Consider the following 144,179-nt stretch of genomic DNA (forward strand, 5'->3'; position numbering starts at 1 on the left):
ACTTAAAATCCGTCTCCTTTTTTCATGAATTCGTAAAAATATGGCTACACTAGCAAAACGTAATAATACTGTTTTGATTTTTACCTTCGCTACTAGGCATGCTTCCCGAAACCATCAGGTATTCCGAGAACATCACATGTATTTAGGTGTGATCATATTATCAGGAAACGGAATTGTGTTTTATCGTTTATAATCCAGAGCAATGTATAATTTTATTTCCTTTAAAAGTTTACTCAGAGCTGATGCTCTATACTAGTATTACTGAATACTAAAATTGTTTGCAAAGTTGGAGAAAGTTAGCGCGTTACTCACTTCCAGGACTTTCAAAGGTAACACACAGAATACCTTTCTTTACCCCCAAATTGAATATTTCATATCGACAACGAACTGTCTGCATTATCATGTGTCCGTTGACACCTCCTAACAGCCATCCGGCATTTCTCCACCCAGTCTTTCGACCTATTGCCAACCGGCCAATTACCACCCTGTCCCTTTTGCCATCCAGCTTCCAGCCACATGTGCTTGCCACCTCACCTTTTGCCACCAGTCCTTTTGCCACCAGATCGGAGAGTGTCATTGATTTTATCAGCAATTAAAAAAACATGTTCTCTTATTTAAAATTATAATAAAATAGACGCATTTTATATCAGTTGTCTGCAAGAAAAAAATGTATTGAATGTTTTTCAGAAACAAAAATAATTTAAGTTAATAGATTATTATACTATGGTTTAGATCCAGAAATGTAAAGTTTATTTATAATTTATAACGATAACGATGAGTTGAAATGTAACCCACGTTGCGTCCACTTGTTTTGCATTTATCATCTAAATAAATTTATTCAATTTATACCGATTTTGTTACTGTGCGGTTTTAAATCTCAATTTTCATCAGGACAAACATTCTATGCTATGCAGCATCTTCAATTGCATGTGTAAACAATTCAAAACGACTATTTAATTAACATTAGCATTTTAACTTGACATGTGACAATAAAATGACACATTCAAAAACGAATTTGAAATAAAATATTTTTCAGAGGGACAATATATCTTTAAAACTGTTACGTCAATAAGCGAGCAGCGTTTTTTGTAAAAAATATTTCTTGTTACACATGTATAACTTGATACAATTTTTAAATGACATAATTTCACATGGCTCAACACATTGAGCGTGTTAACAAGTTGCTACTATGAGTAATATTCCATTATTATGGTATTGGGGATGTCTGCGTAACAAACAGAAGACACCGAGTATCTAAACTCGAATTCTTCTGCTTGATACGCAAACTTAACAATATTGGTGGTGGTATGGGAGACTTTTCTTTCTTGGTACATGTGTCTTATATCCCGAGAACCAATAATGCTAGAGAGTTGATTTTTTGTAATCTAAAATGTACATATTTATTATTTACTCTAAGTAATTTTTTTTCGGAAAAAAAAAATGTTTGGCCTGAAATATGACACTTGACCCTCAACACTATTTCTCAATATTTGTATATACAGTATAATGCAACTAAAATGCCTGTAGATTTATTATTTTGTATACCTTATTTATAGAGGGTGACCCTAAACAGCGTATGCTGACAATCAAGGGGCCCTATTGATGAGTAACAGTGACTGTGTGTATAATAGTACACTGGGGTAACCCCCACTCGTTTCGAAAGATGTACTAGGTTTTTTGTTAGCCTCAAATGACTCGGATACAGGTTTCCAATAACCAGCATAGAACCGCTTTGCAATTTCCAAAATCACATCTTCGTCACGCACCTCGAAATTATGCAAATTAGTAGTACAAGTCACATGAATTATGCAATTTAGCCTTGTGAAATTACAGCGTTTCCATCTCAACACGTTAACCGCTAACGCTGGAAAGTTGACTTTTCACAAACTTGTTCAGAATGTACATAATTGTATTTGTTCCAATGAAAAAATAAATATCCTAAAAAATTACATTTGACCCTTGGCCCAATTTCATGGTTTTGTTTCTGGCTCAAATGAATCGGATGCTGTTTTCCAAACATCACAACTTTGCTACGCATCTCAAATGTATGCAAATTAGTAAAATACGTTATATGAAATAACCAAATTCCACTGTTTCCATATCTCGAAATCGCTAATGCTAAATGTAATTACTAATTTTCATACCTTCTCTCTTTAAATATTGATTTTTTACCGTGGTATACTTATACAATTACTAATTGATATGTACGTAAGTGACTTGGGGTGATATGGTTAATTTTCATTGAAGCGATAATTCGTAGAAATTTTTGTAAGTGGGTAAACTTGACAAACAATCACATGAGTTGACAACTCCTCAAATTGTGACACTGTGGCATGCTGATTGACGGAATTAAGTTGTTATTAACTAAATCTTATTTTTAATAGTTTTCCGCTCATATGAAAAGATTAAGGCGCCGTCGTAAAACATATTGCAGAGACGCATTGATTGCTCTAGTAATTCAGTAAGGAGGACAACTTATTTTCTACTTGTACGTTGAACTTGACACGCTTTTGAAACTGATTAAGTATTTTTATTTTGATCATAAGTAGGCCTACCTAGGTTATTAATAATATGTTGTATTTCTACTTACATTGAAAACATAAAAATAATCAAATACATCAGATATATATCTATTTAGCGCCTTGAGCACTTTTAGTGGATATGTGTGCTATATAATTTGTTATATTATATTATATATTATAATTATTATATCATTACACCAAATTATTTGTTAATGTGCACACACGAAGAGCAAACATCACAAACAGATTGTTTTTCTGTTACTAATGTAACGTATGCCATAGATGACTTACAGTAGTACCGTACCAACTATAGTACCGAAATTGAATTATTTGTTAACTAAAATATCTATTTACTGTATTGTGTATACAGATAAATGAAATGTATCGATTAACGTTTGAATGTTTATTAGATGAATTAAAATCGTATACAGATCCTCGTATACGCTAATAAACCAGTTCAAATTTACTTTCAAGTATTTAGCTTACTTTACTTTTAAGACTTCAGCGAAATAGAAAACAAAATTAATCATAATCAATATGTCAACAAGACTTCCAAATTATCCAACATCAATATTTTTAGTTACGAGGTTACACGTCTTTTATTCAAAGTTTACTGAAACATTTAATTTAAGTTTTCATGTTTATCTGTATACGCTTAATAACTTGATAACATAGCCTACTGCTATTATGACGATATTTTGTGAAGTTTAAGACAAGTTTGACTGCATCACTATATTACTGATTGACTTTGCAACGTGAAAGTCAATTAATGTTTTTATATTAGACCCACACATTTATCATAAATAAGTATATACTTATCCCTTTTAGCAGTTTCCACATTAATACAAAGATAGGGAATCAAATTTATATATTCTCAAAAGTTAATTAAATTGAAAGAATTGAATTAATATTTTTTATTTTTTAGATACTATAACGTTTAGCTTAATCAAAACGGGATAAGTTATGTATATTTATAATAATTATATTTGTCAGTAGAAGTGAACTACAATATTGCTCTATGATGCATTAGTATGTTTATATAAAGTAATTAAACGAATAAGTATAATAATGAATTGTTGAAATTGACTTAGACCTCAACATAATACTTTAATAAAACAGATTATTTATTCATATTTATCACAATCAAGTCATTTGTATAAACCGTTTATTAAATGGATACAGTAATTTTGGTTTTATTTCCCTAAAACGTTAAATATATTTGATTTAATCAAATTAAATACTGTTGTAACAATGTACAAAGTACACAGACAACAACTTCCTCCTATTCAACGGTATTTTAATCATCCATAACTAAGTTACCAGCAGAATCATTTTAATATAAATCTATCTTTATTTAAAAAAGAGGCAAATAAAAATCCGTAGCAGCCAAAAAAGCTGGATTAAAGATTTTTTACAAAAGGGTTTTAATTAACAACATCAATTACAAATTCACATAAAAATAAATTTAAAAAAAACATAAGCAGCAAAATTAAAAGCCAAGAGAATAAAAACAAGGCCATATACATGGCTGCAGTCGCGTGCTCAAGTTAGTTTTTACCGACCAACCTACCGACCGACCAACCGACCGAAATTTTTAATTTACACGTGCGTAGCCTGTCACTTTTGACGTGCTCGTATAACGTAATTTCGAGTTGGAAAGTGAATCAAATATGATGACATTATTAAAGAAATGTTGTAAAACAGAAATCGGGCAAAAAGAGTGCGTATTAACGTTTAACGTGCAGTCATGCAGATGAAGATATGATTACAAGCGTGATTCGTTAAATCGTACGTAGACCGCGTAATTTGTTATTGCGCACCGTGAAAAACATTCATTCATTCATACAGGCCATATACAAGTTAGTGTTTACCGACCGACCAACCGACCGACATAGTGAGCTGTAGCTGTAGTAAAAATGTGTGACGAACAAATTAAGGATTACTCATACTAGTTACATATGGAAGTGGGCTATTATTATATCTTGATGATGCGACACCAGATTGTTAATATTTTTTCACAGTCCTAACATTCATAGTGTGGGTGGAGTTCGGCAATGGAAACCAATGGGAGAATCTTTCACTCTATTGATTGGATTGGACAATTTGTAATTTGTGACCATCTCCGGGAGTATTTTACGACCAAAATACGTTTGCATAGCTTGGCACTTGGAGGGGTTGAGTTGTAATTTGTTGGTCAAAAACCAATGATAAAGGGAATCAAGTCCATTTTGGAATTGACTTGGACTGCCCAACGCTCGGCTTTCTCCAAGTGTCAGATCTTCAACATACTTCCAGACCTGGATCTCCAGATTAGAGCCCAATGCGTCATTTTGTTAAAGCACAATAAATAACACACATAAAAATAATGGGTGCGAGTATGGTCCCCTGTGGAACGCCTCCTGTAGAGATTACCCATTCTGAAAATTTATTTTTATACTTGACCCTTTGTTTCCTAACCGAAAGGAAATCCACGACCCATTGCATGATAGGAGGGAAACATCTATACTAGGCTTAAATGGGTGGCCATATAGTTAAGAAGTTAAATACAAGACTGTACTGCTTGAGGAAACTCGGTTCGTTTGGAGTAAAGCAGGATATTTGTACTATATCGGAATTTACATATTTTGTCCAGAATAGAGAAGTTATGTGTACAAATAGAGAAACTGTCCAATATAGGGGAATCCGATTTGTCCAAAATGGGGAAATTTTTTCCAGAATAGAGAAATGATGTGTCCCAATTAGAGAAACTTTCCAATATAGAGAAATTCAGATTTGTCCAAAATGGGAACATTTTCTCCAGAATTAGTAGGGGTGGGAGAGATACGGGAGCTCTAACAACCTCGTCAATGTCCTATGTCATGAACTTTCTTATCGTACTTGAGAAAGAAAGCCTCGCATAGACCTGACCTGATAACTGAAAATTTTCTGAGCTGTCTGCTGTCACAATTGATTTACATATATACAATATTATTTTTAAAAACCGTTGCGTATTAAAGTTGGAATTTATTCTGGATAGAGCCTCCACTGATTGTGAGGGCGTTTGTTGTATGAGAGAATGTATCTGGTGGGTGAAAATCTGTGATAATATCATATACGGCTTTGTGGTCTAGTGGTATGATACTCGCCCTGTTAGCGAGGTCACAGGTTCGAATCCCGCCAGAGACATTTTTTAATTAATATAAAAAAAAATATGGAACTATATCACAGGCACAGAATAAATTCTAAACCGCCCGGTGATATACTGAAATTTAATTAATTAATTTGAAACGATAAAGATGAGGAAATCTGTGAGAATGAGAAAAGGTCGCCCCAACCGAGACTCGAACCGAGATTCCGGAACCTTCTGTTTGTTAACCATTAGACCACTGGGCTTTTATGGTATTGTTCAAACTCGATTGGATAGCGACTCTTTCACATTCTCGGCGTGGTACGGCGGAACGCGATTTTTTTTTTCGTACATAAGTTGGGGACCCCATCATGAAACGTCACAAAATAAACATGAATAATTCATCAGTTAAATTTTCTTGTTCCGTGTGCACCCAAGCGTATAGCAACAAGAAGTGATTACACAAGTGCGGTACGATTCTAGGCCTATCTCCGCTGATTTCATAATAGAGAATAGCGGAGTTTTGTGTGGATTGTCGAAATAATCAGCCTTTAGTTTATGGTGTTTTTAATATAGTTTATTACTAAAGAATTACGTGTTAAAATTATAGTTTCTATTGATACTATTAGGCCTAATTACTAGTCTCTAAACCCCTGTATATTCTAGTAGTAGTAGCTGTGTGGGTGTGTGTGACTTGTGTCTTTGGGCTATGTCCAATTACTACTTAGTTTAATGTTTTGCCTAGCTGTCGATTAGCCTCGACATATTTTGCATAGTGGACGTGTGTGTGAAGAAGAGTGCGCGAAGGCAATCACGTGAATTGACCTAGAATCCTAGGCCTATTATTGTAGAAAGAATCGTATCGCAGTTGTTGTTCCGTGTGCACCCAAGCGTTCTTGGACATAGCCCAAAGAAAGCTTAGACCCACAAGAATAAAGAATGTGTATAATTTGTGTACTGTATTTTTTTAATTCTGCTATCAATTATCAAACAATATGCAATGTACTCAAAGGAACTTTAAAAATGCGCGTATATGAACACATGAGATGGGAAGATTTGACCCACGAGAATAAAAAATGTATTTTTGTGTAATGTTTATTGTTTAATTTTGCTGACTTATTACTCGGATTGTGTCATACCAAAGATAGTTACACTATCTTTGGTCATACCTAACACACACACACGTCACACACATCCACACAGCTACTACTAGAATAGACATGGGTTTAGAGACTAATAATTAGGCCTAATAGTATTAATAGAAACTATAATTTTAACACGTAATTCTTTAGTAATAAATTATATTAAAAACACCATAAACTAAAGGCCGATTATTTCGACAATCCACACAAAACGCCGCTATTCTTCAACAGCGGAGATAGGCCTAGAATCGTACCGCGTCCGCACTTGTGTAATCACTTCTTGTTGCTATACGCTTGGGTGCACACGGAACAAGAAAATTTAACTGATGAATTATTCATGTTTATTTTGTGACGTTTCATGAGGGGGTCCCCAACTTATGTACGAAAAAAAAAATCGCCGGCGGAACAGCACTAGTCCCTCAATTGTACGCACGCGCACCAGAGATCAAATTGATACGCCCTTATCTTTCAGTATTTTATTCACGAAGCGGGGTCTCAGAAGAGATACATATCACAGGCACAAAATAAATGGGACGATACATCTGTAACATTCATTTATTTCATTTTCATATATTTATTCGATATCAGAAATGTCTTGTGACCCCAAATGCAACAAAGTCACCATAACATCATATGTCTGGGGCCCCAGAAGAATTATTTATCAATATACAAAATACATTTAAAAACATATAAAACTGGTAAACTTAAATGATTTCAAACTGGATTCGAATTAAGAATCAATAAAATGTTGTTTTAACTGCCTGAGGAAAACAAACAAAAGAGAGGACAGACGAGTCTTTAAGAGAGGAAGGAAGGGAAGACCAAAGGGAAACGGTGGATAGGATTTGAGAGAGTTTGTACGAGCATAGAGATGTTTAAAAGTGAGGGAGTCAGAATAACGAGAATTGATTACGATATGATCAGTGACACAAATACAAAAACTAATATATACAGACATCGAAAGACAAACGAGAGTATACGCCTGGTGGCACGCCGCTGGGTTTGTTCAAGTCCATCAGAGTGCTTGGCGTAAACTGGTCCCCATGCTGGTAGACCATACTCAATAATGGGTAATACCATGGTTTTTTTAAGACAGGAGATTGCCCCAAGAGAACTGTCACCAGCATGGGAGAGAATAACACCAAGCATCCTACTCGACTTTGACATAACCTGAGAAATGTGAGCATCCCATGAAATCGTATTATCTAGATGCACACCTAAGTACTTGTGGCTGGGAACAGCTTGAAGTACATCACCATTAAGAAAAAAGGTAGGCTGAATAAAACTATACGTTTCCTGGGTATGTACATAATCTTTGTTTTGGTGGTCTTAAAAATCATTTAATTAAGAGATGCTTAATGTATTGATATCAGTGTGGAAATCATTGATATCATTATTGCACAAAATATGCAGAAGTACATAATCAGCAAATAAAACACATGGAGAAAAAATATTTAAACTAATATCATTTACAAAAAGCTTAAAAGGCACAGGGCCGATACAACGCCCTTGATGCAGCTGGGAGGGATAAAGAAATTTCACCATTAAAACATACATGTTGATATCTATTAGTTTAAAAAGATGAAATTCAATTCCAGACAGCACCTTGTATATTAAAATTAATTGCTTATGTAATAAAATATCATGGGGCATTTTTGTCAAATAGTTTGTTCATGTCAAGAAATATTATTTATATTATTATTATTATTACTATTACACCAGGGTTACGTTGGTCGAGAAAACGAGACCATTCGTACGTAGCATTTGTTAGCTGAGTAAGGCAAGATAAAAGGGAGTTAACATGTAGAAATGCATTTAAATTATTCGCAATTATCCTTTCAAGTACAAACTATAGAGGTGAAGGCAACAGGACGATAATTGTTCAAATGTGACTTATCGCCTGACTTATGTACAGGGGTAATATTTGCTATTTTCCATTCAGTAGATAGCTCTCCTGACGCTAGTGACTTGCGAAAAAGTAGCAAAAGCGGAATGGATATTGCACTAGATATTGGTTTGAGAAGTGTTGGTGTTATTTTATCAGGATCAGGTGCTGAATTTGATTTAGGGTTACAAATTGCCATATCCACATCGGTGGGTGCTAAGTCGATGTCAGAGAGAGCTGGTACTGGCAGGGTACATTTAAACGCATGATGGACTTAGCTGGTAAATGAACGAAAAGCATCGATTTCAAACTCAACAGCCATGATCACTTTCTAAAGGATTTTCGACAACAATTGCGTAGATTATAAGCATTGTTGGTGAACAGAAGATCAATGATAGAGCCATCGTTGGCATTTAATTGAGGTCGTGTAGTTTCCTGAACAAGTTGATCCATATCAGTGGTCAGATGATGTGGAGCAGATGGCCAGTCAATATTAAAACCTCTAATTATGATTACTCCACTGTAATTGCTGAAATCAGTCTGACAAATGACTCCACGAAGGAAGTCCAATATAAAATCAGAGATGAAGGAGGCATATAGACCAAACCGAGAAGCCATGATGGGTGATCTTGTGTGATACTAACCCACACCATTTCGATGACAGGATCAGTAGCAACCAGGCTCGGATTTAGGTCTGGTTCTATATGCCACCACCTAAGCTGTGATGATTTCTGTCTTTCCGAAAGATTTCATATTAGACTTGCAAAATGGAGCATACTTAAATCATCAGAGTTCTGCATCCATGTTTCAGTAAGGCAGATGATATCGACACTGGATGGTTTCGAATTACAAAACACGGCCAGGTCCAGTGATCTATTGCTAATATTCGGAAATTCGACAACATACAAGATTGATTTATTTTGTCATATAAAGTTGTTTTTTTTTTATATATGTCTACACTTTAAACGGCTTCACAACAATAACTTCTACAATCTAAATCTAACATCTTACAAACTCCAATTTTTCTATCAGGGAAAAGTGAAATTACACGGAAAACCTTACATCAAATGTCACAAACCACCGTAACTTCGATTACATAATCAACGGATGTGCACTCAAGAAGTAATTGCTTTGCGCATGCCCATACATTTTTGCAACGTGTTGGTCGCTACACTGGTGTAATTTCACTCCCTCTGGTTCTACATCCATATATATATAATGATCATTCCTTATACTTATTATTCAATGTACTACTATTTATATAAATAGTATAGACTACTTCTAGAATATTGCTCTTGTACATTGTTCCTTGGAGTAATTCTTTCTTTTTTTTTTTTTTTTCTTTAGAGAAAATAGGACGTTAAAGAACATGATATTTAGAATTTGTAGCTAAATAAAGTGTGCCAACTTCCTCGGACTCTACTGTTATGTGTACATTTATCATAATTCAAATATCAAACAATTAGACGTCAACATTATCCGTCAATATTTTAAGTTACAAGGTCACACGTTTTTAGTCGCGTGGAAGCGACTCTATAGTTCACTATGTCGGTCGGTCGGTTGGTCTGTCGGTCTGTCGGTCTGTCGGTCCGGTATCACTATGCGTTTTATCGCTTTCTGACCTTATCTTGATATCAGTTTATTCTAGCTAAGTCAATTTTTCACAGTATATTCCTTATGGACAGGAATCGATGTGGTTATGTTTTCACGGTGCGCAATAAAAAATTACGCGGTCTACGCATGATTTAACGAAATCACGTTTGTAATCATATCTTCACAACCATGAATCACAATTAAATAAAATTTGGTACTCATAAATTTCAGGGCATAAATCATCATATGGCAATACAATTACGTGCGTAGCGCATGTAACGCATGCGTACGCGCACTTAAAATTTTCAAAATTTATTTTCGACGAAATAAGAGTACGTTTCAGGCAATTTTAAGCGTTTACAAAATTGCCATGAGTGCGCAGATTTTTGCGCGCGCACTGTGCGTTAAATGTTGTTGCGCACTCTTTTTGCCCGATTTCTGTTTTCTTGACTTACTTTTCAACTCGAAATTACGTTATACGAGCACGTCAAAAGTGACAGGCTACGCACGTGTAAATTAAAAAAATATAACTGTTTTTAAACATTTCAACATTTTTAAACATGTTCAGTAATTTCGGTCAGTTGGTAGGTTGGTCGGTCGGTCGGTAAACACTAAGCACGCAACTGCAGCCATCTATATGGCCTTGTTATATTCTAGGTTTACAATATTTGCTCAAATAGATCTACGTCATTCCGACTTTTTTTCCATTTTTTTTTCATCACATAATTATAGGCCTACGTGAAATAATGTTGAGTTCCTGAATCAATGTTCAGCAATATCTTGCTAGATTTGATTTGTAAGAAATTACTGCGGATATTCCGTACATTGAGAACACTGGTTAAATCGGAAATAATTACGGGTGGGAAAGTGACTTAATTGTTATATGATGCATTAGTAGGATTTAAATAAATTCATTAAGCTAGGATTATATTTGATGAATTATAATGTATTCATATATTCATTTAGAATTATTTTCTATGGTAAAACAATAAGTTGTAATGGTCCGACACGATTAAATCAAAAGACTGATTTGATGATTGATTATAGAAATATATGTCTATGATTTATTTGAACAATAAATGAGATGTCCCTACCCCTACCTGTATCCGGACAACTACCCCCTGGAAAATTACCGCCCGGACAACTACCACCCGGACAACTACCCGCCTGGGACAACTACCACCCGGACAACTACCCGCCTGGGACAACTACCACCCGGACAATTACCCCTAGGACAACTACAGTACCCTCTAGAACAACCACCCCTAGGACAACTACCCTTACAACAACACCTCTGAACAATTTTTTTTAAACCTAACAATATTAATTAGTTGATTACATTAGACGATTTGAAAATCAACCGCTATATATTTATTACAACATAGATTACAAATGTTAGTCGATATAAGACCGGTAGAATATGTTAATAATTTTACGTCAAATATTGAAAAATGTATAGTGTACGGTACATGGCCTATATGTAGTGCCCTCCTTGCACACAATTTGATTTCAATTGGCACCAAAAGAAGCAGCTTGTTAATTTGTTACCAATCTTAGTCGCCCAGAGGATAATTGTCCCAAGCTATCGTTATCCTAAGGAGTAGTTGTCTTAAAGGGTAGTTGTCCTAGAGGGTAGTAATATTACTGTAGAGTGAGTGGTCCTAGGGGGTAATAGTCCTAGGGGTAGTTGTCCTAGGGAGTAGTTGTCCTAGGAGGGTAATTGTGTGTGGGGGGTAGTTGTCCTAGAAGGGTGATTGTCCGGGTGGTATTTGTACAGGTGGTAGTTGTCCTAGACCCATTTCTACTAATATAGTCTAATAACTATTTTTCATCAATCTCATTTGAAACACATACTCGCGGCTGAGGCTAAGATGTAAAGAAGTAGTATAGTGTTTTTTCATATATATTAATTGTTGCTTGAAGGATAAATATACTTAAATCTCCTGAAATAGGCCTAAGTAATAAGTGTATAGTCGCAAATCATTGTGCGCTTTAGTATTTTTTAAATAAATATTGCACGGTGTTAAATAATGTAAGATAAACAACAAATTAATGTAGTTGCTTTAATAACAAAAATAAAGTGACTACTCACTCGTTATCCGAGGCAATTATTGCATACACGGATAACATTCTTGGTCAGAATCCATACTGTGGCGCGGCGGTTCAGCACAGGAAAATCTCTATCTACATGCCTCTCGTGAATAAATCCATAAACCTTTTATACGGTGTTTATATTAGTGAGAAGTTACACACACACAAATAAACACTACCGAAACCTGAACATTCCTTTTATAAACAACTAACTTCAGGTACTATTTTTAAATCCATACTAAAAAAATAAAAACTATAATAATTATACGCAGAGGCAAAGAGCTGTGTTGTACAATTTGCGTAACGTACCATATTTTTAGTGGCTCCGCCTCAAACGTAGTTTTCCTATTCCGACTCTAACTAGGTAGGTATAAGCATAATGGGCGAATTTGATATAATTTTCAAGTTTTTTCATACAACTTCGTTTTGTGGGTGTTTTTTTTTTCTTAAATTACCATACGTTTTGTATATTTAGCTTTCAGATTTTTTCATGGGGGAAATTCAATTTTTTTTTTCGCTGTACAACTAAAAATAGTCAAAAACACATGTTTGAAAAGATAGACATGTTTATGACTATTTTTAGTTGTACAGCGAAAAAAAAGAACAAAAATTAAAGTTTGAAATAAGCGCTAAGTATCGCAGGGAAAATAAACGAAAATGTGTAGGGCCTGAGTAGGCCTAGATGAAAGTGATGTCATCTAAGCATTATGCCGGTCAGTGATAGTTAACATCCTTTGATTTTAGGATATTATCAATATTTTAGATTGTACAAGGTAATAACAGAAATCAATACATCGAAATTATAGACAGAAATTAAACATCGAAGAATACTAGACTAGTGAACTTTCCGGTACGATTACCAAAGTACAATAAAGGACGTCAGAAGAAGGTTAAATGCGTTCGATAGTGCCTGCTGAATTATGTTCCAATTTTAAACCTTAAACAAAAATATGATCCTCTAATCAGAGAACAGGAACATCAATTATCTCTGAATACGGTATTGTGCGGGGTATGTTCAATTCGATTGTGATGATTTAACTGCTCATTTATCTCGAGTCTTCCTGTTTTAGCGGATATTCGATGTTTTCCAAGGTCACCTAATGGCAATTCGTTTGCACTCAACGTTATTTTTTTAAACATAAAAAGAGTGCAGTATGACCATGATGCATGGCCCTTGGTGTGCTACAGAACGGACTTGATCTTACGAGTAAGTACCTAATTAACCATTCTCTAACCACTGCAAAATGCATGCTAGTCACGTATCCAGCTAACAGTCAAAACCGTTGTCGGAGAATCGATGATGTACCCCTTTTTTGTAAGACTAAGGAGGATGAAAAGCACCCTAACATTCTTAATCGAGCACTGAGTCTGAGGTAAACACATTAGGCCTACAGTATTTGACTTTGTTTAACACAATTTAACATTTGGTAAGATAGGCATACTATTTCATTTAAGAAGTACACTAAAATCCAACTGTCAAATAACCTGTACCTAAACATGTATTTGTTATATCATAGTTTTGGTATCCTAGTATAATTCATAAATTTGGAAATCGATTCGGTTTTATCACGGAGATCCATAACTGTATTACAGTACATGATTAATCATAATATTATTTGTAATTATTCGACAAAATATTTGAAGTAAACATAACTGATTTATGATCAACCATTAAAATAGATTCACTTTATTTAAGTCCTATCATTTATTTGCTTTTGCAAGATCCTCTGTATACATTTCTACTTAATTTTTGTGAGTGTGTATTGTAATTATTATAACAATAATGAGTATGAACTGATAATAACGGCATAGCGCCATCTTATAGGTATATAATTTATATTTCTATTTTTATTTGTATTAAATAAATTATTCTATCGATTTACTTTATTATTAGCCAAACTGTTGATTTGTCTCAAATTGATGTTCATGTTGATGTTCTGCTGCTTCTCTAAGTAAACAAAGTATTTATTTTTTTAAAGAGTTAATCTGTGGGGGTATAGCCTTTACAGTTTACACGTACAGTGGTCACCAGACCATAACGCCAGTCACGAGTCAGATTGACAACGACAGCATGCTTGTTGTATATTTCATTGGTTTTCTTTTCCTCATTTACAACGTCCACTTTAGCCTATGTAGTAAACCCCTTAACAGGAGTGGTGAAACATATTTCCACTCGTTCAGTTCATTTTCAGGGAAAGTGTGTCCACTTTAATAGGGGTGTATGCCTACTAAAGTTCTATTCAAGTTGTTAGCAATCTAAGTAATTGTATCACGTACACGTGCTGTGTATTTATAAAATTACCAATACGTTAATTAGACTAATTGTGTATTCAAAAGTTTTATTTTTTAGTTCTGTTGATTTTTTTTTTTTTTAATACTAACATTATTGTTTTCATCGTTTGAAATTAAAGCAAGCCATCAAGATTATTAAAACTGATAACACAAATCACAGCATCCTGCGGTTTCAAATTGTGTTTATAAGTGGCAAATATTTTCACTGTGGTGTGATATTAAAAAAACAAGGAAATAATAGGTTGTTGTAATTGTTTATTTGGTATCTCAGACATTTTATAAGTTGTAACAATATAAACCTATACTGTATTATTAGAAATATCATGACATCACTAGTTTCAGTTCTATTGTTTGAGCTTAGTCTAACGAAAAAGACCGAATGGAATTGTTTCTCCTTTGTGCGCGATACAGTGACCAATTTCATTCTTTATATACAATGTAGGCTAACTTTTAAATAATAAAAAACATACATGATACTGTACATGCATTTTAATATGTCATATTCTACATACCAGTATGAGATATAATTGTTATTAGGCCTATTACATTTTTTATATAGTTATTTATGAAAGCATTTATGGTGTTATGTATGTCTGTATATCATGACAAAAAGCTTAGGACTGATTGGACGACGTTTAAGACAACAGGGTGTGGGGCTTCTCAATCAAATGCACGGCCACGACTAACACCAAGGCTTAGGACTGATTGGACGACGTTTAAGACGGCAGGGTGCAGGACTTTCAATCACATGCACGGCCACGACTAACACCAAGTTAAATTATTCCAGTGAATGTCAGTGAATGGAATTATTTTTATTTTAATAGTTTTTCTTCTCTATAATACTGTTCTGCTCTAAACTATAGGAATTATTCTACTCTTTAATTAAAGCATTATACTCTGTTATGATCGTGTAAAATACAAAGCGTACCGTAAGTTTCCAGCAAATGCTCATAGGATCATATACAAATTGCAACTAAATGAATTATTCTTATGAAACAACGTCTCGACACTGTATGATTATATTTTCGCTGTTTTTGAATGCCCATATTATATGGAACATATAGTAGCCTACTGTAATCTTAACCGCATTTAATACAGTATTTTCAAACTTCGCCGTCAAAAAAGTGGTGAAAACCAGATAATTTAATATTAGATTTCAATTTGTAGAGAACGGAAGTAGACTGTATTGTTGGGAAACACGATGAAAACTAATTCGTTCAAATTAAGTCTAGGTTTATCGTTCAGCACCGGAAATATCACCTTGATATAAATAATTTTCCATGAAAAAAAAATTGAGTTCGATGACATTAAAGGAGCAAAGACGCAATGGGAAACATATTTACATTTAATCATTAAAGGTAAAAGTAATTTCTCAAGGATATATGGAATTGGTTTTTTCTATTTAAGGCGTGGGAATTACAATTTTTATCAAATGAAAATTTAGAAAATGATCGAAACACATAATCTGTGTATCTACATCTGTGAATTCAATTTTTCCTACTGTATCTCAACATAAATGTGGCATTATCTGTCCAGTGTCATAGGCAAACTCTTGTTATCGATCGCATCACATGTGACGCCTGTATTATGCTTATGTTAGGGCCTCGTGTGGGTTAGAACTATGATACACCTGATACTGAGCGACCTTTATGCAACATACATGCTCATGAATGCTTTTATTATTGCTTTTTCTTTTATATCTTTGTTTATTTTCGTAAATGCTGTTGTTAACCATACCTTGATGTTAAGATGAATGTTAATAAATTTGAATTTGGATACAGACTACACATGTTATACACACACTGTATTAATGCCTAAGATAAGCTATAGACATATAGACAAATTATACATACAGTATTGACTCATTGGCTTTCTAGTTCCAGCTCTAAATATTATATATATTAGCCCACATCTTGAATTTTCAGAAAAAGAATTGAAAACTTTAAACAGTGAAATTGCGGATGTAAATACATAAGATATTAGGTTAATAATTGCAATACACTCAACTCATTGTTTACAATGTTGTCTTGATATGTTTTAAATTCAGGTGTAATTATAGAGTAAGTCATAACAATGCAATAATGTATAATTTATTTATTCTGTGAAACTGGTAATTACCACATTTAGAAATGTTCATTCAATACGTTTATCATTGGAAATCACAAAGAGAAATGTGTAGCAAGTTGCACTTTCTCATTACAGAATTGATCAATCCTAATGATGTACTGTTAACTTAGTTTATGCACTCATCAGTCATAGAAATTGCTACTTCATTCAGATAAAAGTTACCGTTCCTTTGTCAACACTCTTTTTCAAGTGCTTATCGTTAATAATTTCCTTTTATAATTCCGTTTTATTTGTGAACACTAAATTCAATTTAATCATCATGACCGGCGTCATCATCAGTATTACTACACAGTACACTCTCCAAGATGACTCCGTGAATCTGTGCTTTCTTAATTTCAAAATCTTCATTTTCTCTTTGTACCTGTGCATAGTTTATTTACAGTACCTATCAGGGCGATTATTTTCCATAATTCTGTCATTTGTTTGTTTTCATACGCTAGTATTTCTAAATAGTTTGATATTTATCATGATTTTTTCCTTTTTAATTAAGCTATCCACTATAAGTCTAACGCCAACTTGTCGGTAATGTCTATCTATTGTCGCCTTGCAATCCTTAAGTCCAAGGTCAAAGTCAAATAAATAGGATATTTAGATTAATTGTACAATTAAAATTTGGGTCACACACAAGAAAGACAAATTCAGATAAATTGTTTTCACACATGAGCATACTAATCTATCTTTACGGTACGTACGGTAACTAATACTGTAGAAAGATAATGGATATGATTGGTTACACTATAACCTAATTTGTATCTAATACTATCATTATTTACCGTTACATTTTTATTTTAAGAAGACGATCAACGTCATTTTTATTTCAAGAAGACAATCAACGTCATTTTTAATGTTTTAAACATGATTGCACACATGAGCATACTAATCTATCTTTACGGTACGTACGGTAACTAATACTGTAGAAAGATAATGGATATGATTGGTTACACTATAACCTAATTTGTATCTAATAATATCATTATTTACCGTTATATTTTTATTTTAAGAAGACGATCAACGTCATTTTTATTTCAAGAAGACGATCAACGTCATTTTTAATGTTTTAAACATGATTGTATCCCTTGGCCTGTACATTCCAGCCTTGACCTTTAATCACTCGTGCTAATCTCTTTAATATAATAACAATCCTGAACGTGAACGAATAATCATCACTTATCAGTCTTTTCGTCTTTAAATTCGATTTATAAATTCTAATTGTCGTGCCGTAGTCTTTATTTATAGCTCAATTCCATTTCATTATGTATTTTTACCTCTGTTTTAGATTACCTTGTTACGTCTATCGTGTCAAATAAAGTTAGTTAATACTTACTGTATACAAACACCATCAATGTACGGTATAATACTCAATTTTTAAAATAGATTGAATTGAAATATATATTTATACTGGGTAACCTCTTCAGTCAAAGACTGGTCTCCCAGAGGGCCCAGTTGGTGATCAGTGGCTGTGATGTACTAATACACCGGGGTAACCCCCTACTCGTCTAGAAAGATGTACTAGGTTCTTTAAAGTGCACACGAGCAAGTTGTGTACACTGGACCTACGGTTTATAGTCCTTATCCGAGAAGACTCGTTCTACCACCAGAACCATGGAGTGAGTGAGCCTCGAACCTCTGCCGATGTTATGGCTACGTGATTACGGTTCCACTGTCTTAACCGCTCGGCCACTCACCCACCCTAGATCAATAGGCCTATACTGTATATATATATATTCTTTAAAATATGTTATGGAAAACAATCATTCTTTAATGATGTTAAAATTAGGCCTACGATCAAATGTATTTTACGCACATTTACCAGGTTTAGTAGGGCGTATACAATTAGTCATCATTAATAGCCCGGTTCAATGAATTCTACAAACAACGATACAATGTTAGGCCATTAACTAATAATTGCAATAACATTATGTTGCAGGATATATAGGCATAGCATCGGATTCAATGCATTTCAAAGCAAAGGAGGCTGTGAATGCACAATCGGCAAATCCGTAATGTGTCGGAAAAGCTTTTAACAGCATTTTCGCAGATTAATGTAAACATAAATCAAATGATAACAATGTATACGTGTTTCGTTTAATATTAAACCGTATGAAATAATAACGTCACGGAAATTTAAATAGATACTAAACGTCAGACAAAACCCGGGGCAGTGAACAAGTAGGCTCAGCTCTTAACAATGTAGGCCGACATTATTGATCGCTAAGAATTTCTATTGGTTAATTGGTTCTGGAACGCGAGGCAAGATATTTGACCAATCTTGTCATTTTAAATCGGTTGCGCTGCGCTTACGCCCTTACGTTGCTTCCTAGTGTGAACTTAAATCATCAAAATGATGAATTATTCGGAAAAATTAATTCATAAAAATACGAACCCTCACGCGCTGTATGTATATTTAGAACCGATTTTCGACATAACAGTTTCGATTGAACAAAAAGTACATTTTTATGTAACGCAATGATCGTTATCTGTGGTCATATAAAAAGAAAAGAAAGCTGAAATAATAAGCGGGTCCGCCGCCGACGACAAGCCTGTCAATAACCGATGCCTTGGTGTCAATAACCGTCTTAACAGAATGTCTATAATATGGAATAATTGCTCATGCAGAGTGAATAATCATATCTACAACGTCTAGTTTGGAGTACAATCATAATGCCATGCCACCACGAAAAGACAAAATTTGACACCGCATCTTTAAACACTGATGAATATTTTTACGCGCGCGTCGACTGTTACTTGTTGCATCGCATGGTGTCGGTTATTTAAATACGGATGACCTACGATCGTTGTTTGTTGAGCGTGATTTAAAACTACTTACATTGTATATTCTAAATAATACAATTAATCAATATACTTTTCTTTGTCGCCGTTGTCGTGAATAAATGAGTTGATATTGTCTTACCGCGCCTCCCAACTGAGCGCCTGGGAAGTAGTCAGTGATGAAGTAACAGATAACAGCTTGTTGATTGAAGTGGCATTTGATTTTAAATCAAGGGTCTTGATTTCATATCGCAACAATAACTGAGATATAAGTACTTTACAAGATTTGTTAAACAAAACTGAAGTCATGGGGTATTATTATAATATAATTGTGTAGTTCCGGGAATAAACATTTTATTGTTTATTATAAAAATAATTTTAAAAATTGTGAATTCCTACATATAACATTATACGAAGAAAGAACACTTTTAAACAAGTGGATATTTTTACGATGCTCTGCTTTACTGATGACGAATATAAGTTGAGTTATTATCAATGTTAATTAATTTTAAATGTGTAATAGATAACAGTATATAGGACATAGATACCTGTGTTCTAGGTGAAGAATACTTTTGGAAATAGAAAACGTTTAAGCATGAGTTGTAGTGCGGGCATGAGCTGATGAAGATGATATTGGATGAAAAGAATTAGGAGAGTAAATATATTTGGTGATCTAACGAAGATGAACAATTGACAAAAACGATAACAAACAATAAACTATAAACATGGTCGACATTATGATGGTAATCAAAGTGTAAAGGCCAAAATTTATACAGACGAGTGGTAACGGTAATAAAATATAGAATCTAGATTTATCCTTTCAATTTACACTACATCAACGTGGATCGGACGGTTTTCGCTCAGGAAAGATACAGATTCTACGCGGGACAAGCTACGCGGTTTTCCGCTTACCGTTACTGCTCGTCTGTGTAAATTGGCCTTTAAATGGGTAGATATTATTACCGGCACAAAAATGAGGAAAAGAAGCGATAATTCTAATCGTGGTGAAAATATGACAGTATTGGAACAATAAATTATCAAAGATAAAAACGTGTTCGAAATAATTCGACGTGTCAATATGTGTCACTTGTCGCATCTTGTGAGTGGCCTTCTGGGACCTCCCCCTATGTCATGAACTTCTCGCGTTACATTTTATCGCGTGCCATTTATCCAAACAATTGTACTACTTTATCTCTGGCATTTTGACTCCCAGTTTAGTTCGCTTTGGTGCCTGCAAGTTACTGATTTTATAATCGCTTTAAACGATTACACGAGAGTTTATGCTTTTCTGCTTGGAAAATAGTGGATATTAATTTGGTCATAACACTAATAACGGGTAAGATAGGTTTTATTTTTACAAACTTATTTTGATTTTTTTTCTCGTATAAATTTACTCTTATAAAGAAACTAACAATTAACATGATCTCATACGACCGTGGCCGAATGCTTGCTTTGCACTTATTAGCCAACCCCGTATCCATTCCAACAATCATATAACGTTTATCCTTAAAGCTTAAAATAACTATTTTCATAATGATATTAGGCCTAAATAGGTAAAATTCAACTTACTTACGTGATTCAGAGCACCGTCCACCTAGGCTATATTCGCACATCTATACCTGTTCTTCAATTTTGTGAAGATGCTCGTGTACGGATAAAGCAGATTTGTATGTAGTTGACTTCAACAACATCACAGTCGTACATGAGATATGGATTGCATACTAATGTACGAATAGTGCTTTTGAATCAACTAAACTACAGTATTGCCTTGATTTTTATCATGAAACAAGTAGGATACGTTATAGTCAAAAGGTATCATATCACTTACCCTATAGTAATAAATAGATTCCTCGTTAAAGCAAAATATAAAATCAATTAGCTAGATGTGTAGATACTTTTTTTAACATTTTGCCTCGTAACGTCTGACGCAAACATCAACGTATAATACGTCATATAAATAACGTCGTTGTTTCTTACATATTATTTAACATTAAATGACAATACAACATGCCTGAGAAACAAATGTGTGGCTTAAAAAAATGTTAGTACTATTTGTGGAAGAACAAAGAGGTAAACCCGTTTTATTTTGACTTGAACCACCACATTATGACCCAGTTGCCAAAGCTCGTGTTTTTAAGTTCTAAATAACTTTCAAGCCTGAAAGACAATTTTTTGTTAACATTCAAACGATTGAAAAAAAAGATTTCCAGCTTAGTCCCACTTTGAAACTTTTGTTACTATACTCCACTTACATTTATTATGTGTTTGTTGTCAGTAAGTCTTCTCGGATAAGAACTATAACCCGTAAGTCGTGTGCCCTTTAGAGAACCTAGTACATCTTTCGAGACGAGTATTACCCCAGTGTACTAGAGAACCTAGTACATCTTTCGAGACAAGTATTACCCCAGTGTACTAGAGAACCTAGTACATCTTTCGAGACAAGTATTACCCCAGTGTACTAGTTCACACAGCCACCACTGTCACACACATTCACCACTTAAAGTCTTCTTGTATTAGTAGTCTTCCAAGTTGCAAAAGTCTTCAGGTTGTTGAAGGCATCATAATAGAAAGGAAAAAATAGAAAACAATGTTATTTGATCAAATATGTTTCGATCTTCCAATTAAATGTCGGTGCCAGAGGCTAATTTTATAATCAGGGTTACAGTGCGATGATTTAACTGGGTGGAAACACCGCGCCGACGTATTTTATTTTATTTTTTTGTTACCTCTCAATTTAATTCATACTTATTCTTTTAAATGCAAGAGAGAAAATTGCATGACTACCATATCCTCACAAATAAGTAATTTGTACTATTATATTCAGCCGTTTTATTGCATTTTCGTAGGGAGAGTGTGTGGAATGTGTTTACATTTGTGTGTGTCATATTATCGCATTTGTATATATAAATAAGATGACTGATTGTCACTCACAGATTTTAAATTGGGTGTTCACATTAGGAAATAAGAACTTTCATCGAAAGTGTTGCCGAATGACAGCTTTGTGGGTTAAACCATGTTTGTGCTGCGGATGGGTTAAAGCTATAAACATCGCTATTAAATCACAGTTAAATCTCTTTTTCATTTTACTAGCAATATTAAGGAGGTAATTTATCACTTGTTACACGACCTTCGCAGGAAACAACATATCTCTTTTAGACTTGATGTCTAAGAAATCATAAATCTGTTACAGTATATACAAAGTTTATTTTCCATAACTGTCATGTGATTACGTCGTGTTTCGTTAAGCTATAAGCGATATACTATATACTACTAGTGTACAGAAATTCATATTTTTGTTTATAACTTAATTAACTTTTACTTTAGTAGAGCCATGGCTAAGATGAGAACGAATGGCAACATCATAACCTTTTTTAGGCATCATAATATTATTAGTCCACCATTGGTGTTATAAAAAGTATTGTATTGACGACTTCTACTAAATAAAAACAAGCATTTTCTTACACAAAAACGCCGCTCGACATTTTAACATTAAACATTGTTCTTTTGATTAATTTATGATTAATTATTAAAAAGATGTCCTTTAATCGCAAAAATACATACAAATCACAGATAGTTCTTCAATTATGAATCACATGCCCATTTTTGCACTAGTTAATTGTATTGATTGATTGATTGATTTTATTTGATATTCATACACAAAAGTTAAAATATACAATTTACAAAAAGAATACCAGGATAACCCATTAAGTCGACAAATAAAAGTAAACTTATTTCCAATGGGGTCCAATCCGTATTAACTGAAAAAGTGAGTATACACAGCATTTGAAAGAAGACATGTGTACCTTTCCAACAATGAATTATTTGCCAACAAATATTAATTTACTAATTCAAAAATGTCATTTAAAAATGGTCAATTTTGAACTTCACTGTGCTGTAGCCTGTTTATGTGTGACCTCAACCTGTACTGTAGGAATGCAATTACTGAATAGACAACGTGACTTCATGGTGCTGGTATACAAGTGAGAAAATTCTGCCCAGTCTGTTGATTCGCGTCAACCAATCAAAGGGCGAGAATCCAAAATCGTTCAACCGTGAGCCCTCATAGACTCTCTTTTCCCAGACGTTTTCGCAAAACTGTCAGCCTTAGATACTACAGATACCACTATAAAACAGCTTATTAATGAATATGTCCTCCTGGGACATTGCTGGCTAGAGCCGCGGCGTGATAAAGAGTAGGCCTACTATAGTTTTGAAAAGAAACAGCTCAACGCCAGAGATTCGGTTTTTTTTCTTTTTAAATAAAACAATTATAAGCATTTTGATAATCAAATTCCAGCTTCTCACATACTTTTAGTCCCCATTCTCTAAGTTTTTATATCGAATAGGAATGAAATTTTAATGACCACACACATTTATTTTAATTACAGGTCGTATGATACGATAATTGAAGCATTATGTATTCATCGTGGATATCTGCAATCGTCACCCTGGCTCTAATCTCAGATTGTTATGGACAAGTTAGAGAGCCAAAAATAACTCGTACTGTTCATGCACGTACATCAACTAATACCCAGCGGACTTCAGGGGCAAGAGGTAATACATTAAAAAAGAGACCTGTTCTTCAAACTCCGGACCCAAGATCTTCCATCATCACTAAAATCGATGAGCTGCACACAGCAGTGGAGACGCAAAGAAACGTGTTTGTTACGCACAAAAGAGACTTTGACAACCACATTTCGTCAATCGAACGCAGGTTCTCTGAGATGTCCAGTAAGATGCAATTTCTTTTGAATAAGAATATAGATCTTGAAAATCAATTAAAGTCAATAAACGAAAAGTTTGTGCTTGTTCCAAAGGAAAAGGTGCAGCAAAATGATGGTGAGCTTGGTAATAACACTGTTACCCAAGCACGTTCTGTTTCCAAATCTGCAGTTGAAGATTATCTGTCAAACAGAGGTGCTGAGCTTATTGAAATGATGCCACCACAAAAAAAGGCGAAAGTTCCTCAGAAGTCTACTTCTGCTCGATCTGGAAATCATAAAAATTATTTAGTTAATAACAACAGTTCTAACAAACAAAAACCAGACTACGTTAGCGATGCATTGTTAAGACTTTTCGCACAGGACAAACATACACACGATCGATTGTTGACACTGGAAGCAAAGATCACAGCTTTTGATGTCGCAGAATCTGTTACCACTACCATTATTGTTGAGGCATGTAATGAAACAGACAGCACTACTGAAATATTGGAATTAAAGGATATGGAAAAAAGAGTCGGCGATTTGGAGAAAAAAATTGAATGGAATAATATAAATTCACCTTATGACTTAAAAGAGGAGCAAACTAATAAGATAGGCGTAATTGAAGCACGTGGATCAAAAAGGTCTAAGTACAAAAATGAGGTCTATGACGCCAGGGCAGCAGCGACTGGTATGTGAATCCTATTTAAAGTAACGCTATTACTTTCCTCCCTTAAATCTGGGTGGGGCAGTGTGAACTAATATAATAGCATTATGATGATTAAAGTCACTCAAATAATTTAAACTTTGATAAACATCAATAACAAATTCATCTTTTTTCTTCATTTTATTTCATTAGAAGCCAGGAAGTCACTGTTTTCTGCAGCACGTACAACTGTATTTTACGGCAGTGATAAAAACGCTCTCAACATCACGTTCAATCACATATACGTCAACAAAGGAAAACATTTTCTATATAATAGTACGTTTGTATGTCATCTCGATGGATTCTACTTTTTCACATTTACGTAAGTTATAATTAAAAATGTTTATTGATCGTCACACAAAGGGGGAACTGTAGCTTAGTTGACGTTTTTCCTTTCCATGTCCAGGGTTAAACTCCATAAGCACGATAAATTATATTATTATTAGAATGCATATTACATTTTATTTTTAAACGTTGGTGAATTTCCCTTAAAGACACTTTCTAAGTTAAGGACTGCATTTTATGTAAAAATAAAAACCTGTACTATGTGGGCCTATTAGGAAAATGGGTTCGTCTTTAAACGGTTAAAAATGTGAACAATAAATACCAGCATGCATCTCGCGTGGATTAATATAATATTCTATTTATACTTCAGTGATGCACCCACTCTTGATCGTAGATCGTGAAGAGATAAGTGTCGTGTAGCATATACTAAAACAATGTACTTATTGCAAAATGCTCAATACAAACATTATTTTTAAATTCCAATACTGCATATATCCTCAGTTAACGTTTAAGGCCCATTGGTACGTTGAATTATATTTTCAGCATTTTCATTTCAGTATAAGATCACGTGATGGTTTTTTTTCGTACGTTACGCTAATGAAAAACGATGAACCTCAAACAAGTATCTCAGCGGATAGTGATGATAGGAACATAATGCAGACACAAAGTACAATACTAAAGCTATCATATGATGATAAAGTTTGGCTGCGAGTAGGGCCTAACCGAAAATATGGATTCGACAGTGAAGAAACTAATAAATACATGACGTTTAGTGGTTTCCTTATTTATAAAGGTTCCTAGTATAAAACAACTTTAAGATATGTGTGTTGAAAGCACGCTTGTGAGGACTACTTATGACATTGTACCTTTTGTAAATATGTATCAATATAAGAAACGGCTGCTATGACCATATGACAATGGATCAATGATGATTTTAGGCATAACAAACTAAGTTAAAGGCCTTGTGTTTATTCGGCTCAATTTATATAAGGAAATCAATTTCTATTTATTTTAAAGATATTATTTTTTTCCTTTCTCTTTTGTGGCGTAAACACCATTTTAATTCATATTATTATCATCAAAATCTTTACATCTTCAATATCACATTTTTGCTATTTTTTCATGTTTTTTTAATTAAAATTGGATAAACTTCGTCAGTGTTATGACATTTAAAATGTTGTAAATTCAAAATTTTAATTTTCTTAATTAATTTTTTACAAACAAAATAAAGTTAAAAAAGCAAAAACAAAAGTTAACACAAAGACGATATGCATACTGCATCGTTAACCTTTTTGTCTCCAAGTTGTTTTACACTGGCTTTAATCTACATGTTGTTAAACTTAAACGCATTGCATTTCTCAGTTGATTTTTTATATTAAATTTAGGTTTTCCTAATTACCGTTTCTGATTTAGACTATTTAGAGTGGATTAGAAAACTGTATTATAATAATAATTGTCCAATTGATCCTGCGAGTTACCATCTCGGTTTAAATTCGATAGGGAAAAGGATAATCTTTCTGTCTATATTTTTTGTTTGTTTGTGGCAATGAAAAAGTAAAACGGTGAAGCTGTTTTAGTATTGCTTACAAAAAATAAAGAGACTCAAACGGGGAACTAGGAATTTTTTTCGAGTATTAAATGTGAAAACGATGGCATGAAAAGGAAAAAGATATTTGGTATATCTTTGTTATAGTTTAATTCGAATTGTTTTAATTCTTATATTTAGTGTGTTTTGTTATAAATCATAATAACTGTAAATTTGAAGAAATACAATTATTAAAAAACAACAAATATTAGACACCCGATTAGATTACCGTAACTTATTACAACTGAAGGACATTTTGCGGTTATTCGATTAAACTTTTGACAGAATGTCTTTACAAAAGCCAAAAAAGGAAAATCAGGCACAAACAAAGCATACCCGTATTATTTTACAGAAAAACGTCCCCTGTTACACTTGGTTTTATGTTTTTCAGACATTTTAAGACTGTAAATTACAAGCTTATAAACCGAGGAAAAGTGAAATTCAGTTAATTGGCTAATTTTGATATTGTTTTGTATAGATTTGTGTATTGGTTTTCTTAAAAACCAATGGTATGTTGGTGTATTAGCTATTTGCCAAACAATTACTTGGAAGTTGTGAACGTTATCAAGCTAACAAACAAACTTGAATACAGAGACATTAAAGATAAAAAATTCATCACATCAATTTTAATTTTATTTACGGTTGTTAAATTAAAGATTTTGGTTTTTCGTTATATGGTTTAAAATACCTTTAAATGTAAAAGGTTTTAGTAAACTGTTCTTACTTCCATTGTAATTCATCGATAAAGTAAGTTAATCTGGTCTTGATGCCATTGTTTGGATTTGTATTCCTATACTCTTTTTCATTATTATATGAATTATTGATGTGTAATATATTATATATAAGTTTATACGTTTTTTTAAATCGAAATCACAAAACTTTAGAATTGAATTTGAATAGAAATTGTCTTGGATAATTCAACTGATTTAAAAAAAAAATCGGTTGATCAAATTTATTTTTGATTTTATATTTTTTATCTGGTTTGTAGTAAGTAACTGCCAAATATAACTTGTTACTGTCTAAGATTTGTTTTGTTTCAACACTTATTTTGTTAAATTAAAACAAATGTCCAAATATTCTCAATAAACATTTTGTAGTGTGTATAATTGTAATTGTTCTCACCTGTTTTATCAAAGGCTCTATATACCTGCCATACAAAGCAGGGTGGTTTGAGAAAAATAGACATAGGCTATTGTAAATAATTACAGGTATTAAAATCTATAGGCCTATGTATAAGCTTCAATACCAATTGGCTTACTATTTAATTGTTATAGCGTATTGCGCTACGTTAAACAATTGAGAATAATCTTATTCCTCCATGGTTAAAACGCATAGATATGCATTTAATTATGTCTGTAAGTAGTGTTACATTTAGATGGAAATATAAATATGCGGCCTAAGTTCATAGACTAAATATTGTGAATAAAAAAATGAGTACCGGTAATGTTTTAATAAGATTAATATTAATTGTTTAATTACATCCTTCACGGACATTATTATAATGATATTATGGGTAGCCTAAAATCTATAAAAACACCATGCTGCCTTGTGTACTTTGTTTAGATCTAATTTATGTCATTAGGTTTTAAAACTTTGATTATTTTCATTGTAGATTGACACATTTGTCACTGGTGAGTGGAACACATCACCCTTAAAACTATTATTTTTTAAATATATTACTACTAAACAATGTTGAGTATAATACATATGCAATTATGAAAAAATAATACAATTAGAATAATTTCCAACACTAAATAAAAACATGTATAGACTTATTTGAATAAAACGATTCATTTTTTTAAATATTTACAAATTAAAATGACCGAAATATAGAACATAATAATAGTAATTATGTGGTTTCATAACCAAGTCAAAATTCAATTCAATTCAATTCATCTTTTATTTCAGACAATTGTCCATAATGGTAACATTACACACAAAAAAAGAGAGAGGACCAAAACTTTTATCTATTGGTATATAGTGCCTCTCTCCATTTGTAGTACATGTTTGAACAAATATTTATATATACAAATTAACATTAAAAGATCCGAATCAACATGATTATAAGAAATTAAAACACCCTCTCTCAAACTTTATTTCTAGAACAGCCTCTGATATATCATCGGAGTCCTGACGCGAAATTAATTGCACTCCTTCTTTCTCCGTAAAACGTGTTTTTTTATTTTCTCTAAATCAACTGAAGATAATCGTGCTAATTGGGGATTAGACTCAGCAGACTAAAATCTGTATAAATGTACTTTTTGCAATCACGTTTGAAACGTGTTGATGGGGAGGTAAAGTTTGAACAGCATGTGATGGCTTGATTTCTGCTTGAGATGACAACAGCCGGGATGTGTTATGAAGATAACGGATGCTATATGCCACATTCTTGATAACGGTTTAATGCGCTTACGTTTGCTTAATTTCAGTTCACCTATAATCACTATGATGGCCTTATGTACGACCTTTCATTGACCCACAAACATTTGATGAATAACTTATCAAGTTCTCAATTCTTTCAAGCTTTGGCGTTCCAGGGCAACCTAGATCATTTGAATCGGTTTACGCGCGCACAAATATGACAATGTTATTTTTAACATTAATAGCCTACATTGTTGCATGGCGAAATCAAATGTTGATATATAAAATTTGCGGTACACTACGATGCGAGAATTCTCACTCCTGAGGACGATCAAAGCATATTGATCGAAACGTCGAGAAACCCAACAGTTCTTTTCAGAACTAATATATGTGGTGTACCTCAAACTTTATATCAACATTAATACACAAAACAAAAAACAACTCTCATTTTTATTACAGAATTTTGTATATTCCTGCCAAACCTACAACCACATTTATTTATGTTTTTAAATTATTTTTGGCTTGTAAACCCTAAAGAAGTTTCCGGCCATAGACTACTTTGACCTGATTCACCCCGCGTACCCCGAACCCGACTACGTGATGTACTATGTTTCTTCCGTGTTCTTGCCTTGTGTTTGTAAATGTTGTTGCGTGAAATCAAACTTCCCCCATAGCGATGTTTGCAGCACTGTTACGTTGACTGTTCCCACTTGTCCCACAATACGGCACTTTGCACCGATACGTCGTTTGTTTCAATTTTGTTGTTGAAGTTGAAAAAAATTACGATTTGACGATTCGTTGTGAAAATTTGTTTTGCTAAAAAATTAGAGAGGGTCAGGATCTCCGTGATACGCTCCTAGTCTTAGGATGGTCCGAACGGTATCAACGAAGATCTCCAAATTTAGACCAATTTATATTTCAAAAATTCTAATATGTTCGTGCTCAGACATCTTCCAAAAATGTTCATTTCAATTTTGATGACGTCATTATGTTTTTAGATTAGAATTTAGATGGGTCTCATAAATTCACAGAAACAGTTCAGAGCTACTTCAGGTCTTAGAATGGCACAGAGCATACAGCTGATAACCGAAACGGACCAAATATATTTATATTAATATGAGTGAAGTTTCACTTAAGATTTATTTATAATTTTTTTTTTACTTCACCATTAGGCCTATATGATAAATCTGTAAACGATAAAAGCTATTTTTTTCTATGTATACAGTACCTCGTTTCGGTATTACGTAGGCCTACGTGATCGCATGATTGGCGACCGTTGTGCCCTTCTATTTCTGATTGATTTCTCGTAATCAGTCACCATAGTCTCAAACACATAGGCAATTGCCACATTGATGAATGTAATAACTTATAAATAGTTTACAGTATTCAAACAAGCTGAGAAATGATGATACAGGACTCTAGAGGGGGCTATAAATATATTTAGTAACTTATTTAATTTTAGTAGGCCTATATTCAGTTGTTTCAAACTATGAAGTCATTATTGTTTTTATTAGAATAATAATAATATTACATAGCCTATGTAAATACGTGAACGTTTTTTTTTTAGTTGAAACTGCATATTTATAATATCAATTTTAATCTGTAGCCTTCGTTGCCAACAGTTATCCAAATGTTGGTGTTTTTGCCATTTTTCCCAGATGTCACAATAGGCCTCCATGCGAAAAAGCACAAACTCTTCTACTGTTTTTAAATACTTTATATATACAGTTTCGTCTATGTTCATTTCAATGTAGTAAAAACATTTGTTACAACATTATTTTAAAAGGGGGTGTTTAAAAAATATTTTTTATATAAGTACTTATGAACGTATCTATAACTTCCAAAGCAATGTTTTTATATCAATTATGGGATTTTATATCCAGTCAATTTTTAAAACGGTTAAATTCAACCAAAAACTAATTGAATGGTAGCCAAATTGATTATTTTTTGCTTTAAATTACAGTTTTTATGTAAATAAATTGTTTGGTCAAAGTGAATATTAACTCTAATATGTGACATTAAAATGTAATATTCAACAACAAGAAAGATGTTTTGATATGTTTCCAGTGTAACAGTAGGCCTACTCAGCAAAATTCTATTTTTCCAAGTAAAAATCATAATATAATAACAACTAATTATAGACAAAGAAATGACTCGAGTTAACTTTCACCGTTTTATTTCCACACAAGTATACAAATAAAATGTTGAAAGTTTAACTCGTGTCATTTATTGATTTAATTTGCTCTGCACACTGGACTACTTTTTACTTTTTTTTTTTTTTTTTTATCGTATCAATGTTAGACCACCTCTAGTTGATTGAATTTATAAAAGTCTGCTAATTTCCATTTTATTGATAAGTAGGCCTAACGTAATTGTTACAAAACGTTACATGGCATAATTTTGTTCCTATAGCTAATATTAGTGTTCGACTTTTGTCTATCCAATCAAAGTAAACGTTTGTAATTTCTAATTCTTATATAACAATGGACTTGCTTTTCATAGGACTAATTCAGATTTTACCTAAAACTTGCAAGTGTATGTAAAATCGTATGTGTTTATTTTTGTTAAATTTTCACCATAAATTGCACTTCAATAACTAGAATGGTATTCAAATGAATCACGTTTTCCAATACAGCTATGACGACTATAACTAATTTTGAGTAATCCTGCTAACAAATAGAAACACATCAAATTGACTGCCTATTGGAGGTTAGGCGCCCTCTATTTATTGGAGCATTAACAAAATAGTCCTGTAAATACTAAGAAATTAAGACAGAAGGTCGTAAAATTAGTAGGCCTAGGCCTTCTTTTTAGGGCCTTTTATACTTTTAGATACTTGTTCACCTTCACTATATAGAAGGGTAATATTTTACCATTATTCATAGTTAGTTAAATATTGACAAACTAAAAATGGCCATCATTTATAAACTAATGATTACGATTTTGCAATTATTATTTTAATGACAAAAGATCACTATAAGAAATAGCTAATAGTCAATCAGGTCATAGGTGGCTCTAAAATTGACGTGAAAGTAATTTTATATTTACTTACCTATTTACCTAATGATAAATATATAATTTTAATTAAAGAAACAAATATTTTCTGGGATGTGGGCCTAAATATATCTATGCTTTATAGAGGCTAGGCCTACATCATTTATTGTAACAATAATTATCGATTAACTTGCCATAAAATAATTTAATAATATTACAGAATGATACAAAACAGTAGTTAGAAAATGAGTCTGGTCTTACCAGGGAGTTGTATTGAAATATACCGAATAAATAATGAAATAAGAAATGTAACTGTAACCATAAGGATTCCTTAATCCATGCTGTAACCTTACTGTCATTTACATATATTTATTTTCATAATTACTTATATAATTTTAAATAAGGCGTATACCTTTTTCCTTATTAAACTATTTCTAATATTTGTTTTGTTAGGGGTCTGATTGAGACAAATGTATTACTTCTATACCAGATCCCAGCCAAAAAAAAATAAGTAGAAATATTATGTTAAAATGTTTAATATTTATGTTAAATAATATGTTTTTTTGGTTGAATAAATATTACGAAACGAAACGAAACCTTGGTCCCTAAGAAATGACGTCATTCTACGTGGACTATTCCAAAATTAAAATAGGTCGAATAGTGCAGTATACTAAAGAAACAAACCAATTCAAAAATACTGTAAATAACTATTTTGTTGTACGGTAATAGAATAGATCACTATTCTACTAACACTACACTTTATATTGTCTGTAAGTTGATCAGAGAAAATCGTGTTTAAGTTTAGCTACCAGTACTTCCTATAAAAATTTACCCTACAACAACTTTGAACCAGGGAGTTACAACTCCCTGTTTGAACGTAACAAAACACTCCGTTTCTTTACAAGAAGGTCAGGAAAATTTGTTTCTTCTCACCTAAGGTAAGGTTTTTCTTATTTATTGGATTTATTTTTCAATTTTATAAATGAATAAATCTCAAGTGAAAGTGGAATCGGACATTATTTATACAAACATCAGACGATCTGTGATTTTGTAAACAATAGACGGAAAACAACGATCACTCCTGATCCTATTATTTCCGTTGTCACGTTTACTTTTTAATACGCACTGTATCAAAACACACGTCACTTTACCGTCAAGACAACAAGGCCAGAACAGGTAAGCTATCATAGGCCTACAAACTTAGCAGCCTTTAAGACGATATTGAGAGGCAGTTTTAGTTTCAATAGTCTACTCTGTTTCCTTTTATGTAGCTTGCGCAAATCTGATTCTATAATATTAGTTTGACGGAAGGGTTCTTTTGTAGTAAAAGAAAGTCTAAAAAAGAGTTGAAACAACTTCTGAACTGTATGTTTACATTATTATTACGTGCAACGTTTTGTAAACGAACATTTTAACTGGAGAAGGAAATAAAAGTGGATAGAACCTACATAAAATAAGAATTAAAAAAAACTATGTTTACTAATTAAGTTTAATTATTTGGAAAATTATCATTCATAAATATACTATTATTATTATGCCAATTTTACCTAATTTGTACACATTTTTATTTTGTATTTATGTTTTGTTGGGTCTTTCTGAGACAGGCCTTGGCCTCTAAGTCTGATCCAAATTAATGAAATCATTATTTGTTTATATTGTTTACATTGTTTAAGTTTTCATTAATTGAATAAATGTGAAATGAAATGAAATGAAATGAATTATATTTTTTTCTTTATGATTAAAATGTACAAAACAAATACTATCTGTACTATATAGGCCTAGCTATTCTGTGCAGGGTCTACAGACTTTTTAGAAATCTAGGAAAAACATTATTTTGTGTACAGTAAGTATTGAACTGTTAATTTACGTACACCTAAACAGAGAAACAATCGCCTTTTTTATTACGTTTACAGTAATTATAAATGACTGGATTTTACCAAAAAAAACATAATTATGCTTCAATAAATTATTTAAAAAAACACGATTGTAATGTTTTGTAACTACAGTACTGTGGAGTAGCTTTGCGTCAGGGTGTTGAGTAATTGTTTTTAGTCGCGTGGAAGCGACTCTATAGTTCACTATGTCGGTCGGTCGGTCGGTCTGTCTGTCTGTCTGTCTGTCGGTCTGTCTGTCGGTCTGTCTGTCTGTCTGTCTGTCTGTCGGTCCGGTATCACTATGCGTTTTATCGCTTTCTGACCTTATCTTGATATCAGTTTAATCTAGCTAGGTCAATTTTTCACAGTATATTCCTTATGGCCAGGAATCAATGTGGTTATGTTTTCACGGTGCGCAATAAAAAATTACGCGGTCTATGCACGATTTAACGAAATCACGTTTGTAATCATATCTTCACAACCATGAATCACAATTAAATAAAATTTGGTACTCATAAATTTCAGGGCATAAATCATCATATGACAATACAATTACGTGCGTAGCGCATGTAACGCATGCGTACGCGCGCTTAACATTTTCAAAATTTATTTTCGATGAAATAAGAGTACATTTCAGGCAATTCTAAGCGTTTACAAAATTGCCATGAGTGCGCATATTTTTGCGCGCGTACTGCGCGTTAAATGTTATTGCGCACTCTTTTTGCCCCATTTCTGTTTTCTTGACTTACTTTTCAACTCGAAATTACGTTATACGAGCACGTCGAAAGTGACAGGCTACGCACGTGTAAATTAAAAAAAAATAAATGTTTTTAAACATTTCAACATTTTTAAACATGTTCAGTAATTTCGGTCAGTATAGTTCACTATGTCGGTCGGTCGGTCTCTCTGTCTGTCTGTCTGTCTGTCGGTCTGTCTGTCGGTCTGTCGGTCTGTCGGTCTGTCTGTCGGTCCGGTATCACTATGCATTGTAGCACGCGACTTAATGGTTGGTTGGTAATTGTTGTGTAACTACTGTTGAGTAGCTTTGCGTCAGGGTGTTGAGTAATTGTTTTGCTACTGTGGAGTAGCTTTGCGTCAAGGTTTCGAGTAATTGTTGTGTAACTACTGTTGAGGAGCTTTGCGTCAGGGTGTTGAGTAATTGAACAGATGTTTTGCCCTACTATGTACTTTACTAAGTAGGCCTACATTGAGAAAAAAAGCATGTTACCTTATTTTTTATTTATTTATTTTTTTATTTTTTCATGTTCCTTAAATACTTTTTTATATATCGTTGTTTTTATTTTGTATGGTTGCCCACTGATTCTAAAGTGAGTGTAGTGTAGTGTGTCGTTGTAGCCCGCCAGTCCATTTTTGAAGACTGTTAAACTATTGTTTGTTTTGTCTGGAGCGGAGAGACACGTCCTTTGGCGACAGCTCTTGAATAATAAAAAAAAAACACCTATACAGTAATAGGCAGATTCTAGTATTATTAGATCTCAAACAGTGTACGTTTGAAACGCCATGTGTGCCAAAAGATATTTAGCGTTTTAGCAATCGCCGTCTACAGCAAATACTATATAGTATATAATATTATAAATATATAATAAAAAATGCACAAATAAAAAACAACGAGGACGGAATAAACATCAAATAAAGAGACAGGACACACATTCAAAAACTCATTAGCTGTGTTCTGTGTCTTTATTGGAGTTAAGCTCGTTTTAATGAAATTTTGTTTAAAGATGTATTGTCCCCCTGAAAAAATAATTCTTAAACAAATTTTTGTTGAATATTCCATTTGAAAAAAATATAATTTAAAGCAAAAAATTGTTAAATTGGCTGCCAGCCAATGGATTTTTGGTTGAATTTAATCATTTCTTTTGTCATTTTATAAGGGAAACATACATTATATTTGTTTTCGTTTTCTTTTTCTATGGAAGTGATTACTTTTTTTAAACTACAAAAAACATATTCAAAGTCTAATTTAATTAATCTTCATTTTTCATGTTTTTGGGGGACAATACATCTTTAAATTGTTATCACACTTTATAATGAGAGGGTGAAACAAGATACAGTAATACTACATACAAATTAAAAACGCCCAAACAAGAATTAAGTAAATATAACAACAGGTGCCCCTATCCGAGCAAGGTATAAAAGCATAATATTATACCCGAGTACAAATTGAGCAAATAATATTGAATTGAGCAAATATGGCAGTAGCGGAATTTACGGAGATAAAACAATATTTACCTAGGGTTTAATAACCGGAATTTACATGACAAAATTAAAGACGATGATAAGGAGTGTTTTCGTAATCTTTTTTTTTTGTGTTAAATATAGATGTTGTGGTATATGCGGTAAGAGCATGTTATTATTATACAGTTAGTACAGTACTGTCGTTCCAAAATTCAGTGTTTTATTTCGTAATTACAAAATGCGCAGTCAGATGTAAAGCATCTTCTATATTGTACTCAAACTGAGAATATTCAACCAATATGCATATACATACATTTAGTTTATGTTAGTATTATTAGGTCAAAAATGTTTGATTCAAGATTTTTGTGTAAAGAGAAAGTGTATTTAATTAGTGTAAACCCTAACCGCATAATCCCCAATGTATTATTAACTACACGTATATTGGAATACCACTTCCTTCTTCAATTGTCATCCCACGACTACGGAAACCGTTTATATCATTTGCCAGTAGCCCACATACAAATTGCAGGTAGGCATAGTTTATTACAATTAGTATGCCTAAATATATACATGTGGTTGATTAAGTTATAGTGTATAGTGTTTTTTTCAAGGATATGAGTTTTGGTAGGTGGAATCCGGATCAAACGCCTGCGTGCAGCTTCTGAAAATGCAGTTTATTGATTTGCTCCCTCCGTTTGGGATAACAAATATTCTTCAATGCTACAACCTCCAATCCTTGTTGCATTCTCCAATACAATCAATTTCAGTAAAAGTTACATGATCACATCTATAAAAATATACAGTATAACTAAACTTATCTAGTGATGGGGCCTTTATGGGGTGTTTTTTTCCTGCGGAACTTTTTAAGACTACAAAATGGCCTATTCAAAATCTGATTTATTAATCTTCGTCATATACTGTACCTTTAAAGCGAAATTAAGTGTAAACAATAGTTTCATTGTGCTACAATTTTCCTCAATGGACATTCTTTTATCATCAATTGGCCAATAGAGACAAGGTATTGTCGAACAATTCATTACTCATCCTTCTTCCGGTTCCGCCTTTATTACATAAAAGCAATTGACACAAGGGTGTTACTCCATTCACATCCCAAAGCCGTGTGCGTGTGTACATTAGCAATTTGACTTCTTTTTTTTCAGTTGAAATTCACAACATGAGATCAATTAATGGATGCTGCTTGTTTGTGCTGATTACGTTAACGATTAGCCAGCATGCATACGGTGCTTCTAAGAGCAGAACCTCCACGTCAGCTCAGATTTCAGACCTATCAAGAAAGCTAAGTCGTCTTGAGCAAAAAGTATCCACATTACAGAGAGATGTTGATCTTTTGAAGAAAACCAATGGTCAGCTAACAAATAGCATCAAGACAGCAAATAATGAAATTCAACGAGTAAGTACAAGAAATAACGAACTTCAGCAGATGTTAGACCAGTTTGAGAAGTTCTTTGGTACATTGTATTCGGAATCAGACATTTTTGATAATCCAATTGCAACCAGTGTCGATAAGAAGTTAAACGAGCTTAATACATATATCGGTAACAAGGAAGCAACGCTGATAGAAGCTAACCCAAATTACGTATACACAGTGTTAGGAGTTGAACCCGAGAAAACGGAGGCCAACGTCACAGATGAATTGGTTGAAAAAGCAGTTGTCCAACTTGCAACGGATAACGCTGAAATGCAAAAGAAGGTAAATGATCTAGAAGCTCGTGTAGCGGAGGTAGATAAATCATCTAGCCGAGGAATAAATGCTGATGACTTTGGTTTAACAAATGATCGATTGGATAAGTTGGAAGACATTGTTTCCAGGATAATTGAACTTGACCAGCCTAATACTGCTGCACGTACCACTGAGCAACAGCAAATCTATGATGATATGATCGAGGACGTCTTTATTACAGAAAGATCAGTTTCTAGTAAGTAAAAAATATTTGAAAACGTTGTTTTAGTCATATAAATCCGATTTTTTTTTAAAGACAGATTTTAGTTTTCTATCAGATCATAAGAAATGTGTAAGTAGTTTTGTATCTCATAAGTAAGCTAAACCCAATTTCCGAAAGGTCATCGTTTGTCTCTAAATGCGACGATTCGACACTGCATATTCCATGGGAAGACTGTTGTCCAACGAAAAGCGCTTTAATATCATTCGGGTTTAGGGAGAGCCCTGCCTGCGTCACCAAAACTACATTATGCCAGGCTATTCCATGTAAACAGTCTATAATAATACATGTGCTTTCTAATTTTTGTTTCTGACTTCCAATGATTAATTACCCCTCTATTTATTATCTAATTATGTCATACTGTAACTCATAATATTTATATATACATTTTTTTAAGCCTCTAGAAAATCTGTGTTCTCTGCGTCAAGATCTACTGAACTTTTAGGAACTGTTTACTCTCAAGTCATCACTTTTGATTTTGATCATGTCAACAAAGGTCGCGACTTTGTGTCTAAAAATGGTACATTTCACTGCCAATGGACTGGTTACTACTTTTTCACATTTACGTAAGTATTACTTGGCACAAATCACGTACAAATAATTAAAGGAATTTGAAAGCAATAGAGCTATTACGTTATTATTATTATTGTTATTATTATTATTCATTGCTTCGTTTTAGTTACAGTTTATTCAATTTCAACGGATTTGTTATAACTTTACTATGCGTAGACTTACATTGACAAAACTCGTATTATTATTTTTTTTTCAGATTACGTACACATGACGGTCATTTCATGGGAGTAAATTTGATAAAAACCAGTGGGAAGAACCATACTGTTATTACATCAATATACACAGATGCCCACTCTCGCAACACTATGGAAACACAAAGCATAGCTGTACATTTAAAAGCTGGAGATATTGTATGGTTACGACTGGGACCATCAGATCGATTCGCCGTATACAGTGACGAATTTCGTTACATCACATTCACTGGCTTTTTGATATACAAAGGCAACTAATAATACAAAAGAACTTTGACCAAACAAAAAAACGTACTAATACCCTGTGGTGTTTTTTGTTTTATTACAAACCACAGTTTTAAAAGTACTCTGTATATCAATCAAAATTCCAATCTATGATGGGTGTCAGAAATGTTTCTTGCTTGCAGTGAAGACAATGCCGAAGCTCTTGGGATTGCTATGCGTTTTAACTTGATAGAATGTCCTTATGTATATAACCCAATTAATCGTTGTAAATCTGTAGCTAACGTATTTTTAGACATTGTGTTTATTGTTTTGAATACTACAGTAACATCGTCCTATTTCAGCAATAAATGTAGAATGGAACAATTTTTAATTTTGCTTATTTATACCAGGGAGTTGTTATTATGTCTAATAACAACTCCCTGTTTATACCATTGCTATCAATCGCCATAATTGAGGAACTGAAAACCAAAGTAATCTGTTGTTTATTTATTCCTTATTATATGTATTAATATTTAAAACCGTTTGAACTTCACATTAGGAACATAATGTACTTACAGATCGGTAAAATTATTCCATGACATCCTAAATTTATCTTTCATATTAAACACCATTTTTGTTTATATTTAGATTATTTTCTACTCTCCACCAGCATGTGCCTTTGTTTTTATTTTTTATTCCAGTTCATTTTGGCGGAGGAGCCCATGAATGCTTTATATTCTCTATCGAAGTATTCATATTTGCACTGATGAAGGGCTAGTGTTGTCCGAGAAGCCCAGCAATCTTCTTTAGCTGTTTTACTTTATCCTTTTGATTTAGCTTTTTGCTTCTTTAATTTTTTGTCTCCATTAAGATCCAGCCAATGATGCCCACGGCATTGTCATTTTTTAAGTAATTAGGTAATCGTTTAGAATAAAATGAACACCTATTGTACAAAATGTAATTTTGTCCTTCTTGTTATTTCTTTGTGTTTATTTAGTACGGATTACAGTCAACTTCCCCAATAATGTACCTGACCCTGAAAATCAGAAACTATCATATACTAATGATATCTTGAAAATGCTACAAAGCTCTAGTACAACATTTATTAATCTGACACTCAAAGTTCGTATTTGGAGTTGTGTGAACAAAAAAAAACGTACGTATACGAAAAACCAATCGCGCAATAACAATTCAAAATGCTCAAATTAAGTTCTAATCAAATTAGAGCATCGTTCAGAACATTTAAATAGTTTCATAATTTGTCAATCTTTTCACGCCACGCGCGAAATTTTGTGCGCATAGCACCTAAGTAACGCAAAAAGCGCAACGTGATAAATTGCTTTCATTTTCATGAACTCGAAATGTCAAATAACGAGAGACGTGCACGTGAAATCTAAATATAATTAAATAATGTGACCTGCGTTACCGTATCATATGGCAAGCTGAATTTAAAAAGTTTTTTTAAACTTTCGTCAATCATACAACATCCATACGTGTCAATTTGTTTTCCAAATCATATCGTTTTGCTCAAATCCTTATCTTCCAAATTTGTCAAAAAAAATATGTGGGTCCCGCACTTTTACCTATGCTACAGTACACTGTATATACATTGTATACTGTACAGTATGTTCTCTATATGACACATAATGGGCAAACCTCAGCACTAGAGTATAATGCATCAGGTCATAGGATGGCGTACATCAACTTTTTGTGCTCATATTTTAAGATTTTCTTAAATTAAATGTCGGTAAAATTATCTTTTATCACAATGATCATCTAAAATTCGTGACAAATTAAATTTTAGTTTGACTTTGGATTTATATTTTTACGAGTGCGTGTGTTAGTTTGTGTTTGTTAGCAGGATTACGCAAAAATATATATTTCCAGATCTTTCTCAACTTGAATCAACATATATATGTGGTCACTGAATTAAATGTTGGAGAAAATCCTGAAATGAATCCCAATTCTGTACCACTATTAATATTTTACTTACTACAGGTAAGTTTCCACCAGAACATGTGTTGAACTTAGGTTCATAGTAAAAAATAAATAAATATAAAATATTATTAATACTGTATTAAAAAAAAATAGTAATATATTGTTTGAAGGTTTGCATGGCGAAATCAAATGTTGATATAAAGTTCGCGGTACACCACATATATTAGTTCTGAAAAGAACTGTTGATTTTCTGGCTTTCACACCAGTCCCACCCTTTCCACTTATATTCCAAGTTTCCTGGACTTTCTGCATTCTCACTCCTGAGGACGATCAAAGTATATTGATCGAAACGTCAAGAAACTCTTTTCAGAACTAATACACGTGGTGTACCGCAAACTTTATATAAAAAAAATAGTAATAATGATAAAATATTTATACAAAAAAAATAATGATTAAAAAAATGTATCCTGAGCAGCAGAAATTGAACCAGGGATTTCTACTGTGAAATGCTGGTGACGTGAAACCATTACACCAAACTCACATGCACAAGGTTATAAGACAAAAAAATAAACAAAGTTAATGTTGGGGGAAAATCGTAAGTAGGGGAGGTAAGACATATATTACAAGTCACAAACAGATTCGGGTAAACACACTGTGTGCTTATATAATCTTCCGATAAACGCGCGAGTATGTGTATCATAAATGTTAAATTTTGCTCACGATTTGTTTAGAAATTTAGGAAATAATCTGACATTCGGTGTTCATTGACTTGATGTTCATTACAAATACGGTGTACTGTATGGTTTGTATGTGAATTAAGAGATCTACGAACATGTAAAATATGTTATAACAATCCAGTTTATTTCATTTCATTTTGCTAAATAAAAGCTCATAAAGAACTAAAAATATAATTTCTTAATATAATCAAGATAATATAAATTCTAAAAATAACATAATTTTCTTTTTGAATTTTAATTCAAGGCTTGCAATCAAGTGGAATATAACGCCTCTCCCTTTCTGTAACCAGAGTTATACATTTTGTGTAAGATTTGGGCAAACAATTGTATATGGTATGTAACCTGTCAAATTGTAAAATTGTGGAAAGGTAAACAAACTTATAACACATAACTAATACTGTAATAATAATTACTAAGGTTAAAAAATAAGTTTTTCTCATATTTAAGTGGGTCTATATTTAAAAAAACATATGTAACAAGCGAGAATTGACATATGAAAAGATAACATACATTACAGTGTATCCATAGAAACGGATACACTTTAATTAATGTCATTTTTAGTTCACAGTTTATATAGAATTTACTGAAAGCTGTATTGACAATTATATAATAATACTTAATCTGCAATAATTCATACAATTTCTCTTCAGATTTAAGAACACAATAAAACATATGGTGAGGCATATGAATAAAATTAAGCTTGGTAAAAAAATATAATAACTATAGTATTCGGAGTGATTTAAACTATGATTTAAATTTCTATTCAAATTTATTTTATTTTTAGAACAAACCAATAAGGCGTGTATATATCCTTAAAATACAAGTTAATGCTTGCTTGTAAATTTAAAACAAATGAAACCAATTTACTTTAACTATTCATATACAATTAGTAGAGTTGTTCATTTAAATTTGATTGTACTATACATTATAAGCAGCAGTCATCATTTTCATGCTTAAAATCTAACTATTTCAGCAAACCTAAAAATATAATCTATTACAATGATTACACATCTATATTGTTTAAAATTATGATTTAATATCTAATCATGAAATATATTATTTTTTAATTGGTATATTCTATTAGGAAGTTCTGTGCTTAATAAATCTGTAGTACTTTTGAATAGTGTTTGGAACTTGTTTTGGAGCGTGGGAAAATAACCTTGCCTTATTTTGTAGGGGTGTGCATTGGAGGAGCACACTACTACGGTAAATTCCTAATTTTAATAAGCCAATACTCCATAAAAAATGATTAGTTAAATACATTCAAATACAACTATCCTTAGCCGGGTTCCAGTGGATGTTGAGTTGCGTTGATTTGCATTGAATTTAACAGGAAAATGGTAATTAGGCATTAAATATTAAGGATTGGCAGGAAAGCTAGAAATCATTAAAACAATAGAAAACAAACAAAACTTTTAAATAGTTTAACATATCAACATGTCCGAGGTTAGATTGCAGCATCAAGAACACTGGCCTTTTTCAATTTGTACGCAGGCCCTTCTGCCAGTGGCTTTTACAACAAGTCATGTCCGGGTGTCTTAACAACATTTGAGAGCAATTCTAAATGATTTCCAATTTGAATTAATTCTTAAAAATGTAATCAATGCATTGTGAAAATAATTTTTTGTTTAACTTGTTTGAAAAGTCAATGCAACTCGCCACAACTCAACATCTACAAGAAAATACGAATTTAATATTATAAGTTACTTATAAAGTACATGCTTTTGATTTCTGTATATAACAACCAGTTGATGATGTACAGTAACAGCTGTGTTATAGCACTTTCAAGCATCAACACTATCAATAACAATTCAGTGGGAATGGTTTTAGATCACATTTATTCGGAAGACAAATACTGCACTATATTATTATTACTCACTACGTCAGAAAAACAAACCGGTAAAATGTGTTGAATTCACTTTTCTCCAGCTTTGAGTGTGTTTTGAATATGTTGCATGATATTATCAAAGCGGTCCTGTCCCATGTAATCAACCTCTCCTTTTTCCCAGGCTTCTCTACGTGTCGGTGTCATCGAAGGCTGATTATGTGTACCTGTTGCTGCTGCCTCAACTTTATCCTCTAAACATATCTGACCTACTTCTGCTGCAAGCTCACAACCCTGTAATAATAGAAACAAACTGTTCAGAAATTGGTAATGGAATGTTATTACTATATGTACAGTGATCTGATTGAACCTGTGCCAGATTGTAACATACTCTAATGAGTTTTCAGGGGGCCTTCAATATTGAATATAATGTCTACCTAAATTTGTTATGTGCAGCCAATTGAATGGTGTTTTGTATCAATATAATGTAAATGATAAGTGTATAAAAAATTGTACAAAACATAGTTTCCTCCTTGCAATTAGGACCTGTTTCTCCTGCATTATCCTCAAAATATGGTATAAAAATATGTTATATTTTATACCATATTTTTAGTACCCCATTTCTGCTAGAAGTAATATCTTTGGTGGTCAAAAATTCATCATTTTATACCAATTAGTAGTAAACATTTTGTGTCAATATATTCTGGCATACTGTACAGAACAAAAATATAATCATAAACTAAACTACAGATTGTACATATTCCAGGGTAGGAGCATTAACTCCCTATATAACCCGGCCCACACACAAACTACTAGTACTGTATATAGGCCTACTCTCCTAGGGATAACGATGCAACATTAGAAGTTAATAGCATAGATTGCCTGTTAATATTTTGTATCAATATTAAAATAAAGAAAGAATTATGAAAATCTGACTTGTAGTTTTCAAAATATAGGGTCCAAAACATTGCTGAAAATAATCATTTTTTAGCTACGAACGAAGTAAATAAATTGCGCCCTCAGTAGGCAATTGTATGAACATATGGTTTTTAGTAATATACTGTATATCAACATTGTAAAATTCAATCAAATAAGATATTACATTTTTATTAAATAAAAAAAGTGTTTATTTAACCTCATTCAAAGAATTTCAATACATTATTTTCCCAACGTGCGTTGGACATGTCAAGACATGCATGCAGCAGTCCTCAGAGAGACAATTCGGCCCCTGTGAGAAAATTCTACCGCAGTCTGTTGACATGATTCACGTCAACCAATCAAATGGCGAGAATCCAAAATTGTTTTACCGTGAGCCCTCATAGACTCTCTTTTCCCAGAATTTTTTGGGTCCAGCAGCTTGACCCTCTCAATTACAAAAATTTACAAAATATTAAAACTGTCAGCTTTAGATAAATAACTTTCGCATTGATACAGTTTCTTATTGATAATGTCCTCTTGGGTTAATTTACATGGCTAAAGCCGGGCACGAAAAAATGAAATCTATCAAGACTGAAATTGATTTTTAACAACTTTAGAACTCTGGTTTCACAGAAAAGTGTCCCCTTAATAGCAGTGTCCCAAAGGATGAGTTCTACTTTTATTAAATTATTTTGCCTTATAATACTGTATATATGCATAAAAAAAACTACAGTATTTAAATATATTAATCGAGGTGTTACATTATAGGATCCATCCATCCATGATCCTATGTTTCATGAACTAAACATTTTCAGCAAAAAAATGCTATTTGTCATTATCAAAAGCCAGATAATTTTATTTCTGTCAAAAAAAAAAAGCTGATCAGAGTATGATATTCTATCTAAGGTCAAGCATTTCTAATCTCACATACACACATACTTAAAATAAACATTGTTCCAGTATCAGCTTTTGCCAATATGTCTGCATGACTTCTAACCTAGCTGAATGCTCTAAACAGATTAGGTGTACTGCCAAGTGAATTAAACACATTGGGCCTGTTTCTGCTGCAACTGCTCAAAATACGGTATAAAAATACGGTATTTTTTATACCGTATTTTTTAGTACCCCGTTTCTGCTAACAATACTTCTTGGGTGGTCGTGTTAAATTTCATCCTTTTTACCCAAATTGCCATTCATTTATTTGGTCGATAATTAAAAGTCGCAATAAAGGAAGTTTTACGTCTCACTTTCAACAGCCTAGCCCTAGTGATAGAGATGTTGTGAGAGCACAGAAAACATCGTAATGAGGACAAGTAATTCGTTCCCTTCCCGAGTTATTGTCTTTTACAATCTTGTACTGCTTTCGCAGGCTCTTCAGCTTTGAATTTACTTGCTTTGGAGACAATTCTATTCCGTACTCCTGCTTTATTTTTTTAGAAATGTCTTTATAAATGTGGTTGTCCATTTTATTACCTTTTAGTTGGCCGGACATTTTAGCTTCCCCATCCCCTCCTTCCCCACACAGATTTATATAGTAAATACTGTGTGACGTCTTCGCTCCACATTTTCGCCGAATATCTATACACGTGTGTAAAACAGCTGACAGCGACAGAAAATAAAAACACGATGTTGACCTCATGTCACAGGTAAAAAAAAAAACGGTATTTTTTATTGGCAGCAGAAAAGGGTACAAAAAATACGGTATAAATTTGTAAATACAGTATTTTATCCACAAATTTTGTGGGGAAAATACGGTATACAAAATACGGTATTTTTTTTATGAGCGCAGTTTCTGCTGCCAAAAAAATATGGTATATATACGGTATTCAAAAAATACCGTATAAAATACGGTATTTTCTTGACAGCAGAAACAGAGCCATTGTCCTGTCTGGATTTGTTATAAAAATAAGTCGATTCTAATATTAAATCCAGACATGCAGATAGATATTTTTGTTTTTCTTCTGTGATTCATCCACTTTCAATTGATCGCAAAGGGCAAAAAATGGAAGAATTGTAACTTTTCAGCAAAAATACCGGGTTTTCCATACTAATTCGGATTTTGGCAAAAACAGAAAAATGAATGCAGCAACTAGACGTCAGATTAGGTCTTGTACAATGTTTGTATGTTACTGCTGTTTACCAGCTAGGCCTACAAGACTAAACCTTGTTAGGTTAGGACTAAAGACCGTTCATAGAAAGACATTCACAGTCAGTTTGGGTACAGTACCCGTACAGTACCCGTACAGTAGTGCATTGTTGACCTAGTTCAATGACAAAGTAATGTATATATATATATGTAATATGCATTATTTTTACAAAATGTCAAAAATTAAAAATGGGTCTTTACAAGCAAATGAAAAAAATAGCATATTGAATTACTATTAGTATTATATCTGTGTACAGTGTTGTAGGCAAATGGAAACATGGGGACTCTCACTCTTAAATGTGGCAATGGAAACATATACAGTAGTTGTATCTAATTGGAAGTTTCAAGTGGGTCGAGGCTACCATCAAATTTACAACATGTATGGGTATTGAAAGGGCATTTCAAAACAAAAAGTGCTTGAGTAGAAAAAAGTGTACAACAGAGTCACCCAATTACACTGCTGGAAATTTACTAGATAAAACAAAAATGTTGTAGATCTCCAAATACTCTTTAGCTACGTGATAATATGTAATACCATACTAGATCATACCCACTGGTTTGGTAATCAAATCAAATCTACTTTTCAGTACATAATGCAATCATTCAAAGGCACCCCCTGGGTATTTTATAACTATTGAATCCTGATTGAATGTGACAACAAATGTACCTAGCTGTGCTAGTTTCACCTGTATTCACTTCCCTCAAGCTTGTTCATGCTGAGATCATTCTTTGCCTTGAAGATAAACACAAACATTTTGGACAAACTGGTGTCCAAATATTTTGTTAAATGATGCAATGTCATGTTTTTTGTACAGTACAAAGTTTGAACATGGATCTATGACATAGGTGACACGATGTAAACAAAATCGTTGTTGAGGTACATACAGTATTACACATGCTCATTTAATTATACAACAAAATCTTTCTAACCATATGCCCAAATACCTTCGTAATGTTAATGCTGTTATTCGCCAATGGCCCCATTTCTGCTGCCAAAAATATACCGTATATATACGGTATATTTTATATACGGTATATTTTTTGGCAGCAGAAACGAGTCTCATAAAAAATATACCGTATATATATGCGGAATATATACCGCATAAATATCCCAATCGTTTGTGGATATTATACCGTATATTTCGTACCCTGTTACTGCTGCACTCAAAATATACCGTGTATGTGACCCGAGGTAAAAAATAACAGAGCGTGACGCGTTTGTTTGGTTTTTCTGCTGCATTGACACACACGTGTATAAGCAAGCAACAGATCAAAATGTCACTGTGGACTGAAGAAATAACTATTTTTGCAATTCAATTATGGGGAGAAGCGAAGGTTAGAGGGAGACTGCATGGTAACAAAAGAGATACCAAGATTTACAAAAGTATCTCGCACAAAATAAAAGCAGAATTTGTGGTAGACTTAACGCCAAAGTAATCGGCAAACGCCGTCGTCTTCTTTGCATATATCTAGTCAATGTCCATTCTACATTTCTAGATTGTGTGTGCGGTGTAAATTCGTTGCCACTTCTGCTCATTAGATTTAAAATAGAAAGCAATGCTACAACGACGTTTTGAGAAACCATCATTATTTTGTTTTTGTCAGGTATAAACCTCACTACACGAGACTCTAGGTCAATCCATACTTCCGTCTCACGAAATGCAGTTTGGGTAATGAAAGCCAACTTTTTTACAGCCCACCCACGAAGTATGTGCAGCGGAAACAGTGCACGAATTTCATATACGGTATATTTATACGGTCTATTTGGAGTTGGCAGCAGAAACAGGGCCAATTACACTCTCTGATTACAACTGGCCATTATCTTGTCAGAAAAAATGATTGTTCAAAGGAATTGATTTTATTGTTAATCCATCTAATTTTATAACTCCATGGTTTGAGAGAGTCACATTTTACCGCAATAGCAAAGGAATTTTTTGCTGTGTTACTAAAAATAACCAATTACATAACCATGTGAATTACCCCAATTTTTTGGATGGTAGACATTTTCAATAACCAGTTAAATTGCAGAGTGAAAATAACTGTAAAAAATAACGGTTAGAATGTTAGAATGACATTTAACCAGTAATCTTTGTGCAACTTTTAACTGTATTATATTGTATTATTGTAAACAATTATATCAACTATTGATATGTAGTTAATTGATTGTAAACCAGTATCTAATTAACTTGTTTGTTTCAGTCTAGCTGTCAGCAATATACTATATTAATCGAAACCAATAGAAAATGTTTTACAATTATATCAACCCCAAATTGTCACTCGCTTTTACCATAAATTGTATCTTTTATTTTTAAATTCTGTTTTTTTTAAATCAATTATCAATCATTATTAACAATTAAAATTTACAGTGTAAATAAACAATTAAAAAAGGCATATCGTTACAAAATATCATATTAGTTTTATGCAATAAAATCTTTCAGAATAATTTAAATATACCAAGATTGATATGGGGATTTGTACTGTACGGCAGTAAGAAAATTACTAATTATTTTGTCAGTATAGTTTAAATAAAGGATGTAATGCCTGACACTTTCCCTGTTGTATTTTTACTCTGGTACCCGAGTGTAGGACTCTCTCATCTTCTCCTCTTCCATCCGACACTATTGAGTAAAAAGTGCAATTTATATTAAAAGTACTACTCCTCCCGTATTTGTTGTAGTATTGAGCTAGGATTTGGAATGAATATACTACAGGGACATGTCCTCAAAGCTATAGAGCCGGATTTTTTAATTTCAAACTGGATGCAGCCATTTATTACATTACATCTTGATAATTTAAAAGATTGTCGTAAGGCCTACATTTTAATGTTATATCTTTAATGCCAGTGTAATTACGTAATGGATAAAACAATAAACAAGAAATATTTCTTACAAAAAAACGCCGCTCGACATTTTAACATTAATCATTGTTCTTTTGATTAATTTATGATTAATTATTAAAAAGATGTCCTTTAATCGCAAAAATACAAACAAATCACAGATAGTTCTTTAATTATAAATCACATGCCCATATTTAACTAGTTAATTGTATACACAGATTTGGAAGACATATGTGTACCTTTCCAACAATGTATTATTTGCCAACAAATATTAATCTACTTATTTAAAATGGCATTTAAAAATGGTCAGTTTTGAACTTCAATGTGCTGTAGTCTGTTTGTAAGTGACCTCAATCTGTACTGTAGACATGCAAATGAATACCCTCTAGAGATAACGTGACTTCACAGTGGTACAAGTGACAAAATTCTTCTACAATCTGTTGATTCGCCTCAACAAATCAAAGTGCGAGAATCCAAAATCATTCAACCATGATAAACTCTCTTTTCCCAGCCGTTTTTTTCGGTCCAGCAACTGGGACCTATAGTTTACAAATTCGCTGTCAGCCTTAGATACTAAAGCTACCGCTATGAAACTGCTTATTAATGAATATGTCCTCCTGGGACATAGCTGGCTAGAGCCGCGGCGCAAAAAACTCATGTTTTTTTCATTTTTAAATAATATGTAAACTTATATAGCATAACACGAAAATAGTTTTATTTCGATCTTGATTGTTTTGGCTTTAAACAAAATTGGCTAGCTAGTTCTAGCAGGCAGCCTTGTTGTGTATGCATCAGAAGCTAGGCCTATGCTTATTTAATAAACTTTTGCTGAAACAAACATGTCCCAACTAAAAATAAATCAGTTAGCAAGAAAGTTGTCAATGTATATTTACTCAAAGTACAATATTTACAAGAAATACCACTAGAAAAATAAATTAAGCCAAAGTTGTTTAAGTATACAGTTAGTATACAGTTGAAGTGAAAAGTGCAAATGGAAATACTGTATCTGACATTATAATTTAACCCCTTTAAAGTGGTGAACATTTTCCTAGAAAAGTGTTTTTTAATGATTCAAGAAACAGTATTCTATACCTATACCAGTTATGATTGTCCCATAAAAAATGCATGATTTAATTTAATCATAATACAACTAATATTTATTAATTGTATATTATGATTAAATTCAAACATGCATTTGTGGAATTTATAGTAAATCAGAGGTCCAAAGGGGATGCCACCTCTCACCACTGAACAAAATGGGAAAAAATTTCTATAGATTTTTTTTCTGTGGACAGTCTATAAAACAAATACATTTGTTCACTCTCTTCTTGTTATATGTGTCATATGTAAGCGAAATATCAGACATAAGTTGGAATTTTCAAAATTGAGATTTTCACAACTACTGAAACAGACATAATCCAATATTTAAAATACTGAACTACACCTCCAGAGATCACAGTATAAAGTTTTGGCTGTTGCAATCAGTGTTTTGAGAAAAAGTTAGTTAAATTAAGTAACAGGAAATGACAAATACAAACAAATACAAAGGGCATTTAAAATGGACCTGAAATGGATTTTCGATTTTTTTCATTTTAGAATGATGTTTTGGGGGCTATTAGGTGTTGCTAGAATGGATATTGTTACAAAATATAAATTGGCCCTTTTGGGGAAAGCCCCATTTGAAAATCAAAAAAATTCGCGGGTGACGTCACTTTGCGAATATATTCCTATCCCTCCAATGGACAATTTGCAGTTTTTTGGCTATAAATCTTGAAATCTATGGAGTATTTTCTAAAAAATGCTTGTGCATTTGCAGAAACGTATTTAGAATTTTTTTAGGTAAAATTATTACCATATAAACGGTTATTCATGGAGTAAATGACGATTTAAAATCTTAAAATCAACGGTTTTTTTCTGGCAATACCGAAGTTGGCCTGGCAACGTTGTCCGGGATACAGCTCCGTGCGCAATGATGCGTATCCATATTTTCCGTTCGTGTATTTTGTATATCGTTCGTAATTTATACTGCTAAAATGTGTTAGTTTCTTTAGTGTTTAGTTTAGCAGAATTAAATTAGTAATATGAGATGATTATTTATTTGTCACGAATCAGGCAGTTCGAAAACGAATTTTATTCATATTTTACTTTGGCTTGACAATGAGCTCAGCAAGTTGTTGATATCGCTCATAAAACGGAGCCTCGCCGCATGATGTGGGTGGTGGATCGACTCCGCGCGCTGGATTGGGGGCCTAGACCTAGTAAAGGTTTGGGAGGTAGGCCTTCTAAATTTGGGTTTTAGAACAAACGAAGTACATTTTAGGGACCTATATTTCAACAACATTAGATATTGAATAAATGAGTATTAGTGTCAACGCTTCACATATCTTTCCAGGCCGTCGATCATCGATCTATCGGGCGGCATATACACGCTCTCGATATCATCGTGTGTATATGTGACGTCGTGAATATAGAGGCTTCCGACGGCCGTTGAAATAGAATATTGCAATGGCGTGAGTAATTTTCGCTAATTTACCATGGTATCTTAAAATTTCGTTTTTACTCAAAATACTATACATTTTGTTTTTATTTGTATGGGTTTGTGTTAATTTGATACATTTAAATAACATGTGTGAATTTCTTGAAAATCGAAAGTCCATTTCAGGTCCATTTTAAGGGTCCGTTTCTGCTGCATAACGCAATTTAACCGGTTATTTTAAAATAGATTAAAAATAGATAACAATAACAAGACCGCGTTTCTGCTCAATTTGTGCTCTGAAATAACCGGTTAAATCTATGGGTGGTGGTCGAGCAAAACGTCATCATTACCCAAAATGCAATACACTCCGGAAGTAGTAAGTTGGCTGTTTGTTTACATCTACGTCAGTACACACGTGTACGAACATCTCAAACATGTTAAAATAATAAATGTTGTCTCCAGTTCTACAAGTTTTGTTTTTTGTAAAGCCTACTTACCATCGCTAATCAAATTATTTCTCATCGCGCCTTCAATAACATGGGGATCAGGGTCATGCAGCGCCCGATCGCCTAATTCCTCAAAGGCGATGTAATACACGGCCCTTCCCACGTGAACGACTGTTGTCTTTCCCAAGCGCGGTCCTACTAAACACCAAACGGAAACAAAAACAAGACTTAGAATGTTGCAATACCTACAAAACGAGAGTAGATAATTGTTAATTAATTATGAAAACCCAACTTTTATAGCAAAAATCGTCCGAATTTATGTTAAAAACGATGAGTTTTAGCCACAAAAACTTAAAATCAAACGAGAGTATCCAAGTCATAGAGTATTGCACGCACATAGTGTCTTTAATAGAACAATGAGTATTGAACATTTATTTCGTAAAACATAGATAATAATAATATAATAATAATTTCTATGCTTAATAAAATAATATTGAATATATTATAAAAGGCTCTGATAACCTTCGTTTACGGTCAGTCTAAAAAATTATATTATGTAAAACGATCAAAGTAAGATTGTTCATTGTTCTCCTATTAAAGGCACTACGGGCGTGCCATAAATATGCTCGTTTGGCTTCAGCTTTTGTTCATAATTAATTAACCATTATCTATTGTTTGGTAGATATTTGCAACATTCTGAGTCCCTTTTGTTTCCGTTTTGATGTTTATAGGACCATACCCTTCGCCAGCATGTATTAACGCCTCAAATTGTTTAGCTTTGGTAGTCAGGAACTGCGGAACTCCACCCCGAATTCCTCTTTTACTTTCGCAAAAATGCTCTTATATATCTATGAATCTTTTCTATTGCCTGCCATCCTTCCCCGTACTTTCTCTTCCTCCCACAACTGAATAACATATCTTGTGATTTCATTCATCCACATACATGTTCACTTCTTCGTTTGACTGTGAAAACCACGAGGAAAACACACATGGTACGTGACGGTATGTAACCCGGGGTCACAGCTGTCAATCAAATAACCGTTATTTCGTGTTGCAGCTAAGAATTGCTCAGCGATAACCGGTTAAACAGCGTTCTAACACCGATTTAAATTGGTGTTTTTAACCGGTGATTTTGCGCTGCCTTTTAACCGGTTACCACAAATTTGTCCTGTTTCTGCTGCCAAGAAAATGGAGTTAATTTATTGACACCGATTTTAATTTATTGACACCGATTTTAACCAGTTATTTTTATGCAGCAGAAACAGGCCTTATGTGTACGCCTAATAGCAAAAGTGTATTTCAATTGTTGTATTTCAATTAAACTTTGCACCTTCATTCATTAACTATTGTTAACTATTATTATGCAAAATGTTCATTAAAATAACTCACTGAAATTTTAATTTAAGCATAAATTTGATGAAAATCATTGACCATTTTTAACCATCAGACTGTATGAAAAATGTACGCATGTATTTGTCTCAAAATAGAAAAACACCCAGGCAATGTACTGTAAATAAAAACCAATCAAAGGGCGAGAATCCAAAATCATTTAACGTCATAATCAAAATGGTACTTATACTAACAAATATCTTTTTATTAATATTATAATAATAATAATAATAATATATCAAAAAAATGTATTAAATAATATTTATCGCATAATAGGCCTATGCAATCTATGATAATTTAATTAATTGATAACAAATTTATTAAATACATAACATCATTTGAATAAAAAGAACAAATCACATATCTACACATAATCATAACATTGTATACTCTACCTCTAACAATTTATTCAATCTTCTATTGACTAAAGCCGAAGTATAGTCGTTATCTCGGGATCGTTCTACTTGGCCACCACCAGGTAGGCTTACTTCATCAAAGCTTCTATGAATGGATGTACTGGTTGGGAGCAGAAAAACTAGTAGACCATACCCAGTACCGTTTTGATTACAATCAATCGGGAAATTACCTCACGCCGTGATACTCTCTTTTCCAAGAAGTTTTTTGGGTTCAGCAGCTGGGACCTATAAATTATAGTTGAGTTTACAAATTCGCTGTCAGCCTTAGATACTAAAGCTACTGCTATGAAACAGCTTATAAATGAATATGTCCTGGGACATAGCTAGCTAGAGCCGCGGCACGAAAAACTCATGTCATGTAAACTTAATTTTCTTCCAAAAAGTTAATAAATATAAATATTTAAAAAATTAAACATATGTATTTGTCTCAAAATAAAAAATAAAAAAACACCAAGGTAATGTACTGTAAATAAATACTGTTCCAACTATCAGTATCATTTTCTGTAAAAAAAAAAATGAAATTTTCCAGCCTTTTATTGTTTTTGGCTGTCAAAAAATCTATCCATGCGACTTATGTCTTCAATAGCATATGCAACTTCTGTCAAATAATTGTACAAATATAATTAATTGTGTTTATATTGTATTAGAATTGAATCCTCTACTGGTGTCATTCCTATTTTAAGTATGTGTGTTAAAATTTAAACCCACCTTATATCATTTCATTGATAGAAAAAAATGGCAGATGTGAGACTAGTTAATGTACTTCTCTAGCAGCATTATCAAGGTAAAATGTCATACATTAATCATATATTAAGACTTGTTTTTGAAAAAAAGTTGTCAATTTCAGTTTGCTGAGGAAAATTTATAGGTATAAAATAACAATTCATTTTACAATAAAAGCCTAGGCTATACATCATTGGAGGCACTACAATTCTAAAATGTATTTCAATAATCAATGAACAAAAAAAAAATATATTGAAGAATGATCATTTCATTTACCATCACATACAGACATTCTAAAGCATAGATGGCGTTTGGCCACTTCTAATCTTGCATGCATGTCTGTGTTTCTTGTGTTTGCTTTGATCTAGCAATAAGCTTTCAGTTGTTGAACCCAAATCTACACATCCCTTGGGTGATTTTCATCTCATTACATCTCTTCCTCTTTGCCCCCTTTGCGTCTGTTAAATTGCTGGTAAATGGAATGCATGCATGTTGGTTTCGGTCTATATTTGAGTTTTTTGGTTTACAGATTTTTTTTTCTTTGGTTTTCAACAAAAGCCTTAAGCACAAATCTCTAAACCATTGTTCTTTAATCATAAAACTATTGATTAGCAGTAACCAATAGATGCGCTGATTATGTTTAATAGTATAAAACTGACTCCAAATAATAAAAGGCAAGCCTTGATTCAACGTTTCGATCTTTATTTGATCATCATCAGGAAGAAACAATAATTCGAAAGGCAGACAATTATAACTACTAGATGGTAAGCTCGCTTCGCTTGCGTACCATCTAGGTCGTGTCCACAGATGGTTCTCGAATACACCGTAAAAAATGTACGTACTGCAGGACTAATAGTACATTGTCGTTTACAGAAAATGAATAAATAGACACGATGATTTATGTAAAATTAGCACTCTGGGAATTAGGCCAGTCTTAAAAATGAGTCAAATTTTTTTATTTGAACTCATTTAAACAAACCCAAATTGTGTTTTGTATATAATTATAACATTATAGTTGAGGAAAGGGGAAGAGGAAGGGAAGAACAATTTTTAAATATATTCTCTATCCACTCAGTAACGAAATATTGTTTGAAATGTTTTATATATAGGCCTATCAATAATATACCACTAAACACTTTTTTTCAAACTGTCTCTGTTATAGTCGATTGAAATAGTAAAGTACATGTAACGATACACCTCTATGACGTTTATATTTTTTATAATTATTAATTAATACAAACGTTGAGAAGCAACTGTCAGTAATCTACCCACAGTCACAGTAATAAATGTTCTTTGTATATTTGTTTATATCATTCCTAACAAGTAACAGCATTCACAGTAAGACAATTTCGATTAAAATGGCAACCAAAAATGGTTAATAGGTACAGTTGTATTTACAATATTGCAACACTATATAACATGACAAAAAAAAAAAAAAAAAATCTTTAAAAAATAGGGGGGGGGGCGTACGCCCCACACGCCCCCCCGCTAGATCCGCCACTGAGCATTAGATCTTAATGATACTATTACTAGGTATGCTATTAGCATTAGGTCTTAATGATACTATTACTAGGTATGCTATTAGCATTAGATCATAATGATACTATTACTAGGTATGCTATTAGCATTAGATCTTAATGATACTATTACTAGGTATGCTATTAGCATTAGATCTTAATGATACTATTACTAGGTATGCTATTAGCATTAGATCTTAATGATACTATTACTAGGTATGCTATTAGCATTAGATTTTAATGATACTATTACTAGGTATGCTATTAGCATTAGATCTTAATGATACTATTACTAGGTATGCTATTAGCATTAGATCTTAATGATACTATTACTAGGTATGCTATTAGCATTAGATTTTAATGATACTATTACTAGGTATGCTATTAGCATTAGATCTTAATGATACTATTACTAGGTATGCTATTAGCATTAGATTTTAATGATACTATTACTAGGTATGCTATTAGCATTAGATCTTAATGATACTATTACTAGGTATGCTATTAGCATTAGATTTCAATGATACTATTACTAGGTATGCTATTAGCATTAGATCTTAATTAAAGACAGATTCCCTATAATTTGTGACGTTTTGTAAAAATAATGCAAATATATTACTTTAAAAACATTAAAGGGGGGTTCCGGGTTTAAAATGAATAGTAAAAAATGTAAAATATATTTGTTTGTCTCTTGAACGGTAAAAGTTTCAATTTATATAAGCGCCCAGTGAAGCAGAACGAAGGCTGTGAAATGAGGCCAGATTACAAGTGCAGCTACGGCAAAATCACACTGTGGTTACAGAATAGGAAATTCGTGAAATGGTCACTCTTCCGACGACTCGTTATCATTAACCATATCAATTACTTTTGTAAAATTATACTTATCTGATGTAATTTTAGTCGGTCTTCCCATTTATAAAGTCAATTTTCTATGAAAATCCATCAAAACAGTGAAAAATTTGATAAGTTTGCACTTTACGTTTGCCGATTTTCGCACTGACTTAGGGAAAGCCTTCAAAATCAATGAAGCGTAACGTATACATTCCTGCTGAGGATCGAGCGAGACGAAGATACACGTGCTCTCTCTGCATGCCTGGCATCGTCACGTGATAAGCAGATACAGTATACAATACCAAACTGGTCGGGTCGAGTATACCCCGTCTATAATCACAACATGAACGATGTACAGTATTTGATTGAAGGTCGACTCAACCTACCGGAATGGTATAGATAATATAGCTCGAATGAGAGAGTTGGAATATTTGTAAACATAAGTACAGTATTGCTAATTTTAACAAGTGTAGCCTAAGTAAAAGGCCTGGTACTGTAGTATCAATTCGCATAGGGTCTACTACACTAGCTAGCTCAATTTTTAACTGGGCCGGATCGGCTAGGCTAGGTAGGCTAGGTCTCCTTCCTACTACCGGTCTACTTGCTTGATGCAGTATCCGCTTTTTTGGAGAGTAACCTAGGCCTACTTATTAGACGATCGGGACACCATACGTGCGGACGGCGATCGGAACTTGTTTTGCCTCAATATTTACAGCCGATTTTTGTAGAACGTTTTAGGTTTAGATTGTTTAGGAGTTTGGTTGATAGGATGGGTTTGGAATCCACTGAGTTTTGTTATTTATGGGCCAATCGTTTAGTAATAGGCTAGCTAGGCCCATGATGAATGATGGCCCCAATGTTTTAACGTAGCCATCGTGGCATGGAATCCCTAGTCAGAAATGGCTCTCACCCCGGCATGAATAAAATGATTTAGGCTAGGCCTAGCCTAGTACGTGAAGCCGATATACGATCTGTACTATTATTATTAATTCGAGGTATAAAAATAGTATAATTTATGACTCCGTAATCTGTACTAAATTTTGTATTTCATTAAATGTCAAATAAATATATGCGACTACTGTTATTATTACACTTTAGGCCTAGCTTAGCAAATCTACAAAAAATGTATTTCACAATGATCGGGTGGTCGTCGTTTGACAGAGGAGAGAGAACACAACGTACAAGCTTGACGTCGCGAGTTTGGAATCCACTGATGACGTGATTTTGTGAATATCTCATGAATATTAATGAGCTTCCCTAAGCTGCTGAAAAACAGATTTTCCATGAATTTACCCTAAAATGTATATGAAATTTAATTTTTTTAATTTCTCGTTATTACTTCTTCATTCTGACATGTCTATATTGTTATAATATTTTTTATTTAATAAATAAACGATATTTAAAAGCAATTTTAAACCCAGAATCCCCCTTTAAACCAGGTCATTGTTGCCCTAAATGTACATTTTATGGTAAATTATCATAAAAAGAGAGAAACAATGCAAAACCTAAGTAGCTCGCAGTGAATGTCCTCGAGCTATAGGCCTAGCCTGACATTGTATAGTTGCTGCATTAATATCTTTCTGTTTTTGACAGACTCTGTTGATACAAATTGGGGGAAATCCAGTATTTTCGCTGAAAAGTTTGGAGTCTTCTATTTGTTTTGGCCTAACAATCAAATGAAAAGTGGGTGAATTACAGAAGAAAAACAAAAATATCAATCCGCACGCAATGCATGTTGGGATTTATATAGCGGGCTGCTAAAAGTATTAGAATCGCCTTTTTTTTTCACATTTTTAACGATTTAAATTAAAGACGAAAAAAGGATCAATAGGACCATATAGTATATATTTTTACATTAACGTAGTTTGTGACCTTCAATTAGATCTAAAACATAGGGAATGGGTCTTTAAATAATCAGTAAAACTTTGATAAGATAGGGCTGGTAAGTAATCCCTTTGGTGAGCCTGTTCAGACTTTAGAATTTACCCATGTAATGGTCAGCTGTGGTGTAAATTGTGAGATAAACCAACTGTTTCAAAAACCGTGGATTTTTCAATTAACTGTAAACAGCAAGCTGAGTAACAACAATATAAGGAGCAATTTGACCTTACTAAGGATATGTTCAGACTCACAGCGTTAAGGTAGCGTTATCTACGCAAGACGTACGGTAATCCTGGGAATTAAAAGCCAAAAGTCAGACACTGATTACCATTCCAATGCCTTGCGTTTCAAACACTCTGATGTGTTCACATGTACAGTGTTCATTATATGGATGGTGTAAACTGTGAACACAGAAAAGTTCCAATATTTTTTTAATTAACTTTTAATGGTAATAGACCATTTGGGACATCATTTTTAAATTGTTCTAAATTCAGATTCCAACCAAATTTATTCTAAAAGGCCATCAAATACATTGCTACTAACTGAATTTCAGATCTTCATATTCATAAGAAATCCAGTCCATCAGTTTTAAGGAGAGTGAGAGCGATTGCTCTCCTCCGCTCTCCTAAACTTGCTTCAAGGAGAGCAACTAATTGCTCTCCTCCCGGACCCAGCCTAGGCTTAGGCTAGTCCACATTTTGCACCATGTACTGTAGTAGAAGAGCAAATTGCTCTCCTCAGTATTCCAGGAGAGCAATGAATTGCTCTCCAAGAAATTATCAAAATAGCGAACACAACACTCACTTGAAAAGTACAATGTAATATACAATAAAGGTGATTGCTTTGTCTTTAGTTTCAACAATCAAGGTCAGTTCATATCAGCTTATTACAGCATGGGTGGACAAGGAAATCATAGCCTTTAATAATTGGCTCCAACAGGACATGGTGGAATAAACAATACAGTGAACTCTTTCAATACATACTCATTGGGCAATCTCCTCAAACTAATGCTCATAAAATCTATAATAATATTGTCCAAATTGTTATTTTATTTTCTAGTACTGTAAGTAATCACCAGACTTCTCAGGAGATCATTAAATGTTGTCTTGTCCATCTCATTGGACTTAACTGGTCAAATTAACCAGCCAAATTTAAGTCCAATTCAAAATGCTGGCTTCTCTCAACCGAGAATTGCAGGGGTCCCAAGTCTACCGCTACTCGCGGTAGTCTACCGCTTTTAGTACCCATCTACCGCGCTACCGCTATCTCGACGTTTTCTACCGTATTTTGATTTTTTTTACCGCATTTTCAAGTTTTCCCATATTTTTGGCCAAATTGATTTACGGTTACACCCAGACTCAGCCCAGGTCAACAATAGTCAATAACCAGACAAAAGTGAGGCAGGATGTTGAAACAATGTCTATTCATGCAGTCTCTGTGGTCTATTATTGTATTTTTATTTGTATGCACTGCCTTTGTTAAACCGTAACAATAATAAACATGCACGGTACTACACGCCGGACGTAGAAAAAAAAAAGAAGCGTGCAACCAACCGTGAATCAATCACGTGGTAACCGGAATACGCGATTATCAATTTTGGGAGGATCCAAGTTTTAACTAAATAAACGCTTTGATTACACAGTGGTTGAGACACGTTTTTAATAGTTATTACATTTTTAAACACCCTCATAATTAATGAACTCTACCAATGTTGATCCGCTGCAAAGAACAACACATCGCACGAGGTTGTTGAGGCGGTGTTTTATTTGGTTTTACTGTACGATCCGATAATACGAACATGTTAAATGATTTAAAAGGCATGGATTTGCCAAGCAAGTAGGCCTACGTTTAATAAAAATTTACCTGAGATTTTCGTAAGCTCTTTTGTTCAAACTTGTTATTTATATAGCAATAATCCACCCGTTCCGGCATGCACGCTAGGCCTCTAGCCTAGGCCTACTCCTCGATCAATCAATGTCGCTGGTGGGGAATTTCCCAGCGATAAGAAATCGGCGAAATAGCTCATAAACGGCCTACATTTTAATGTTATATCTTTAATGCCAGTGTAATTACGTATGGATGTTTTTCATCTGAAATAATATGTTAACTCGCGTAATGTAGCATAAGACGGATTCGGAATAGTTATTTCGATTGTTTTGAGGTTTTAAAATGGTAGCTAGCTAGGGCCTAGAAGTAGAAGCCCTAGGCCTGTGCCTAAAAAAAATGAGTAAATTCTATTGGGCAATACTATCATGTGTTTATTGTACATTATGTAATTAAGTTAAATTATTTTATATACTGAATTTTAGTTAAAATACAGTATATATTTTTTACATTTTTTGTACTGAGGATGTGTCCATAAAAAAAATATTAGAATGTAAAAATACTGATGTATAAACCTATGTAAAAATTAAGCCAACTTATGTGTAAATATTGTATATACTGTATATGTAACATATTTAGTTAAGAGACGTAAACGACACGTGTGTTGATTTTCGATTCCCCGCGCGTTGACTTTCGACGCCCCGATGAATTGAATGTGGTTCACGACAAAATCTCCTGCGAATGGACTTTCCCAAGTTGGGACCTCTGGAATTGGGTTAGGCCCGGTAGAATTGACCATTGTCTAGGTAAAACTAAAAATGCTGGCTAAAAAGTCCAATCCGAACAACACATGACCTTTACTATGCAAGTCAATCTTAGATTTTAACGTCATAGCTAAATTTGGTAAAAACTACAAAATGCAAACAATAATCAAAACGATTACCTACCTTACAGTACATATATAACATGGCTAAAATTGCCTTTTTTTTAAACATTTCCAGTGCGAACAAGCTTTTTTAAATCCTTGGTAGGTTTTTTTAAGGTTTTATTTCATAATACTTTTTTTGTTCCTTTCATGCTGTCATGATTGGATTTTTAAAAAAGCATTACTTTTATCAAAGGCAGTATAAATGACTATCCTATAGTTGTAGTAGAATAACAACTTTTTAAAAGGTATGCTTATTTATTTTCAAATTTGTATCATAGTACTAGTAGCCTAAATTAGCTTTATTTAGCTTGCAAAAAAAATATACTTCATATTCATAGACATAACTCATCATTATTTAAATTTTGAGTCTTTCACAATAAAATCAAAATAAGCCAAAATAAATAATCATGAAATAGTTGAGTCAAGAAAAAATGGATTAATATTAACCTTCTATATTATACAACACTTACTACACAATGAACAAATTGTGAGTTTTATACAGTGTAGAAAATGAGGGCGACAAACAAAATATTTTTCAAAGAAATGCATAATTATAACTAACCTTATTTGCTTCAATGATTGGTTTCACCTTATTAACAAATACGTTCCACCATGACTGAATAAATTGACTATCGTGCTGATAACTTGAATGATCTTGATGGTAAAGTGAACCAGTTTTTGTATCATACTTAAAAGACCACGGCTTTGTAGCTCCAATAAAATGTACTATACGAACATCTTGTCCAAACCTGTATGTATATAGATTTGATAATTGTTGAAAATGTTAAAGCCCCATTCCCTAGGTTTTTTTAGATCTAATTTAAGATCACAAACTATATTTAATGTAAAAATAATACTATATGGTCCTATTGCGATAACTTTTTTCGTCTTTAAACGGTTAAAAATGTGAAAAATAAGCCGATTCTAATAATTATAGCGGCCCGCTATAAATCCCAAAATGCATTGCGCGCGGATTGATATTTTTGTTTTTCACCTGTAATTCGCCCACTTTTCGATCGATCGTGAGGCCAAAACAAATGGAAGACTCCTAACTTTTCAGCGAAAATACCGGGTTTTCCCCAATTTGTATCAACGGAGTCTGGCAAAAATAGAAAGACAATTAATGCAGCAACTATACAACGTCAGGCTAGGTATATAGCTCGCGTACGATGTTCGTACGTTACCGATGTTTACCAGCTAGGCCTACAAAACTAAGCCTAGCTAGGCTAGGCCTAAGACCGTCCACGAGAGGTCGATCGCCGCGAGCTACTTAGGTAGTGCATTGTTTCTCACTTTTTATCATAATTTACCATAAAACGTACATTTAAGACAAGGAATGACATGGTTTAATGTTTTTAAAGTGATATATATGTATTATTTTCCAAAAAACGTCCAAAATTGCAGGGAAGGGGTCTTTAAATGAAATTTCCTCAAGCTGAACTGGAAACTGAGGAAACCTGGATTAGGCCCTCAACAGACCCATGGCAGCCAGCAGTGATAACCAGATCAGCACACCGGCAGACAATCCCCTACTCTTTTCGAATCATGTACTAAAGTTTTTTAACGTGTGCTATGTACATGCAATGGCAATGAGTAAAACATCTTTTCTAAGGATGTAAAAACAGTATGGTACAGACAGGCTTGAATCTATGCCTATCACATGCTATTCCGATATTATCATTACACCACCACTCTCTGATACAGCACCCAGTAAAATTGGCTGCTAGCCAATGGGTTTTTGTCTTTTATATCCTCCTAAAAACGCTAATCGTCGTTAGACATTGCGAGTTTTATATAAAGATAAAAATTAAAAATGGGGGACAATGCATCTTTAATCATTTGTTTAAAGAAAACATACAGTATTCGATAAAAGGTAAAGTGTATGTACACAAACAAAATAAAACTTACTTAACAAATGCAGGTTTATATGAATAACTACAGGATGATGTCATGTTATAGACAAATGGTAAATGTCGAGATATATCTTTTGTAGACCAGTCACTAAAAAATGTGTTTAATAGTCCTTGATCACCCCCTGAAAGAAAAAGAGTAGCAAATTATACTATCTTAATTGTAAATAACTAGATGGTACTCTCCTTCGAGAGCACAGATTGATTTTCATCTCCATAATCTATTGCATGGTGACCGTTCTATTTAGTGGTTCTATTCCATAATCTATTGCATGGTGACCGTTCTATTTAGTGGTTCTATTCCATAATCTATTGCATGGTGACCGTTCTATTTAGTGGTTCTATTCCATAATCTATTGCATGGTGACCGTTCTATTTAGTGGTTCTATAATATTATTGATTCTATTATGTAAAATCAACTTTGTTGACATTGAATAAAAACAGTCAATCTTGGACCTTCAAAACATGGAAAAAATATCAGGTTTTATGAAATCAATCCAAATTATAGAGGGTGCTATAACAATTTTGTTTGGCATAAAGTAAACGATATGGGTATAAAATACAGTGGCAACACGTCACAAGCTCTCCTCAAGTACATCATATACAAATAATGACTGTTTATGAGTGTAATGGTACAAATAATGGCATGAGGTGAATGATGAAAGGTTATATTTCAACAAGGCACATTCACCTCATGCCATTATTTGTACCATTACACAAATATAAAACATTCATTATTTGTTTTATATAACATCTAAATAGATTCCTGTCACCAAATAAAAGGTAGACCTAGCCAAGGCCTACATTTGATTCACATTGATTAAACAGTAACATTTGGTTTTTAAAAATTATATTAAATATTATTATTTATATGGATTTTATAAACCCACATACTGTAGTGTTAATTATGTCAACAAACAACCAAACAATCCTAGGCCTACCAAGGTTGGGCTTAGACGATTTCATGAAAGGTCGTCAAATTCTAGGCTATGTACACCATACGTTTTATTGTATTTAATTGTATTTTGGTACTTTAAAAGGTTCTATGTCCGATTTGTTAAGAACATAAAAGTTTTATTAGTCATCTAATTTCTTTTTAATTTATTTGATCAAATCGAAACAATATTTCAGATCAATGCGATTAATAAGGGCATGGATTATATGGATAGTACCGTTTTGGTACTGCCAGACACATTCACCCATAGCTATCCTAATGAAATTTTGTAGAAGCTTTCACTAATTAGGTTATATGCATGATATGCATATAACCTCTTGATTCTGTCAAAATCTTTATTTATTTATTCTTTCCTTAGCACTATTTTGTCCGTGAATTATCTTGGCATCAGTTTCATCTAGCTAAGTCAAGTTTTCAGAGTATATTCCTTATGGCCAGGAATCGATGTGGTTATATTTTCACGATGCGCAATCAAAAATTACGCGGTCTACGCACGATTTTACGAAATCACGTTTGTAATCATATCTTCACAAGCATGAATCACAATTAAACAAAATTTGGTACTCATAAATTTCAGGTCATATTTCATCATATGGCAATACAATTACGTGCGTAGCGCATATAACGCTTGTGTGCGTAGCGCATATAACGCTTGTGTACGCGCGCTTAAAATGTTCAAAATTGTCAAAATTTATTTTAAATGAAATTAGAGTACGTTTCAGGCAATTTTAAGCGTTTAAAAAATTGCCATGAGTGCGCAGCTTTTTGCCCGATTTCTGTTTTACAATCTTTCTTTAATAATATCATCATATTTGATTCAGGTTTCAACTCGAAATTGCTTTATACGAGCACGTCAAAAGTGACTGGCTACGCACGTATAAGTTAACAATATGGTGAAAATATGCTAAATTTTAAAATTAATATATATCGTCAGAATGCAGGGGAACACCTATTTTTTATTTCCTTTTCTTGAAGTGTATGTATCATATGTATGATTTATTATCAAATTAAGAGAACAAAAGTTGATTAAGTCATCATTAATTGCATATTAAATTTAAAAAAAATAATTTCGACAATCAAACAAATTATGACATTTTCTTAGGCCAAAATAACAAACTATTAACTTTCTTCCTTCAAAAGTTCATATATTAAAGTTAAAAGTATGTAGTTTGACAGTGCATCATTTGTTTACATTTTAAAGATGTCATCATAGTAAAAAATTATAATTCATTTCGGTATGTAATAATCTATTTGCACCAAAGTGGTTACTGCATAGTACCGTATATTTCGGTGTATAAGTCGCACCTGTGTATAAGACGCACCCCCTAACTGAGAGTAAAATATCGGTATTTTTTATATCGTCGATGTATAAGACGCACCTTATATTTCATCAAAACAATTTTGTATTAAATTGTAATCAATATATTTTGTTATATCTACAACGGCGTCCTTTATTTAGGTTTTTTCTTACCTAGGCTAACTTGTTATTCATGAGTTTCGCACCCGCAACATCGAGTGCATGACCGTGTGTAACACGCACATGTGTGGGCTAGCCTCGCTCGATCATTTCGAGAGGGCGCACGTTTTCACGGACAATCGTATTCGATTAGTAATAGTATCTATGTATCCGAGAAGTGTATACGCTAGGTCCATGCTATAATCAACTGGAGAATATCCTAGTCGAATACCGTACACCATGTGGCCGCCAAAGAAGGGTTTGCGCTAGGGGTACGTGCGTATAACTATAAATAGGCCTAAATACATTCCAATCGTAAACGTTTACAAATGAAATTTTATCGGAGCGCCTAAAACAGCTCTATAATGAAGAAATCTTTTCATCATATTTAGTATAACATCACGCTAAAATGCCTTGAAAACTAGGCAGAAGCAGGTTGCCGTTACGTTATTACACTGTAGCTAGCCTAGGCCTAGCCGCGCCAACAAGGTGACGATTATGTACAATCTGTGTGGTGAGGCATTTATGTTCGGTGTATAAGACGCACCCTTAATTTAGAGGTCAAATTTGCGTGTCAAAAGTGCGACTTATACACGGAAATATACGGTAAATACACGAAGGAATTTTTCTACAACTTTTAGTCAGTTGTATATGGCTCGATGTGTCGTGCTCGTGTCTATGGCATTCAAAGTACCGAGATCGAGTCTCACCTTGGGAAACGAAATAAGATTTTTTTTTATTATCCGTATTGTTTGTTCAAATTTATTTCTTAGTGTATAGATTATACACATGATTTATAATGAAATCTAGATAAAAATTAACTTATGTCTTTATTATTATGTAACAACAAATGTGGTTTATGACATTATACGCATATGGATCTTTGATCGGATTGTGATACCGGCTATGGTGTTCGCGTTAGCAAGGTCCTATCATATATTATAAATAATTAAAGATTCTGAGAAAATCAATCAATCAATATATCTTTATTTAAATCAATGCATATAACCTATAATTCGTCATAGTGACGAATTAAATCTAGTTTCATTTATAGTTCTCAAATATTTCACTTTTCCAAGCCGAGACCTGAACTCTGAATAGAGGTTTTACAATACTACATAGGGAAATCATTCAACAGAATTACACAATTTATGAAGGTGTCCCCTTAATAGAGGTTTTACAATACTACATAGGGAAATCATTCAACAGAATTACACAATTTATGAAGGCGTCCCCTTAATAGAGGTTTTACAATACTACATAGGGAAATCATTCAACAGAATTACACAATTTATGAAGGCGTCCCCTTAATAGAGGTTTTACAATACTACATAGGGAAATCATGCAACAGAATTACACAATTTATGAAGGTGTCCCCTTAATAGAGGTTTTACAATACTACATAGGGAAATCATTCAACAGAATATTAAGCAATTTATGAAGGTGTCCCCTTAATAGAGGTTTTACAATACTACATAGGGAATCATTCAACAGAATTACACAATTTATGAAGGTGTCCCCTTAATAGAGGTTTTACAATACTACATAGGGAATCATTCAACAGAATTACACAAATTTATGAAGGTGTCCCCTTAATAGAGGTTTTACTATACTACATAGGGAAATCATTCAACAGAATTACACAATTTATGAAGGTGTCCCCTTAATAGAGGTTTTACTATACTACATAGGGAAATCATTCAACAGAATATTAAGCAATTTATGAAGGTGTCCCCTTAATAGAGGTTTTACAATACTACATAGGGAAGTCATTCAACAGAATATTAAGCAATTTATGAAGGTGTCCCCTTAATAGAGGTTTTACAATACTACATAGGGAAATCATTCAACAGAATTACACAATTTATGAAGGTGTCCCCTTAATAGAGGTTTTACTATACTACATAGGGAAATCATTCAACAGAATATTAAGCAATTTATGAAGGTGTCCACTTAATAGAGGTTTTACAATACTACATAGGGAAGTCATTCAACAGAATATTAAGCAATTTATGAAGGTGTCCCCTTAATAGAGGTTTTACAATACTACATAGGGAATCATTCAACAGAATATTAAGCAATTTATGAAGGTGTCCCCTTAATAGAGGTTTTACAATACTACATAGGGAATCATTCAACAGAATATTAAGCAATTTATGAAGGTGTCCCCATAATAGAGGTTTTACAATACTACATAGGGAAATCATTCAACAGAATATTAAGCAATTTATGAAGGTGTCCCCTTAATAGAGGTTTTACAATACTACATAGGGAAATCATTCAACAGAATTACACAATTTATGAAGTGTCCCCTTAATAGAGGTTTTACTATACTACATAGGGAAATCATTCAACAGAATATTAAGCAATTTATGAATGTGTCCCCTTAATAGAGGTTTTACAATACTACATAGGGAAATCATTCAACAGAATATTAAGCAATTTATGAAGGTGTCCCCTTAATAGAGGTTTTACTATACTACATAGGGAATCATTCAACAGAATATTAAGCAATTTATGAATGTGTCCCCTTAATAGAGGTTTTACAATACTACATAGGGAATCATTCAACAGAATATTAAGCAATTTATGAATGTGTCCCCTTAATAGAGGTTTTACAATACTACATAGGGAATCATTCAACAGAATATTAAGCAATTTATGAAGGTGTCCCCTTAATAGAGGTTTTACAATACTACATAGGGAATCATTCAACAGAATATTAAGCAATTTATGAAGGTGTCCCCATAATAGAGGTTTTACAATACTACATAGGGAAATCATTCAACAGAATATTAAGCAATTTATGAAGGTGTCCCCTTAATAGAGGTTTTACAATACTACATAGGGAAATCATTCAACAGAATATTAAGCAATTTATGAAGTGTCCCCTTAATAGAGGTTTTACTATACTACATAGGGAAATCATTCAACAGAATATTAAGCAATTTATGAATGTGTCCCCTTAATAGAGGTTTTACTATACTACATAGGGAAATCATTCAACAGAATATTAAGCAATTTATGAAGGTGTCACCTTAATAGAGGTTTTACAATACTACATAGGGAAATCATTCAACAGAATATTAAGCAATTTATGAAGGTGTCCCCTTAATAGAGGTTTTACTATACTACATAGGGAATCATTCAACAGAATATTAAGCAATTTATGAAGGTGTCCCCTTAATAGAGGTTTTACAATACTACATAGGGAATCATTCAACAGAATATTAAGCAATTTATGAAGGTGTCACCTTAATAGAGGTTTTACTATACTACATAGGGAAATCATTCAACAGAATATTAAGCAATTTATGAAGGTGTCACCTTAATAGAGGTTTTACAATACTACATAGGGAAATCATTCAACAGAATATTAAGCAATTTATGAAGGTGTCACCTTAATAGAGGTTTTACTATACTACATAGGGAAATCATTCAACAGAATATTAAGCAATTTATGAAGTGTCCCCTTAATAGAGGTTTTACTATACTACATAGGGAAATCATTCAACAGAATATTAAGCAATTTATGAATGTGTCCCCTTAATAGAGGTTTTACTATACTACATAGGGAATCATTTAGTCTGGGTTCCAGACGGAGTTTTGTCTTAATATTAGTTAAAAGATAAATATTTTGGCACATATGGCGTTTCATACGTATACTACTTGATTTTGGATACTCCGTCTGGGGAAACACGCACAAGTCATGTGGTTTGACACCAAGAATTCTTGGTGCATACGATTATCCGGTTGACTAGTTTCAGCTGCATGCGATTGGCTACTCTCTCGTACACTGTTTAAATATTCATATTTCAGAATTTCAAAGACTCAACAAATAAGATGATGCGCATGCGCTATGTTACGTTTAGACAATGTGTACTTGGGGTACATTTATGAAAGTTCTGAAGGCTAGAAATTATTTTATATGCCTAGTAGTCTGGTAAACATTTGATGGGATCTTTGAAACATGAAAACTTGTCTTGATATATGATAGGCTAGCTTCTCCGCAAATCAAACATTGAATGGATCATTTATTACGTGGAGATAATTTTGATTTAATTCCCACCCAGACCCTGTCCTGTTCTGTGTGGTGGTAGCCGCCCTGTTGTGTGCCGGTGGTATGTAGGCCTACTTCATTGGCGTTTTATTTGGCAGGTCATACGTGCGAGTTGAGTAGGACCTACGAAAGAGGCCTAGGCCAAGGACTAAACAATTAATAAACAAAACAACTTGGCATTACTATTTTATATTTCAACAGTCTCGATCGTACATTAAGCACTGGTAGGCCTACGTACTCGATCTCTTTCATTTTGAAACAAAATGATCATTGGTTGATTCGAAATCCATATTTACATACCGCCCGCCCCATATAGCCAAATACGGTATGATAACCTACGTCATTCTTATCGTATGTTTGCGGTCTGCAAATCGATTTCTATACGTGTTTCACAAGTCTGTATTTTCAGACAAAAATCGCGGTCGAAATAAAAACAAATAAATAAAAAAAAAAGATAATACAGACTTGGGGCAAGTCTAGGAATCATTCAACAGATTTACACAATTTATGAAGTGTCCCCTTAATAGAGGTTTTACAATACTACATAGGGAAATCATTCAACAGAATTACACAATTTATGAAGGTGTCCCCTTAATAGAGGTTTTACTATACTACATAGGGAATCATTCAACATAATGATTAAGCAATTTATATAGGAAGTTATCTGTTCATTTGTGTGGGATAGTTCCCTATTAATATTGCTTGTAGGACATCATTCCACTAGCCTTTTTCCGTGTTATTTTTAGTTACTACACAATGAACTTAGTGTAGGTACATCATTTTTTAATATTAATCTATAATATATTAATTTACGTAAGGGCAAAATTTGGTAAATTGTACATTGTTTCTAGAATTTGTACTCGAAGGTATATAAAGTTGGTTTATAATTTTGGTACTGATTTTAACCTGTTTACTAATTAAGTAAGAATTAGTTAGTTATTTCAAGTGATCAGACAGTTAAAAATATGTATAACACTGAATATGCTAATAAATTTAATACATATACAAAAACATACGTTATGAGAAAAAATCTATGTTTGATACGAATTTCATAATTATGAAGATACCACTTCATCATCAAATAACAAGACAAGAATGTGGCAGGTCGAAAAATTCAAGTCACAACTTATTTTTCATTTTAAAATTCTCATGGTGACAATTATATTTGGCCATGTCCGCCAAAGTTGCTATATTCGAGAGCCATCTGGGTATACGAGTATACGTATACATTTATATAAGGACGTAGGTTTTTACAGGACGTAAAGTTTTATTTGTATTTGTATTAAGGACACATTTCAGTAAATCGCGAATAACCTTTTTATCAATGGTTTAGAACATGGGTTCATACTTTCTGTACTAAATTGTACTCGCAACTTAAAACCATTATAAATAAATAATACGTTTAATTGGTCCTCTTTCCATACCCGACTTTATTAATGATAATATGTTACGAAATGAATACAACTGATTTTTCTAATCAGAAGAAAAAAACAAACATTGTTAATTGAATATTAGATGTTAAGTTGGATGGATTTATTGAAATAACATGTATTAATAGAAAAAAAAAGAGTAAAACTACTGAGAAAATGGAAATGTAATATATATTATATGAAGTGAGAGTATATTGTAATACATTTATGAAAGATTGAATGATGAATAAAGGTGGTGGTTAACCACAAAACATAAAAAAAAAATACTATCTTGTCTGTATTGTGTGTGTAGTGCCCTTGTTAACATGCATTATATGCACACGGCTTGTCTGTATTGTGTGTGTAGTGCCCTTGTTAACATGCATTATATGCACACGGCTTGTCTGTATTGTGTGTGTAGTGCCCTTGTTTAACATGCATTATATGCACACGGCTTGTCTGTATTGTGTGTGTAGTGCCCTTGTTAACATGCATTATATGCACACGGCTTGTCTGTATTGTGTGTGTAGTGCCCTTGTTAACATGCATTATATGCACACGGCTTGTCTGTATTGTGTGTGTAGTGCCCTTGTTAACATGCATTATATGCACACGGCTTGTCTGTATTGTGTGTGTAGTGCCCTTGTTTAACATGCATTATATGCACACGGCTTGTCTGTATTGTGTGTGTAGTGCCCTTGTTTAACATGCATTATATGCACACGGCTTGTCTGTATTGTGTGTGTAGTGCCCTTGTTAACATGCATTATATGCACACGGCTTGTCTGTATTGTGTGTGTAGTGCCCTTGTTAACATGCATTATATGCACACGGCTTGTCTGTATTGTGTGTGTAGTGCCCTTGTTTAACATGCATTATATGCACACGGCTTTATTTCCAAAGGATGAGATGAGAGTAAAAAATAAGGATGAAATCATTATGGTGCAGATAGTCTCAAATCCGTGCCTATCACATGCTAGAAATTATCCTTACACTCTCCGGTATATTTACAGAACGGGATCCCAAACAGTCTCCCATCCAGAATACAACTGTGCTCAATGTTGCTCAACTTCGGTGATCTGACAAGAACCAGTGTTTCAACGAAATCACTGTAATATTGAATACTTACCATCAAAACTTCCATGTGTAACAGCACACTGCAAAAGAGCTGCATACGTTTCATCAGATGGCTTGAAGACAAACACCCCAGAATTAAAACAGTCTGGCCAGCCAACATCAGGTGCTGCAGAGAGTTCTTCACGTTCAAATAAATCATCAACATTACGAAGAACCTATCAATTGGAATGAAATGCTTTGTACTGTATTGATAAAAAGTTGGCAAAATAAATGGGAGATGTTATACAATGATGGTACAGCTCCATATACAGCACCCGATATTCCCAGATGGCCTTCCATCAAGCTCTAACCTGGCCCAATGTTGATTAACTTCGGTGATCTGACGAGAACCGGTGATTCAACATGGCGGGATATTTGAATATCAAAATACAAGCATTAAGAAATGAAATTAATTCTTGATCAGATACTCGATATTCAGTGTTCCAGCGATATTCAAAACACTTGAAAAGTTTGCTTATAAAATATAGTGTACTTAATTACTCTTTAAATCTGTGCAACATTTCTCTGGTGTACCTTGTAAATTGCATCATAGCATTTTTGTCTTTTATTATTCTATGTGAACACATATGGATTCAATTTTATAGATATTACAAAATGTTTTATTTGAATGAGCATGCACTATATTCACATCATGAATTTGGTAAATTGCAGTGTTATGATGTCATACACCTATTTGGATCTCAATCAGAGATAGAGTGAATGATAGAATGCCACATTCTCACATTTGGCAGTCAACATGTTAAGCTCTGTCCACACTATCAAAATAGTTTGACAAAAAGTGTGATGTGCCCTAAAATGGTAGTGAAATGATGTCATTGTGTCCATAACATCACATTTTTTTGTCACATAAAATTTGATAGTGTAGACAGCGCTTTAGTCAACTTGTTCATGAGCAAATTTTGTGATTGATGTCATCCGGTATCAGTCTGTATAGTGCAAATCAAAAAGTTCCTATTATTAAGAAACAATGAATAATTTGTTTTTCTATCTAATTTAACAACATGAAATATTCACCAAACAGTCAGCATCAAGAAAAACACATTTTGTAAATTGTTTGAGACGCCAACAATGAAGCTTTGAAAATGTAATTCCTAAATCAGGTCGTGCAAGCAGGGCTAAATTTGCCTCGTCTTCACTGTCTAGTGGATCAACTTGTTGAATATAATCATAGATTTCAGATAGCTGTTGTCTGCAATTAAAAGTACAATATATTATTCTATATGCATGGAATGGAATTAAAAATGAAAAATGTAATTAAAAAATAGTCTTCTTTGTTTATAAAGATTTTAGCTTTAATACTTTTTAGAATACACCTGAGTGCATTCTTGCCATTTGATTGGTTAATTACGAATCACGTGTTGTTCACTATTTTGCACTAATGAATATACGGCAATAGTAAAGATCATTTTCTGGCATGTGAGATTTTTAACCGAACCATCTATAACTCTCCTATTCCAAGTTCAAAATTGAAGCGCTGGCTTACTTATTTTAATCTTTCAACTCATGAAATCTTCTCACTACTCATAAACATTCATTGTATAATAATGAATGTTTATGATTGGAAATCAGAGAATATTTCATCTTTTAATGAATGAAAATATTATATCCAGTTCTCGAAAACAAAAGCTGCCAAATAAAGTATGTAATTTAAATAAATCAATAAATACCGAGCTGGTGCTGATTCAAGTCCAAGTAAGCAGCGGCTGCAGCGGGTACTACACCACCAAGATGATAATTGTATTTAACTACTGAGAGTCAATAACACACAAATGTGCTTAGTTTATGGCCGATGTCAACAACAATGTCAATAAAGTTTTACATTAATCTCAATGATGGATTAAGCTAAGCCAGGACTGTTTAAAACCTTGATTGGTCTTATCATTGATCAAAGGCTTTTCTCATTCAGTGCCCTCTTAGACCAGAGAAAAAGCATTGGCCAATTATACCTCTAGTCTGAGGCAGATACTAGATGAAGGTGCTGCCACAAAAGTCGACATTGGCTAATAGGACCCCAGCTACATCATATCATATACAGCACTCGATATTCCCAGATGGTCTCCCATCCAATCTCAAACAGGCCCAACGTTGCTTAACTTTGGTGATCTGTCAAGAACCGGTGTTACATGGTAAAGCAGTATTATTACACAAATGTGTACAGTAGGTAAAATAGGAAGCAAATACCTCATTGACTGTGTGACCATAGGTGCTATTAGGATTGCAAGTTTCCTAGTAGTACAAACATCACGCAATGATTGTCCAAGTACAAGAGCTCCATAGCAGTATTTATCATTGGTTGCTAGCGTGACAAAGGCCTCATCGACAACTGGAAAACAATAAAAACATTTAAGTGATTGTTTTTTTTAAGTTGACAATTAAGGCATAATAATTAAATGTTTAAATCTATTTAATTATTTTTGAAAATCAATTTATGAAAGGGAATGTAGTGAGAAATAATAAAGGCCAGATGGAATGTATTGCTGTTGGTAAAGTGAAAGTGGATTTTTTTATAGAACAAAATTTGAGTTATAACCTTATTTACCTTATTTTATAATAGTAGTTAGTACAAACTATTCAACAATAACAATATGATGAAGCCTAAACAAAATAATGTATTTATGTTTGAGTAGAAGCTGCCAGTGGCGTATCCAGGATTTTGAAGTTGGGGGGGCCGGGAATTGCCAATTTGCCGACAAAATTGGTGTCATTATCTGTACATACACGACGTCTCTCTGATCAATATATGTTCTAGGATTACATAGTCATATTGTCTTATATGGGATAACGATGCAAAATTAAAACCAAACCAACATAATCTGTAAAGTATGTTGTATTCATATTACAATAAAGAAAGAATTAGGAAAATTTGATTTGTAGTTTTCGAAATATAGGGTCTAAAACATCACCGAAAATGATCGTTTTTAGCCATGAAAGAAGTAAAACAATTTGCGGCCTCAGTCGACAATTCTATTAACTACGCCATTTTTGGTTAAAATAATTACATATAATTACGTTTTTTAGTAATTTATTTTATATATCACCATTGGAAATATCAATAAAACATGTTATTAAATGCTTATAAAATATATAAAGTTGTTTACTTAACGGAATTCGGACAAATTCATTGCTCTAACTTTGTGTAGTAACGATCAGAGAGATTCATGGTACACGCGCGAGAGAAAACATTCCGCTGCGGGTGATTCGCATCCACCAATCAAATCAGCTAGAATCCTAAATCATTCAACCGTGAGCAATGCCAATCGCGAGAAAGCTCAGCTTTGATTGGCTTACGATGACATCATATCACAAAATGGTGGTTTTGTAGTTGAGCCTCACGGAATATTCTGTTCCAAAAATGAAATACATGGATATTTTTTATGGTATATGTGCTTTTTCTTTAAAAACTTTGAATAATAAAGGCCTAATATCGAGGAAAAAAACCGGGTTTTTGGCACTTATAATAAATATATCTTAGACAAAAAAGCACATGGCATGTGGAACTATATAATCTCTTAGCGTAGGAAGACATACAAATCCCAGGTCATGAGAGGCTCAACTGCATGCAAAAACAAGGTTTTAGGGTAAGGTCAAAGACTTTTGAGTAAACAATCTACCGCGTACGGCCGTACGTACGTACTACACATTTTTTACGTGTTTCGTAGTGTAATGATGATAATTAAATAAAAAATAGTTGATCTGAAAGGATCAATGATGATATGATATGTAAATAAACAAACACTCAAAAGAATTATGTTTACAGTTCAATTATTGTCAGAATAAATAGTTTATTTTTTTCCCCGACACCTTTGTTTGCCGACGGCCGCGATGATGTGCCGACGGAAACGAAATCAGGGGGGGCCCGGTACCCCCCCTCCCCCCCCCCCCCCCCCCCCCCCCCCGGCCCCCCTACTGGATACGCCACTGGAAGCTGCATGCATGAGCAAATTTGTTTTAGCATCCTCTATTTTATATTTCAGATTTCAGCAAGGCTATATTAAGTTCAATTGAACCACTGCCATGGTTTTGAATTGATGAACATTCTGTGCAACATCAACAATTTACATAAGTCTGACTGATTACAAAAACAAACAACATCTTATTTCCTGTTGAGGACTTGTATACAGGCTAATAGCAGATGTTATGTTATTCTTTTTTTAAGACTGGCATGATCATAAATAATAAGTACAAGAATCAGCTTTGAAATCAACTTTAAGGAGTTCCATGATTTTCACAAAGATTTCAATGGAATACAATAATCAACTAGTCCATCTTGTTTATCTCAATTTCAAAGATTATTATATTTATTTAAACTTGTATTGTACATGAATTCTATTGGAAGTATACAGTATCCATAAGTCAAAAATAGACTTATTATTTATAGTACAATTACACAATACTATTAACAAATATTTCTTGCATGAGTAAGCATGGAATGCATGAAGGATAGCTGAAATTATTTTGCTGAATACTAAAAATGACACTATATATTGTATGATAGCTCCTGCCACAGTATGACACTGGCATCATTATGCCTCTACTCCTTTCCTCAGGCTCACCAGCCCCATCAATCAATTTCTTATGTCAATCAATTGCAAATTATACAGTAACAGAACAAACTGTGCATTTATTTAGGACAGGAACAAATTTAGGTTATTCTCACAATTTCAAAGGCAGAATCTGAAGTAGTAGAGCCAAAACCTAGACAGTGTGGACAGCAATTTTCAGTCTTATGCAAAATTTATATTAATGTTGCTATTTAATTAAAACGCTATTTAGATATTAAGACTAGAGTGAATTCAAGACCAAAAATAGGCGTGGCACATTTTTAAACAGCCATAACTTAAAATAACTCTGAGAGTGCATATACCTTCGCCTACTGTACTGTAAAATTCTCCTAAAAAAATATTTATATATATTTTTGTTTGTGTCTAAATGCTATGTGTTATTAGGCTAATTTTTTCACTACAACCATGTGTATGCGAGTTTGGTGTAATGGTTATGTTAACCGGGCCTTTCAACTATACAAACCGGCCTAAACAAATAGCATTTTGACAGGCACATTTATTGGCCAGTATACATCAACCTTTTCTCACTGAAAGTCGCTATGCTGGTTATATCCTGGCACAAAATTCTATTTCTAGTAAATCATTTTTACCTATTTATTTCCAAATTAACTATTCTTTGGTCAATTTTTTATTTATTTTTTTGTCTGTGTCAGTGATAGATAAGCCCTCCACAAGATGTGTTTTTCATCTATCTGGGCTTGTACCTTCTTCTTTCTAAATTTTGTTTAAATATATATTGTTCATTGAAATCAATTTTGTATATGAAAGGAGTAAATAAATGTTGCTTTGAATTGCATAAGAAACTGCTACATTTTGAACAGTTTATAGGTCTTAGGGCTTTAACACATCGTTACAGTAATAAACTCACTTATTTTAAACTTGAAATAAGGTGTTAGCTATATTATTTATGGACAATTTCTAGAAAATGGTCTGATGAATCTAGAAACTATATGCACAGCTGTACTAAGTATAAAAAAATCTTTCTGTCGATACCAAACACAATGTTATTTATAAGTTGTCGAAATTTGACCTTTGACCTCATTTTGATCACATGACATATGTAATTGCGATTATCTCTGTTGCTATGTATTTTGGGGTATGGGTGTAATCGAAATAAATGATCAGTATAATTCCCTTTCCAATGATACCACTCGCAATCATTTTTGTTAAATCAAAATGGCGGCCACTAGTCCTATGAATAGATAGATATATGCCGGTAACGATGCAGGTATCTATACATATATGTGGCTTGGACAGACGATCGGGGCCATGGACGATCAAGGCCACGAACGATCGGGGCCACGAACGATCGGGGCCACGAACGATCGGGGCCACGAACGATCGGGGCCACGAACGATCGGGGCCATCATAGAGACGATCAGGCCCATTTTTTTATGTGCCTTATCGCCCATCATAGTCTTAATTGTTGGGCCCGATAGTCTTAATCGTTGGGCACCAATAGTCTTAATCGTTGGGCCCGTTAGCCAAGTGTATCGTTTGTAAATCCGTTCCATTATAGTTTATAATTGAGTTCTCTGCATACATACTGAAATGAAGTGAAATATTGCATACTCTTTACAGGTCTAGGCCTCAATCAAGTACTTAGTTTTATTAAATTATTTTGTATCACAAACTCTTGGTGGAAAGAACACATTTAATTTATTTATAAAAAACAAAAATAAAACAATTATAATCCAAATACTTTACTTTATAATGGGCCTGAACATCCACAAAGTGTTGGTACCCGATCGTCCTTGGGCCCCGATCGTCTGTCAATTCCTCTGGACAGTCTGCACCCACCGCTTGGGTGGGGGACTGCAACTATTTTAGGCCTAATAATATTTTAAGAGAGGTCTGCCTATCATCTAAACTCACCGTGCCTAGCCTAGCCACTAGGCCAGGAGGCCTATCTATCTATTGACTTGACTTAGCCTAGCTATAGACTAGCCTATGCCTGGCTATCTATAGATCTGCATAGCCTTAAGCCGCCTAGTTAGTAGTGGCCTAGGCTAGGCCTAGTACTTCATTCAGTGGGCCCCTCTCACTCATTGGACTGCCCTATCTCTACTACTAGGCTAGTTAGTAGGCCTAGCTAGGGAGGCCTAAATAATATACAGTATAGCCTAGGCCTAGCCTATAATAGGCCTACAAGGCTAGGCCTAGCTAGGTAGGCCTAGTATGGCCGGGTTTGTATTATTATCGGACACACTAATGCCTAAATGTATAATATAATAATAATAATTAAAATCCCTACCAGAACCACTAGCCATAGCGCGTTAAAGAAATGAATTTCCTTGTGGATATGGTATGAGATAATCAACCTCAGAGAAACCGGCGGCGCAAGTTAACGTGTTTCCCCAGCCCTGTTTTGTGCGCGATGAGGCGACAATTATAAAGAGTTACGACATTGAAGATTAGAAGCCATGTTTGTGTCAAAGAATTCGCACGCTGAGGGCGCGCGCGTCTATTTTGTATAGCGTTTTCCTGTAGTTCATGCATTATTTTTAGATTTTTTTTGTCTATGAAATAACGCTTATATTCCGTTTTTATTTTAGTAATTAATTTTATTAATGGTATTAATTTTGTAACATATATATATTGTGTCTATAATAACAAAATAATAAATGCTAGGACCGACATGCAAGTCAGGATACATCAAAGCATGAACCAATACAAATTCACCCCTCTTTTTATACAGTATATGCTCTCCGTGTGTTTTTGATACAAACTTTCCGAGACTCGTTCATCATTTCATTTGTAATCATTTGCCTTTATTATTTTAATATTGTTCATACCCTATTCAATATATTAACAAATATATCCACGACACTTTCTTATTTTATTTAGTCATCAAAGCATGCATTATGAATTGAAAATATTACATAATTGTTATTAATAGGACGTAGTTATGGGATGTTTCGTTCCAAAATCAATCAATCGAACTTTATAATGTACTAGCGCACGTGCGCGCAATATTCTTTGCCGCAAGTACTTCTGTACGCTGTGCACATCGATATTTCACCGTAAAATGTGCAATTACATTTTTTTAAATATAAGAAAAAGTTTGAAGTATTTACTTGCTCCTATACTTTACATGAATTAACGGAGACAAGTTTGACACAAATTGATCTGCATATCACGTGACTATAATCCAATGTCGTAACTCTTTATATATATGGCTCTGGCGACAACGGCGTTGCAACGCCGCCACCACTCTGGACACCACGAGAGATAAAAACAAATTGGGAAAAATTAGACAGCGCCAACTATACTTATCTGAATAATCGAGTAAAACGTCACGTCGAGTTTGCTGCTGGTTCTGGTTGCTCTTTTTTGTCGGTCGGTTTGTCAGTCGGTTTGTTGGTCGGTAAAACAGTAACTAAACTTTGTGCACGCGACTGCAGCCATGTGTATAACCATGTTTGTGTCCGGGACTTTTCTTTAAAGTTAAGTGATTAGCGAATGAGTGGTCAAGCAATTAAGACAGTGGAACCTTAATAAAACATCGGCAACAAAGGTTCTAGCGGTAGAGAACAAGTTTTCTCGGTAGGTCCAGAGAGTACACATCTGGATTGTGTGCACTTTAAAGAACCTAGTACATCTTTCGCGACGAGTAGGGGGTTACCCCGCTGTACTAGATTGTCAGCATACACTGTTTCAATGGTCACCCTCTATAAATAAGGTTTGAATATAAATTTAATTTTGATAATTTGAGTCAATTATTGAATTTAGGCCACAGTGATGAACATGTGTTTTCTTAGGTTTTAAAGGTCTATTTTAATTTTCAATCGCGATCGCGGTGATTTTTTATGTGAATAAAGATGATGGTGTTTATAGTAATCCACCGGCCTAACTCTTGTACTCAAAGACGATGGTGAGTAAATTATAAAAGTTCATGAATGTATGCGTTCATACGGCGGAAAAATAATCAGGGCGTGGCGATAGGTTAAAAACAGACAAGGCAAATCCCAGCAAACACATACAATTCAGCTAACGTTATATTTTGGTTAGCGTTTGGTTAGGTTTACTACGAACGTTCGTATAACATTCAAATAACGTTCATTCACAGAATATTTTTTTCATAACATCGTTTGAACGTTCCTTCAGAATAACATTCAAAATAAGTTTGATGGTAACATTTTCCTAACGTTATAAGAACGTTCAAAATAACGTTAAAAAATGAAAGTTATTGATTGGTAACATCTACCTACTAACTTTATAAGAAAGTTCTGAAAAACATTCAAAAATGTTATTTACATAACATTTTTGATAACATTTTCCTAACGTTGTAAGAACATACAAGATAACGTTTACCCAACGTTATCGATAACATCTACCCAACGTCATAAGAACGTTCGGATATAATTAAAAATATGTTATTTACATAACATTATTGATAACATTTTTCTAACGTTATAAGAACGTTCGGAATAACATTCAAAATATTTTATTTACACAACATTTTGCTAGTGTTAAAAGAATTTTCAATTTTTTTAATTTACATAACATTTTTTGAAAACGTTTTAACGTAGATAGAATGTTCATAATTATACATTCCAATACAAACGTTCAGGATAACGTTCAATGCATGACTTTACAGAAACGCAAAAATCTGTATTGCCTTTAGACCGATACAATCACAGATGCAGAATTACCAATGTTTTCTCCTTCATTATGTTCTTTCACAAACAAACATGGAAGCATAGTATGACTCTATTGCACGGACCATGTTATCAGTTGTAGGCCTACGTTGGAAGAGCTGCTGAAGTACATGTCTGTTTTGATAAGTACGGTATGTAAAGAACTCAATAAAAGACAGCGAAAGAAGGGGTTCAGCTGACTCTACATACGTAATAACTGGTCCGGAGCATACAATTAGACAGAGTGGGCAGAAGCTTCTGACTAATGGAGTATTTTAAAATGAATTTTCTCCTTAAAGAGTGGAAGATAGATCATTACTGTAATATTGTTGGTGGTAAGAACCTGGTTGCTTCATATGGTGGAGAATGCTTCAATTCCAATATGTTTCCGATCAGCAACAAAGGATGGTAGTTATGGTTGGAACTCTTGAAAGTGATTAAATCTGGACTTTCAATAGCACTAGCAAGATATCATGCATTCACAGGATGTGGCTTTACCTCAGCATTTTTTTTTAAATAGACCATATTCAAATTTAATAATTTATTAATTGTACAGTACTTGATGTTTTTGTTTTCAGAAAAGGCAAAACTAAACCTATAGAACTTCTAGAAAACGATGAAATTAAGACACTATGTCAATATGTTTATTGACATAGGAAAGGTTGATAGTTTACACTATAGAAATCTAGGACAATCCACTAGCAAATATCAAAAGGGCACACTATGTAACAACAATATAGACTCGAAGCCACCGATGTATATCCTGACCATGGTTTGTCACCATCTGCATTTGGATGGTGTTTAGGAAAAACTACTTGAGTCAATGTGGTGTGAAGGGTCATCAATTCCCGAAACAGTGTTTTCAAATTATGACACACGTGATGAGGTGGAAAATTACAGTGAAACGGAAGAAACAGAGATCGAAGAATCGAGTGATTCTGATGGCGATGCATGGGATGGGGTGAAGACTCTGATTGAGAGAGGAATATGTGGATTTATTTAAAATAACTTGTGCAGAAAAGTCATAATCTATCAATTAACACCTTAAACTGGTTTTTTCCTAGTAACTAGTGAAAACTGCTGTAGATAGAATAGGTACTATTATAAAGTTCTCATTGTTATTCATGCTATTTTTAGTGCACTATACTAGGGATTTTTTAAAAGGTTAGCTTTTCCGCTGATCTAGCTAATTTTTTAGAGTGGGGGTGTTTGACGGGGTCTGGCAGGCACAATCCACCATTAAAAATGTCTGGCAATGGTCAATCATGATAGTTATGAGTTTATTGAACGTTTTTCAACCTTAAATATTTAAATAGAAATCTGAAAATGTCACGGCCATTGCATATCCACCCATTATTATAGAAGCACCACCATCTCATATGAGCGCTTTATACACAATGCTCTAATACTCAGACGCGACGAGGTAAGGCGTTTTCATAAATTTTTTTGATCAGCAGCTCTTCGCTATTGCACAAATGGTACGATTAAGTACATGCCCTAACCTTGCAATTCGTCTAAGGGAGGATTTCACACAATGGCAACTTTTATTGCATGTATTGGAAACATCTGGGGAGATGCAGGCCTAAATATATGTTGGTGGCCGGATTCTGTGTACGATCCAGCAAATGTGGAGATAATGTTTTCAGGAAAGTAGTTCTATCGATCAGTCAGGCACTGATGATTAATGAAGCACTTATCCATCATCTTATTCAAAATGTTTGTATATCGTTAGACGAAAGAAACCAACTTGAAGATCTAGACAAGTGTATAACAGAGTTATGCTTTGTACAAAAAATAATAATAGCACAGACATATCGAATGAAAATGTAATTGATCTCGCTGCAATGAAAGAGAAGTTGATACCTCTCTTGGAAGAATTTATTACATGTGGACGGCAAGCTTCTTTGATATTTGCTTTCTTTGAGTATTTTATTAACGTAATTTTGTTGCAGCCAAACACTACAAGGTTTCTCTATCTCTATCGTCGTTCTACTTCTCATATCTGAGTACTCGTGACCATTCTGATGAAATCTCTCCATATATGCCGATCTTGTGATTTATTGCTTAATAGAGTTTTGGTGCATCACATATTCCCTCTATCCATCTTATTTTAGAGGGGTCTGCCAGGGCCAAGACAGTGTACAGATAGTCGGTAATACTTTTAGGTCATTTGGTATTTGCTTACAATGTGCTAAATCATATAACATTGGCTGCTGGTGTTATCTACAATATCTAAGGTAGGCTATACTTGGGGGGGGGGGGGGTAAATGGGGTCTCTAGTCTAACTTTAGAGGGGTCTGCCAGGGCCAAGGCAGTGTACAGATAGTCTGTAATAGGTCATTTGGTATTGCTTACAATGTGCTAAATCATATAACATTGGTCACTGGTGGTATCTACAATATCTAAGCTGGGCTATGTAGTTGGGGGAAGGGGGTCTATAGGGTGTCTGGCACTTGCGGTGCAGCAGACAATTAGTCTGTTGTTATCCATTTAGTGTTGTATGAACACAACTTGTTCATTTGGCATTAATTTTGAGTGGTACCTCACTCATCTATGCTATCCCCATTTTAGGCCCTTCCTCGGGGGGTCTGGCGGGCCTATTGCAGCAGACAAAAAGTCTGTCGTTTGTGATACTGGTATAAGGATGCCAATGGGCATCCCATGGTGGTAAAATTAGGTGGTATCACTCTCATCTAACCTGGGCCGATTGTTTAGCACTTTTCGGGGTCCCCTGGGTCTAGACGCTGCAGGGGGTACCCGGCAGACTCCCATTTTCATTGACATCAAGTGACCCCCAACACACTTAAATAGTCAGATATTGGTACCTAGCTCATCTAACCAAATGTCTCTGGGCTGCAGGTGGTCTAGACGTTAAGTCGTTGGTCCAGCATGTAACATGGCCCATGTGCACGTAGAAGAACGCATTAAACTTGTCAAAAAGGGTGGGGGATTGTATCTCGGTTTACTGCCCAATTTACCACTAGAAGCAAGTCTAAGAACGTTAGCGGGTTTAAGTGTGTCGTTCGGTGGCTAAAGTCGATCTAAGGGAAGATGGATGAGGATAAAAAACAAATATTTTTTTTTATTATTATAACATCTCCGTCGTCATCATCACCACCATCATAATCATCTTCAACATGGTCAAATGATCTTCTTTACATTGTTTGGATGATAGTATCAGTAATTTTTGTTTCGTGTTTTTTATTGTTCAGTCAATGTGGCTATATGGATTTATATTGCTACCTTCAATATTATTATCTTATGATTATTCATCAGAAAATAACGTAAAATCCATACACACGAATTTTTTCAGTAACCAAATTAGAAATCAAAATACTTATCTCATAAGATACACGAACAGATAAAAAATCAATTTGAAATCTTTTTTCCATTTAAATTATCTTAAATTAAATAAGTCCTTTTATTTTTTAATAAATGACAATAGCAATTACAAAATAGAAATAAGCAAGAAATATGTAGACTTATTTACGCTACTATCTACTCAAAATCTGGAATCGGCTTCCATTTCACATCTGTCAGTCGAAGTCCTTAACTCTCAAAACTCACTTCTTCAAATATAATATTATTATTATTATAGCGCTATGAGACAGCAGTTTAAAACGCTTTATAATGCTCACAGTATTAATATCATTATTTGGGTGTAATTTAATATTTAACTAAATAAAATATACTGTAAAAATAAATGCATGCATAAATTATGCACCACATCGTGTCTGAAAAAGTAAATATTGCACTATAATTTTTCTGAAATTAATACTATTAATTAACCATCTACTTTTCATCATCAATATATTAGAGAATTAATTTACTTTTTACGACAAACATTACGATTTCTTCTAGGTAGTAGTTTACAATCTTCATATAATGGTAGAAGGCTATTTGTATAATTAGATGGACAATTACAACAGTATGGATACGGAGTGCACCCGAAGTTACAGCATAACTGAGATTCCCAATCTACATCTTTTATTGCACTTGGAGAAAAGCTTAACTTTGCCGTTTCTATCGCTAATAGGTCTGCCAGTTCATCAACCAAGCCATAACTAGTACTACTGATGTCATCTCTTTCTTCTGGATCTAGCAATATATCGTATATAATCGGAGGGTCATGCGATTGAAAGGTTGAATTCGGATTACACCTACACATTATGTCAATACCATCAGGTTCACAGTAGGAAGTGGTCTGGGTGTAATAATGTGCTTTATATTGAACTGTTCGAATCGCAAATGGTCCTTCGACGGAAGACGGTGTTGTGTCATAAATTAACAGTGATTGCCTTAAGCTCTGTAAAGACAAAAAACCCAAGGAATTATAATTTCAATGGTATCAGTGATCAATCAAGTCATGTGTGAGGAAACCCACCCGAATAGACCTATCGCTACATTTCTCCGGTTCCATGGAATATTGGAAAATACAGTGGCCGTATTCAGATAAGGGAAACTCTTAGAATTAAAAAAAAAATCTCCTATCTGTATAAGTGAATACAATTAAAGGGAACAATATCTCACTTAAGTGCGATTGTTCAAAACGGCCACTGCACCACATGTCTTTCACATGTTTTGCCTACTACCAAAGACCATCACCTAATACAAGAACCACCAAAACGGACAAAAGTTAAATTCAGTAAGAATGTCTATAAAAGATTCTCACAAGGAAGATTTTAATTGGACGTGTATTTGATTTGTATTTTAAAACAAGCACCTACAATCCTCTTAGTAAAACAATATGTGGGCCTACCACCACGGGATTCGAGAGGAAGCGAACGAGCTTACATCCTTACAGTGAATATTAAGAAACATAGGCATAAACATAGAAAGACTATCAAATACCTCGTCATTCTGAAATAGCACATCATAGAAGTCAAATCCATCTAATATAATATCATCTGTTGACGACCCAGTTATTCTTCTAATTGTTGGCCATATATCAAGATGGCTAAGCAACTCGGTTGAAACCCCAGGGCTGATGCGTCCTTGCCAGTATATAACGGTTGGAATACGAATACCACCTTCAAATGTATTTGATTTCCCACAGCGAAATATTCCATTGTGGCCTCCCAATGTGCCCTCACGACGGTCAGGCCTAATACAATTATAATATTTATTAGGCTAATACAGTAGGATAGTAATAACATATTATTTAGCGCGTTCAGTTAAGTAATGAATACCATAATATTTACCCATTGTCTGAAGTAAAAATCACCAGTGTATTATCGAGAACCCCACTTTCTCGAAGTTCTTGCATAATGTCTCCAACCTCACCATCGAGTTCTGCCATGGAGTCAGTATACGGTCCTCCAAGCGTCGTGTTTCTATAGCGACGTCCAGCAAACTGGGGTGCATGTGGATGCAATGAAGAATAAAGAAGGAAGAACGGTTTTCTATCACAAGCATTGGTCTGTATAAAGCTTTTAGCAGCTCTTATCTGTCTTTCTGCCAACGTTATCAAGTCTAATGGTTGTTCTATTAGTTCGTTGTTTAAAATTAACTGACATGGTGCCTTTTCAGGAGCATAATCAACTCCTTCACAGTCATCATCCGGGTAATAACATTTAAAGTTTGGACAATCACCAAGTGTAGTGGGAGTACCAAAAAAGAAATCGAAGCCATGAGTTAAGGGTAAAAATTCTCTGTTTTTACCAACACCAAGATGCCACTTCCCAACTAGACCTGATATGTAACCATTATTAGAGAGCATTTCTGGAATTGTTATTTCTTCATGGCGTAGGCCATTGATAAACTCTTGATTAAAAAATGATTTATATCATTCCATACACCTGTACGTACCGGATAGCGGCCAGTAAGAAGTGAAGCCCTGTTTATAAAAAAAATCTTTGTTATTTATTTGATAACATTGATCATATACAAGAATATAATTGAACAAGGCCAACAGCCATTAAGTCGCGTGCTACAATGCATAGTGATACCGGACCGACAGACAAACAGACCGACAGACAGACAGACCGACAGACAGACGGACCGACCGACATAGTGAACTATACTGACCGAAATTACTGAACATGTTTAAAAATGTTGAAATGTTTAAAAACATTTATATTTTTTTAATTTACACGTGCGTAGCCTGTCACTTTTGACGTGCTCGTATAACGTAATTTCGAGTTAAAAAGTAAGTCAAGAAAACAGAAATCGGGCAAGAAGAGTGCGCAATAACATTTAACGCGCAGTGCGCGCGCAAAAATCTGCGCACTCATGGCAATTTTGTAAACGCTTAAAATTGCCTGAAACGTACTCTTATTTCATCGAAAATAAATTTTTAAAATTTTAAGCGCGCTTACGCATGCGTTACATGCGCTACGCACGTAATTGTATTGCCATATATGATGATTTATGCCCTGAAATTTATGAGTACCAACTTTTATTTAATTGTGATTCATGGTTGTTAAGATATGATTACAAACGTGATTTCGTTAAATCGTGCGTAGACCGCGTAATTTTTTATTGCGCACCGTGAAAACATAACCACATCGATTCCTGGCCATAAGGAATATTCTGTGAAAAATTGACTTAGCTAGATTAAACTGATATCAAGATAAGGTCATAAAGCGATAAAACGCATAGTGATACCGGACCGACAGACAGACAGACAGACAGACCGACAGACAGACCGACAGACAGACAGACAGACAGACCGACCGACCGACCGACATAGTGAACTATAGAGTCGCTTCCACGCGACTAAAAACACAATGACAAGAAAGAAAGACAGAAAGAGACAACGACATATAATAAATCTTTAAAAGTTCAACATCAACAACATCAAAGTACACATAAATAGCCTCAACTTGCATTTGGTAACGGTTTAGGCCACCTTGAGCATTTCGATCAAACTTGTTGACACGAAAATATCAAAGTGCACAGAATAGCCTCCAATCGAATTTGGTAACGGTTTAGGCCATTTTAAGCATTTCGATAAAACTTGTTGACATAACATCAAAGTTCGCAGAATAGCCTTAATACGCATTTGGTAACGATTTAGGCCATTTTAAGCATATCGATAAAACTTGTTGACATAAAAACATCATCAAAGTACACGCACAGAATAGCCTCAACTCGCATTTGGTAACGGTTTAGGCCATTTTAAGCATTTCGATAACATTGTTTAAATAATAAATACTGGGTAATGAAATGCTGCGTTACGAAAGAACTGTTAGGAATCTTACCTTGCTGGACTGCAGACGGGAGAGGAACTATAAAACTGAGTAAACTTTTTCCCTCCACTAAAAAAAGCATCAATATTAGGTGTCGATGCCAGTGGATTTCCAAATGACTGTAAGTCACCATACCCCATGTCATCGGCCAAAAAAATTACAATATTTGGAGAATTGTGGGTATCGCAATGAAAAAGATCAGTTTTAAGCACCAACAGAAAAAAGACAAGTCTAATAAAACCGGAGACATTTAAAGCTCTGTCCAATTTAGAACACAACATAATTTCCTGCATCGAAAAGAAAAAATATTTCAGACATTGATTATGATTAGGCAGTACTTATATTAGATATTAGCCTACGTGAAATGTGGAAATATTGAAAACAAAGGCCCGTCTCATTTGTACTTTATACTAATCCCATTAATTTACTCAAGTTAAAAGAATAGCATATTACCAAATGTGTACTTTTGCTTAGTTTCCAAACGTAGTTTCTTTCCTTGTTTTTGTAGCCATACTGTATAATGAGCATCAAATATACTCCGACGATCAACTACTACCCTCACAAATAAAATGTAGGAATATCAAATAAAATTATACAATCGACTTTAAACACACTATAAACATAATTCGCAGTCAATTTAAATTTAAAACGGTAGGTCTTTATATAAAATACTATTTATGATTTTAACTATTCATTGATCTCTTTCATGTTAGTATATTTTAATTATTGTGCGCATTATCTCTTTTCATTTTCCATTTAGGTGATCTACCCGACAGTCCTTTTTTTCGATTTTTGGTAAATCCGTCATTTGGATTTTGACCTTTTCTAGCGCTTTTTTGTTTTGTCTTTGTACTTTTTTGACGAAATAAATGAAATGAAATATACGGGTTGTTGCAATTAGTAGTACCGGTAAAAATATATTTTTAAAAAAAGGCTTATATTTTAGTGTGGGTGTTAAGCAAGAACACATTTTAAAACCTATAGCCTGGATAACTCTATTTTAGTACAGTACGGTATAACATATATATAATAGCCAAAATTGATTCCTCTATCACCTCCTAAGCCGCAAGTCCGATACTAGCGCCGCTCGAGCTGGGGTTAAGACTAATTTCTTTGCAACTGCCGAATCCCGAGTTCGGTAATTCTCGACAATTTTCCTACGCCACAATTAGGCCTAGGTCAGTCACTCCGGTAATTAGCAATCGAGGCTAGACAGCAGCACATGTGATCAGCGCAGCTGCAGTTATAGTATAGCCGCAGTGTTGCGCCATTTCAAATGAAACGGGCGGTAAGAAACTGTATTCTTGATAATGTTAACCCAGGCTAAGTTATGTTTCTTACTAATTACTATTCCTAAGCTGATATATAGACAATAGCTGAATGAAACTGAACAACAGGAGACTGCAAGAATATTCATCCAGATTCAACTAAGTCACTGTTCTCCAGTCGGAAATGATATTAACATAGGCCTACTTTGGAAGCATTTACAAAACATGACAAATTACCTGACGACTATGAAATGCAGGAGTATATGTCCTATTCCAATACAAACATAAGGACAGAAAAAAACTGAAAAAAAAAAAAAAAAAAAAAAAAAAAAAGAGTTAGTCTTTACCGATCAACCGACCGACATAGTGAGCTCTAGAGTCGCGTTGCACGCGACTAATAAACTTCTATTATTTTAATATATATATATATATATATATATATATATATATATATATATATATATATATATATATATTTACACAGACAAAACAAGAACAAAGATACAGATGTATATTACAAATTATAATATTAACGAGATTCTGTTTTTTTGTTGTTTTTTGTTGTGACTGCATGTTTTTTAAACATTCATTTTACAGTGAGCACTACTATTATTTGCGATGTTTCTGTACATTTGTATTTAAAATTGTTGCTTTTAGAACTCAAACAAAATAGACACTGAAATATACAGAACTAGCAAGGGCTGTTTTCAAAATTAGTTTAAATATTTCTCAGTACACATAGCACCCGACGCCAGTATACTGTACTCACCAATTTCCACCCCTCTTCAATAACACCCCACACTCTTTTTAAAAAATAAATTCTTCCCAGGACAATTCATTTCAATTTTAGCTTCATAAGGGGTATACATAATTATCTATGATGGGCCAATGGTTTAAGTACGTTGTAAACTGTGTAAATGAATAGGTGTCATTGGCTGATAATTAAAATATCTAATTTTTATACTGTGGCCTACATCACCACCCCAAACTCCCATCCTATTCCCAGGGATAATTAAAATACCAATTTTCCATCACAATTCTGGTCAATTTGATAGCCTCCTACCCCTAGCCTAAGCCAAATCCAATCCCCTTCAACACCCACACCTTATCGCCCCACCCCCTTTCCCACCAAATCTCCGGACTTTTTTAATGTAGTTTAAAACCTTTCCGGTACAATTGCGGTTATTTTTAAACCCCATATGTATGGTTACGGGCAGAAACAGAAATTTGTATAACGAGCAGACATCAAAAGTGGGGAATTTGGATCCCATTTGGCACCTAACTTGAATCCAAGATGGAGGATGATGTTGAAATATAGTTTAGAACTTTCCAGGTACAATTTTAGTCATTTTTAATTCAAGAGTGCAATACATAGCTGATAGGCATAGTTTAAGAACTTTGCAAACTATATTATTATATAAATTAATAGGTGTCATATTGAATGCTTAATGAAAGAAATATCTAATTTGAATACCGCTGACTCTTCCCCAGCCTATATTTTGACCACATTTACAAACTCTCTCTCGGCACTATCCATCTATTTATAGATGTGTGTATACTGCATTGTACTATATTACTCTATTATCTTTTTTGATTCCGGAATCTTACAATCATTATAAGATGACAGTACCCGTCCATTGGACGGGTACATGCTAGTAATAAATAAATAAAGAACGCTGTGTCCTCAAACAAGTCTATTGCTAATAGAACATGATGGCCATTTCTGAATTTTCATAAATGTCAATCAATTTGGAATCGTCGATTTCAGCATAATCACCGCACTACCCTAATACAGTATTACTGTATTACTGTATCTAATTCAAATATGTGTGTATATTCTACCTATTTATCAAAATGTATTATTTAACTTGTTTGTGTGTATTCATTTTAGTAGTTAAAAAAACCAAAGATAGCAAGCTAACTTCATTCAATCAAGATGTGTCTTACGAAATACGAAAAAGAATTACAAACTAACACACAGATAGAAATGTAATGTAATGTAGACTGACATAGATACAATGTGCAAATGGTCTCATGATTGGCAGCAGCTACCGTTTAAATTGACCAGTAAAGTCATTCATTCTGGGTCAAAGAATTTGATGTATGAATACTTTATTGGCCTTGGTGATAACAAAGTTGGTATTCATAGCGTTTCTCAAGAAACAGATTTAGGAATATTGATTGATCATAAATTAGGCTTCTCTGCCCATACTTCCAAGATTGTTAAATCTGCAAACAGGATACTCGGTATAGTAAGAGTTATATGTATCTGTACAAATCTATGATCAGACCTATATTGGAATATGGTGGTAGTTCATGGACGCCTCTGTATCAGAAAGATTACAATCGTTTCGAATAAGTTCAACATCCTCAAGGTTAGTGTCTGAATTGAGGAGTAAGCCATATGAAGAGAGATTGAAGTTATTGGATTTGCCTACCTAGCCTTTAGAAAGAAAAGAATGGATTTAATTCAAACTTTCATAAATTTGATAATATCGAGGCAGGAAATTATTTCAAAGATCTAAATACCAGCAAACCAGGGGGAATGTTTTTAAGGTATCGAAATCCAAATACAATAAAAACATTAGAAAAAGAGCATATGCAGTTAGAGTTATAAATGATTGGAACTCACTACCAAACTATATTGTGACGGAACCAACGATTAACAAGTTCAAAACCGGCATTGCAAAGTTATGGTCTGACCACCATCTCAAGTTTCGCCCATATGTTACCGAGGAGTTCTCATTGATGACAATGGAGGGACAAATGAGCTAGTTCTAAAAGTCCTACGGTTCAAGGTAACCGTCCATTTATAATACATTGTTTGGGTTGTATAGGCCTACAACTCTATTAGAGAAACAAACTACGGATTATTCTTAATATAGGATAGGCAAGTGAGTGAGTGGAACCGTAATTACGTAGCCATAACATCGGCAGGGGTTTGAGGCTCACTCCATGTTGGTGTTATCCGTATTCATTTTGTTTAGTAGGCTTATTACATGTTGCGGAATGGGAAAAAATATATCAAGGCTTAGACAAGTGCCATACGCATCCCTTTCCTTTATACTCTTTCCAAACGAGTGATAGGCCTATATATATTGTTTTCATTATTAATGTGAATGGCCTTACCCAAAGTATTGACAACAGACCATGGAAGAGAGTTTGTCAATGAACTCATGGAGTTCCATGATGAACTCAATGATGAGCTCATGAAGAAATTGAACATTGAGTATCGTCTCACCACACCCTACCATCCACAGGTTGGTATATTACCTGCATTTACATACCCGTAAATAGGATTGATTGCTTGAATAGAATAAGCATATTAGTCTGCAAAAGCGCAGTCTAGTAAGCGCATCAGCGATACAGTATATTGTGTCTCCAATCAATACCCCATTCCTTTTTCAATAAACGTTGCAGATGACGTTCATCAATGCGCAGCATAAGCTAAAAACATGTTAATGTTACTAATTAAATTGTAATTATTAGGCATATTATTATTATTTGCGACCAGTATGCATACGATCCACACCCATTCATTTCTCCAAGATGATGAGTGGCACGACTATGTCGATACCTGCGTGTTTGCCTCTAACACGTCAAGGCATGATTCGACACATTTTACATATCGTTCTAGCTAATGTTTCTTCCTAATCACACTACAGTTGACGTCGCGGTTGACAGCACAGAAACAGAGGAAATCCTGAAGAAGTATAATGATTCTGAAGAGATGCCACAGTACGATTGATCAGCGACTAAAAGATCGCCAGAAATTCTAGAAGAGGCCAAGACCAACATAAGTAAAAAATACAATAGAGAAAGTATGCCCGTCCTAACATGTTATTGATTTAGATTCGGTGAGTACACCAGTCCACAGAAGCCAATTATATGGATAGACAACGGGGCAGTTTAGCTGAGCGTGGATGACAGGAAAATATTAGAGTTCAACCCGTTGGTTAAACTCAAGCATCATTAATGCGTCGCAGACGATATTAAATAGAGTACCTGGATTCCAGGATGTTGAACTAGGATCAATTTCTGGATTTAATATTGAAGGAGGAGAATTTATACAAATATTACATGGAAGTGGACACTGGCTGTCAGTACTATTGGTACTGTTCACCGCAATGTCGTGTTATACGATAGTGGATATTCTATGACTCCATCTGACATTAAGAAACAGATAGCCTCACCAAAGATTATATAGCGCCTGGAGGATTTTTTTTCAATCAGACCGAGATGAGACGCCACCTTAAACATTGTTTCGAGTGTGGAATATTCTCGATGTTCCCAATACAAAAAATCATATATAGTATATATTAGGTATAAAGCAGCAACACGGATAATAGTTTTTTTGCGACTGCAGAATGCCATAGGTTGCAGGAGAACGCATGGTGCAATGTGGTAAATGCCAGTAATGGTACCACTTTAGCTGTTTTAAGAAGTTTAAAAACAAAATCAGAAAAAAATGCCCCATGGTTCTGGAAAAAATGTTAAATCAACTCAAAACAAATAACCATGACTTCGTAAAAATATCAGTTAATTATTATTTAGAATAAAAATAGAAGAAAGAAACGGGCAGGTAGAAAACTGAGACGTAAAATTAAAGTAACTAGGCTCAATAGGCCTAAATCATCAGAAACGTATCCAATGTCAACATAATTTAATCAGTATTAGGACAGAACCCTAGACAAAAGTATTTTGCCCAAGCCCAAAGGCACGAATTTTTCTATCCAATGCCAGATCACTAAAGAACAAAGTTGATGAGTTTGAAAATAAGATATTTAAACTTGGCATCGATGTAGCTGTTATCACTGAATCCTGGCTGAATGATTAAACTGAAGCAAAAGCTGACATTCCTCGATACACTTGTATTACCAAGAAGAATAGAAACAAACGTAGTGGCGGGGTAATCGCTTAATTGTTTGTAGTACTTACAAATAACCAGTGTGAGTGTTCGTAATAAAGATGACAAGCTAGACAAAATGCGTTTTGTTTATTTAAGAATATATGGGTCGATACCGTAGTACAGAGTGCTAAAAAAATTGGGATACTCCATAATGATTATACTCACCCTGCACATCTTCCAGAGGGCGATTCAAATATTTCATTCGGATACTCGATCCCAGCAACAACCCCACCCGCCTAACCTTTAAACTATGCACCAGGGGAGTTTTTGAAGTTTAGTTAAAATTCTTCCCACAAGTAGAATTTCGGTTTGATACCACTCCGAAGTGCAAAGGACTAACATATCCAGTACACATTAAAATTTTGCATGGATGTCAGTTAATTTTTATCAATATAAAATATTATCAGTACAATAACAATTGCGGTCAATGTGACTATAACAAACTATTTCTTATTTGCGACCAATTTGGCGCACCATATGTAGACGTAAATACAATGTATCGTCCCCCTATTATATCCCCCCACACACTCTCTCCACCAACCACAACTTCAGCAGCAGCAGGCAACAACACAAAAAACGCTCACCAGACAGACCAAAAATAAATGGCAAGTTACTAAAACATACAAGTTGAAATGATATTGAAACACATTTAATTATCTTAAATTATCTCATTTTTTACTATCAATAAATGATCAACCTACTGCGTATTTACCTAGGCTTAGATGGTAAGCCTACATAGGCCTAGGCCTAGTTAAGGCTAGGAAAGGCCCTGGGTAGCGGGGATACCCGGGTAGCGGGACGGTTCGGTCCTGACATGAGACGGTTCGGTCCTGACATGAGACGATTCGGCCCTGGGCTGGGACGATTTGGCCTAGGACTAGTCAGCCCATTTATCGGCTTTGATATGCATTTTTAGGGAATAAATAAGCCCTTTCTTCAAAATTTGTTTTCAGAGAGACTCTGGGACAGGCCTACTCTAGGCCTAGGCCTACTACAGAAAATGATGCAACCAATAAGATAATTACAAAGGTTGTTGGGTCTATCGTCACTCGAAGATGACATGATTGAAACTTATAAGATTGTTCATGGTCTCGAAAATGTTTGTTTTTCCGACTTTTTTACTTTCCATAATTCTGCTGGCCATTTTACACGAGGTCATCCTAAAGTTGTGTAAACCTTGGTTTAATACTTTTAGTAGAGCCTCTTTCTTTGATTTACGTATCATAATAGTACATGGAACTCATTAGCCCTTTCACATTGTTTCAAGCCCAACACTTAACATTTTCAAGCAAAAATATGACACATCAATACTATGACTCTATGAGAGGAGGCAGCCTCTACGAGTACATACCGTGTCAGAGGAAATCGGTTGCGTCTGAAATCGGTCGCGATAAAATCAACTTCCGGTATTTTGTATGGCGCGCCGCTAGAGCTATACGTTTGATATCGGTAGCGTTTTAAATCGGTCGCGCTATTTTGCATGGGACGCACTAGATACATTTTTAATGAAAACGCTAATTATGTTTTTATTTAGTTAATTTTGAATATAGAATTTCTAATACTAATTACTATTAACATTTTTTTTTAGTTTACCTCGATCGTTATTATTTTTTAAGTACAGTAAATATAAATTTATCTCATTATTATTTATCTCATTATTTATAAATAATTTGTGTTTACAGGTGTCAATGAATAATTGTAATGTGTTCGTTTAGAAAATCGTTTTAAAAAGTTTTATTGAATATTGTTTAAGTTTTTGAAAAGATTAGCATGCCACTGTTAAGTTTTGACAATTTTGAAATAATTTAATATTAAACAAGTAGACGCGCCTATTATGCAATAAAGGAAGATGATGTATGACGATGATTTTTACGTTTGATATCCGCCACTAATGTGAGCATGGTTTTAGGATAATACTAATAAAATAATATTATATGCCGTTATAAATCAATCTACCGGGCCTAACAGTAGGACTATGATGTACAATGATAGGCCTAGATGTGAGAATAATAATGGATGGATAATAATATTTCATAATATTTATTGTTATGTTTAAAAAAAAAAATAGTTATTCGAGATTGTAAAGGGATCGACAACTGTATATCGAGGAAGGGGAGAATGTTCTGAAAAACAACAAACGAATAATGAGGGCCTCATTATTAGGGCGCTATTGTATAGTGTGTAAAAGGCCGTTTTGGCGTGTCATAGATAAAAGAAAAAAAAAACAAATACCGACAGCGTGGTTGGTAAGACGTGTGCAAATAAATGATAATAAAAATCAGAAAGTTCTTGCGTATATTATTTATGGGCCTTTCTTTAGTACAGTGATCCAATAGTAAGTTGTTAACGACATGGATATGATATATCTGCCACAGTATGCATAAGTATAAAAATGGATACGCTGGCTTTACGGGCTATACTGTACATTGTAACAATTATTGTTTTTAAATAAATTGTTCTCTATTCTCTATATTAAATATATTAATTAATAGTACATAATAAAATAGAGGTAAATTATTATATGCCTAATAAAATATTACAGTAAAAGAGTTTAGAAATGGCCATTTTGAAAAGACACAGTCCTTCTCCGAGACCTGTGAAATAAAAAAAAAAGATTGATAATAAATATTCATTAACCAAAATAAAAAATATCCACATAAATAATCTAGTTTCTACATAAAAAAATTCAATTAAATCCTGCTAGCATGTATCTCGCTCCATACAAGATAGCGCAACCGATTTCATCAAACGTAGCTGTAGCGGCACGCCATACAAAATACCGGAAGTTGATTTTATCGCGACCGATTTCAAATGCGACCGATTTCATCGTAAACCGTACATACTCACTAAAGTAAGCACTAAGGTAATATAAGCAAATCTAGCCTGAGTAAAACATTGCTGAAAATTATCCCTTTTTAAGCCATGCAAACGATTGAAACAATTTTGGCGAATAACAAAGTTTTCGAAATAAATATTAATAAATGGTTAGTTGAAACACCTTTTAAAAACTTGATAAATACCCAAAAATTCTCTATTAACAATCATTGGTTTAGTAAGACATTTTTGGGCTGAATCATTTCAGGGCCCAGAAGGTTTACAGGTCTAACAATTTTTGCTTATGTGTATATCTAGTAAATATTCAAACACGAGAGGATCACTCTCATTTGAAACTGATTTATTTAACAACAAGGGTAATCAGCAAACATGCATTAGTGAATAGCTCATGTTGCGTAACGCATCAATCAAAGCTGCATGCTCCAAATTCGCCAGAGTTGATCCACGGCCAAGTCTGGTGATATTGAAGTTTGATTGATGCGTTACAGTGCTATTGTACTATTGTACGTCTATAGTAACATTAAACTTGAATACAATGCAAATATTGACCTATAAGGTATCCACATACTGTAAAACTTAAAATGTAATTAAAAGTAAACATTCTGGGTCAACAAAATATGGATGGCAGTACTCGTTACAATAGCCGCAGTCCAATCTAGGTCAACAAAATATGGATGGCAGTACTCGTTACAATAGCCGCAGTCCAATCTAGGTCAACAAAATATGGATGGCAGTACTCGTTACAATAGCCGCAGTCCAATCTAGGTCAACAAAATATGGATGGCAGTACTCGTTATAATAGCCGCAGTCCAATCTAGGTCAACAAAATATGGATGGCAGTACTCGTTATAATAGCCGCAGTCCAATCTAGGTCAACAAAATATGGATGGCAGTACTCGTTACAATAGCCGCAGTCCAATCTAGGTCAACAAAATATGGATGGCAGTACTCGTTACAATAGCCGCAGTCCAATCTAGGTCAACAAAATATGAATGGCAGTACTCGTTACAATAGCCGCAGTCCAATCTAGGTCAACAAAATATGGATGGCAGTACTCGTTACAATAGCCGCAGTCCAATCTAGGTCAACAAAATATGGATGGCAGTACTCGTTACAATAGCCGCAGTCCAATCTAGGTCAACAAAATATGGATGGCAGTACTCGTTACAATAGCCGCAGTCCAATCTAGGTCAACAAAATATGGATGGCAGTACTCGTTACAATAGCCGCAGTCCAATCTAGGTCAACAAAATATGGATGGCAGTACTCGTTACAATAGCCGCAGTCCAATCTAGGTCAACAAAATGATCTTTTCTTAAGTTTATTTCTGCTTTGAGTATAATTATCATTGTAAAATATTTTTAACAAAGATGATACCGTATTTTTTTTAAATTTCAGAAATGGGAAATGTGAATAAAATAAACAGTTAACATAGGAGTCTAGTCCTTGTGGCATTTTAGATAATAAATTTAAGAAAAACACACTAAATTGGAAAATCATATAACAAAAGGTCTAATAAATAATGCATATATATATTTTAAAAACATTAAACCAGGTCTTACTGTAAATATACGTTTTATGGTAAATTATGATGAAAAGAGAGAAACAATGCACTACAGACGTAGCTTGCAGTGAAATGTCCTCTGTTGGACGGTCTTAGTTTTGTAGGCTTACATGTAGCTGGTAAACATTGGTAACGTACGAACCTTGTATGCTAGATATAGGCCTAGCCTGATGTTGTATAGTTGCTGCATTAATTGTCTTTCTGTTTTTGCAAATTGGGGCAAACCCGATATTTTTGCTGAAAAGTTTTTTAACCGTTTAAAGATGAAAAAAGTAATCTCAGTAGGACAATATAGTATTTACAGTATTTTTACATTAAATGTAGTTCGTGACCTTAAATTAGGTTTAAAAAACGTAGGGAATGGGACTTTAACTATGGATGAAAGATTATAAAGGTTTTATCGATTCTGGGATTGGGTTGTAGATATTTAAGGAAAAGGACTTCACATTGTATTGTGATATAAAATTCAAGATAACTGTGACACTATAATAATCATTAGGGTGATACAGTATTAATCAACACACAGATATTCTGATACTCCTATGTAGATCAACTTTTTTTTCTGTTTATTCTCTAAACGAGTTCAAATATAGTAATGTATTCTGTCTGATAATTGATACTGCTGTGCCACCACTATTTATACCAATCTTTAATTCTGTATTTCCCTAATCCGAAAACTGTTACAAAAACTTTATTTTAATTGTTACAAAAACTTTATTTATGCTCTCAGGGTTTTTCTTTTAACCAAATAAATTAGATAAAGCAAAGTTGAAAACATCAATCCATTGTTTTTGGGTTTAACTGTGTAAGGGTTTACAGGTCATTCCACTTCAATTCAACCAAAGAAAATTACATCATCATGTCATTGATTTCATTCAAGTTGGGTACACAAAGAGCACTTAAGCCAAAATGCCAAATTCCATTTTATTTTTCAGTGACATCAGTACCAAACAACCTACTGTTTGATAGATTACTGTAGATGTGATGATATACTGTAAACTTCCAGTTATTTTTTAATTTGGGTAAAATAATATCGTGTAATTACTTCTTTTCTTTTTTTAATATAGCAATAGTACAATGGCATTCAGAAGATCACTGGTTTTCTTAAACATCAAGCCAAATTCACTAACAATTTCAAAAAGAGTTTGTAACTATTTCTCGACAGAATATGATGCTATTATTGATAAATACTATACAAAATGCAGTATAAAACAATCAAAATCCAACAAATATTCAGTGTATACTCCGAATCTCTCTGTATCATTTCGAAGTATGTGTACGTCAAGAATTCAACTTGACAATAAAATGACAGAATCCAAGATGCAGCTTGTATATACTTGTAAAGTATGTCAGACACGCAATACAAAAACAATTTCAAAGCAAGCATACAGCAATGGTGTTGTGATTGTGAAGTGTACTGGCTGTGAGAAAAACCATCTGATTGCTGATAATTTGGGGTGGTTTAAAGATGTAAAGGGCAGGTAATTTAATTTCACAACTGTAAATTGAACCCAAAAAAATAATGGTTGTAATAATTGAATAATATAAAAAAAAAGAACATAAACTTAATTACAGATTATGATGAATCACATCACCTATATCAAAACTTGAGTTTACACACAACAGGGCATCAACACCTGTATTTTATGTGATTGGAGTTCCAGTGTGTGTAAACTGTAGAGTTTTGCTACGTAATAAAGAAAATTACAGTAACGAAATAATATATAATTTTGGCTGTGGAACACTGTTATTCCGAACCTCCTGACTGCGCAATTAATTAGGTGTGCGCCTGCATCCACTCTAGATTATCTATCAATAAAGTTTGAATTAGATAAATTAAGATGCAGTGAGCTACTTGATGAATTTATATTTTTTATTATTCTTTTTTTACATAAATTTTAGAAACATAGAAGAAATTCTGGCTGAAAGGAATGAGGAAGTTAGGAGAATTACTTACAATGAAACAATAGAACTGACTAAAGATGACATTCTTGATAATAAAGGTTTGTGTAACAAGGAACAACAAAAGCTAACACAAGTAGATGAACACTTGGATGGAGCGCCCTCACAAAACAAATAAATTTGGAAGAATGTAATATTTAGAAAAAGATAAGTAAAAAAAAAAAATAGTTTGCACATTCCATATACTCTATAATGAAGGCAAAAACAGGACTTTAAACTCGCATTTTTTTTTTTTATCTTTCGTGGGAATCACCCACCTTTATTGTAATTTCTTCTCATTTTCAATGTATAATTGTATAAATAATTCTGTCATTCTTAAAACAATATAGATGCATATCTGCCATAAAGGTAAATAGACTCTATACAGATGAAGCTATTAATAGAACCATTGATAAAATAATTAGTGATACATATTGTATATTGTATATTTACAATTGTACTGTACAGATAAATGAAAATATTGCATATATTAAAACAGAAAATGAAATAAAATCAAGGTAAGTTCTCTAAAATGCTAGTTTTTACATTTTTACATTTTTTGTCTGCTTTAATAAAATTGCATCCGTAATTCAGGATTTCGATTCAAATGCAAACAAATTCCATATCACTTTATGTTTTTACAGTTTTTCTAATTTTTCCAAAATGCATGATTTGTAAATGCAAAATGTGAATAATGAAATAAGTTTATTTACAACTATGTTTCGTGTACCTGTTATTATTTTATACCAATTGATAGTACCTTCTGTTGGAAAACACTTAAATATGAGGTCATTAAATTTAAGCCATACATTTGGATTTCTGTACATTCAACTAGAATATGTAATTCACATTCAATTTCTTTTTTACACCTGTCACATTGTTTTGTACTATTTTCAATCTTTTTTTACAAGATAAAATATTGTGTAGTAATTTAAAATTAAATTGTGCAATTCTATTTATGTGCTTAAAGTTGTGTATTTTATTTGTCCATACTTTATACCAATCTAGTTCGGTATTATTGAACACTACTTCCCATTTTGCCGCTGCAATGGGATTGGTAGCTATTTCATTTACAAAATGCCTATAATAAAATTTTCGGAACAAGCATTTCCCAATTGTGTTCACTTGTTCATCATCACTTGGTCTCTCGCTAGATTCTTTCCATTCAATAGTTAGTTATGGCATTAATAAGCACCATGTATTCTATTAGACCATTTTGTCTTTTGGATAGAGTGGGTATTAGTACATCAGGTGCTATTATTCTGTTATTTACTATAATATCATTAATTACTTTATATCCAGAATGTAACCATGTTTCAAAATATATTGATTTTCCATTAGTTGTAATATACCTATTTTTCCACAATTGTTGTTTTTTAATTTCTGCTACATTTATTGGATGTCGACCTAAAATATTGTTGATGTTTACCACATCTTTTAACGTTTCTACATAAAAGTCTGATAAACCTCTTAAAACTATGTGTTCTTCTAAATTAAGTAGACTTGTATTTACAGTATATTCAATTGGATACATATAATAGAGTGGTATGCACTTCCATTTACCTGGGTCTGGACTTAGAAGCCTTTTGATCCAACTTAACTTTAGAGATTTTACCATTGGAATGTGGAACGGATAAAATAAACAAAATTAAAAATGAATAAAGTTGTATGTGTTATTTATCTTACCGTACATGGTACAGGGGAGGATTTGTAGCATACAGTAGTTTGTTTGACATTTCTAATAAGAGTATGAAACCCTGTGTCCTGGAAGTATCTCTAGCAAAATGAGTACAAATGCCTCCTTTGCTTAGAGAGTCAATGTTCCAGCAGATTGTTATTTTTATAGTTTTTTCCAGAGTTGTATTTCCACATCTGAAGGATATATTAAAGAAGTTGATGAAAGCTAAATAAATTGATACTTTAGATTTGGAAAAGTAATAAAGTGGCTATGACTATTCAATGTCAAACAATATTGATAAAGGTATTGATAGACAGAATAATGAAAGTAGAGAAACAACATACTATAGACCAGTCCTTAGAATACTTTACAACATCTACTACTGAAACATAAAATAATTGTAAACTTGTTTATTGTAGACTAGATACATGTATCGATACATAGAAACATTCAGGAGGATTAAATCTACAGTTTGGTGAAATGTTTTGACAACAAAATACTATACAAACTAAATAAACTTATAATATAAAGTGATAAAACTAAATCTGAATGATATAAAAAATACACATAAAACAGGTAACATAAAAAAATATTATGAAATGAAAAGTTGGCTTGTTTTAAAGAGTGTTTTCATCATATTTGGTTCCATGCTAAAGTTTCACAAGAACAGAATGGTCCAAAGGAAGATCAGGTGTTTGATCTTATTCTAGAATTAAAGGAACATTTTATTCTTCTTATATCAACAAGTCTAATCATTTTGTCCATTACAAACCTTCATATTTTTACCTAAAAATACTGATTGATATGGTAAAAACACAGAAAATCCAAGCTAAAAATGTTATATATTACCAGTAGAAGCTTTATGCCATGAACTAAAGCTAGAAGGATCAGTTAACAATACTAAATTAACCCAAAACTTAGTTGAGATTGTTTTAACCATCACTCCTTTCAAGGTGCCGCCTAAGATAAATACTGTGTGCACAGGGATCTTAAAGTTATTGTGAAGTCAGTCAGTCAGGAATTGCAAGGAGATTGAGATCAATTAAGGTCATGCAGGCCTACACCCTACGATGATTGGAGAAGTTGAACATTATATGATAAAGTGAAGAATATACCATGATGAAAAGAATTGTCAGGCCCAATTACTAGTGAACCCACTTCAAAAACGAAAGGTTCCAAAATCTTGTAATGAATTATCAATTTTAACAGCATTGTGTAAAAGCATAAAAAGCAACAGCAGTAGAGATATGGTTATGAATATTATTGACAAAAATAAACTCGCCACGCTTCAGCTTTACTTTTGAGACAACTCAAACTTTCTGGGATTTTCATTTGACAAAATACTCTCTAAAATTTTAAATTCACACACTTTAAAGATGAAGAGGGTAACAAATAATGGATTTTTTTGCATCACAAGCGACTAAAAAACATGAAATTTATGAATGTGGATCACGACAAAAGGTGGAAAGGAAGTGTGGTAAATTGAGAAAGAAATATTAAAAAGTAAATGATCAAGATACAGTATAAAGAGGCATACAATGCAAATAACACATACTTGGTAGTTTAATCAACCATAATACAATTCTAAATAGAAATGTGTTGGCAATATAACTATTGCAAATAAATCTTTTTAAAATACAATTACAACATAAATTTATAATTTTGAATGGAATATAAACTAAATTAAAATAAATTTAAAAAAAAATTAGATTAATTAATTTAACATCTTTGGATGTGTTATTAAAAATTGCAATCTCAATATAAGAGCCAATTGAATCACTTCAGTCTAGTATCAAATTAATTTGCAAACCATTTCAATGGTATATACAGTAGATGAAGGTTTCAAATAAAGTGGGTCGGGCAATAGCAAAATAAGTGAATGATCATTGGAACCATAGTACAATTCTGGTTTTTCCAGTTTTGATGTATCTGAACATTCTCAGATTAAACATTGTTTTGGTACATGTACTGTACTGTGTGATTTAATAGTACCATACTGAATTTCATCAACTTGCACTGTGAAAGGTAGCAGATTGAATTGGCAATTGGCGACTTCCTCTTTTTCCATGTTTTCAAAGTAAAATATTCTTTTATCTCCATAATTTTAGTTGATTCCCAGTTATAGTTCCTACTTTCATGTGTAATCGTAGAAATGCCATGCTGATCTATTTTCTATTATTATGTTTAAATAGTTTTTTTCAAGTGTGTTTCAGTGTTTTGGCACAATCAGTTACAGGACAATTACCAGAATGTTATTTCCTTTGCACCGTTTATGAATGTTGAGAGATCAGCTTTAACTTCCATGTTCTTCAATAACTGTTAATAACTATCTTCTTTGTGATCTCTTGTAATGAGGCAGTATTGTCAAGTTTTCCAAATAGTTTTTAATTTGCCATCATCAAATACCATTTTTTCTAGATTTACAAGAAATAACATTTACTGTGTACTGCCTACACATAAAAAAACAAATGATACAACAATGTTAATCCATTCCACAATATTTATCAGAGAAATCGCAGTATAGCCTTATTACAGTAATTCTTCTCGGTCCTCTTCAGTTAAAATGTTTTTGAAAGTTGACTTTATGCTGCATCTAGTCCAACACAAACATCTAGTAATTTCATGACAATCACTTCAATTATAAAAGAATTTTAAAGATTTACAGACCACAGTGGTTTCACTCTTTATATGTACAAATGTTTTCAAACTTTTCTTTGCCTTGCCCTTTAGAAACCTTCATCTAGCTTTTTGAATAGTTGGAAAGAGAAGCACCCATGTTATAATAATTGAGAGTTGTAATAGAATTGTAGCCCTACATTTATTGTTAACAATTAAGTAAGTTTAATCAGCTTCTATATTAATATTTATATTTATTATATATAATGGTATAATAATAATAATAATGTTGTAACTGGTTGTAACTGGTCATTGCAACAAACTATAGCAAGTGGTTTGCATTAGTACATCCCGATACATGCAGAAAGAAAAACAATTCTACCAACGTAAAGACAAAATACAGTTACAGTGAATCAAAATGAATATGAGCCTTCATTAGAAAAGTTCATATTCATTTTGATTCACTGTAACTGTATTTTGTCTTTACGTCTGTTATGTGTAAACTGACTTTGGGGTTGGGTCAACCGGCTCAGCTACAGTGATTAAGTTCACTTAGGTTGACCCTGGTCTCCCCAATTTCAGTTTTTTTTGTTTTGTATATACTTAAGTAGACCAAATAAATAATGAAATGAAATGAAATGAAACTAAATGTTTTTACTGTAGACCTAATAGTTGAATGAAAGGTTTGTGGCACAAATGTTCTGGTCCTGGGTGTCACTTGTATACAAACCAAACGGGGAGGTGCAGCAGCCACTTGTGCCACCTGTTTTACTGAAAAATACTGTGAATTTGAACTACCAAGACAACAGAAAAAAGGCCACGCCAGAGAGGGCGCAATATTTGTACTAGTTTCCAGCAAATAAGTTTGCGATAGCATAGTTTTCATTGATTCAAAGGTAGGATCCCTTTAGCGATCCAGTATAGCTAAAATTTTGCGATAAATCGTGACATTTTGGCACTGGACGGGCCAGGGAATTTCATTTCCCACGCTTGTGCTACTGAAAATGTACCCTGGGGTATATATCCTGCCTGTGTATGGAAATATTTAAGAGTGATTACAAATAAAAGACCACCTCTCCAAGGCAACAACTGACCACCACTTTCATAAACATGAGACCGTTTCTCATAATAAACATCTTCTCTATTATGACTGTAAACTCTCTAACCTTTCTTTGGACATTATTTCAGAACAAAAATTAGTCCAAGAGATGTATGAACAACATAAAAAATGATTGAGGGAAAGAATTTAAAAGTATGAAAGAAAGAGCGAGTTACGATTAAAACCTTCATTTATGTATAACGCAGCTAAAGAAAAATAGTTACAGAAATGTTGAATCTCATCTCAAGGAAAATAACTTAAGAAGATAATGCAGAAAACATCTGAAAATTGTAAAGATGCAACAAACTTAACAACCAATAGTATGCCGTTTTATGTGATTCTTTGTTTTCACAAAAGCATATTGATACAGTTGGAGTGGTTAAGTGGTAGCAAAGCCATCGTGCACAATTTATGCTTGTGCCAAAAAACAAAAATGGCACAACAACTTTTACAAGAAAAAATGAATTTCAGCGTATTATTTGATTCAGACAGGCCAAATGGGATTGGAGTTTAAAATGGATACTGCCTTGCTTCAGAGGGGAAAACATGGGAAACTACACAATGCAGAGATTAAAAAAAGATATAATGCTAGTAGCCTATTCAAAGAAGTAGGCTACTAGAATGTGTTGAGAAGCAAACCAAGAAATTGCAAATTATCCCAAGCTATTTGTTCATGCTTTCTGACATCATCACCAGTACAAAGGAATAAAAGGCAGATCTTCACCTACATCTATTGTTGTACATGAACTATTTTTGCAAAGATCTAATAAAGCTAGGTAGGGAAACTCAAACCAATGCTGTTTGATCTGATAGTTAGGGCCAATTCAAGAGTAAATATTGCTTCACAATCTCTTTAACCTCTTTAAACTAAATTTTCAATCAATCAATCAATCAATCAATATTTTCTCCTTTCATATACAAAATTGATTTCAATGAACAACATTTTGAAGAAGAAGGTACAAACCCTGAAAGATGAAAAACACATCTTGTGGAGGGCGTACCTATTACTGACACAGACAATAACAATTTAAACAAATATATATAATAAATAAATAAAAATTGACCGAAGAATAGTTAATATTTGGAAATAAGGTGAATTTTAAGTTTAGATAAAAATGATTTACTAGAAAGAGTTTAAAATGAGGGAGTGGCAGATCGTTCGAAAAAGTGGGTCCGGAATACCTAATGTTGTGTTGAAAGTGGTTGGTTTTATGGGTTGGAATATGTAATTTTGAACTAATACGGGTATGATGATAATGAATTTTAGTTCTACATTTATTATGAATCATAAATAAATAAAGTATGCAGCTTTTAAGCTTAAAGTTATAAAATTTGCTGAGCAAACAACAAACCAAGCAGTAATGTTTAATGGTAGTCCTTGCATACATCGCTGATGGCACAAAGGAACAAATGGTAATTTTCAAGAGAAAACGATGCTAAAAGACATCTTCCCACCAGGACGTGGATGTGGATGGCTGTATCAAATAGATTGACAATGGTAAGGGAATGACGGCCTTTAACATCAAAATTACTTTTAATTTGGGACATGTTTAAGGGTCATCTTGTAGATATTGTTACAAAATTAAAAAGTGGGCATACCAATATGACAGTTATTATATAGTTCAAATATTAAACAAAAGGCTACTGGACAAGCTAACATTAGAAATGTTTCTAGTCAGGTAATTGATGTGTTATTTAATCTGTTATACTTAAATTAATTCAAGAATTTAATTCACTTTTAAAATGTTTATATTCTCAGTGACTTTGGTGATACAACAATATATTATTAATTTAATTGTAAAGATTGTTTGTAATATTATTCTGTGCTTCCCAAAGTGACTCGTACTGTAACTACTGAATATTATTATTTTTAAGCACATATTTTTTAAAAGCTGCAATAAAATGTATTACATGTATTATTATTATTCCTATCATCATCATTATTATTTTGGTTCTTGTGTGTGTTTCACAGTTTTTATGTCATGTTACTAACAGGGTATCTATGAAGGATGGTGTAAAACCTGGGAAGATGACCACCAAAGCATCTATACCACCTGAGGTTGGTTAAAAATTGACCAGCATAGGGGATATTTGTATGTACACAGACTTCAATGGAAGGCAGAAATACCGACAGAATGTGGTTTTATCCTCAGTCCAAGTCCAAGTCATGTCAGTGGTAGTCCTCCAAATGCCTTTTTTTCGATCCATTTTTTTTTGTCAGCCAGTTGGTATATGGAATTACAGCCTAAGATGTCCTTGAACAGATTGTCCTGGTAAAAATAAACAGGTGTTTTTTTAAAAGTGGCTACCATGTGTACGACATTAATGGTTGGTACAATATACTGACTGAAGTTCCTGCTTGTGGTCCTTGCAACAGGGCAGCATCAGCAAATTGGTAAATCCAGCTCATCTAAATGGGGTCGATTTTTGCTTAGGAAAAATCAATATTATCACAGTTAATGCCAGCACATCAGGCAATGTTTCCTGCAGTAATTACTGTTTGGTAAGTTAGTTTAAAAATGTGTTACTCATCAATTAAATATAAATTTACATATTATTTTCTTTTTACAGTATATAAAAGTAAGAAAGTTTTTCTTTCATTTCATAGTCATGGTGTAGATAAGAAAGTGCTGCAGCTCATAAAAGATCGGACTGAAGTCAACACAATGGCAAAAGTATGGCGTCAAGTCAAAGAGAATCATTGCGATGAAAGGATATGTACACAATGGACTGCTAATTGACTTGCTAAAGCTTGCAAGCATTGGTTCTGCATTTGGTACAAAATTCAAAGCTCCAAAGCAAGAGTTTTTGATGACATGCTTTTTTGATGGGTAAAACTGATAAAGTACAAGAATACTGAACACAAATTCTCTCAACATTTGGAAAGGTCCTGAAATTTGATTCAACTAAAAAGGTAAAAAACTTTCATCCAAACAGAATATACAAATAAAATACAGTATGAAATCCTCCTAAATCATCAATTTATTATTTTTCCAAATCTGTTCCAAATACAAGGATACTGTGTAAACTTTCCCCTTTAAATCAACCAACGGTAATCCTTATTTTATTTTAGATATGTAAAAAATTGTCAGGTGAAGGACGAGGGACTGCCAAATGGTGTACAAACATTGGTAATAAAAATAGCCAAATTTAAGTTCCGTTTTCAAATTTTAGGCATCGACCACAATGCTAAAACCCATGGCAGATGGTGTATTAGTAAAGCATTATAGGCTGGCAGGATAAGATGCACCACAACTTATGTATCATAGATAGACGGCAGATGGTGTATTAGTAGAGCATTAAAGGCTGGCAGGATAAGATGCACCACAACTTATGTATCATAGATAGACGGCAGATGGTGTATTAGTAAAGCATTATAGGCTGGCAGGATAAGATGCACCACAACTTATGTATCATAGATAGACGGCAGATGGTGTATTAGTAGAGCATTATAGGCTGGCAGGATAAGATGCACCACAACTTATGTATCATAGATAGACGGCAGATGGTGTATTAGTAGAGCATTATAGGCTGGCAGGATAAGATGCACCACAACTTATGTATCATAGATAGACGGCAGATGGTGTATTAGTAGAGCATTATAGGCTGGCAGGATAAGATGCACCACAACTTATGTATCATAGATAGACGGCAGATGGTGTATTAGTAGAGCATTATAGGCTGGCAGGATAAGATGCACCACAACTTATGTATCATAGATAGACGGCAGATGGTGTATTAGTAGAGCATTATAGGCTGGCAGGATAAGATGCACCACAACTTATGTATCATAGATAGACGGCAGATGGTGTATTAGTAGAGCATTATAGGCTGGCAGGATAAGATGCACCACAACTTATGTATCATAGATAGACGGCAGATGGTGTATTAGTAGAGCATTATAGGCTGGCAGGGTAAGATGCACCACAACTTATGTATCATAGATAGACGATGTTGCTGTGAACATTAGTCCTTTTTAAATATTCGGTGGAAAATGGAATGGTGGTAAGGCTTAATGCTTGACATTGGATGCACAGATTTGATGCTGCTGTTTGTCAACCAAAGTCAGCTTTAGCAGGAGCCATGTATATATTATAACAAGGCAAATATGGATTATCAGATACAGGGTTGATATACCAGCGTATCTCATCATTAACTGCGAAACACTCCGCGCATAGAATTGCCCAGGGCAGCGAAGAAACATTTAGACTTCTGGACTTTGCCATCAAAGCTTTATAAGGTAATGCTGGACTTGATGAAAATGGAGTGCCATTATTCAAATCTCATGCTGCTATCAAGGTTTGGACACAATGTCACTTTAGTATTAATACTGCAGGTTGTGTTATGCATTTTGTTACCCAGCCCAAATTAGAAGCTGCACATTGTTTGTGTTGGTTGTACAACTACAAGTACAACATAAACATACATATAAACATCCTTCACCAATATGGACATTTTTACAAATTAAGAACTATAGATAAAAATATTGATTGATAAAGTTATATGTATGTAAAAGTGTTTTTTTTAAATATCCTCGTTGTGCAGCACGACCCTTCCAGTTGTATCTATTGGGTGGAATTGCAAGGTGGAACTCTGATAGGGAAGCAGAGTCAGTGTTCAGCAGAAAAAGACATCAGCATAGGGGCGTATTCGACCAGTTTAATTAAAAGATTGAACAAAAGGTACAAGAAGCTGTTTGGTGAGAAGGAGGAAAAGAATTTCCATGTTCCTGCAAAGGCAACAAATGAATTACTTGGCCTTGAGTACTTGTTTAAACAGTCAACAGCTTGCTCCCAAGTATGGAGGAAGAAGTATGCCTTGATTTGGATGATGGCGATGGTATTGATGCTGGTTATGATTCGGAAACTGACACGTTTAACAACCATATGAAACCCTGTCATGTTGTATATACATCTAAGGAAGCAGCGGGGTCCCACGATCCTTCAAGTGTAAGTTGATTTCAATATTCTTTTAAATAGGCAAGTCACTTGAAAAATAAGTTCATGTAAGTTTAACTTGTATCGATCACGCTTTCACAGGAAGATGTAAAAAAAACATCTCAAGGGATTTGAAAAGATAGAAATTCTAAAGCCACTTGCTAGTAGACCTGGTTTTGTTACCTATAATACCTTTTAAACAAGAGAAACGAGATTTTCAAATGTGGGATAGCCTAGATTCACATGATAGATGCTACAAACATTTCCACACAGCTTACAAAACACAATGGGGAAATACCGTATGGACGTAAAGAGTGATGAGATAGTAGCTTTCATAACCAACAGACATAAACGGTCTGCTGTACCTTATATTGTTGAGCTGCTTAACTCTCAATAAGATGCACTGTTTTTTCTGTTTTAAATAAATTTTTGATGTTTACAGTATGAATACTATCTTTTTTAAGGAGCGATTTATAATATGTACTACAATAATTTCAGACTTTTTGTAATGTTTTTATATCGGGCGGTTTAGAATTAATGTTCTTTGCCTGATTTGTTTATATACCTGAATAAATAAATAAATAACGCAGCGAATAAAGCATTGTCATCGTTTCATGCCTGTACAGAGAAATCGTTTAATGTTTAGCATTATAATACAAAGGTTATATTTTATAATTTTAAATTTATTAGCCTCTTGAAACAAAGGTTTAGGGACGGCTAATTTTACTCAGTTCATCGTTATTGTTGCATGGAATTAGTGCCTGCATAGAACAAAGACTCCAGGACGTCGAGCTCTTTACCCAGAGAATATTTTAGAAATCAAGTGTGAGTTTATATTTAAATTTTTTATCAATAATTCTGAAGGATAAAATGTAGTAAGAAGTTGCTTCCCCATATAAAACGGTCTTAATCGTACGAAAAGCAAATTTTTAAAGGATCAGCTTCTTAAGATTTTAAAATGGGCTTCTCAGTCAGTCAACTCTCACAAAAACGTTTGTGCAAACAAGAAACACTAATCTTTATTACTAGAAGCTTGTGTACAATATATCATTTATGTATTTCAGAATATGTTCGAAAGAGGTGGCAAGACTGAGTAAACAGGTATATTACCAAACAAATTGCCGACTTGCTTCCTAAAATAGATTTTAGTTGGTGATTGTTTTTTTTTTCGAATTGAGTGCATATTTTGGTAATGTTTAATTAACAGACCCAATCAGACTGATGCAATAAGCCATTCTACCATATCAGCAGTTACGCAACTTCATGGTCAACATGAGAGGCACGACCAGTGACCACAAATCATTGTACTTATGGTAGCCGTGAAGGTCAGACGTGAACAGATATTCTTCATCAGGTCTAAGATCTCTTTGCCGATCCAGGTGGATACAGCGATGTGTCCGAGCATTCAGATGACAGCCTCTCAGCCGCACAAGCAGTGCGGAATATTGCGGAGTTCGCGAGTGGGCAAGTTGACGCTACGATGGAGCTACCTAGTGGGTTTGCGGACTTGGCGGCGGAATTTAGTACTGCGGTCCGTACGGGACCAGATATCGACGGGAAGCTTGCCGCTATTGTGGACGACTTAATTAAGAGCCGACTGCCGCAGCCGAAGGTAACGGATCTTGTTGAGAGGTATCCCAGGCCAATGAACTGTGGGGCTCTAGTGGCTTCTAAGGTCAACGCGGCAGTGTGGAGGCGGCAGGGTTTTGTGGTTCACCCTAATAAATCGGTTGTTGAGCCTACGCAACGGCTCGAATTTTTGGGCTTCCTAAAAGACTCGGTGTCGATGACCGTGTCAGTGACGGGGAAAAAAGTTGTGATATTGTATCGTTATTATGCAATGTAGCTCGGGCGACAGATCGGTTGCTGGTCAGACCGCCACGGTGGATGCGTGTCACCGGAGATGTATTGCTTCATCCATTACTACAACAAAGTTGACATCTGCTGAGCCCAAAGCTCAGACTGTTGGTATGCAAGCTGTCCGGAAAAACATCACTGAGTGCAGCGTACCGGAGGGGATTGCCGACGTCATCATGTGTGTCTGGAGACCGGGTACAAAGAAGCAGTCTCCAGAAGGTGTCTACATCTGGAAGTGCCATTTGTTTTGTTTACGAAGGAAAATTGATTATTTGCGACCGCGTGTAAACGGAGTGTTGGCGTTTTTACATAGTCTGTTTTGGGAAGACGGTCATACGCTACATTGAACACACCCAGATCGGCTTTATCGTGTTTAGTGACGGATTTCAGTGATACCGTGGGGGTATCGGTTACGCAACATCCTTTGGTACTTCGGTACATGAAGGGTGTCTTTAATTGTCGTCGGCCCTCCCCTAGATATTCAGTAATGTGGGATGTTGACGTTGTCTTGATATATCTGGCCAGGTTACATCCACCAGAGAACCTTACTCTTAAAGAGCTTTCGTTTAAGTTGGTAATTTTTGATGGCCCAAACTTCGAGTCAGAGATGTCATGTGTTGGCATCTCTCGATATTAGTGTCATGTATAGACAAATGAATATTTTATGTTTACATTCTGATCACAATAAGCAGGACAGGCCTGGTTGTGTATTTTCTTTTGTTACTTTTCGTAAGTACCACAAAGAAGAATTGTGTGTGTACTCCGTTCTCGAGAGTTATATAAAGCTTTATTCTAACAAAAATGTCCAATCCTTATTCAATACTGTCAACTCCAATTTGATCAATTTGTCCCAATATTTTGCAGCTAATAAACTTTCTCTTAATCATAAAAAATGTAGCTTCATCCTTTTTGGGACCCCAAAACTATTAAAATCTATTGACTTATCAGCCAACAAAATTACCATTGACAACCAGGATTTACCTTGTGTACAATCAGCTAAGTTTTTAGGTGTAGTTATGGACAGCAATCTAACGTGGAAAAATCATATTAAAGAAGTAGAGAATAAAACTTCCAAAAGCATTGGTATCATATCTAGGTTATCCTCATTTGTACCCCTTAATATTCTTCGAACCCTTTACTGCTACTGTAACATTGTCTGGGCCAATACTTACGTATCCAACCTCAGTAAACTGCAAATTATACAAAAGAAGGCTATCAGGATTATATCTGGCGCTCCACCGCGGTCCCATTCTTCCCATTTATTTTCCAAACTTAATCTCCTCAAACTCATTAATATAAACTTAATGCAACAAGGCAAATTTGTATTCTCTGCCCTGCATTCCACTTCTCCAAATCATTTAAACAATATGTTTATTCCGAATTTTTCTATTCACAATTACCCTACACGTTCTAGAACTGATATACACATACCTATCCACAACACCAATTATTTTTCAAAACAGTATTAGATACTCCGGTCCATCAATGATGAACAGTTTACCACCCCCAATTACAAATGCTGTTTCAATTTCTTTATTTTCCATAAAATTAAAACAACACCTAATGTCAAACTATTACAAAGACAACGATCGAATGTCGCAATTTGATTTATGCTGCTGAATATTGATCTACTGTGGTTTTTGAGTTTTATTTTCTGATTCTACAATTTGATTGATCTATTTTTTAAAATTTATTTATTTTCTTTATTTTTTTTTTTTTTTTTCCTTTTGTGTGCATTTTTGTTGTCTTGTTTGTTTCTCTTAATTTCCACTCTAATATTCAATTATCCATTTTATTTGCATAGGCATACCCAGCACAAGATTTCCTCATCTTCTCAGGATTATGCCTTCCTCCATAGCCAATTTTCTTAAATTCACTTTTCTTTTGTATATCCAACAATCATCTATTTCATTTTTAATATACCTTACCATTTCTGTTTTTTATTTTGTATTGTATTGCTATGGAGGAAAATAAATGTCTTTTTGAATTGAAAAAAGCGAACGGATGGTTTTTGAAGTTCCGATAGTTCGCAACTATTGCTTTCATATATTAAGCCGTTTAGGCCTATCGGTACTAGTACCGTGGGCAGATGGATCAAGTCCTTGCTTTGTTTAGCAGGCGTAGATACTGTTTTTTCTGCGCATAGCACGCGGGCAGCTAGTGTTAGCAAGGTGAGCAAGAGGATCCCCGTTGATGTTATACTTAAGCATCAGACTCGATGTTTATGAAGTTTTATAACAAACTAGTAGGGTCTGAAGGAAGGTTTGACATAGCAGTGTTGGATTAAAGTCGCACTGTACTTTTGATTTGTTGTATGTGTGTGGGTTTCTTGTGTCCTTGTGTTCACGCCTGGCTTTGAAGTCTCATGTTGACCCGGAAGTTGTGTAACTGCTGATATGGTAGAATTAAACGAGCCTTACCTGTAAGGTGAAGTTTGATGATAATTCCACTAGATCAGCAGTAGCACTTCAGGGTTAACATGCCCTACCCGTATTTTTCCCCTCCCAATTGGTTTGTTTGATTGCTGGCGTGACGCGGTACACACAAGGATTTAAAGTCTGATTTGCGGTCACTGGTCCTGCCTCTCATGTTAACCCTGAAGTGCTACTGCTGATCTGGTAGAATTATCAAACTTCACCTTACAGGTAATTAAGACTCGTTTAATTCTTCAATTAAAGTTATAAAGTAGTCTAGTGAGCCAAATTGTTTAAGAAATAGTTAGAATTATATTAATTTTAGTATGTGCAATGTAGCAAGAATTATTTAAATAATATACAGTACTGCAGTTAAAAATGTATTACAATATTTCATAAACCTGAAAATTGACCAAGAAGGTTAATGTTTTAGAGCAATTGAACCTGAAGCTTCAAGTCTCTTAATTATCAACTTTAACGTCACTACAGTATTACTACAGTACTTCATAAACCTGAAAATCGATGCTTTTTAAAAAAAAATAAAATATGCATTTAAAATATACAATTGTAAATTTTCCAATTGGATTCAATTGGAAAACTCAATTTTGGTAATGGTAGCTAGGGACTTCTAGGCCGAATAACAGAAACAGCTATAAAATTAAATAATTTAAGCCTATAGGGCCTAGAGGCTAAGCCTAGATTAGTATTATTTAATATATCTAAAGTAGTAGTAGGCTAGGCATAAGTACGGCCCAGGCTATATAATGCCGGTAAAATACATTAATTTGTTTTTTTAGAACATCGAAAATTAATTTTGCTTGTGCACAGCAGAATAATACTGTATGACAAAAGCAGTAACGAGTATAAACAAGACAAACAAAAAGCAGATGTCTGGAAAGCTATTGGGGATGAGGTTGTCGTACATGTCGTAAGTCAACAACTACTAGGCCTACTACTACACTAGGCATAGGCCTATATCACGGCATAAAAATAGGCCTTGAATGAGGCATGATGGAGTGAGGCAAGTGATTGCCAAATAAATAACGTTAATGTTTAATACAATTAAAACTTTTTTTCTTACAGAAGTTCAAGCTCTTTAGATTTGTTGAATATGATGATGATGGACAATCATGTTTTATACACAGAAGAGCTGGGTTTAGAGGACGATATTCAAGAGCCAATCATCAGAGATATTAATGAAGTTGTAGCAGCACCAAAAAGGTCTGGCCCTTCAACAACATCCGCATCGTCATCTAAAACCCCAAAATATGACAACGTAAGCCTAAAAATGGTTGATTATAGCTAGAATAAAAAGAAATAAACAAAACACCTAAAAAAAATAAATTTCAAACTGTCAAATTGTTTCCACAAACTAAACAAATTCAAGTTAAAAAGGCTATAACATCTCTTGTGTTCGACAGAAAAAATCGCTAATGAAGAATAATTCAACAAAAATGTATACTGGTACCCATTTATCTAGACCATGGACCTATAAATTTGAGGTCCATGATTAGACTCAAAGTACTTGTGGTTGAATAGATACATAGTTTATATTTATTCATAACTACAAATAAAATATTGGTGGAATGTTAATATTTTGAAATTAATAAAACATATATGTTAAATATAAATTTTGTTGTCTACGAATATGTTTGTGTATAACTGGTTATTTTTGGTGGACATATATAATTTTAACGAATGACAATTATATAAATATAGTACATACCGTTAATCTACTTTGGCAATAGTGTAGCTACATCGAATGTTTTCTGGACCTGCCATGAAACACTGCCAGCATCAGAACTGAAGTAGCCCTTAAACTTATTTCTGATATCGAGATCGCTTGATGCAAGAAAATGCAAATCTTTACCCCGAATATTTCAAAATTAACTTTTAACTAAAAAGTTATACATTATAACATCCAATTCACTTTAATTAATACTAGCCTCGAGTAATAATATTCAATTTTTTAAATTTATCTCTAAAATCTAAATCTAAAATCTATCTTTCTTAAGTAAATGGATTATATCTCAATCAATATAATACGGCATTTGATTTTGTCATAATAGAGAGACTTGAGAAATAAAAGTGGAGAATATGGTGAGGTCGCCCGGGTCGTTCAATTCGAGGTCGTCGCTTTCTGCACACCCAGGATAGGCGGCCCCCTTAACAAACATATAGGCCTAGCCTATTAAGCTAATCCTAGGCTAGGCCTAATATAAATAGGCTAGGACTACTACACTCACTTTGCCACATAATTAAATCTGATCCTCTCTCAATCCTTCTAATCTAATCAACTGCTCAGTTATTTGTTGGATGTATATGCATGATGGTTTTAATACATATTTTCTGGCCTTAGCCTACTCCGTCTTGACATCATACTACGAGGAATCTTCATCTATTAGTAGAGGCCTAGAGTCTCCAGATGATCCTGTTGAACGCACGTCCTAATAACTAAAACTCAGCCATTTAAATCCAGTAAATTAAATATAGCTGCATGGATGATATGATAAAAGAAATATTTTATCCGCATGCTCATTTTTAAACCTGCTCGAACACCATATCATCAAAAATTGGAAACTGGGGAAGAAGATGAAGAAAAGTTGCTAATTTGCATAAAACTACTGTAAAATGACCTGGTCCTACAATACTAAACACCACCAGATACCTACCAGAGCAAAACATCCTACCACCTGCTTAAAATTGATTATTAATGGTATATTATTTTCAAAGCTCAATTCTTTCATTTTCTGATAAAATTTAAGTTAAAAATTAAATTTCTTGTATGTCGCAATTCCAGATTCGAATGCGTTTGATCATCATAATATTAATGAAACGATTGCGTTCATCCATGTCTATTGTATTTGTTACGTGATGCTACGCATGAGGGCGTACTAATATTTATAATGTGCACAGTCTCTCTCTTACGATCAGTGGATACAAGCAGATGTCTAAATACTCTAGTAGCTAGATCAACTTTCGTATGCACTTTGAGGTCCAGAGAATTTGACTTCAGAAATTGGTTTAGGGTGGTCAAACAATCATTTTTGGCTTGGTTACACATTTTGAAAATGTGGCGAAAGGTCAAAAGGTCAGGGTGAAAGGTCATAAAACAAAACACCAATATGTCCTTAAATCTCAACAACCACTGGTCACAGCGAAGTAATTTTGGTCTCAAATTGATCAGAAGGTATACATTTATATTCAGTCTAATGGGACATTTTAGTCAAAAATGACCGGAAATGCCATTTCTGACCTTTGACCCACACCTCAGGGCATGTATGTATCTCCGTAACTACTGATCGTAGACACTTAAATTTGGTCTTAAATTGTTTGAAATAAATATTTATTATTTGTAGCACATTTTTAAAAATGTTACAAAAGGTCAAAGGGTCAAGGTCAAAGGTTATATGAACAAATAAAAATAGATACTTGTATCTCGGCAACCACTCGTCGCAGCAAGTCAATTTTAGTCTCAAAATGTTCAGAAGGCATGCTTTCATATTCAATCTAATGGGACATTTTAGTCAAAAATTATCAGAAATGCCATTTCTGACCTTTGACCCACATATCATGGCATCTTCATATCTCTGTAAGTACTGGTCGTAGAAACTTAAATTTGGTATAAAATTGTTCGAAGTATACATATTTACATTCATTGTAATAGAAAATGTGGTTAAAAGATGAACAGAAATACTATTACTAATGTTTCTAACAAAAAACATATCTCTACATAACTTATCCTTAGACAGTAATGTTATGCAATAACTGATACTTTAAATTGTTTCAATTTCAAGTACTAGTTATTGCTGTCCCCAAGAACATTTTGATAGAAACGTCAAGCTCAACAGTTCTTTTCAGAATGCTAGAAGTAACTTGCCATGTGTATCCGATTAAACTCCCCGGGCATTTATTGTTCAAAGGGGTTTTTAGGGGCAGGGGAGGCATCTTTATTTGTGGTATAATATGGTAATATGTATAATCAAATAAATACCACCTAGATGTAAACAAAAATACAGCACAATTAATATCAAAAAGTGAAAAAAATGCTTGGTAAATTGTAGATTATGGTAGTTAATGTAATGTGTTGTGATACAATTATTGTGTAAATGCATGTGGCGGGTGTATTCCACATGGTGTTCTATTAGAGGGAATGGTGGCGTTTATTTGAGAGAGGCTTTTATTCAAAGCGGGTGTTAATTCGAATAAATACTCTAATTTTAATAATTATAATTCGTTTCTCAACTGATAAAAGGTACTTTACATGATTCGTTTTCTTCTTTATGCTTTTTAACGAAATGTTTCTGTCTTTTAGAATAAAAGTGACACTGTCATAGATAACATTAAATGGATCTTCTCTTCCAGGTGCCAGTATAATGATATAAAACAATGACATATCATTATCCTGACACAATTGCACTCATAATGGATCTTCATTCTATCATCTGTTTGTTTGTGACTACAATTTGACAACAATCTTTTGCATATTTTTAAATGCCAATACATAGCTTCATTACTATTGTACAATATGTCCAGCTTTCCTGAAAACACCCTTGTGTACTGTAGTACAGTGTTGTAGTATGATTTTATCTGATGCTTTTATTGTCAATGAATTCAGTACCTAAAACATGTCAATAGTGGTATTGATAATAAATCTCCAGAAACATATATTGTTTTATTATCTACACTGGGAACAGACGTGTATAATATACACCGACAAAACTTATACATATTATGTATAAGTTTTGTCGGTAACATTCAAAAATATTATGCAACAGTGTTACGGAATAATGACAATGAATTGGTCTATTAGTTGTCTGTGATACCTTTTATTACATGATTGTACTTGCAACAGGATAGAATGAGGTTTATTCCAGTTATTATTCTTATTATATTAATTTTTTTTTTATCTGGGGTGTATTTATTTGATTATACATGTTACCATTATTACACCCAAACAAAATAAACGCCTTCCCTGAATAACTAAATGCCCGGACCTTTTATTCGGGTAACTATAGTAAGTTACTTCTAGCATTCTTAACTGTTGAGCTCGAGTATTTATTCGAATTAACACCCGCTTTGAATAAAAGCCTCCATTCCCTCCAATAGAACATCATGTGGAATGCCACATGCATTTACAAAATAATTGTATCACAACACATTTCATTAATTACCATAATCTACAATTTACCAAGCATTTTGACATAATGTTATTTTTTTATATTAATTGTGCTGTATTTTTTTACATCTAGGTGGTATTTATTTGATTATACATGTTACCATATTATACCCCAAATAAAGATGCCTCCCCTCCCCCTAAAAACCCTTTTGAACAATAAATGCCCGGGGCGTTTAATCGGATACACATGGCAAGTTACTTTTAGCATTCTGAAAAGAACTGTTGAGCTTGACGTTTATATCAAAATGTTCTCGTGGACAGCAATAACTAGTAGGCCTACTTGAAATTGAAACAATTTAAAGTATCATATTGCATAACATTACTGTCTAAGGATAAGTTGTGTAGAGACATGTTTTTTGTTTGAAACATTGGTAATAGTATTTTCTGTTCATCTTTTAACCACATTTTCTATTACAATGAATGTAAATATGTATATTTCGAACAATTTGATACCAAATTTAAGTTTCTACGACCAGTACTTACAGAGATATGAAAATGCCCTGGTATGTGGGTCAAAGGTCAGAAATGGCATTTCTGATTATTTTTTACTAAAATGCCCCATTAGACGGAATATAAATGCATGCCTTCTGAACATTTTGAGACCAAAATTGACTTGCTGCGACCAGTGGTTGCCGAGATACAAGTACCTTTATTTATTTGTTTATATAACCCTTGACCCTGACCCTTTGACCTTTTGTAACATTTTTCAAAATGTTTTTCAAATAACAAAATATATATTTCGAACAATTTAAAACCAAATTCAAGTGTCTACGACCAGTAGTTACGGAGATAAATACATGCCCTGGGTTGTGGGTCAAAGGTCAGAAATGGCATTTCCGGTCATTTTAAACTAAAATGTCCCATTAGACTGAATACAAATGTATACCTTCTGATCAATTTGAGACCAAAATTACTTCGCTGTGACCAGTGGTTGTTGAGATTTAAGGACATATTGGTGTTTGGTCTTATGACCTTTCACCCTGACCTTTTGACCTTTCGCCACATTTTCAAAATGTGTAACCAAGCCAAAAATGATTGTTTGACCACCCTAAACCAATTTCTGAAGTCAAATTCTCTGGACCTCAAAGTGCATACGAAAGTTGATCTAGCTACTAGAGTAAAAAGCTTAAAGACCCATTCCCTAAATTGTTTACGCTTTGTAATGCATACAGTATATTACTTTAAAAACATTAAATCAGGTTATTTCTTGTCTTAGATACAACAGAACAATACACCCAAGTAGCTTGCGGTGAATGTCCTCTCATGGACGGTCTTTAGGCCAATCTAGATAGGCTTAGTTTTGTAGGCCTAGCTGGTAAACAACAGTAACGTACGAACATTGTACGCTAGATAGGCCTAGCCTGACGTTGTTTAGTTGCTGCATTAATTGTCTTTCTGTGAATCACAGAAGAAAAACTAAAATATCAATCCATGCGCAATGCATGTTGGGATTTAGCGGGCCGCTAAAATGATTAGAATCTACTATTTTTTCACATGTTTTACCGTTCAAAGAAGACAAAAAGTTATCGCAATAGGAATGTGTAGTATTTATTTTTACATTAAATGTTGTTTGTGACCTTAAATTAGATCTAAAAATGTAGGGAATGATCAGACTTAAGTCATTAGGCTGAGTTGAGTTAACATAAAAGTCTTCACGTTTCTTAATATGGGTATAACACACGAAACTGTGTTCATGGTCAACTGTGAGGCGCTACCAATGCATTTATTTGATCAAATACATTCTATATGCTATACACTATAACATTTAAAAATAAATAACTTTTTTTAACTTTTTTATTGTATCTGCCAATCTCTTTCAACAATATATTGTAATGTATTGATTCATTTGAAAACCAAAACAACTTACTTACTTACGATGAAAGGCTTTAAAGTCTGAAAAGTTAAAAGTGTACATCCATCTCTATGCCATAATTTGACAATGACATGAAAGGTACATGCACCACCATCAAACAATGTTTGAGTGAATGGTTTGATAACTTAGTTTCTTTAAAGGAGCTTGGTGATGTTAGTATTTGAACCTACTAATTGGCCAGAAGATAATATTGATGCCCTTCATTTGTATAGTGCAGATGAAGTGAATTTGTTAGTGGAACATTAACAATTTGCAACTAGATGCCAACCACCTTCAACAAATATATTACAATATTCACATCATTTTGATAAAATTGAAGTTAAAATTGAATTTCTCGCCGTCACAATTCCAGAAGCAAATACGTTTGATCATCATAATAGTAACGAAATGAACATGTTCATCCACGTCTATTGTGTATTGTATTCAGTGATCAACTATGAGGCGCTACCGATGCTTTTATTTGGTCAAATAAATTCTAGCCACATCAAAACCCACGCAATTTACTCTGCCTGGTGCAATAATCGGTTCCGGTAAATTTTTAGACGTAAATGATATTTTGGAGTAGATGATGACTTTTTTACCAAGTGGTCCCAGGGTATAAGATGGCCTGAAGAACGATGTTTATTTTGTAATCAACGATAATGTGAATGTGTGGCAACGTTTGACAGGAAAGACGTCCGTGTATCGAGATGATTGTGGGGCATGAAACAGTAAAACAGCATCATACTACACGCCATATACTGTATCATAGATTCCAGAGGCTGTTTGTCTTATGTGGATCTTAAAATGGATTATATTGTAAAACTTTTAAACTAAAACGAATACCGCTCAAACCGCAACCACTTGAAGAGGAAATAATTGTTTTCCGTAGGCTATACTATGTGACATTAAAAGCAGACAAAGAGTACAAAAAGAGATTTTATAACGACAACGGAGGAAACAGATGAAAATAGCACTGTGCCACCGCCGAGAGATTTAAAGCATGTGAAGAATGCAAAGTTCATGTAATTGTAAGGCATCAAATCAAACCCATCAATTTACCACAGAAAAAATATCGCATATGACATCCTTGTACTTTTTTATGCATATGATACCAAATTCATTAGGGACATATTCTACAATGGCAAAGAAAAACCGGCATCAGTCGTTTTATATTTTGATTAACAGATATCTGACATTTCAAAGTTTTGCAATCCATCTTCAAAACATCCTAGTGTGTTGGGTATTGATGGTATGTTTAACCTTGGAGCCTGTTTTGTGACTACAACAGTCACCACACCAACATTTACAGGAAAACAACAAATTTGCATCCTATTATGCTTGGCCCAGTGTTTTTACACTGGGATGGACTTTTCGAGACCTATCAACGATTTTTAACGCATCTGCAGAACATCCTAGTGTGTTGGGTATTGATCGTACATTTAACATTGGAGGCTGTTTTGTGACTACAACCATGGAGTAAAGAATAAGAGGAGACACAACTCAGCCTAGCTATCCAGTTAATCCAATTAGTATCACGCTGTGCGGTAGTGCTTAAGCATAGGGTAATAAACTTCCCATAACGATCCTTTGAAGAACATCCTGTTTACCCGTGCAGCTCGCTGCAGAGTCGGCTCTGATTACGTAACGCCCTAATTAAGGAAGAAGCCAGGCATGACATCGGTGACAAGAAAAGTAAACAGAGGCTGCGCAGTAGTTTCTAATACATCACAGTGAAGCATGACCTTTGTGCAGTTGTTCATTGTTCTTTGAGCTTTTTTCTCGAAAAAACCGTTTAAAAATCGAGTAATTTTTCACGGAGATATCGCAGTTTTTATACCAGCTAACAAATTAATCATATTTTTTATCAAGCCATAGACGTATCATTTGGTAAGTAGAAATTTTACCGTTTAAACAACTTTTTAATTTACGAACCCTAGTTCATTTTGTAGCATATAAAAGACTCTAACTTATTTTAAAATCATATTTTAGTGCGCGCAAATGCGCGCATGAAAAAAATTATATAATTTAAGCTCATGAATATTCAAAAATACACGTATAGTAGAATTCCAACGACACAATTTCTTATTTTTATTACTATATTTGACATTTAATTTATGTTTCAGTCTATATTATGACTGTTTAGTTCTTTTATTTTAGTCTGATATTGTATAATTAAATTATTTATGATATTAATATTATAAAATATATGGTTTTTACGATCAGAAACTTAGAGTTCAGTGAAATTGTAGGACTAAATTATCTATCGTTTAACGATGTGTGGACAGGCCTACTACACAGTAGGCCTATATTTTCGTAATATATTATTATTTAATAAATGGCATGGCCTAAATAAGGATAACAAATATTTAATAATATAATGATGGACATATTTAGTGCATACCTTAACCGGTAGGCCTATCAATAGGTTAATGCATAGGCGCGCCTATAGTAATAAAAAACAATATCAATAATAGTAGCAATACGTTTTTTATTAATATATTAATAATTGTAATAACGTTAGAAATAGTATTAGTAGTAATATTTTATTAAAGAAGAAATTAATCAATTGGTTTTAGTTTTCGGATAGTCGTTATTATGAAATATGGTATAAAATATTACGAGAATATTCGTTTAGTATCAACAGGGAGTAAAAATCGTTACTCCATTGTATCAACCCGTAACAACAACTACAAATTACATGTGTTGGTTAAAATTCAATTACAAATATAGTCTATGCTCTTTTGTAATTATAAGCCATTGTTTAAAATGATTATGTACAGTTCGGGGATTAGGCCAAGTTGAGCCGCCGACAAGTTGAGCCGCCGCCAGAAAAACGTTATTTTCTATGAAACGCCAAATGCTTACTTTCGCCGGTGCTCGTTTCTATTTAATAGAAGTTCTATTTATATTAATTATTAGATATAATAACGATGTATATTCCAAAGTTTATATATCACGGTTTTTAGTATATATTATTAAATATTATAATTAAAGAGAAATAATTATGAATATCTGACTTGTTTGTAGATTCCAAAATATAAGGCCTAAAACATGACCGAAAGTGATCGTTTTTAGCCAAAAATGACGTAAACATGTTTCCCCCTTAGGCGGCAGTTGTATGAACTAGGCCTACTCCATTTTTCGGTAAAATAATTGCATAAAATCACCGTTTTTTAGTGAAATATTCTGTGTATTAACATTGTAAAATTCAATCAAATATGATATTAAAAGATAGTAGATAAAAAATAATAATTATTTAACCTCATTCGAAGAGTATCAATACTCTATTACTTATTAGTCCTGAGAGACAACGTGATTTTACGCGAGAAAAATATTATGGAGTGCACTGCATTTTTACCTTGAAAGATTAAAAACAATTAAATTATTAAATATGACTACTTTCCTTTGCTGTGTTGTTATGGCGGTTCAAACCAACAAAATTGTAGTATGTAATTATTATTTATTTTCATGACACAATAAACCTAAAGACCATGAACTTATGTACTAGGAAACCCCTCTATCACTACGCGAAATGTCGTAAAAGACGCACTGGGCGTTTCATAGAAATTACCGGCGGCTCAACTTGTCGGCGGCCCAACCGGTCATATCCCGTTTTCCCCAGTTCGGTACATCGCGGTTAGTAAAACAATCTGCATTAGATAAAGGTCTTTGTGCTATTCCGCCTGTTTAGGCCTAAATAAATATTAGAAGTAGGCCTATTTTGTTAACTTAAGAAAATAGAATTTAGATTTATAATAATTTATTATTTATAGGCCTCTACTCATTACTGTTTTTATGTCGTTATTTCAGTTTAAATGAACGAATTACATCAATTGAATCTGGCAAATATTTGCCGGCTATGTCAATGTAACGGTACGACTGAGGAACATCGAAATCGTTCACTACCTTTCAAAAAGGAGAAATACAGTGAACTTATCACAAAATGGCTGAATATTGATGTTAGCAACGATGATGAAAGTGTACACCCTCCTTGTATATGCTCAAAATGTGAACGGAAATTGCGAAGTTGGCGTGATAGGGCAAAGAAAAAGATGCACGTAACAGTTTCAATTGAGGTTAAGCCGTTTATTGCACATTCGTCTTCTGATTGCTTAATTTGTGGTCCTGCTGCATTAAACCGCGATGTTCTGGAGATTGAATCCATAAAACGAGGCTACATTGTAGTAAAGGAAGAAAAACGCCTAATTTTAATTGAATTTGATTCAGCCATTTTACAAAATAAGCGATGCGTTTCTATTCAAAGCAACGGTAACTGGGAAATTGTTATACGAGGTAAAAAAATAGATCATAAAAACTGCGCCTTTCTTTCAGATATACCAGAAGTTTTGGAAACCGAAAACATTAGCACTTTTCTAGATCTCATATCTATGCCTTTATGTGGTGGTAACCTGATTCCAGCCCCTTTGAAAATGAAAACTTCTTTTAAGGGTACAAATGGGAAAGAAATTGCCTATGTTGAAGATGACATTATCAGGCATGTTAAGTGCGAGGTTTTTGTAGCAACCGGTCGCCAATGTAAAGTTTGTCGCGTGTATGGAGTAAATGTTAGAGCGATGACGGCGTATGCACGCAAGAGAACGAAAAACTTCTTAAAAACCGAATCATCGTCACATGTGACGTTTTCCGTTCTTTCCGAAGAAGAAAAGAAAAAAAGATTACAGAACATGAAGAAAGATAAAAAACGTCTCACAGCAAGGAACAAGACACTAACAAATGAAATCGCAGAAATGCTAAACAAGGAATCTGTGAAGTTAAACGACAAACAAAACGATGCATTTTGCACTATTCTAGATGAGTCTAAATGTTCGTTGAACTTTCCTGACGGATCTCCAGAAAAACTACTTTTTGAAGAACAACTGCAGGCAGTAGCGTTACGAAACAAGAAAGGAATAAGATGGCACCCAGCTATAATGCGCTTATGCATGGCCCTACACACCAAATCTCCTGCCGCTTACCAATTTTTAAAGGAGTCTGGGATGCTTGTGTTACCACACATAAACACTATCAGCAGGTACAAGCACTTTACAGATGCTGTAGCTGGTATAAATCCCGATATTTTAAAGCACGTGGCAACAGAGATGAAGATTCATTCTCAAAAGGATTATGAAAAGAATGTTGTTATTGCTATTGATGAAATGAACATCAAGAGCGGGATGGTTTATAATCACAAAACCGGAAAAATCGACGGTATGACAGAACTGGGAGCACTGAATGAAGAACTCAAAACGTTCCGAATGTCAGTAGAAGGACGAAACCAAAGTGAATGCGCAACGCATGTCCTAGTAATCATGGTGATGGGCATCTTTACGAGTCACCGATTACCCATTGCATATTACCCATGTCGAGCAATGACAGGGGACCAACTATTTCCAATTATCTGGAATATTGTTGAAGCTCTAGAATTCTTAAGCTTAAAAGTCCGTGCAGTTATTGCAGACGGAGCGTCCACCAACAGAAAATTTTTCAAAATACATAGCACTGACGACGACCGACTGCAATACAAGACTGTCAACCTGTATGCACGCGATAGAGATATATATTTCTTCTCGGATGTCCCGCACCTTATAAAGACAACACGAAACAATTGGGAGAAGTCTTGGTCCAGCAGAACTTCAAGAAAACTAATGGTAAGTTATACGTTACCGTATCCAAACCGATAAATCTTAATCGGTTAAATAAATTATTTTTTGTAAAACAAATAATAATAATCTTCTTTTGTCCACAGAACAAAGGAAAACCAATCAAATGGTCGCATCTGGTAAAAATCTACGAACATGATATAGGTCTTGAACAGAAATCTCCTGGACTAAGAATTTTACATAAACTAAAGAACGAGCATATCTACTTGACACCATCATTGCGGATGCGAGTGTACCTTGCTGCACAGGTATTGAGATCAAAAGCTATGTTAATGAACCTATATGTCACAACCGACCCTACTATCCTGATTTGACATTTAATACTTTTTAACACGTTTTCTCACAGGTACTTAGTAGCACTGTTGCTAACGCTTTAGAGCTACTTGGTGATGACGAGCTTTCCTCAACGGTACAATTTGTTAGGATGTTCAATCGTTTTTTCGATTGCTTGAACGTTAAGAATTCTTACGAGGGTAGGAATAAAAGAAATCCAGACCTTAACCCATACCGCAGCTCCAATGACGAACGCTTTACGGTAGGTCCTCGTCATAATGTCTAGATTTTTATTCAAATAAAACAAAGTGCAGTTATATTTGCTCATTATTGTATTATAGTAGGTACTGTAAATTTATTTCATGTTATAAAAGAAATGGCTTTTCAAATATGTACGGTAATCATGAATGATAAGCCAGCCTACCTACATTCAGACATTTATTTGATAATTTTATATTCTCAGTGGCTGACAGACGTGTTTTTGAAATACATCGACGACTGGGAAAATCAGCCTACAGTGGGAACGGGAAACGCAAAACGCTGCTTAAGCGAACAAACACTTACTGGCTTACGGATAACAGGTATGAACAATTATAATTAAGTTCGTGACCCGTTAACAGCCTGAATTGTGTCATCAACAACATATATTTTTATATATATGTACAAATAAAAATATTTAAATTAATTTTCTTTTTAATTCTGACAGTTGTTATATATGCATGTTGTAACGACGCCTTTGGCGTGCCATAATTGTTCTCTCTCTTCTGAATAAATGTTCAGTTGTACACGCTGTGTTTAGAGCCCTTACTTTGCATTATAATTTATTATATACAACATAAATTTTGGCGACGAGGATGAGCATGGCAGTTATAATAGGAAAGGTGGAAGAATTTGATTCATCTTTAGAAGCTTGGGATTCGTATACCGAACGGTTAGATCAATATTTTGTAGCCAACAAGGTCGATGATGATCGGAAGGTACCGGCATTGCTTGCACTCATCGGACCGAAAACGTACACGCTACTAAAGAATTTGTGTTCACCGGAGAAACCAGCGACACTGTCTTACGCAGATTTAATTACAAAGCTCACGACACATCTTTGCCCAAAGCCATCGGAAATCGCTGAACGATTTCGGTTCTACAAAAGAGAACAGCATAGCGGGGAAAGCATTGCTTCATACATTGCTGAACTACGAAGGTTAGCCATTCATTGCAATTTCGGAAACACTTTGACCTCGACACTGCGAGACATTTTCGTCTGCGGGTTGCGTCAAGAGAACATTCAGAAACGTTTACTGGCGGTTCATGACCTTAAATTAGATGATGCAATTAAAACCGCTGTAGCTATGGAAACAGCAAGTCGTGATGCTACAGAATTTCAGAAAACAAGGACACCAAATACTACAGGTGAGAGCAATGTAAATAAGTTTACTACAAAAAATTACCAATCTAAAAGACACCAAGGTCATAAACAAAGTAAAGCATCTACACACTGTTACAGATGTGGTAATACAGGCCATAAAGCTGATCGCTGCAGGCACATACATACTGTTTGCAATTACTGTTCCAAGGAAGGACATCTAGAAAAAGTATGCATGAAGAAAAAGAAAGACAATAATGTGTCAAAGCCTAACACTGGTAACCTTAAAAAGAATGTACAGTATGTACAGGGAGAGGAAGTCAACTATGAACCTATGCTATATGCAAATCATAAGTCAAAAGTGGAGCCAATTATAGTGGTTGCATCTATAAATGGAAAGAAAATCCCTATGGAATTGGACACTGGATCATCAGTATCACTGATTCCAGAGTTGACCTACAAGAAAGCATTCCAGTCGTTACCATTACAGAAAACTACAATTAGGTTGAAAACATATTCTGGTGAGACTATTGTACCAATAGGCATGCTAAATGCTAAAGTGTGTCTTAACAATCATGAAGAAATTGCAGAGTTATTGGTCGTTCCATTGAACGGACCAGCCTTATTCGGACGTGATTGGCTAAAGAAGTTTAAATTAGATTGGCATGAAATAAAAGCCATTGATGAGGCAAAAGCAACAACTAAAGGTCTGGATGAAATTTTAGAAAAACATAAAGCTGTTTTTAAAGATGAATTGGGGAAACTGGAGAATATTAAAGCTAGTATCTACATCACTGAAAACAGCAAACCACAGTTCCACAAGCCAAGAAATGTCCCATATTCAATGAGGGACAAGGTCGAAAAAGAGCTTGGACGACTACAAAATCAAGAGATTATTAGCCCTGTGAAATACAGCGAATGGGCAGCTCCCATTGTACCTGTACAGAAGAAGTCAGGGCAAGTTAGAATCTGTGGTGACTTTAAAGTTACAATTAATCCTGTGATGAAAGTAGAACAGTACCCATTACCTAAAATAGAAGATATCTTTGCATCTCTAGCAGGAGGTCAGAAATTTACAAAAATTGACCTTAAACAAGCATATTTACAGATGGAAGTGGAAGACACTTCAAAGGAACTGTTAACTATTAATACGCATAAAGGGTTATTTAGATATAACCGACTTCCATTTGGTGTAGCCTCAGCTCCTGCAATCTGGCAAAGAGCGATGGACCAGGTACTGCAAAATGTACCCTTTACATCTTGCATATTGGATGATATGATCATCAGCGGAAAAACAACTGAGGAACACTTAAAAAACTTGGACACAGTTTTAGAGAGATTAGAGAAATACAACTTAAGAGTAAATCGTGAGAAATGTGAGTTTTTCAAAGAGGACATCACATACTGTGGTCATGTGATAACTGAAAAAGGGTTACAGAAATCCCCTGACAAGATACATGCAGTTATCAATGCGCCAAAACCTGACAACAAACAGCAAATGCGATCATTCTTGGGTTTAATAAATTACTATCGTAGGTTTTTGCCAAACTTATCGTCCATAGTCGCACCCCTGAATGAACTCTTACAAAATGAAAAAACTTGGAAATGGACAAATTCATGTGATGAAGCTTTTAAAGCGGTCAAAGAACTTATAACTTCAGACCAAGTTCTATGCCACTATAATCCTGAACTAACAGTTAAACTAGCCTGTGATGCATCGCCATACGGCCTTGGTAGCGTTCTTTCACATATTATGCCAGACGGAAAGGAAAGACCAATTGCATTTGCTTCTCGCTCCTTAACAAAAGCTGAAAAGGGCTATGCCCAAATAGATAAGGAAGCATTAGGACTTTATTGGGGAATACAAAAGTTTCATACTTACCTGCATGGCCGACATTTTACTTTGGTTACAGATCATAAGCCGCTAGTAAGCATCTTGCATCCACAAAAGTCAATTCCATCAATGACTGCTGCAAGACTACAAAGATATGCCCTTTACCTATCTGGACATACATATGATATCGAATATCGCAACACGCACGCTCATGGGAATGCTGATGGATTGAGTAGATTGCCTATACCTACAGATGTGATTGATTACGTCGATGAGGCATCTACATTCTACACCTCCCAGATTGAAAGGTTGCCGATATCAAGTACAGAAATACGGAAAGAAACACAGAAAGATCAGATTCTGTCACACGTATTAGATACTGTTTTAAAAGGGACTAACAAACTTCCTGACAAAGAAGCGTACACACCCTACAAGCGCCGTCTTACAGAACTTACTTGCCATCAAGGGTGTTTAATGTGGGGAAATCGAGTACTAATTCCAGATAGACTTCGTGCTGCTATTCTTAATGAAATACATGATGGACACATTGGGATTGTTAAGATGAAAAACTTAGCTCGCTCTTACATCTGGTGGCCTAACATTGATTGCGAAATTGAACAAGTTTGTAAATCTTGTATCGGTTGCCAGCAAACAAGCAAAATGCCAAAATCCGCACCAGTACACCCTTGGGAGTGGCCATCTGCCCCATGGGATCGCTTACATATAGATTTTGCAGGGCCATTCATGAACTCTATGTTTTTAATTGTTGTTGACGCCCATAGCAAATGGCCAGAAGTTTATCCAATGAGATCTACTACAGCACAACTGACTATTGAGAAATTGCGAATTATGTTTAGCCAATATGGTATTCCCAGACAAATTGTATCGGACAACGGTCCTCAATTTAAGTCGGAGGAATTTACAGATTTCATGAAAGCAAATGGTATTCGACATACCACATCATCCCCATATCACCCCAGAACAAATGGCCTAGCAGAGAGATTTGTGCAAACGTTTAAATTGGCCATTAAGCAAGCAAGAGGAAACAGTTGTTGTTCATTACAGCAACATCTGAGTACATTTCTGTTTAAGTACAGAACAACTCCTCATACACTTACCAAGGAAACACCTGCAAAATTACTCTACGGACGCAATCTACGAACGCGTTTGGATCTTTTGAAACCGGATCTAACAGCTACTGTCTTGAAAGGTCAAGATCGTATGAAGTTTGCAAAACATTGTGGAACCAGTATCCGAGAGTTTCAACCCGGACAATCAGTAATGGTCCGTGATTATCGTAACACAAACCAGAAATGGATACCAGCTCAAATACAAGGAAAAACTGGTCCACTATCTTACACAGTTGACACAGGACTTGGAACAGTATGGAGGCGTCATGCTGATCAACTACACCCAACTATGGTGAATGTCACTCCTACAGAAATATTCACCCAGGATGACCATGTTCCAGAAATACTAAATCCAACAGACGCTCCACAATCAGATAACCTTACTCGAAATGTTAACGCCGACACACCTGTTACAACTGGCAGCGCATCTCTTACACAAGAAACTGCACCCATACGTCGATATCCAAAAAGAAATAATATTCGCCCACCAAAGAGACTAGACTTGTAAATAGACATGAAACAAGAAGTTGATTTTAGTTGAACTTTATTATTCATTATTGCATTGAAAGATATTATACAGAAAACTTTGATTGAAACATTATAATTACGAATGATTACAGAACAGTACAGAACTCTAGAATCTAGTCTTTACTATTCTTAAAATGGTAGGGAGGATGTGTTATATATGCATGTTGTAACGACGCCTTTGGCGTGCCATAATTGTTCTCTCTCTTCTGAATAAATGTTCAGTTGTACACGCTGTGTTTAGAGCCCTTACTTTGCATTATAATTTATTATATACAACAACAGTGAAATCGTTTGTTGAGCTCACTAAGTTGTTGCTTGAAATACCGGGAGTAGAATTTATTTTGAGTCGTAAGTTCAACCAGGATCCGTTAGAACAGTATTTTTCTAAACAACGCAGTGCTGGAGGGCAAAATACAAATCCAGATATCACCCAGTTCTCCAACAATTATTTAATTTTACATGCTACTGGACGTTGCATCAAAGCTGCAAAAAGAGGAAATACAAGAAGAGAGGGTGAATCAGTCTCTAACTTGCTTGATGGAACACCTTTGGCCAAGAAAAAGAAGTAAAGTAAGACTAATAACATCGTACTTATTTTATTAAACTGGTAAATAAAAAAAAACATCATCATCATAGCCTAATATTAAAATATATAAAAAAACATGAAAACATTTTATCGCCAAGGAAAAACCAAATATACATTGGCTAATTTATGTCATGCTATATTCAATTGTTATTAGTATGATGTAAAATCATTGTGCGTATTAATTTCATTTCTTTGTATTTGTCTTTTTAGGTAGTCTTTTTCTAAGAGGCTTTTCTGACTTATTTGTTTTTGTTTCTTCTTTTTTTCTTAGTATCAACATGTTTACTCGGACAAACGCAGTACAACGGATTTTAACAAAGTATTTTATCACCGTCGTCAGGAAGTGTGTACTGGGTGCACCGTGGAGCTTTCCGTCGACAAGTGCGCACCACAACTGTTGTATCATAGCGTCGTTAATAACAATATTTATTATCTCGTCACTCATGCTTAATGATTTGAATGTTAATATTTTCGAAACATGTAGTACTCGTCTAGTCAAAACTTCTACCCTCCTAAAGAAGATATAAACATTATGGTTGACTTTAAACAGTCCCCCTCTACTTTGCTTGTCAATCCATTTTTTTGAATACGTATAGAAGTTATCGCCGTCAGGTTCAACTCCTTCCTTCGGTTTCCCTTCCTTCCACGATGAGAGCATATGGCAGAGAGAAGAGGCTTTAGTGCCTTTAAACCGTTTAATCAACGCGAATGGAATGTAGCCAGCAACATACCGTATAACTTGTTCGTCTTTGGAAGTCAGTAGATCTTCATCCTGGTTATCCGTTTCTGTCGGTTTCTCGACTCGGTTCCGTTCAGCCACAATATTGGCGTACATTGTCCTCATCACATAACTGTAAAGTATATCTGATACTCTACATTTTCTGCCACATAATGTTTTCCAATGTTGAAAAATGTCTTCATCCTTAGATATAAGTGAATTCAATTCCCTGAACATGCATTCATTAGCTTCTGGTCCTAAAAATGTATTGTCACCGCTGGTAACCACAGTCCACAACTTTCTTGTTGTTTTCCGAGCGAATTCTGTAAATGTTGACATATTACCTGTTAAGATCTGTGCCGCTATTTCTTGCGCTATTTCGGCGTTAGGAAACGAGCCACTGAACATCGGATGCGATTTGATTGACAATACAGACGTTCGTAAATTTTCGTTGGCAAACTCCAATGCCTCGTCCCCGCTATACACGTTTTCGGGGCGTTTCATTTTACCTAAATAAATGTAAATACAAATAAATTATAGGCTTCACAAAACATTAGTGGAAATCGGCATGCTTAAACTTATATCCCACTTATGTTTTCCCACCCCATTTATTATGCTAGACGTTTTTAGCCATTAAAATTAATCTTAAATACACTTTTTTTTTTAAATTTTTGATATATTTGTTGTCGTTTTATTAGTTGTAGTAGTAGTAGTTGTATGACTGATTTCATTTACACGTAAAATAAAAGGCAATCCAAATAAAATATATAAGCCTAATTAATAGTTTTATATCAACATTTGAAGAGTTTTGTATATGTCTGCTAAACAGAATATTGTAGTTGAATTCATTACTTTTTTACAATCATAAAAGCTTACCTTTCTTTAGTTTTTGGGTGTGCAAATTATCTGTAGAAATGGCGGATTCGGTGCAAACGTAACATTTCCATTGGCCCTTCGGTAGAGAGTCTTGTGTTACTCCAACGCAACGAAAATGGTACCATTTCAAACATTTGGGATTTTCGCACCCTATCATTTCTGCATCATCTTTTTCTTTACAAACACAATTAAACTCGTCTGTCACATCTTCGTCACCGGAATTAAAGCTTAAATCTTCTAATTCAAAATCTAAATCGGAAAAGTCGGACTCGTAGTAAAAGTCGTCTTGTGCAGTTTTCTTAGGACGCGTCATTTTGATGAATGTTGGATTGAACTGATTGCAGTATACTATATACTAGGCCTACCTGCATTATTTATAACATCTTGGACGCATATAAACTGTATTTGACACCTTAGCGCTTACAGACAATTAGATATAAATTGTTATTATAGAGAACAAAAGCTATAGACTATACACCATTTCAGCCTTTACGATCATGAATACGGTACTTTACATTGCATTGCAATATAAACAAGACCGTATTTATAAGTATTTTTTTATTTTTGAAAACATATAAAATACAACCAAGATTAGGATTAATCTACAACGATCGTACTCTAATATTTAGGCCTAAATTTATCCTCGTAGGCTTAGGCCCTAAAAACCATGGAGTAAAAAATTATTTTTATTATTTGGTCAAGGAAAAAATACGTCTTTATGAAACTCATTAATCCATCATTATAATAAGTTGTCTGGAGAGAAATTACCAACATTAATACACAGTAAAACCGTATAAATATAATTCCTTAATAGGTGCCGCATAAAACTCGTATTATTTATTTGTTAATAAAAAGTTATCCAGTAGAATGGCGCTGCTTTTTTATAAAATAAACAAGATCGGAATATAAGTTCAGTACACCATCACACAGTATAGCACACCTTTCACGCTTGAACGCACATCGCCTAGCAAGAGTATTGTGACGTCCTAACACGACCTAATACGCATGTGTACTTTACACCAAAATTGACCGCGGGCAGTAAACATTGTAATCTTTGCTAATTGGGTTACGTAACGGCAGTGTTTAGTACCTATTAAATAGTCATTACAAGCATAGCCTTAAGGAAGCGGTAAACACGATGAACTGACTGAACTATTCAAGTTGTGTCTCCTCTTATTCTTTACTCCATGCTACAACAGTCTATCACCACATCAACATTTACAGGAAAACAACAAATTTGCATCCTATTATGCTTGGTTCAGTGTTTTTACACTGGATGGACTTTTCGAGACCTACCAACGATGTTTATTGCATCTGCCATGTAAATTACATGGAACTGGAATAGGTGGGTCACAAGTCATGGGAAACAACTTAATATTTGGTTCAAACAAATGTCGATGTTACTATTAAAGGAAAGAATCATTAAAGAAAATCCTGATTTCTTAGAATACTACTGAAAATTGGCCACAAATTTGTTAAAATACATAGGCCTACACTATTTTGGTACACAAATCAATTAATACATGGCTGCCGTTTGATTCAAACAACAATTCTTGCAAGAGCATTATTGTGGGAGGGCGGTATTTACTTGAACTATATTATGCCGCAGATGTATTTTTGGTGTTATACTATATAAGGTTACATGTACAAGTTTTCAGCGTAGTTCACCGGCGATAGAAGCTAGAGTAAGAGAAGGGTTTGAGACGTTGAAATATATTGTAGATAAATGAAAGAATATGAGTAATCCTCAGATCTCATCTCAGTCCCCGTTAACCCCGTACAAGAACCAACAAAAACAAACTATCTGTTTGAAACATTTATTCTGGGACGGTGCGGCCACACGCCAATTACCATTAACCCTATGCACATTCATCGTATAAATAACAAACCAACAAAAATAATTACAATCTTTGTTTCAGATGCCAAGGCATGTAAGCAAAATTAAAATTAAATAGTTTCTTTTTAAATTTAAATACCGTTCTGTTGAACGAACCAACAATATATGTATTAAAATTAAATATCTTAAGTGACTTTTGTTAAATCAATTATTATATCTGTGAAAACTTGTTACAGTACATGTTAACGTATAATTTAAAGAGCCGAAAGAAAACGTATGCTAACCATAACATCTTTCTAAATCACTCTTAACCTTGGGATAGGCGAAAAACAAGAAAAATATCTGAAAATTCCTATCCGGCCCTGTGGTGGCGACCGAGTGCACCTATGTTGAATAACATTGATAAACTCTAAGGTTGAGAGCGACTGAAAATAATACATTAACATATTACAGTACCATGCGGTACCGTGCATGAAACGGGCATTTCGCTACCAATGTGGCAACCTATACTAATGTGACGGTCACACTAATCTACAGTAAGCCTGGACCACCGGTAGTGTTTTCATGATAACTACATGCCAACATCATGTTAAATGTTGTTTGGATATTTAATTGTTCGTTTCATGCAATTTATTTAGTAAAAAACTGCTAAATAAACAGTTCGTTTCATCAACCGGGCACTACCGGTCGTGTTGTTGTTTACGCGTTTTCACAAATGATATACGGTAATAATATTTCTATATTTAACTTGTTTCTAGTAAAAAAATAAATATTAATTCAATTTAACATTGTATTCTATTAATAACATGTATTTTATACTAATTTATATCATAAAAACACTACTTAATTTACCGGGCGTAGATTAGTACGTGTTATATGATGGCACCATATATTATGATGTCGCCCTCTATAGTATGTAGGATACCCATAAGGCAACAGAGCTCTAAAACATGGCTTCAGTATAGAAGACCTCACGAATGATTGTGATAACAATGATGTCGAATAACTAAAGAATAAAAGCATTGTGTTACTAGAAACGTCTCTCATGTATTAAAGAATATTACATGGTGGCAACGGTAGGATTGAAACATATAATAAAGTCAATCGATAAGCTATACTAGGCTAGAAGAATAAATAGGCTAGCGTACACGCCGCCGCACGAATAGAATAGTAAAACGTGTTGTTGAGAGTACACACGTGACGTGCGGAGAGAACTGAATTGGATTTTGTATTCGGATAGCAGAAGGCAAAAAATAGCCCATACACATTTTGTTACCACTGTATACAACAACTGACAATATTAAAAAATTAATATTGATCATGGCGAACCTAAATCAGCCAGAACCATTAAATATATCGACAGGCAACATATCGGAGAATTGGAAGAGATTCAAACAGAGATTTGAACTATATAACATTGCCAGTGGAATGTCACGAAAACCAAGTGAAACGCAAACGTCATTACTGGAGCTGTGGCTTGGTGGTTATGATGCTTGGCTACCAATCTAAGGGTCCTGGGTTCAAGTCCTGTCATATGTCAGGGTTTTTTTCTCATGACAATTTACAACTCCACTCCCAAAGACTTAATAATAAGTCTTTGTCTATGTAGAGCATCTTGTGTATATGTTTGTCTTATATGTTCTAGTGCAGTATATGGAGAGCCATCTCGATAGTGCTTTGCACTCATGGCAATCCTCAGGGTGCTGCACCGCTGTGTTGTCATGTATGTTTGCCTGAAAATTAAATAAAATAAAATAAAAAATAAAATAAATAAAATACTACTCCATACTATTGGGCAACAAGGCTTAGATGTATATAACGCATTTAAATTTGAAAATGAAGCTAAGAAGATGAGATTAAACACAGTTATGCACAAATTTGAGGAATATTGCAACCCCAAGAAAAACATTACATTTGAACGACACACTTTCTTTTCACGAAACCAGATACCAGGTGAGAAGATAGACCAATATGTGACCGACCTAAAGAACAAGAGCAAGACATGTGAGTTTGGAGAAATTGAGGAATCCCTCATCAGGGATAGAATTGTTTGTGGACTATTGGACAATCAATTGCGTGAACGATTGCTTAGAGAAGATGATTTAAATTTAGATAAGTGCATGAAAATATGTAAGGCATCAGAAGCGTCGAGAAACTTAGGGAAAGAGCTCAAAACTGATCACCAAGTAGCGGTAGATCAATTAGGTATGTCTAATAATTATAAACATGATAGAACCAAAGATAGAGATAAAAGTAAACCATGCTCAAGATGCACTAGATCACATGAATATGGTAAATGTCCAGCTTTTGGCATGTCCTGCAATAATTGTGGTAGGAAAAATCATTTTAGTAGAGCATGTAGGTCAAAACGTAATGACAAACAAAAGGGAAAATATATAAATGCACCTAACAGAAGTAAGAGAAACGTGCATGGTATAAACAAAAGCAATGATAGCGATTGCGACAGTGAAGATGAATCTAATATTACATTTGAAGCAATTAAAATAAGCCAGATAAACGCTAAAGATGGTGACACAGAAGTGTTCACAAATGTCAAAATTGAAATAAACCGTAACAAACCAACTTTTCTGAAAGTAAAAGTAGATACAGGTGCAGAGGGTAATATATTACCACTGAGAATGTATAGAGCTATGTTTCCTAAAAACATGAGCAATAATGTACCTAATGATAGATATGTTAACAAATCTAATGTAAAAGTCACAGCGTATAACGGAGCACAAATCAAACATTATGGTTACATACACATCCCATGTTACTTCAATAACTTACACACAAATGCAAAGTTTTATATTGCAGAGGTACAGGGACCAGCTATAATGGGACTACCGACGCTAAAGACTCTGAAGATAATACAGATAAACTGTGCAGTCGAAGTAAATGACAAAATCAAGGATGTAGAGGACATAAAAAGACTCTATCCAGACAGATTTGAAGGCATTGGCAAGTTTGAGGGTACGTACAAAATAGTTATAGACGAAACGGTACCACCTGTCATACACGCACCAAGGTCATGTCCATTAGCGATAAAAAATGACATAAAGGCTGAGTTGGATGAAATGATGAGATTAAATGTCATACAGAAAGTAGAGAAACCAGTGGATTGGGTTTCAAGTTTGGCCTACTCACAGAAACCAAATGGGAGATGGCGGATATGTTTAGATCCTAAGGACTTAAACAAAGCTATAAAACGCACATACCATCACACACCAACCCTAGATGAGATAACACATAAATTTAGTGGGGCAAAGTTTTTCTCTAAACTAGATGCACGACATGGATATTGGTCCATAAGACTTGACAAAGAATCCAGTTATCTTACCACATTTAACACTCCAGGGTTTGGAAGATTCAGATTCCTAAGATTACCATTTGGACTGAATGTCAGCCAAGACGTTTTTCAACATAAGATGGATCAAATATTGGAGAAATGCATCGGAGCCACAGGCATCGCAGATGACGTTGCTGTATTTGGGAAAACAGAAGAAGAACATGATCGAAACTTAATGGACCTGATGGAAACCGCTAGAGAATATGGGCTTGTATTCAATGCAGAGAAATGTGAAATAAAGCGACCGCAAATAAATTTCTTTGGTATGATATATGATAAAGATGGAGTACATGCTGACCCAAAGCGCATTGAAGCCATCAGCAAAATAAAACCACCAACGAATGTTAAAGAGTTACAAAGTTTCCTAGGCATCGCCACGTATATGAGTCCCTTCTGTCCCAAGCTGTCAGACAAAACAGCACCCCTCCGAGAACTTCTGAAAAAAGATAATGTATTTGAATGGAATGGCTCACAACAAAAAGCATTCGAAGAGATAGTCAACAATATGTAACCAGACAACACTGACCTATTTCCAACCTAACAAAAAGTTGAAACTACAAGTGGATGCATCCCTGATTGGAGTGGGAGCAGCACTCATACAAGACGAAAAAGTTGTTGCGTTTACATCAAAGGCATTAACAGAAGCGGAACAAAGATATGCGAACATTGAAAGAGAACTACTGGCGGTAGTATACGCAGTAGAGAAGTTCCACACATATGTGTATGGAAACTCATTCATTGTGGAATCAGACCACAAACCGTTAGAGATGATCCAACTAAAAAATCTAATGTGTGCACCACCAAGACTACAAAGACTACTAATGAGACTACAAGGATATGATCTGACAATCAAGTATAAACCAGGCAAAGAAATGGTCCTGGCAGATGCCATGTCTAGATTAAACCCTATAAATGACAGCCAAATTGAAGAAGAAGTAAAGATACAACTGTCATATTTCTCAGAGTCCAAAGAAGAAGAAATAAGGCAGAAGACCAAGGAAGACCCAACTCTCATAAAATTGGGAAGTATAATACAGCAAGGCTGGCCAGACAAACTAAAATCTGTACATAAGACAATAAGACCATACTTCCCATACAGGGATGAACTCACAACAGAGAACGGAATAATACTAAAGGGTAACAGAGTAGTGATCCCAGAAGTCATGAGACAGGACATCCTAAAACAACTACACACATCCCACTTAGGCATAACCAAGTGTCAACTGATGGCTAAAACATCAATCCATTGGCCCAGTATTAATGAGGAAATAGAAAACATGATAAAAGCATGCCCATCATGCCAACAACACAAACACAAACAACAACATGAACCAATGTTGAAGAGAAAAATCCCTACCAAAGAATGGGAAATACTCGCAGCTGACCTATTCTACATAAATAGAGTAGAATACCTCCTAATAGCAGATTATTACACCAAATATCCAATCATAAGAAAAATTAAGAAACCAAATAGATTAGATTTGTAAATAAAACTTATAATTGTTTTATTATGATTGTAATATGATTGATAAATGAGACCCACAGTTTAATTATATTTGTACACCATTATGAGTAATTAAAGAAGAGGGATGTTATATGATGGCACCATATATTATGATGTCGCCCTCTATAGTATGTAGGATACCCATAAGGCAACAGAGCTCTAAAACATGGCTTCAGTATAAAAGACCTCACGAATGATTGTGATAACAATGATGTCGAATAACTAAAGAATAAAAGCATTGTGTTACTAGAAACGTCTCTCATGTATTAAAGAATATTACATACGCAGCAATGGTAAAGAATAGGCTATGCTAAGTAAACGCTTAGTTGTTTTTGTTGTTGCTGTTCGGCCTTTCTTTTTTAACATGGTGGTAATAATTTTCTGTAGAAGTGACTTACCTTTAGTAATTCTTACCTTTAATTCTTACTCCTTCCCATTACCATGAATAGAGGAAACACTTGAAGCTTTGGGCGGTGCTAAGTATTTGTCATCATTGGATCTAGCAAATGGAAATTTCCAAATAGCGATGGACAAAGATTCAGTCAAGAAAACAGCTTTTATAGTATCGTGAGGATTGTTTGAATTTGTAATGATGCCGCAAGGTCTTGCTAATAGTCCTAGTACATTTGAGAGAGGAATATGGAATATGGAATGGAATATGTGTTGGGCGACTTAAATCATAACGAAATTAATTATTTATCTTGATGATATATTGGTATTTTCTTCAACTTTAGATGATCACCTGTCCAAGTATTTATTAGACCTATGAACCATGGGTTAAAATTAAAAGGGAAGAAGTGTCACTTTCTACAAACTGAAGTAAACCATTTGGGGCATGTATAGTAACTACAAATGATATCAAAGTTGACCAAGACAAAATTTAAACCATTCAGAATTGGCCAATAGCAAAAAATATTTGGGAATTTAGATCATTTTTAGGCCTACATCGTATTATAGGAGATTTGTAAAGTGTTTTGCTTAGATAGCGGGTCCTTTGCATGCAATGATGGTTGGTGAACAAGTAAACGGTCCGAGGATGATCCAGTTTTAAAATGGTCT

General features: G+C 34.1%; 6 protein-coding genes across 8 annotated transcripts; 3 read left to right on the top strand and 3 right to left on the bottom strand.

The window, feature by feature from the left end:
- Positions 1-13,408: 13,408 nt before the first annotated feature.
- On the top strand, positions 13,409-28,854 carry LOC140049270 (uncharacterized). Of its 2 annotated transcripts, none has more exons than XM_072094113.1 (4): positions 13,409-13,546; positions 23,916-24,921; positions 25,090-25,258; positions 25,779-28,854. In XM_072094113.1, exons 2-4 carry the CDS (start codon positions 23,943-23,945, stop codon positions 26,020-26,022), a joined length of 1,392 nt encoding a protein of 463 aa, XP_071950214.1. In that variant the 5' UTR covers positions 13,409-13,546; positions 23,916-23,942; the 3' UTR covers positions 26,023-28,854. The 2 variants fall into 2 exon arrangements, with proteins under 2 accessions (XP_071950214.1, XP_071950215.1); XM_072094114.1 differs by lacking the exon at positions 13,409-13,546 and adding an exon at positions 20,726-20,863.
- A 4,147-nt stretch (positions 28,855-33,001) lies between these two features.
- On the top strand, positions 33,002-40,124 carry LOC140049086 (uncharacterized). Of its 2 annotated transcripts, none has more exons than XM_072093908.1 (4): positions 33,002-33,099; positions 37,395-38,171; positions 38,593-38,761; positions 38,965-40,124. In XM_072093908.1, exons 2-4 carry the CDS (start codon positions 37,409-37,411, stop codon positions 39,215-39,217), a joined length of 1,185 nt encoding a protein of 394 aa, XP_071950009.1. In that variant the 5' UTR covers positions 33,002-33,099; positions 37,395-37,408; the 3' UTR covers positions 39,218-40,124. The 2 variants fall into 2 exon arrangements, with proteins under 2 accessions (XP_071950009.1, XP_071950010.1); XM_072093909.1 differs by lacking the exon at positions 33,002-33,099 and adding an exon at positions 33,228-33,337.
- A 1,812-nt stretch (positions 40,125-41,936) lies between these two features.
- On the bottom strand, positions 41,937-79,822 carry LOC140049205 (glycogenin-1-like). Its single transcript, XM_072094035.1, has 7 exons — positions 79,738-79,822; positions 75,103-75,244; positions 73,936-74,110; positions 72,914-73,076; positions 63,903-64,029; positions 62,557-62,743; positions 41,937-43,957 (listed from the first exon to the last, which is right to left on the bottom strand). The coding sequence occupies exons 1-7, from the start codon at positions 79,751-79,753 to the stop codon at positions 43,754-43,756; spliced, it is 1,014 nt and encodes a 337-aa protein (XP_071950136.1). The 5' UTR covers positions 79,754-79,822; the 3' UTR covers positions 41,937-43,753.
- Positions 79,823-85,544: 5,722 nt separating this feature from the next.
- Positions 85,545-87,892, bottom strand: LOC140049235 (arylsulfatase A-like). The gene is made up of 3 exons (XM_072094078.1): positions 87,325-87,892; positions 86,975-87,227; positions 85,545-86,429 (listed from the first exon to the last, which is right to left on the bottom strand). Exons 1-3 carry the CDS (start codon positions 87,840-87,842, stop codon positions 85,950-85,952), a joined length of 1,251 nt encoding a protein of 416 aa, XP_071950179.1. The 5' UTR covers positions 87,843-87,892; the 3' UTR covers positions 85,545-85,949.
- An 8,154-nt stretch (positions 87,893-96,046) lies between these two features.
- Positions 96,047-103,595, top strand: LOC140049197 (uncharacterized). The gene is made up of 3 exons (XM_072094027.1): positions 96,047-96,095; positions 100,957-101,370; positions 101,792-103,595. Exons 2-3 carry the CDS (start codon positions 100,967-100,969, stop codon positions 101,967-101,969), a joined length of 582 nt encoding a protein of 193 aa, XP_071950128.1. The 5' UTR covers positions 96,047-96,095; positions 100,957-100,966; the 3' UTR covers positions 101,970-103,595.
- Positions 103,596-134,971: 31,376 nt separating this feature from the next.
- On the bottom strand, positions 134,972-137,617 carry LOC140049395 (uncharacterized). The gene is made up of 2 exons (XM_072094270.1): positions 136,431-137,617; positions 134,972-136,063 (listed from the first exon to the last, which is right to left on the bottom strand). Exons 1-2 carry the CDS (start codon positions 136,741-136,743, stop codon positions 135,021-135,023), a joined length of 1,356 nt encoding a protein of 451 aa, XP_071950371.1. The 5' UTR covers positions 136,744-137,617; the 3' UTR covers positions 134,972-135,020.
- Positions 137,618-144,179: the final 6,562 nt, after the last annotated feature.

Source organism: Antedon mediterranea, chromosome 5 (assembly GCF_964355755.1).
Source record: "Antedon mediterranea chromosome 5, ecAntMedi1.1, whole genome shotgun sequence".
NCBI classification, from domain to species: domain Eukaryota; kingdom Metazoa; phylum Echinodermata; class Crinoidea; order Comatulida; family Antedonidae; genus Antedon; species Antedon mediterranea.

Coding starts and splice junctions, on each gene's coding strand:
- LOC140049205 (XM_072094035.1), bottom strand. Junction 74,111..75,102: donor ATGGTCACACAGTCAATGAG/GTATTTGCTTCC, acceptor TTTTAATTGCAG/ACAACAGCTATCTGAAATCT. Junction 64,030..72,913: donor TACACATGGAAGTTTTGATG/GTAAGTATTCAA, acceptor TTTTTCTTTCAG/GGGGTGATCAAGGACTATTA.
- LOC140049395 (XM_072094270.1), bottom strand. CDS start 136,743: ATGACGCGTCCTAAGAAAACTGCACAAGACGACTTTTACTACGAGTCC. Junction 136,064..136,430: donor CACCCAAAAACTAAAGAAAG/GTAAGCTTTTAT, acceptor ACATTTATTTAG/GTAAAATGAAACGCCCCGAA.
- LOC140049197 (XM_072094027.1), top strand. CDS start 100,967: ATGGCATTCAGAAGATCACTGGTTTTCTTAAACATCAAGCCAAATTCA. Junction 101,371..101,791: donor TTTAAAGATGTAAAGGGCAG/GTAATTTAATTT, acceptor CATAAATTTTAG/AAACATAGAAGAAATTCTGG.
- LOC140049270 (XM_072094113.1), top strand. CDS start 23,943: ATGTATTCATCGTGGATATCTGCAATCGTCACCCTGGCTCTAATCTCA. Junction 24,922..25,089: donor CGCCAGGGCAGCAGCGACTG/GTATGTGAATCC, acceptor TTATTTCATTAG/AAGCCAGGAAGTCACTGTTT. Junction 25,259..25,778: donor TTCTACTTTTTCACATTTAC/GTAAGTTATAAT, acceptor TTTTCATTTCAG/TATAAGATCACGTGATGGTT.
- LOC140049235 (XM_072094078.1), bottom strand. CDS start 87,842: ATGCTCTCTAATAATGGTTACATATCAGGTCTAGTTGGGAAGTGGCAT. Junction 87,228..87,324: donor ATTTTTACTTCAGACAATGG/GTAAATATTATG, acceptor TAATTGTATTAG/GCCTGACCGTCGTGAGGGCA. Junction 86,430..86,974: donor TGCTATTTCAGAATGACGAG/GTATTTGATAGT, acceptor TTGTCTTTACAG/AGCTTAAGGCAATCACTGTT.
- LOC140049086 (XM_072093908.1), top strand. CDS start 37,409: ATGAGATCAATTAATGGATGCTGCTTGTTTGTGCTGATTACGTTAACG. Junction 38,172..38,592: donor TACAGAAAGATCAGTTTCTA/GTAAGTAAAAAA, acceptor CATTTTTTTAAG/CCTCTAGAAAATCTGTGTTC. Junction 38,762..38,964: donor TACTACTTTTTCACATTTAC/GTAAGTATTACT, acceptor TTTTTTTTTCAG/ATTACGTACACATGACGGTC.